This window comes from Myxocyprinus asiaticus, chromosome 48 (assembly GCF_019703515.2).
Source record: "Myxocyprinus asiaticus isolate MX2 ecotype Aquarium Trade chromosome 48, UBuf_Myxa_2, whole genome shotgun sequence".
NCBI classification, from domain to species: Eukaryota; Metazoa; Chordata; class Actinopteri; order Cypriniformes; family Catostomidae; genus Myxocyprinus; species Myxocyprinus asiaticus.
In genome coordinates this window covers 9,069,230-9,213,408 of record NC_059391.1, presented here as the reverse complement: position 1 = coordinate 9,213,408, position 144,179 = coordinate 9,069,230, and the positions used below count along the sequence as shown (strand labels likewise).

At 37.6% G+C, this 144,179-nt stretch overlaps 5 protein-coding genes and 2 pseudogenes across 6 annotated transcripts; 2 read left to right on the top strand and 5 right to left on the bottom strand.

The window, feature by feature from the left end:
- Positions 1-13,809: 13,809 nt before the first annotated feature.
- LOC127437316 (coiled-coil domain-containing protein 33-like) lies at positions 13,810-28,639 on the top strand (annotated as a pseudogene).
- Positions 28,640-28,814: 175 nt separating this feature from the next.
- LOC127437533 (cholesterol side-chain cleavage enzyme, mitochondrial-like) lies at positions 28,815-34,934 on the bottom strand. Of its 2 annotated transcripts, none has more exons than XM_051692521.1 (9): positions 34,678-34,934; positions 34,391-34,546; positions 34,097-34,301; positions 31,553-31,781; positions 31,078-31,238; positions 30,772-30,938; positions 30,122-30,200; positions 29,830-30,021; positions 28,815-29,156 (listed from the first exon to the last, which is right to left on the bottom strand). In XM_051692521.1, the coding sequence occupies exons 1-9, from the start codon at positions 34,932-34,934 to the stop codon at positions 29,034-29,036; spliced, it is 1,569 nt and encodes a 522-aa protein (XP_051548481.1). In that variant the 3' UTR covers positions 28,815-29,033. The 2 variants fall into 2 exon arrangements, with proteins under 2 accessions (XP_051548481.1, XP_051548480.1); XM_051692520.1 differs by having other exon boundaries at positions 31,553-31,756; positions 34,102-34,301.
- Positions 34,935-36,286: 1,352 nt separating this feature from the next.
- On the bottom strand, positions 36,287-46,800 carry stoml1 (stomatin (EPB72)-like 1). The gene is made up of 7 exons (XM_051692734.1): positions 46,504-46,800; positions 44,387-44,493; positions 44,151-44,300; positions 43,765-43,968; positions 41,369-41,579; positions 40,040-40,231; positions 36,287-37,673 (listed from the first exon to the last, which is right to left on the bottom strand). The coding sequence occupies exons 1-7, from the start codon at positions 46,679-46,681 to the stop codon at positions 37,474-37,476; spliced, it is 1,242 nt and encodes a 413-aa protein (XP_051548694.1). The 5' UTR covers positions 46,682-46,800; the 3' UTR covers positions 36,287-37,473.
- Positions 46,801-53,043: 6,243 nt separating this feature from the next.
- LOC127437575 (photoreceptor-specific nuclear receptor-like) lies at positions 53,044-58,849 on the bottom strand. The gene is made up of 8 exons (XM_051692584.1): positions 58,481-58,849; positions 57,912-58,062; positions 57,609-57,712; positions 57,251-57,523; positions 56,700-56,881; positions 54,612-54,852; positions 54,370-54,475; positions 53,044-54,268 (listed from the first exon to the last, which is right to left on the bottom strand). The coding sequence occupies exons 1-8, from the start codon at positions 58,569-58,571 to the stop codon at positions 54,136-54,138; spliced, it is 1,281 nt and encodes a 426-aa protein (XP_051548544.1). The 5' UTR covers positions 58,572-58,849; the 3' UTR covers positions 53,044-54,135.
- A 13,749-nt stretch (positions 58,850-72,598) lies between these two features.
- LOC127437672 (beta-hexosaminidase subunit alpha-like) lies at positions 72,599-88,041 on the bottom strand. The gene is made up of 14 exons (XM_051692735.1): positions 87,611-88,041; positions 86,400-86,507; positions 85,939-86,004; positions 85,791-85,837; positions 85,591-85,701; positions 85,396-85,497; positions 83,944-84,076; positions 83,104-83,284; positions 82,915-83,001; positions 81,138-81,210; positions 75,750-75,930; positions 75,230-75,320; positions 75,035-75,142; positions 72,599-74,758 (listed from the first exon to the last, which is right to left on the bottom strand). Exons 1-14 carry the CDS (start codon positions 87,858-87,860, stop codon positions 74,695-74,697), a joined length of 1,602 nt encoding a protein of 533 aa, XP_051548695.1. The 5' UTR covers positions 87,861-88,041; the 3' UTR covers positions 72,599-74,694.
- A 12,662-nt stretch (positions 88,042-100,703) lies between these two features.
- Positions 100,704-118,845, top strand: LOC127437720 (plakophilin-3-like). Its single transcript, XM_051692819.1, has 13 exons — positions 100,704-101,073; positions 104,281-104,381; positions 105,013-105,845; positions 108,668-108,791; positions 108,897-109,101; positions 110,926-111,100; positions 112,193-112,310; positions 112,443-112,607; positions 114,773-114,955; positions 115,313-115,466; positions 115,554-115,749; positions 115,841-115,928; positions 117,266-118,845. Exons 1-13 carry the CDS (start codon positions 100,848-100,850, stop codon positions 117,305-117,307), a joined length of 2,610 nt encoding a protein of 869 aa, XP_051548779.1. The 5' UTR covers positions 100,704-100,847; the 3' UTR covers positions 117,308-118,845.
- Positions 118,846-121,753: 2,908 nt separating this feature from the next.
- LOC127437315 (single Ig IL-1-related receptor-like) lies at positions 121,754-138,907 on the bottom strand (annotated as a pseudogene).
- Between the last annotated feature and the right edge of the window lie 5,272 nt (positions 138,908-144,179).

Sequence of the window (144,179 nt, the reverse complement as noted above, 5' to 3'; positions counted from 1 at the left end):
TTTGAGTGCATTTGAGTGTTTGTTTTTTTTTTTTTTTTTTGTTGCTTATTCACTCGTCTGTAATTAAATCCAAACGAGATGTGCAAATGTGCTTGCTGATGCATTCAAGATGTGTTTGGTTCCATGAGTGGACTGGGACTACAAAGTGGCCCTGGACTTTCTGGTCCAGAGCGGCCCACAACACCCGACCCGCAACATACCACACCATAACCCACCGGCTCACTGATGCACAGAACATTGATGTTTTTCATTTTGAATTTTGACTCATCATGATCCTTTTTTTATTTGTAAGATGGGCCAAAAGAAATACAACACAATATTATAATTATTTCTTTATATTTGCGTATCAGCAGGCCGGCCCACATTGCCGACAGCCTACCGGGAAAGCTCCCGATGCTCCCGATGGCCAGTCCGCCCCTGTTTGGTTCTACCCTATGGGTCTATTTACACTTTGTCACGCCACTTAATAGGTTGGATTGCTTTTCGATCGGGTTTGCATATTCCATTTATCCCTGACTACGTGTCTCGCAAAATGGATATACAGTAAATCTGATTTACTATTCCTGCTCTCTGTGCAAATCAGGATTAGAAATTAAGGGGGGCTCAGGGCAAAAATGCCACTGAAACTGACAAACTGTTGGGCTACAAATTCTATTCTAGGCCTAGTTATGCATCTTATCTCTCGTTACTGTTAATGAACTTGTGAAATTGATGCATTTAACCTGAAAGGATGACACACAGTTTATTATTGATATATAATTTTTTAATTATTATTCATAAAATTGCCATCATAAAGGAAAAAGTTTCCCTCAGAATCAAATGCAGGGGGCAAATAATAGCAAAAACAATAAAGTGGGCAACAGGGCAAAATAAATATTCATTCAGATATTTAATTTTGATATTGGGTTTTATATTGTATATATTGGGTTTCGTTACCAACAAATAAGCACTATGCTTTCATTTCCAATTGCATCTTCTCTGGTTATGTCATACTATTTTTACAAATTTGGTTTTCCTGTCCTCTCCTTGTTGGATGTGAATAACTTAAGCCTTAAGGGTAGTCAACACATCCTTCAACAAAAGCTGCTGTCCTTGAAACACACACACATGCACACACACACACACACACACACACACACACATTCCACTGAAACATCTCTTTGCTGACGAGGCATTACAGAGATCATGGCTGTGTGGTCCAGCCCACTTGGGAATCATTTGACATTTTGGAGCACCGTATGACCAATCCAAGGCAAACAATGGAATGTAGATTAGATTAAGCACTGATAATGATGTTTTAGCATATTAGATATGAAATAGAATCAGACACTGAAGCTCACATAAGCACAATCACATGTAATAAACATGATTCCTTCAATAAATGGGATTATAAGGGCTGTGTTATTTAAATATATATATGTGTGTGTGTGTGTGTGTGTGTGTGTGTGTGTGTGTGTGTGTGTGTGTGTGTGTGTGTGAAAAATTACTATAAAAAAAATAAATAAATAAAATAAAAATGTAAAACTACCTCAAACAGTTCTCATCTAAAAATCCTCCACTTGCAGCGATGACAGCTTTGCAGATCCTTGGCATTCTAGCTGTCAGTTTGTCCAGACACTCAGGTGACATTTCACCCCACGCTTCCTGTAACACTTGCCATTGATGTGGCTGTCTTGTCGGGCACTTCTCACGCACCTTACAGTCTAGCTGATCCCACAAAAGCTCAATGGGGTTAAGATCCATAACACTCTTTTCCAATTATCTGTTGTCCAATGTCTGTGTTTCTTTGCCCACTCTAACCTTTTCTTTTTGCTTTTCTGTTTGAAAAGTGGCTTTTTCTTTGTGATTCTTCCCATAAGGCCTGCACCCCTGAGTCTTCTCTTTACCGTTGTACATGAAACTGGTGTTGAGCTGGTAGAATATAATGAAGCTGTCAGCTGAGGACATGTGAGGCGTCTATTTCTCAAACTAGAGATTCTGATGTACTTATCCTCTTGTTTAGTTGTACATCTGGCCTTCCACATTTCTTTCTGTCCTTGTTTAGAGCCAGTTGTCCTTTGTCTTTGAAAACTGTAGTGTACACCTTTGAATGAAATCTTCAGTTTTGTGGCCATTTCAAACATTGTATAGCCTTCATTCCTCAAAACAATGATTGACTGATGAGTTTCTAGAGAAAGCTGTTTCTTTTTTTGCCATTTTTGACCTAATATTGACCTTAAGACATGCCAGTCTATTGCATACAGTGGCAACTCAAAAACAAAGACAATGTTAAGCTTCGAACCATATAGCTTTCAACTGTGTTTGGTATAATGGCAAGTGATTTTCTAGTACCAAATTAGCAATTTAGCATGATTACTCAAGGATAAGGTGTTGGAGTGATGGCTGCTGGAAATGGGGCCTGTCTAGATTTGATCAAATATGACTTTTTTCAAATAGTGATGGAATTTTTTACATCAGTAATGTCCTGACTATACTTTGTGATCAGTTGAATGCCACTTTGGTGAATTAAAGTACCAATTTCCTTCCGAAACAGCAAAATCTGTACATTATTCCAAACTTTTGGCCGCCAGTGTATATACAGTATATATTAAATAGACCCACTGCTGGATACATTATATATCATCAGGGGATGAAGTTTACAAGCAGTGTGAATTAAAGCAGTTGAATTCTGCTTCCTGTTAAAGGAAGAGGATGTGGATTTGACCGATCAGTGGCTGCATTAAAAACTTCATCTGGCTTGTAGATTGTATACACACACACAGACACACACAGAAACAAATCACTTTTGAGTGTTGCAGCCAAGAAAGATGGGCAGTATTTCAGGTACATGTATTTGAAATATGTATTTGAAATACAAAATACTATTTTGTACTTTTTTATTTTAAAATCTTGAAATGTAATTTGTATCTAAATACATTTAAGTTTGGTATTTGTGTGTTTTCAAAATACATAAAGTACTTTGTGCCAGTCAACCTCATTATTTGGCTGCTGATTTCCTGTATCAACAAGTTCAGGCATGCCCCCCAACTTTCATGCCACTGAGCTGCAGATGTCAGAGAGAACGGCTCCATCTAGCATTGGGTGAACGAATTTTCTGCGTCCATGAAGGGAAATATGGAGTAGATAAGGGAGGGTGTGATGGTCAATTCTACTTGTTGTATAAAACATAATAATTGCTGGCAATTGTTATTTAATTTCCATTTAAATATTAAGGTAGCTATGATACTTTTCACTAGCCAGTGCAATGCATGTCAACAGTGAGGAAATCAAAACTAGTCAGCAGCCAGCTAGCGAGCTAGTCTAACTATCGTTAGCGAGTTCACAAGCTATCATTAGATAGATCGCTAGCTAGCAAGCTAAAATTGAACACCATTCAGTTTTGCAAGGGAAAATAGTGTTAGCACTAGCACTGGACATTAGCGCTAGCTAGTCAGTCTTGTTGGTGTTAGCAACTAGCAAAATAATAGATTTTCTGTTATTGAGTAACTGAGTGAGAAGTAATGGTGGTGGTGAAAATAATAAAAAAAAAGGTGTTTGAAATGTTTTTTTTTTTTTTTTTTTTTTTTTTTTTGTAATTTCTTATTTCCTACTGGGCAGGGGAAGGGAAGAGGTAGCTGAAATGAAAACAAAAGTTTCTGAGCAGCTGTACACCAAAATGTTCTTTGCATTCAGAATAGGTTCCGATATATTTCAGCCTAATAGTGATACTTCATTGAATGGCCAATTTTACATGTATTTTGTGTATTTTCTAGATACAAAATACAGTATTTTATTTTGATAATTTAAACTGAAGTACTGTATTTTGTATTTTTATTTTAAATAATAATAACAATAATAATAAATGTTGTGCCCATCACTGCAGCCAAGGGGAACATTTTCAGCGAATAAGCACTGAAATTTTGTTGGAACACAAAGTCTGATTTATAGTTTTTTTTAAACTATTTTAAACTTATAGTTGGAACTTGATGGTGTCCAAGGCCTTATTTCTTCTTTTGTGTTTAATGGAAGAAAGTAAACCATACAGGTTTGAAATTCCATAATGGTAAGTAAATGAATTTGAATAAACTATCTCTTTAAAAAACTCATAAGAACGGTAGGTGTATACATTTTTCCTTTATTTTTATTCCACACACACTCCTTTTCTATGTGTTCTTTCTTACACACACAATCACCAACCCCTCCATTAACACATCCAGAGGCCTGTCACGGGGAGAGCGAGAGGCGACAGAGAAAGTGTGAGAGAGAATAATAGCAGGAGGTTTTAAAAATAAAAAGATCTTCCAGTCCAGACTAAAAGAGGGGTGAATGAATGGGTATATGAAACCTGAAGAACATTTTCTAAGCAATCATCCTTACAATTTTTGCCTAGTAGATGATTAAACGGTGAAATAAATCCCATAGACTTACACTGAAGGAAGGACTTGAACCAAATCTAGAAATGTCTTGGTTACGTACGTAACCTCGGTTTCTTGAGACGAAGGGAACAAGACAATGCGTTGATTAATGCATATAGGGAGTGCCTTCTTACACTACCTAGTTGAAACCTCTCTACAATAATGCCAATACTCTAATATTGGCTATGGTGTTTGAGCCCTTCCTGTTTTGGTGCGAAGCTGTCCGCTATAAAAGCAGGTGCGCAAACACCATTTCCTCAGAATTTCTGAGAATTGAGAACAAGGAGCGCATCGCTCGTATCTCAAGAACTCCGAGTCTTGTAGCGCAGCTAGCATTCACAATGTCTCGTTCCCTTCATCTCAGGGAACCAAGGTTATGTATGTTACCAAGACTTTCCCTTACAACTCATTACACTTGACATGTGTTGATTAATGCATATGGGGAACAGAATCCCACCACGCCGCACTACACGACATAACCTCCCAGAAAGGAAACATTACGCCGCACTCTTGTGGGGCGGCAACTGACAAGAGTATGTCACAGTGAGCACTCAGAATAAATATATTAACTATAGTCATATAGTATGAATGATCTCCTTCACAAACCCAGTTGGGAAGGGAGTTTATTTATAATGTAAGTGCTTGTGACTTATGGTAAATTACAATGGCCTGAATGCAGGCAGTTGTGTAAAAAGATGGGGAGCTTGTCCTTAAAGGGAGGAGCATAAGTATATATTTTACCAATGAAATAGCAAGCGCTCTAAACATAGAGGACTTGTGAAGAGAGAGACGTTACGTCTAGGTTGTAAAACCTTGCGAATGTGTTTTGAGAAGACCATCCTACTGCAAAACATATATCTTGTAAGGATATATCATTCGTCCATGCCCATGCGGAGGCCATGCCTCTAGTTGAGTGTGCTTTAACACCAATTGGGCAAGTCTTTCCCTGCGACTCATAAGCCAGGGCAATTACATCAACAATCCAGTGATAAAGTCTTTGCTTGGAGACAGACATTCCTTTTGTGCATCCTCCATAGCATGCAAAGAGCTGATCAGACAGTCTGAACTGGCGGGTACACTCAATGTATGCGTGTAGCACCCACACAGGGCATAACAATGCAATGATTGTTCCTCATCCAAATTAAATGGAGGAGGGAAGAAGGCCTGAAGGTTAACCACCTGCGTTCTCAAGGGCGTGGTTAGGACCTTAGGTACATAGCTTTTTCTGGGTTTGACAGTGGCTTTTGAAAGACCAGGGCCAAACTCCAGACATGAATTGTCGATTGATAGTGCATGCAGATCACCAACCCGTTTTACTAAGGCCAGAGCCAGCAGTAGTGTGGTCTTAATGGAGAGCATGTGAAAATCAACAGAGTCAAAAGACTCGAAGGGGGGCCCTGCGAGAGCTTTTAGGACTAAAGTTAAGTCCCTAGTCGGGACTGTAGCCGGCCGAGGTTGGTTTAATCGTCTTGTTCCTTTAAGGAACTTTATGATTAAATCATGCTTGCCTGTAGTGGTGGCGGCTTTATGTGTGTGATACGCAGATATAGTCTCCACATACACTTTGAGCGTTGATGGAGTAAGTCCTGCGTCTAATTGCTCTTGAGGAAATATGAGAATTTCATGTATGGGGCAGCTTATTGAGTCTTTGCCATGTGAGCGACACCAATCAGTGAACACATTCCATTTTAGCACATAGAGGCGTCTCATGGATGGTGCTCTGGCATGTAAAATGGTGTTCCTGACTGAATGCGTCAGTTCTGGCGCATTTAACGTGCTCCGTTCAGGGGCCACAAATGCAGGTTCCACAGCTTGGGCTGGGGATGCCAGATTGAGCCTTGCGCCTGAGAGATCCCTCCTCAGCGGTATTTCCCATGGGAAGCTGTACAGCATCTCTATCATTTCCGGAAACCATGGCTGATTGGGCCATTTCGGCGCAATTAACAGAACTGTTTCCATGTCCACCTGGACTTTGCTGATGACAGAATAAAGGAGGCTCACCGGGGGAAGCGCATCTTGAGAAACAACATTTTGAATAATATTGTGAACAACAATATTCCTTTCCCAACATACAGCAGTGGGGAGATGGGGAACAGTGTTTTGTGTCTTTGTGTGTGTGTGTGGAGGGGTGTGGGGGGGGGGGGGTTCTCCTGTCGGCATGGGGTATGCGCTGATACAGCTGCTTTTGCTTGGGCCACGGCTTCTGTAGGCTTGGTGGTGGCAGGTAGCGGCGCCAAGACAGCAGGTATGGGGCTTTTAGTCAGGCACTGGCTTGAATCAGAGCGAGGGCAAACCGACTGTGATGTATTCCGTTTTGGCATAAAGTGTTTCAGAGCCTGCGATTGCTGCTGAGTCGTGACATAATGCTCAGCAAACTTATTCACAGAGCCGACAAAGAGGCCGGCTGTATACAGTGGAGCATCCAACAGAGTGGCTTTTCCCTTATCACTCATTTCTGTGAGGGTCGATCCAGAACTACCCGCTTGCCCATGGTCCATGGTAGTGCTAAGTCTGTAGCGGTGCAGAGCTCTTTGAATGTCTGTGGATCGAAGCCTTGCTTATCCATTTACTTGAGGATCTTGGCTGAGTAAGCTTTTCCAGCCAGTGCGGATGTTTGTCGACACGGCTTGGAAAGATGTATGGGCCGTGATTTCCACATCCTGTTACTTGCTGGGCAGCGGTGTGCCACTACCACCTCCTCCACAGGGGGTAGTTGGGCATAACCGTTCTCTTCCACGTGATCCACATTAGAGAGGATGGCATCACTGCGTGAGCGTGCCGATAATGGCGTGCGCCAGGACTTAAACAGTTCGTTATGAACTTCGGGGAAGAATGGGGCAGATTTCCGGAACACAGCCTCTTGACGGTGTCCGGACTGCAGGAACCTTTCATCAAGGCAAGATTGTGTAGGTTCCTCTGGAGGAACCACTCGATATTGAGCTCTTCAACCACCCTTGAAAAGACGCGAAGCATCTCCTTGTCAGTGGCATGTACACGCTCCTCGCCCTCGCTGGGGGGAGGGGAGGCAGCATCATCCACTGACCACTCGCCTGATGCAGCGAGAGACATGACATCATCATTATCATTCCTAGCGTCAGAACTGCTGAACGAGATGAGGCCGCGCGCTCTTTCAGAGTGCCGGAGCTCATCTCGCACATAACGTATCGGCAAAGATGCATCATGTGGAGATTGAGGGGCTCGTAGGGCGTGTGCCGGCACGAGGTCCACCTCAAATTCATCCTGCTCAAGGGGCCACGCCTCCTCGTGTGAATCCTCGGGCATCACAGAAGAGGTGGGTGGAAGGGTGCGTGAGGCTGAATCATCCCTCAGAACAAGGGTGATTCGCGAGCGAATCATCTTGAGACTCATGCCCTCGCAGTGAGGGCAGTCTCTCTCCATGAGAGCTGAATCTGCATGGGCACAGCCCAGACAGTGAATGCAGCTCTCATGCTAATCTGACAGTGGATATGTCTCTCGCACAAGGAACACTTACTTTATATATATACACAGTATATACAGTTGTGCTCAAAAGTTTGCATACCCTTGGAGGATGGTAATATATGTACCATTTTGAAAGAAAACATAAGTGAGCAGGCAAAACACATTTCTTTTATTTCTTATGGGTTTCATATTCAACTGTAGGTTATAACAGAATGGCACAATCATAAAACAAAACATGGCAACAAAGAAAAAAATGAAATGACCCCTGTTCAAAAGTCTGCATACCCTTAGTTCTTAATACTATGTATTGCCCCCTTTAGCATCAATGACAGCATGCAGTCTTTTGTAATAGTTGTCTATGAGGCCCCAAATTCTTGCAGGTGGTATAGCTGCCCATTCGTCTTGGCAAAATGCCTCCAGGTCATGCAAAGTCTTTGGTCGTCTTGCATGAACCGCACGCTTGAGATCTTCCCAGAGTGGCTCGATGATATTAAGGTCAGGAGACTGTGATTGCCACTCCAGAACCGTCACCTTTTTCTGCTGTAACCACTGAAGGGTCAACTTGGCCTTGTGCTTAGGGTCATTGTCATTCTGGAAAGTCCAAGAGCGTCCCATGCGCAGCTTTCGTGCAGAAGAATGCAAATTGTCTGCCAGTATTTTCTGATAACATGCTGCATTCATCTTGCCATCAATTTTCACAAGATTCCCCGTGCCTTTAGAGCTCATGCACCCCCAAAACATCAGTGAGCCACCACCATGCTTCACAGTGGGGATGGTATTCTTTTCACTATAGGCCTTGTTGACCCCTCTCCAAACATAGCGCTTATGGTTGTGACCATAAAGCTCTATTTTGGTCTCGTCTTTCCAAATTACAGTGTGCCAGAATCTGTGAGGAGTGTCAAGGTGTTTTCGAGCATATTGTAACTGGGCTTTTTTGTGGCATTGGTGCAGTAAAGGCTTCTTTCTGGCAACTCGACCATGCAGCTCATTTTTGTTCAAGTATCATCGTATTGTGCTCCTTGAAACAACCACACCATCTTTTTCCAGAGCAGCCTGTATTTATCCTGAGGTTACCTGTGGGTTTTTCTTTGTATCCTGAACAATTCTTCTGGCAGTTGTGGCTGAAATCTTTCTTGGTCTACCTGACCTTGGCTTGGTATCAAGAGATCCCCAAATTTTCCACTTATTAATAAGTGATTGAACAGTACTGACTGGCATTTTCAAGGCTTTGGATATCTTTTTATATCCTTTTCCATCTTTATAAAGTTCCATCTCCTTGTTACACAGGTCTTTTGACAGTTCTTTTCTGCTCCCCATGGCTCAGTATCTAGCCTGCTCAGTGCATCCACGTGAGAGCTAACAAACTCATTGACTATTTATACACAGACACTAATTGCAATTTAAAAAGCCACAGGTGTGGGAAATTAACCTTTAATTGCCATTTAAACCCGTGTGTGTCACCTTGTGTGTCTGTAACAAGGCCAAACATTCAAGGGTATGTAAACTTTTGATCAGGGCCATTTGGGTGATTTCTCTTACCATTATGATTTAAAAAGGAGCCAGACAACTATGTGATAATAAATGGCTTCATATGATCACTATCCTTAAATAAAAACAGTTTTTTTGCATGATCAGTCGTATTTTCAAAATCAATTCCAAAATTTCACAATTTATGCCAGGGTATGCAAACTTTTGAGCACAACTGTGCATATTTATATTTCACACAATATACAATATGCAATTGCTTTTTAAGGATACACAACACCTGCCGAAGCGCTGCGGGGAATCAGGATACTGAAGCGGCCCGTTCACCAGCGAAGCAGCGAGGCGGACTAAATGTTCAGTAACACTTTATTTTGATGGTCCCAAATACATATTTAACTGACTATAAGTGACTTATCAACTGGCTTCCTATAGCTAGTAAACAGTGTTTCAACAAACATTCAGTAGACTTTCAGTAGCCTGTATATAGATCTTTATTAATGACATACACTTACATTATTGTTGAGAACATCAGTTCATTAAAAGGTCATTAATAAAGATCTATATACAGGCTACTGAAAGTCTACTGAATGTTTGTTGAAACACTGTTTACTAGCTATAGCAAGCCAGTTGATAAGTTACTTATAGTCAGTTAAATATGTATTTGGGACCATCAGAATAAAGTGTTACCAAATGTTCACCTGAGCATTGCAGGGGAGTGGAGAGACTTCTCATTGCCGTGAAGATTCCGCCTGCTGACTCGTGTATATTGATGGTGAAGGATAGAGGGCTTCTAGACAAGAGATGATCACTGTCTTGAAGGAAGAAATTCTGAGAAATTCAGGTGTTTGCACACCTGCTTTTATAATGGACAGCTTCGCGCCAAAACAGGTGGGGTTCAAACACCATAGCAAATATTAGAATATTGACGTTACTGTAGAGAGGTTTCAACCATGTCGTGTAAGAAGACACTCCCCATATGCATTAATCAACACAATGTCAAGTGTACTGAGTCGTAAAGGAACTAGGAAGTAATCGTGTCCACATAAATAATGATGAGCATGATTCGGAGATTGTATTTTCGCTCTCAAATGACTGCACTTCCAGCTTCAGCCACTGGGGGCAGTGATTCAAATTTTGTTAAGAACACCGATTTCAATAGCAAAACCTAGTTTAATTTTAATGGTCAAAGAGAGGGTGGAAAATGGTACTGTGAAATAAAATTACAAAAAAATTTTGGTGCAAAAATCCTTCACTTTACAATGGACCTCAGAAAAAAAAAAAAAAAAAAAGAAAAAACGCTACCAAAGTGTTGAAAACGACCCTTTAAGAAGAATTGTGCAAAGTCTAAGAATACAGTATATCTTCAGTATATCAACAACAAGAAAAGGAGGGACCAAAAAGAAAAGTGGAAAAGACATAGCAAGAAAAATGGAAGCGAAAGAGATATTGAGTGTGATAGTGTAGAAGACTCTGGAGACGTTGCCCTGTTCTGAGGGTAATTGAGCTCTGTGTGGTGGCAGACTCAGCCCTGTCAGTCTCCTGAAGTCCCATTTTCTGCATTTAGTAGGTTGTGTGCTGAATACAGATGCAGGGATAAAAATGCAGTACAGACCTTACAGGGAACCACAATCACCAGCCAATCAGGTGTCACCACTCTCTCACCCCATCTGTCTGTCCTACTGTCGCTCTCTCACTAATTTTTTTCTTTCTCCAGATCCGTCCTGGTTTGATGGATACAGATCTATCTATCTATCTATCTATCTATCTATCTATCTATCTATCTATCTATCTATCTATCTATCTGTCTGTCTGTCTGTCTGTCTGTCTGTCTGTCTGTCTGTCTTTTCTTTCTTTCTTTCTTTCTTTCTTTCTTTAACTATCTATCTATCTATCTATCTATCTATCTATCTATCTATCTATCTATCTATCTATTTGTCTGTCTGTCATATCTATCTATCTATCTATCTATCTATGTGTCCGTCCATCTTAATTTTTTCCACACTCGCTCTCCCTCACCTTCTCTTTCTGAACACATAGCTGCAAGCACAGCGTGAATAATTCATTAGGAATTAACATAGTCCGTTTGGAGGATTAATATTTGCATTATTAGATTGGGCTTCTATGTTTAATATTTTAAGCCTCAAAGGAATGTCTGGGAAAACATGTAAATACTTGCTCAGACACGCCAAAGTTTTACTAATTAAAAAAATACCAAAAATGTGGTTAATATTATGTGTTAGGGAAAAAATATCTCTCAACGCAATAGCACAGCCTGAAATGTGTGAAGCCACATCCATTGCTTTGTTATTCTCCTTTTTGTTGCTCTCTGTTTTTGTATTCCATTTTTGCCTGACTGGCAGGCAATTTTCACATGGTCAAGTGTTTGTGCAGTTGAAAAATTCACTACAACACCCTTGATGCACTTTGGCTAGCCGTGTTGCCATAGCAATTCAAGTTAAAGGGATGATAAAAAAAGAAAAAAAAATAGCATGAATTGTTTTGGTTAATTCACATTCTATTTTTGAAATGGGAGTAATTTCAAGAAAAAGAAAAAATCTATTTTGTTTCCCAAAGCAAAGTTGGTATTGTTCTAAACGAATTGCATACTGTTATTGGACTCAGCATGGCTATTTGCTGCTGTATTGCTTTTTTCCTCATGAGAGTGATGTGTCTAGTGCTGATAATCAGCCTAATCTGAACATGATTGACACATACAAACAAAAACACAGCCTTCAGATGAATCCTTCGATCATATTGGTGCACCAACTTTATTAGAAATAAGCATGAATACTGTCTAGACTGGACACAACAACTGTAGTTTTAAACAGACATAATACTTATGTTCATCCAGATATAGTGCAACCATTGTTTTTAGGCAAATTACAGGAACATTTGCATTTTTATCAATTTAACGCTAATGGATGTTTTATTTAATTTTTCTGTGAGGTCCATCTTTTATGTAAGTCAAGGTTTCTGTCCCTTTGAATTAACATTTTATTGCCACTAAGGTGCACTTTTTTTAAGGTACCTTAAAGACTATATTCTATTTTACTTTTACATGCCCTTTTTCTTCTGTACTTAATAATAATATAGTTGAGTGTTAAATTTTTGTTTTTTAAACAAATATTTATATATATCATATCATATATATCATATACTGTATGTATTATATGTCATATCAATGATATATATAAATATATGGTAGAATTGATTTGCCATATGTTCCTATTAACCTGTTATTGCAGCTTAGTTTCTATATGATTGGGGTAGACCAGGAAGGGAACTTTGTATTGTGAACATTAGCGTGAATCTACATAGTACATCGAACTCTTATTTGAAATTATCCAGACAATGTTTTTCCATGATACAGTATGTCCTCTTTATGGAAAGCTGTTACCCTAACATTAAGAATGTATTGTTGTCAGATGATTGTCCAGTGATTTGTGTTGATGCTTAATGAATATTAATAAGGCATAACCTTTGGCATGGGGAGAGGAGCATAATGTATTTGGAAGTGCACACGTGTCTTGCTGTGCAACAGCAACATTCAGAATAAGGAACAAGCACCTCGCAGCATGAGCTCAAGTCATTAGCAATCACTGCTCATTTATCTCCTGCTATAGACTCAGACCAGTGTACCAGAGCCTTTCGAATCAGTTATATTGATTTAACACGGCTTGTCATGAAACAGGGTAGTGCTCATTTTAGTCACAATGGATGAAAGCTAGAAAAAGTTAAAGTGTGTAATTTTTTTCAATGTTCAAATATTTTATACCATCCCAGTGGCGTACCGTGAATCTTTTTCTCTCCCTGCTAGCCTTGAAACAGATGACAAATTATATTAAGTTATAACTTTGAATGTACCGTATATCTGTAAAACTTTATACACGTGGATATTGTGCTATGTGTCAATCTAGCAGTTATAAAAGCTGCTAGGCAGGATTTGTGTTGTGGTAACCCAGAATCAGGTCGCTAACGGTGTCAGAGCTCTCGTTTTGTTTGGCACATGCACTTATCTATTGTTATATATTCCTAGTAAGAGCTCACAACTTTTCAGCCCAATGCAGAAATCACAGAATGAACATGCAAGCATACAGGTAACCTGTTAACAGATAACTGCTGGTCTAATGTCCTTTCTGACTGATCTTAGAACAGTTGTTGGTCTTCTCTTATAATGGATTCTGCTTGAATTGAGAAGAAATGGTGGTCCTTGTTTGGTGAAATGAAACATAGAGGAGTGTTTGTTTGAATGGGATGGGTTGGTGGTAATTAAAGTCAGGTCTTGGACTTCTGTCCTATTTGCATTACATTGAAGAAAGAGTTTTGTCCATAGTAACCATGCAGGAATGTGTTTGGCGATCAATTAAAGACCTCCTTGCAGTGTTTCTTGCCATGAAACTCTATGATTGAAGCTGAACCTTGTTCTATCACAATTTGGATTTGATGTATACATGTACTGTAGCATATTACTATACATTTTATTTAAAAAATGAAGAAGTATTACAGGCCAGTGACACGTTCTGTAAGTACTGGCACATTTAACATTAAAACTCAATGTGTATTTTCTGGGCTTCAAGGGAAAAAACAAAAGCTTTATTTTTGCTTAATTGTAACATTCTCATACAACTTTACATTCTCAGCTTGATGTACTGCAACATAAATGTAACAGATACATTATTTAATGTATTATACATTATACAGTACATTTTGTTAGTTAAAATGGCCAGACATCCAGTTATTTCTACTGTATTGTGTTAGGATCACACTATTAAATTTACTATATGATCTCTTTGTTTTTCCCACAGATGGAAAGGGATTCCTATGATTTTCCATCACGTCATGCACTCTCCATGATTCTCCCAGAGTATCTTCACCTTTTCAGAAAGCCAAATACCAAAGCAGAACCTGCAGCACAGAAGTCAAACTTTCAGCTCAACCAAACATTTGACATGTACTTACCACTCAGAAGGTACTGTAAAAGTTTTTTATATGAGGGTTACCGCTAATATAAATTACAGTGCAGTGATATTTTAGACTTTTTGACTGTTCAGTCATTTGCTGTAAATGTCTCCTTTTCAGTCCCCCTATACCTGATTTAGAAGAGGACCCTCATGCAGCTGAAGTCACTGAACATCAAACTAAAGTGAGTATATACAGTGTGCTCCTCCTCAAAAGACTTAGTTCAAGACAAGTCAAGTCAAATTTATTTGTATAGTTTTTTTCACAACAGCTGTACAGCTGTTTCAAAGCAGCTGTACATGAAATTATGCTATAAAAGAAAATGAATGAATATAATACCAATATTAGTCATTTTTGTTTAGAACTATCAGTGGTTAAAATTAGTGAACTATGTAAGTGTTGTGGGTCAATGATTAAACCAAATGTTTTGTATGAACTATAAGTTTTAGTATTAAAATCCTTGAAGTCATCCCAGATTTACTGAGGAGATACACGTAGATGCATTGTCCTTTGATTTTTGCAGATGAAGGCTTTTGTTAGTGGTTAATACATATTCTATGTAGTTCTTTTCTTTTCTTTTTTTTTTTAAGAGAATGTTTTCTCTCATTTGACCAAGTTGATATAGGTATCATTCAGTGGGGAGCATCGCAGTCCCGCTGGAAGCTTATGGCAGGTAATTTTGGTAAACTCCATCCTGAGCCCATGCTTCAGACAGTGGCTCATGAAGAATCCCATGTCTTTGAGTTTGCATCAGTTCATCCTCTGAGAAGTCTATCTTAATAGACTGAAGTGAAGTCTGGCTGGCACATGCTGCAGTTGGTCATCATCACTCAGCGACACAGTGGGAGTGGGACATCAGGCAGGACTGGAATGGATCTGGCTGGCTCTGGTAACCTCGGTATATAATTCAAAGGTTTAGACAGGGAAATAAATAGAATAAAATTAGCATAGATGCCATTCAATTTAAAGCAGGGTTAAAGAATAAGAGAAGTGTTTTCGGCTCCAGCAGACCTAACTAAAGCAGCATAATTATGAATTGAGAGATAAATTTGCCCAATTTTATCGTTGTTACATTGGCTACCTGTTAAATTTCATATTAATTTAAAAACTCTGTTAACTACATACAAAGCTTTGAATGGTCTAGCTCTTATATTCCATCATGTTCATTACAATCTCAAAATTCTGGCCTGTTAATAGTTCCTAGAATATCAAAATCCACAAAAGGAGGTAGATCCTTTTCCTATTTGGCTCCAAAACTATGGAATAGTCTCAGTATAAGTATAGACTAAAGACTCATATATTTAGCCAGGAATACACCTAATTTATCCATCAACTCACAATTAGGCTGCTTTAGTTAGGTCTGCTGGAACCAGAAACATTTCTCAGAAACATTTCTCATAATCTATAATTCTGCAATAAATTAAATGGCATCTACGCTAATATTATTCTATTTGTTTCCCTGTCTCAGCCTCGGGATTCATATTACCAGAGCCGGCCAGATCCAGCTCCAGATTGGACTCCACTGCTACATGTCGCTGAGTGATGATGACAGACTACAGCCAGTGCTAGCCAGACATCACTTCAGTCTGTTATGATGGACTTCAGAAGATGAACTGATGCCAACTCCAACTGTAAGACATTGGATACTTCTTATGACACTGCCTGAACCTTGGACTCAGGATAGACCTCACCAAAATGACCTGCCGGTTTAACTGCGATGCACCTAACTGATCTCTGCCTGCATCACCATGGTCTAATGATGGACTACACTTTTAAGGACTTCAAAGGACAATGCATCTATGTGAACTTCTGAAGTTAATCCAGGATGAACTTCAAAGACATTAGTCATTAATCTTATAGTTCATACAAAATCTGTTTAAACACTTTCCCTTAACACTTATTTAGTTAACTAATTTTAAACCATCACCTGCACTGCACATAAATAATAATATTGGCATTATATTCATGATGTTAGCCAGAGGGGAACTGGCCCCCACAGTGAGCCTGGTTTCTCCCAAGGTTACTTTTCTCCATTAACCAAAATCTTATGGAGTTTTGTGCTCCATGCCATAGTCGCCTTCGGCTTGCTCACTGGGGTTCTAAATACAAATATTATTTAACAATTTAATTATATATTTTTATACACAATTTACAATTACACAATGATGACTCTAAGACTTTATAGAAATTACAGTTTAATTTTCTGTTAAAGCATGATTTTCTGAAAAGCTGCTTTGAAACGATGTGTGTTGTGAAAAGCGCTATACAAATAAAAATGCCTTGACTTGAATAGATCATTCTTTAGTCTAGACTTAAACTGAGTTTAGTTATCTGTTCCCAACACTGCTAGGAAGACTATTCCATAGTTTAGGAGCCAAATGTGAAAATGATCTCCCTCCTTTTGTGGATTTTGATATTCTCGGTATTGTTAACAGGCCGGAATTTTGCGATCGTAGTGAGCATGATGGACTATAGCATGATAGAAGTTCACTTAAGTACTTTAGAGCTAGACTATTCAAAACTTTATAAGTAATTAACAGAATTTTAAAATTAATATGAAACATAACAGGTAGCCAATGTAATGCCAATAAAATGGGGATGATATGATCATATTTCTTGGTTATGGTTAGCACACTAGCTGCTGCATTTTGAACAAATTGAAGTTTATTTTTTAAACTTGCAGGACATCCACCTAGTAATGCATTACAATAATCTAGTCTTGAGGTCATGAATGCATTAATTAGTTTTTTGGCATCAGAAACAGATAGCATGTGTCGTAACTTAGCAATATTTCTGAGGTGGGAGAATACAGTTCTACAAATACTGGATTTTTTTTTTCAAAGGCTAGATTGATCAAATATAACACCTACATTTTTTTCTGTAGAAGTTGATGTTACAGTACATCCATCAAGAAAGATATTTTAGCGTCTTATTTTTTTAGGTTTTTGTTCCAATAATTTGTACTTCTGTGTTATTGGAACTGAGTAGAAGGAAACTTCTAGCCATCCACTCTTTGATATAATTTATACACTGTTAATTTGGAAAATTGTGAAATTTTGTCAGGTTTCAAAGAAATATAAAGTAGGGTATAAAAGTGAAAACTAATTCCATGGTTCCTGATAATGTCTCCCAGGGAGGGGATATATAGGGAGAAAAACAGAGGCCCTTAAACTGATCCCTGTGGCACTCCATACTTTAATATGATCTGTCAGTTCCTCATTTACACAGACAAAGTGGTAGCGGTCGGAGAAAAAGGACCTAAACCAAGCTAATGCCTGTCCACATATGCCAACATAATTCTCAAGCCTATCCAAGAGAATGTCATGATCTATGGTGTCGAAGGCAGCACTAAGATCTAAGAGCATTAGAAGAGAAATGCTGCCACGATCAGATGATAAGAGCAAGTAATTTGTAACTCTGATAATTGCAGTCTCTGTACTATGATGGGGCCTATATCCTGACTGAAATTCTTCATTTATACCATTTCTCTGTAAAAATGAACATAGTTGGGAGGACACTACCTTTTCTAGTATTTTCGACATAAATGGGAGATTTGAAATCAGTCTATAATTAGCCAATTCGCCTGGTGGTTTCTTGATAAGTTATTCTGAACGTTTTGCCGTACTGAGTATTTGAGACAAATCTGGAAGCTTATTAGTGAAGCTATCTTTAGTAGTTGAAAGTATAGTTCTACCTGAACAATAACAATGTGTAGATTGAGTGACCTTTGCTAAACACAGCATACAAGAGACAAGGTAATGGTCTGGGATATCATCGCACTATGGCAAAATTTCTATTTTGTCAACATCAATTCCATATGACAAAATTAGATCTAGAGTGTGATTTTGGCAATGGGTTGGACCTGTCACATTTTGTCTAACCCCAACAGAGTTGAGAAAATGCTAATCCCAGTATATCATTTGCATTATCTATGTGGATGTTGAATTCACTGACGATTAAAGATCTATCCACAGCAACAGAAATCAGCAAATTCTTGAAGGATTTCAGAATATGGCCCTGGTGGTCTATATACTGTTGCAAGAACAAAAGACGATAAAGATTTTTTATTTATATCTGACAGTCACATTAAGCATTATCAGTTCAAAAGAATTAAACTTATATCCAGACCTTTGAGTAACACTAAAAATATCGCTGTAAATTTTAGCAACACCTCCTCCTCGACCTTTCAGACAAGGCTCATGTTTTAACAATAACCTGAGGGAGTAGACTCACCTAAACTAATATATTCATCTGTTTTAATCCAGGTTTCAGTCAAACAGAGCGAATCCAAACAATGATCTGTAATAATTTCATTTACAATTAGTGATTTGTATGAAAGCGGTCTAATGTTTTGTAGCCCTACCTTTATATGATGTTTATCTTCAGTTTTTTTTTTTTTTTTTTCAAGTTTGACAAATTTATGGCAATTTGTTTTCTAATTGATTTAATGAGGGTTTTGTGTTTGTTAGTTTGGGGAACAGACACAGTCTGTATATTATATAGAGGTGATTCGTTCTCTATGTGTTGTAGTTTACTGGATTTGACCTGTGAGATGTCTTTATTCCAGTGAACTTCAGTCAAAGTATCTACACCCTTAAGGCCCCTGCACACTTCCTTTGACATTTAAGAATGAAAGTCATTTAGAACAAAATCTGGGCAAAAAAATGTGTTTTTGTGTTCGCTTCTTTGGTTCATAACAGCTCGCTAGAGCAAACTTTCCGGAAGACTTCTTATCGGTTCCCAAACACCTTACTGCCATTGGTCCACGTCATCAGTAGGCTCAACCTGGAGCTTCACCTACTTTGAGGCCGACAGCTATTTCCCATTTAGTCAGTTAAGATCAGTCAACATGAACACACCAGCGTGCAGACTTAATAGCGAGCTGGTGCAAACTTAGAGACATTTACCAAGAACATGTCATGCAATTCTTTTTGGGTTTAATTAGTCTACAAAAGGAAACAAATCTACTCTTAAGTGCCCATTCACTTTGTTGCTTGATACGCTGCTTCACTCATGTGCTGTCTGCAGACGAAAGCCATTCACACATCTGCCCAAAGTGAGATATGCCTATCATCATTCTTTTGTCTGTATTCTATCCATTAACATTCTTTTATACACCCATCTTTGTAGTAGTATCAGTTTCCTCATAAATTACAATAACAGAGTGTAATTGGCAGATATTATGGCTGCGTATAGCATGTTAGTGCATTAGCACCATGAATGCTCAAGGTAAACATTACAAATTACACATTATCTAATGCATATATATTACTTTTAATCATCATGGAGCAGTTTAAACAGCTTCGTGTGAATTCTACTTATAGAATGAGGCATGATGGACAAGTCATTGATAACACATTTTATTGTCATATTAGTTGATGTTTTACATGTAGTCTTGAGCATCTCTTATATAAATGTACCTTTAAATGCCTCCCACAACAGCATGGCCAGTGTCTGAATGTTTGCAAACAGTATGTCGTTGCTCAGCTATTTCAAACTTCTTTTTGGCTCTGAGCAGGAGTGTACTGGGGCCTTTAAGGCTAATGTATACTTATTGGGCAAACAGGCTTCTTATAGTTTGCCTAGTTTGTTCTACTAAGGTGTTTGTTTGGGGATATTTGTCCTGTTCGTGCACCTCCCAGAAATTCTTCACCTAGGAAAACTTTGCTGGTCGAAGAGTGTGATGATTGGTTGACACTAATGGTGGGTGTTTGGACATAACATGTTAACAATCATGCGCACCAACTGAGGAGATTGTAGCTAGCTAGTTTACTATTGTAACGTTGAAAATTAAATTCTTTGAAGCTCTTCTCTCCAAAGTTGTTCAAAAGTACACTTTTTATTTGATACTCAACACAAACTTTGCAAAGACAACACATTTTCTAGTCAGCTAGTTCAAATATAAGGCTATTGTAAAAACAATGTTACAACAGAGACAGCTCTCCTACTTCGACCGCCCATGAGTTGACAACCTTCAATGACATCACCCTCAACAAATACATTTTTTATAAACACTGGCTTAGTTCACCTAGGATGCTTTAGTTCGTTCAGGAGAAAAAAAAGTTAGCCTTTTTCCATTGTATAAATTAGGTTTTGGTCTCCCTCTTGAGTCTATCTGTCCTTCTCTCAAGGTGATCACACTCATTTTGCCTCGATCTGTCTCTCTTTCAAGGGGATCAGTCTTATCCTTTCCCAAGGGTTGTTTCTACTGCAAGAATAGGTTAACAAGCATAACCTTTTGTAGCACCTCCAAAGCAAGCCATGTCAAATAGAATAGAGGTCTTAATCCTCTGTATTTTACAGTACCATAAATATTAGCAGCATTTAGGTGCAATATAGTTCATTTTAGTGAGTTCTGGTTAATTAGAGTGCATGCCATGAATATTCACAGCACTGGAATTCAAAGGAAAAGCCCTCAAGACACAGCTCAATGTGACCTGTATTAAAGTCTTGAGTTCTCAGTCACTGAAGCAATGATGGAATGGAAAGACCACATTGGCTTTTCTTTTTCATCACAGAATCATTGCAATGCACCCCACAGACAGAGAAAAATAGAGAGACACCCATATGTGTTTTAATAAAGTGATTGTTTGGAGCAACAGTGCCAACTATGTGGGGGCCATTCTGGTGCAGTCTAAGGGGACCAATCTCTTTTTCTCACTCCTCATTCACTCTTTCATTGGGTTCAGATGATTCTTCTCCATCTCCCCCCTCAACAGGCCCCACATCTCATCACCGATCATCATTCTCACCTTGCATGTGTGCCCTTTCAATTAAGCGCTCAATTTCTTTCAGACGACCCAAGGGAGCCACACGCACACTGGCCCAGATTGGAATCGCCTAATCGGTCCGACTGCCTTCACTCCCATTTTTGCACACCCAACCCCCCACCAACTCTCATATGAACCTCCTTCCTACACAGTGACCCTGAATGATTGCACATGAAAGAGTAGAAAGTCTCACTTGCATGTTATATGACATCTGACATACAACAAGCAAAATAGCACAAAAGGATGCTTGAAACATCCTACAACGCCCCTGGTGTGTTGTCTATTTGGCACATGGCTAATGCAGTTGTTGAAGGCTATAGAACAACACATTCAAAATAAAGACAGTGAGACTAGTGATGCAACGATGTATCGGCCGATTATCAGTATTGGCCAGTTAAAGCAATTGTGTGCACTAATGGACATTGTCCGATTGTTTAAATACAGATGATGGTCAGGGCCTATTATTAGACAATGAATTTAGGATTAAAAGGTCTTTTGAAGTTGTTTAATTAGTTATCAGTTATTTGAAAAAGGTAGCATTAAAAAAAAGTTAAACCACCAAACTATCGGTATTAGCAGATGTTGTTTTAAATCGGTATCGGCACAAATTTTGTATCGGTGCATCCCTAATGGAGAAACTGTATTTGCTAAAACATGATTGTTTCACAGTGGAACATGTTTTTTATCCTTTTTATTTGAGAATGTGCAGTGATTAACAATAGACCGATATATCGGCCAGGCCGAAAAATCGGCTAATATTTGTCCATTTTAAGAGAATCAGTGTCTGATAACTATGTATTTTTGACTTATTAAAAGAAGTGTTACTTCCCCCCGTGTAGTTGTGCCAAACTCTGCTAAAAGCCTTGTAAACACAACAAACATTTTAATAAACATTCTAATTATAAACTTTTTCTTGTTTTAATTTTTTTTTTGTACATTTTATGTAAATATTGTGTAAAATAAGTAATTTTGCGTACATTTTATTTCCTATATTTTTATAAGTAAGGCTAATTTATAACCCGTATGGGGGTGCTAAAGGGTCTAGGGAACATTTTTGTGAGAAAAAAACAAAAAGGTTTTACAAAATGTATTTTTAGGGCTGTCAAAGTTAACTTATTAACTAAAGATATTAGTTGTTTCAACTGCTCTGGAAAGGTGTCTATTATGAAAAGTGCTATAAAATGTTTTTGAAAATGAAAATGTTTCTCTTCAGATTTGTAATTTTAATATAGCTCTAGTACTTAATACGAAAAAAGATACTCAATCTTTGGTCAACTGACCCAAATTAATATTTTCCAGATAATATTTTAATAATTTGCTTTGGCTTTAGCACGATGACAGTATAAAAGTCAATTATTTAAGTTTGGAAACATGTTGTCTTTATAATATCATGCTAAATTGTCTCACACATATAAATGAGTCTATATACAGTACATCAAAATTAACATTTTTGGAAGAAAAAAAGCACCTTTCACTTGGCAGATGTCACCTTATCCCTGTATTCATCCTCTGTGCACTCCAATCTGACTCAGGTCTTCCTGAGGCTACAGTCTAAGGATTGATTACATTGCACTGCAGCTGTAGTGAAGCAATTACAGACAGATTCCCCAGTCTTCTTAACCCAACCATACTTCTTAACCTGACAGTATATCTCTATTTCCCTCTGAAATTGTTGTCAGAGTAAAACTAATGTTTATTAGGTAGACAGTCAGTCTCAGACAAATGCTGCATGAAAAGAAGCTGCTGTTAATCCTCTGTACTGAGCAGACACCCCGAATGAACATGTGACTTTGATGCACCCTAGTGGCAGCAAAGTGCAACTGCCATTCCTGTAGAGTTAATAATATCATTGGTGCAAGGAACACATTGCAAGTATTAACCCTAAGTATTACACTAAACAGATTAAAAATGCATATTTGCAGGATTTGTTGCATTTTCTTACACATTTTTAGGAGTTGGAAAACTACCGTACAGCCATGCATAAAATGGCAGATGACATCATCGCACTGCACTCTCAGGTGAGCGGCCTGAAGTCTGAGAACAGTCAGCTGCGGCGGGACCTCTCCCTGCATCAGGACATGGGCCACACTCAGCTAGATGACACCGACATTGACGTGATGACCAAGACGGAGACTGCTGACCTGATCGGTATTCCTACCAACTAATCTAATTTTAGCATGTAAAGATTAGTCTGGTATTATTCTTCATGGCTGTGCACTTTACCACTTAAAGGAATAGTTGACCCAAAAATGAAAATTCTTTCATCATTTACTCACCCTCATGCCATCCCAGATGTGTATGACTCTCTTCTGCAGAACACAAACAAAGATTTTTAGAAGAATATTTCATTTACGTAGGTCCATACAATGCAAGCGAATGGTTACCAGAACTCAGAAGGTCCAAAAAGGACATAAAAGCAGAATAAAAGTAATCCATAAGACTCCAGTGGTCAAATCCTTGTCTTCAGAAGCGATGTGATAGGTGAGGGTGAGAAACAGATCAATATTGAAGTCCTTTTTTACTATAAATTTCTACCTTTGACCAGCCCCTAGCAGTAGGTGGCTGAATGTGAAAGTGAAAGTCGAAAGTGTAGATTAACAATTAAAAAAAGGTTTGAATATTGATCTGTTTCTCACCCACACATATAATATTGCATCAGATGACATGGATTAAACCACTGGAGTCATATGGATTACTTTTATGCTGCCTTTATGTCCTTTTTTGACCTTCAAAGTTCTGGCCACCATTCACTTTCATTGTATCAACCTACAGTTCAAGTTTGTTTTATTTTCATGTGCGCAGGATAACAAGTACACTGTACAATGAAATTCTTTTTTGTCCCCTCAATGCTCAGCAGAAATGAATACAAAAACTATAAATGACACAAAAATATCATCAGAATTATATGACTATATATATATATATATATATATATATATATATATATATATATATATATATAATAAATAGAAAATTCCTATTTTCATGACTTTACTACACCTGAAAACACCATTTTAAAATTCCCAGATATTTCCAAGTTTTCAATGGCCGTGGGAACCCTGACTATTATTACGAGATAGGGTTGGTTTTAAATGTTAACAACACTACTAGTACTAAAACTTCGACAAACTACTGGATCTTTGCTATATTCTATATAAAGGTACAGTCCACCAGTAACTGAGAGAGACAGTAGACCTGTATGGAATTACTGCACCTGAACGAGTCTTCAACATGTCACTTGGCTAAAAACAATGACTTCTTTATTGGCATAACCTATGACAATAATGTGCATAATATAGTATAGTGCAATATATGTTCAGTCTGTGTAGTGCAACTTCATCTGTGTAATGTACAGAGTCCCAGTGTTGTGCGAAGGATGTTGTATCTGTGTAGTGTAAATGTTCATGTTTGTGGTGTGCCAAACCAGAGCTGAGAAATTCTTCTAAAAATCTTCATTCGTGTTCTGCAGAAGAAAGAAAGTCTCAGTTGGCAACCCTATTACTGGCCTAAGTCAAAAGAGCCCTCCCACAATTCTCTATGATTCTCTATGGCTCAGGTCCCTCATTCAATTTATGTCTATCGGATAAATAAATTCATTTATAGATTTGGTGTATCATTCATGATACAGTGTGTTAAAGCGCCACTAAATATCATACTGGTATTATGGTGAGACCAATGATGCACACACATGCCAAAAAGAATTTAGGACACCAGACAAAACACAAAGTTTTGCTCATTTTAGGAATACTCTGTTAGAGTATTACATTACAGATTGAAGTTAGTTCATTCGCTCTTTGCTAATCCTCACAGGTGTCATGTCCTCACAGATCTGTGCTGAGGATTGATAAAACCTCTCATTTAGCTAAGGGAATCTGATAAGCACTCACTCCCTTATCTGCTGAAGGACAGTGTGTGTACCTCACACACATATACACACAAACACAAGGCTCTGCTTAAAGGACACATCTAAAACCTTTGAGGCCTTCAAAGCTAATGTTGACTTTAATTTCCTCTGCATGGCGAATGCGTGTTTCTCTTTCAGGGGTATGTTTTCTCCAAAAATATCTCCACAGTGGCATGGTCACAGCATTTGTTGATGTTTCTGCAGTCAGCTATCAGTTTAGCTCAGACTACTTTTAATCCTCCAGGATTTTAATACTGCATTGAACTCCATTAAAATGCTATACTATACTTTACTATATTATACTGTACTGTACTATACTCTACTATTATACTAAACTATACTGTACTATACCATTACCATGCCATGATAAAATGCACTTTACTATACAGTGCTCTATACTATACTATACTATACTATACTTTACTGTACTGTACTATACTATACCATACCATGTTAAAATGCACTTTAATATACAGTGCTCTACACTATACAGTACTATGCTATGCTATGTTATACAGATAGTGCTCTAGACCACAATAAAATGAACTTTACTATACAGTGCTCTATACTATACCATACCATAAAAAAATGAACTATACTATACTATGTAGTGTTTTCTACTAAATCACACTATATAAAACTCTACTATATTGCACTGTACAGCACAGTACTGTGCTATAGTATAGTGCTCTATACTATGCTGTCACATTCCATACTATACCACACTATAATGAAAGGTACTATATTATACTATACTATACTGTACTATACTATGCAATACTATACTGTTATAATTGTTAAACTGTTTTGTAAATGGTTTGATAACATAAATGCACAATGATTTAAAGTGGGCCAAGTCTATATTATGGTAACCTTTTATTGTTTACTAGTTCAATCAGCACTCATTATTGTCGTATGGCACTTCCTGCAGTAGCTCTGAAGTTCAAGATGGCCAGTGAAAACAGCAAGGCAGCTGCCCAGAAGGACAGAATCCAACAGCTTCAGAATGAGCTCATCAGGGTGGGTCAATCAGGACCGATTTCTCTCGGGTCAATTATTAAAGTTCTTAGTGAAACTCTTTTACTAAAGAAGCAGTGCTCAGAGACAGTGTGCTTCCTCTTTAAAGCTCAAAGTGTCCATTGACTGGCATATATTTGTGATGTTTGCTGGCAGTAAGGAAAAGCTGTATCAAAAGCATTAATAATTTTCTTTTAAGATTATTGATTGATTCAGGTCCTTGAGTTTGTTTCCAGACCACATGTTATATTGTATTTGATAGACAGAGGCAAAAAATATATATAAAGTAGGTAGGAATCTTAATGCAGTACACTCCAAATAATTGAGTTAATCCACTGGATTAACTCCTTAAAACTGTGTTTAGAATTTTAGTTCTTTATTTTACAAACTGTAGAAGAAAACACTGAGAAAGAGTTTGTCCAGCTTTAAAGAGCCCATCAGCAGTAACATGCTGTGCTAAAGAGATACCAGGCCCAGTTCGGCAACAGGAAAAGGTATTAAGCTATTTTGTAAAATAACAGTTTTCTAGCATTTTTATCAAGTGTTTGTTAAACCAAATGAACTGTGGATCGGCCGCCCATAGAAAAATCAGATTTTTGTTTTTGATTTATTGAGCAGATCATTGAAAAGATGGAGAAAATATTGGATACAAAACTGAAAGAGACAAATAGAGAAAATTCGGGGAAAAAGAAAGCAGATATGAAACAAAAAGGTGCGACAGTGGTTCCACTCAGTGGGCAGTCAGTAACGGATTTTTCCAGGGAGTCAAATGTGTAAATCAGGATTGAAAGATCAAACCAATAAAAGATTGCAGTGGATCTAAATATCATGTTTTATTATATGTTTTTTTGCTGGTAATTATGCTCCTGTACACAGATGATTTCCTTTCCTTGCTTTCTTAAAATAGTCTTGGTAACCACTGTTGTGTTATCTTTCTGATCACCAACTCAACACTTGTCAATACAACAAACGAACGGAACAAATGATGCACCGCCAGTTACAGACTACGATCAATGCAAACATGTATAAATGGATGGAGGGCCCTATTCTATGTAACAACATCAACTCACCAAATACAGTATGTGTAGATAAACTCCATCCTCCACTGCTTCATTGTGTCAATTTTATATATGATTTTGTCATTCAGTCTTTCAGATGTTTTTCGATCTTCCAATACATTTTATTCCATCTTTGGCATATTTTGAAAGTTTCTCTTCACCTGTCACATTAACTACAAGCAGGCTTGATGAAGCGTGACCATGATACTGAAAGCTGATTGACTTGCATGGTTACATCTAATAATGATTGGTTATGAGTGCAGAGGGAGGCAGATTTCATTTAGCCTCCGTTTGGCCTGTTTTGGACACTGTTTGAACAGAACCAGATTAGACAATCAGGCCTGAGGTCTAAACCTAATTTGGGAACAGTAGCTCTGCTGTGTTTGTACAGATGAAGAAGAGCACAAGAGGAGAGAAATCGAGTCCGTGCAAGCAGCAGAAAACTTGCGACTCAGACTGGAACTGGACAGACTCTGTAATCAACAACCCCCCCCCCCCCCCATCATAATCCAACAACCTGTGAAAGGTACTATATTATACTATACTATACTGTACTATACTATATATAAAACAATGTTTGTTTTCTCAGTCCCATCAGACTTTCTCAGACAGTGAGAAGTTGGACTTCTTAACCCAGTTGGCGAGAGCTGAGGGTCGAATCCAGTCACTGGAACAACAGGTTTGCTCTTTAATGCTGTCTGGAAGGTAAATGTGGAAGTTTAGCTTGCATGATTAAAGGGGTAGTTCACTTATAGATCATTTACACTCACCTTCATGTTGTTCACCATGCGCTTTGATTGTAGTGAAAAAAAAAGATGCAATGTAAGTGAATTGTGATTGAGGCTAACATTCTATCTAACATCTCCTTTTGTGTTCCAAAAAAGATAGAAAGTCATATGTGATTGGGACAACATGAGGGAGAGTATATGTTGACAATTTAAATTTTTGGATGAACCTTTGACATTAACAAAAAGATGATGGACAATATTTGCAGCAAATATAGTAGAGTCTTGAGAAATGTTAGTAATGTTATTAATTATAATGTGAATTATTTTAGTTGCATAGCTGTTGTTGGCATTCCTGTCAAACCAAAATATAATCATTTTAAATGATAATTAGTGATAGACAGATATATTGGCTTGCCCAAATAATTGAACGACCTTGTCAGTGGATAATGGGTTACTGAAAAACCCATATTTGTTGAACACTACTTATAATTTATTTTTGTTTATATATATATATATGCATGATTTATTATTATTATTATTATTATATATTTTTTTTTTTTTTTTTTTGTGTGTGTCTGTTTCAGCTGAAAGAGAATTCTAAACAATGGGGGAAGGAGAAACAAGAGATGTTGACCAGACTCAGTGAATATGAATATGGATTTGCTCGAACATCAACCATGATTCTTCATGACCTTCCTGTTGTGAGTACACAACATCATCCTCTCTTCTATATGCATATATAGAGAAATAGGACATAACTATGTATTACACCAATTGTATCCCTATTGAAATAGTTTTCCATTTTTAATTTCCTAAACAGAAAATGTGACCGATTCTGCAGAGGGGTGTGTTCGACATAGACAGCTGGAACCTCTGAAATGACCAAATGTCTCAACAATGTATGTATTTACAAGCAAAAAAACAAACAAACAAAAAACAAACAAATAATGTATTTTTTTTAATTAATAAAACAACACATTTATATCTGTTAATGCATTCAAAGCTTTACAGAATTATTTGAAAATGTACTTCAGTCACTTTCATTAAAAGCCCTCAGTTTTCAGATGTGTTAAAAATCTGTTCAGATTTATTTCAGCATTTTTCTGAAATAAATACAGTTCAAGAGGCTATATAGTAAGACACTGACATATCTGAAAATGTGCTTGTTTTAAGCTCAGTCTCAAAGGTTAGTGATGTTCTGTCCAGTTCTGGCCCCTCAACATCTTTTCCTGTTTGAAGTTCTTGCCCTTCGACATTATTTCCCGTTTGAAGCTCTGTTATCTGCTTTCATGCAGTGGTTTGATGGTTAGCATGATGGGCTTCTCTGGGAGTATGATCAGCTCAAATGTGCTCCTCACCTCCACCTGCCTCTGCTTCTCAAATCTGAAGTTCTCCAGCATCTGTACAGATGAGAAGGAGAGCACAACAGAGAAAAAATCAAATAAAAAAGACCATGATACTCTAACAATAACATGACTTACATTTGTAGGATATGTTCCTACATCAACATCATTTCTCCAAATAATCATAGCCCTAATCTTATCCCACACTTAAACCTAAACATAACCTACCCCTAAAACCACAGGGAAATGCATCTAGGTTGCATACAGGGATGAGGGCTGTAGTAGAATTCCATCAGTCTCTAAACAAGAGACTTGAGGCCTACTAACAAGACTTATTCAAGACCCAGAAGGCATATTTTGTTGCTGTGGCATACCGCCATCCAATATAGTAACGTTGCTATAAACAGAACAGAAAGTCAGCAGTCATCAACACTTTGAGGTCATAGATACAATAGAAATGACCTGGCCTGGGAACAGATATAGATTTTGCATATCATCATCCAAGCAATGGAGGAGCATATGAATTAGAAAAAGGAGAGGGCCAAGTACTGAGCCTTGAGGGACACAACCAAGAGTCTGGAGCAGGAGGTAAACTGTGTCACAAAATTCATGGGGATTTTCTAATACTGAAGAATACTGATGCATTGTGTATTGAGGTGATAATCAGAGTAAACTCTCTATATGCAATCGTAGCTATGTGAAGACATAAAAATCTTTGTAATAAACTCACATGAATGAGGAAGAGCTGCATTTCTGTTTCTGCAATCCTGCGACCGAGACACTGGCGTGGGCCAAACCCAAAGCCCAGACTCTTAAAGTAGTGGCTCTCGGTTCTGAGCCAGCGAGAAGGCTGGTACTGCTCTGGATGTGGGAAAACACGATGATCTCGACCCATAGCATAGAGTCCCAGCTGAACTAAGGTCTGGTTAGACAAACATATGCAAACAGTCAGAATAAACAGTCATATATTTTGTGTAGGTAATGAGTTTAGTCATTTCCATCGGCCATGGTTTCTTGCTCACCCCAGCTGGAATGTGGTAATTTTGAATAACAATATCTTTAGTGATGTATCTTTGCAGGCTCACTGCCACAGGATGTAACCTTTAAAAGAAGACATTTTATGATTTTAGACAGATGTGAAAAAGCCAGTAATATATTTTCTTTTGCTTCTGCTTATTGATAGTCTTTTTACTATAACTGTACTTCATTTACATTATTCCTCATCAGTGTTGGGTGTAATCTGATTACAAATAAATTAGTTACTGTAGTCTAATAACTTAAATAAAAAATGAGTTCATATGTGTACGTCTGTTTGAGTTTCTGACATCTGAAGGGTATGCAACAATGAAAGAGAAAATATAGACATTTTTAAATTGATTGAGCAGAAAATCCGTTTTAGACAACTTAAAAATGAAATAATTATTAATGTGATTACTTCGGCACCAAACAGAGTTGCAAATATAATCAAACAATATTTTCAAACAAGTTTCAAACACTCCCTCCACTTTCCATTGCTCAGCAAATAGATACTGTAGTCCCTCCCCAAACTCATGTCATTGGTTGAGCCAATGTTGCTATTTCAGAAACACATTGCAATTCTGTTTGATGCCACAAATGGTGCAGACTTTTAAATTGGTGTGATGGCATGATATCTTGTCATATCCCTTTATACCTCAGAGTTTCCTTCAAGGCTCCTTTAACCAGAGGAACCATTTTGAGCATCTGCAGCATGTCTCCTTTAGAGGCCACCCGAGCAGCCGAAATTTCTGCCCTGATTTCTTCCTGCAGGTCCGGGTGGCGGGCTAACTCATAGAGTGTCCACAGCAGTGTGATAGATGTCTGAGATACACGACATTTACAAACATGTCTTAAAGTAACCCAGAAAATTAGCCTTCAATTGCCTTCAAACTATCACATACTTTTTGAAGTCATATTTATTTGAGTTGAGCATTAAGGTTAACTGTATTGTTTATCGTACTGTGTCCACCCCTCCGGCCATCAGCTCTGTGACACTGGCCTTGATGTCCTCGATGGACAGCTTATCCAGCATCAGAAGGCTGGCCAACACACCGGGGTACTTCCCATTGGCTTCAGGAGCTTTCCTCAACTGTCTGTAGATATTCTGGATACATCGGTCCGCTTTTGAGAACCAAATTAAAGGATAAAAAAAAATCAAAAGTTTTCCTTGCTAAAAAGACCAGCTTGAATTTCCATGCTTGTCCATGCCGGGTACAGTTGGTTAGGGCTTGTTTAGTGCTAATCTGGTTAGACGATTCACTTGGTCTTTCTAGTGAAATGACCAAGGGAGTCTTGATGGTTAAGCTAGTTAATAAGTGTTGTGGAGACAATGGTCACCAACTATGCTGATCTTTTCAGCATGGTTGCTGCTCAATTTTCGATTCCATTGCGTTCTATTTACAGTAGTTCTGTACAAATCTGCAATGTTATGTTACCCTGGTTAAAGATGCCGTCCCAGGCCTCTACATGGTCTTTCCAGATTTTGGCCCCCAGGTGGCGCAGCAGGGCCGGGGGGAGGTACAGCATGGGGGAGGTCGTCTTGAACATGACAGTGATGCAATCAATGAAGTGTTGTGCATCTGGATCAATGTAGTCAAACAGCAGACCCAAACGCTCCCCGTACAACACCACACTCACAGCTGAGACAGACAGGAAATAGTTTGACTGTAAAGCTCAAAGGCAAATGTGGTTTATGCCTCATTAAATGTGTATGGTATAGTGTGAAATGGTCAGTTTTAATCCCTGCTAAATTGGTAAAATTAGTAAAGATTGGTTAGTAAACTTTACAATTGGAGTTCTAAATGTAATTTTGGGAGGAGCAGATTCATCTAATCTCGCAATCATCACCAGAGTATAAAAAGGCTTGCATACCTTTCTCCAGCGACAGTTCTTCTGGTATCCCCCCTCCACCCCATCTGCACCTTTATTTTACATTGTCTTCATGTACATTCATTTCCATTAATCCATTAACACGTATTATCTCTTTATCTAGTCTTGGGGGAATCTTGGAGCGCAATCACGTCTCAAGCACGGGGTCCTCCATTGCGCACAGCAAGCCAAACCAGTTTAAACATTTACTGTTAACTCAAGTTTATATGAGGATGCAAACTCGTGAATTAAAAAAAAAAAAAAAAAATGCATTTTAGCTTTTATATGTGCAGTTATGCTTGAAGAGTGAAATAAAATAATTAATGTAGTAAAAATAGTAAAAGTCAAAAAATCTTTAGTGAAAGTAAAGTTAGTTTTGAAAGCTAAGGGGTTGTGTTTGTTTGAAATAAATTAGTAATTAATGTTATACATTTACATTTATATTAACATTTACATGACCTTAGCTGGCACCAACAACGGTCACTATTTCAACTCTATGGCCTAAATGCACTCTAAGTCACTTGGTAAAAAGCATCTGTCGAATGCAAATGTACCATGTTTGTATGGCATAATTAATTAGTAAAATAATAATAATAATAATAATAATAATAATAATGTATTATCAAATACATAAATTGTATATGTGCCCAATTTAGCTATTTTTGGCAAAAAAAAAAAAAAACAAACAAACAAAAAAAAAAAACAATGAGTAATGAGCTTTTTATTGCAAAATGTTATTCAATGATCAGAATGACAAAATACATTAATAACAAAATAGCTTGCCATAAAATGGCACTATGGTATTACTTACACCAGTTTGGGGGAGCTACTTTGAAACTGCAGCTTCCCAAGATACAGTACAAGGTACTCATAACTGAAAGTTAAACTATAGCTATGTAAAAAAAAAAAAAAAACTATTGTAATCAGCGACAATGCAAGCTACTAAAAAAGTTGTTAACTACATTGATGCCATTTAAAGAAGAAAATATTGGATGATATTATTTATTTCAATAATATTCAAGAATTCAATAATGTCTCCTGATAGTTACATATTTAATTAGGATAACTTTCTTTTACAAAAATTAACCATGGTTTTACTACAGTATATTTTAACCATGTTATGTGTAGTAAAAGAATATGAAGCACAAAATATAGTAAAACCATGGCAACTCTCTCGTCTCCCTCTGTCTAACATTTAAGTTGCTCAGTTTTGCAGATAAGCCGGTTTCAGTGCAGCGTGCTGCAAGTTTTTTTTCTTAAACCAACTTTCACCCCAGCTCCACTTGTCTAGATCTGCAACATGGAGATTATTTGTAATGTCTATTTGTGCAGCAGCATGTCCTACATGCTTGATACAGCATGTCTTGTGCAGCATGCCCACATGATAACTTATAAGTATGTGTATTTCCTAGCAGTAACAAGTCTCTGTACTTGCTCTGCAGTTGCGTTAGCAGATCTAGTCTGCCAAGACCAATATCTAATCAATGTGTCAAACTCACATTAACATGTTAAATCTAATCAGAGTTGTCATGACTTAACTGTGAATAGTTGTTACTATGGTTAATGTTTGTAAGAGTTAAACAAATAAATGAAAAATAAATGTATAATTAATATAAACTTATAAAACTAGACAACACTTTATGTTATATAACTGAATCGAAAAAGCGAGAGCAGGCAAAGTCAATTTAAGGCTGCACGGGACTCAAGTAAATCAGTGAATTATTTATGTGAACTAGTTCATTTACATGAACCGACTGAAAAAATGTTGTTTACTAAAATTAATTGGAGTTCTCAAGGATACATAAGGAATTGTTTATTTTAACCGGTTCATTTACTTTTACTTTCTGAAGATTCACTTAAATGATTAAATGATTTGTTTTCCCAAATGTTGCTCATTACTAAAAAGGTTGCACTCTTTCGAAAATAGCTGCGCTACTGTCACGCTACTGAAAAATGTAGATAAGTTAGGAGAGTCACAACTTTTAGTGAACTACTTCCCAACACTGATTGTTACACAGAGTAGCCTACTACAAACAGCTCCATCAAGATCCATTTAAAGCAAAGATAAATGGTCAATAAAATACCTTTTTATGTTAATAAAGGTCTCAAACCTTACATTCAAGTGCATACTTGAAGAGCTCATGGGACAGATCTGTGGTCCATTCATTTTGTCCACTCCTCTCAATCTTTTTATAGACACGAGCCACAAAGTCTTGCCCAACCTCATCCAGAAGAGGTACAAAGTTCCCCAGCACCTTTGGAGAGATGACCTCCCTGTTTAGAATGATCCTATTAGATTTCCAGTCCTCTCCATCCCTGCCGGAACAAATTAATAATGTGTGTTAAATACTAATTTCAGTAAACCCTAATAAGAGTTATAACAGGTATGGAAAAACATTGCCTACTTGAGCAGTACACCATATTTACGGTTCCTATAGTCCCTATAGGAGGTCCAAGCTTCCACCCTGAGTCTTTTGGGATAATGACCCTCAGCTCTGAACAAGATAGCAGCATCTTCAGGCTTTATAATGTTTACACTCTCATAGTACCCGATTTTTTCCCTGTTCAAATGAATAGGTTATCAATATATACAGTATTTCACAGTGAATATCGAAGTAAAGCTGTACAAACGTTAATATGTAAGTCACAGTCGTATATGCTACAAATTCAAATACTTTATTTCAAGTTTTACCTGTAAATTGGTCCAAACATATTGAAATTGTGCACCATAATCCGATGAATATTCCTGAAGCCATCCATTTTCCAGAACGCATAGAGATTACCCAGGCTGTTCTTCCATAATCCAGGTATCTCATTGAAAGATCTAACTGTAGAGTTTTCTCTGGGATATAATGTCTCTCTCACTGCAGGTACTGTTCTTGTGTGACTCGCCCTTACCTGCTGTAGTTCATTCAGAGCCCGACAGCCTCTCAAACTCCACCTGGCCATCTCACACTCACTCACTCTCCCTCTCACTCACTCTCCTTTTCCAGTCTAATAGAAAGCGGCTTTTTATTTTTATATGACTCCCCACACTAAACGTCAAGGATGATGAAGTGCATTGAGGACTTGTGCTAAGGGACCACCCAAATGTGCTGGGAAAAGTGACACCTAACTCAATCTACAGTAACCCCATCAGGTTTTTACTCTTTTATTTGGCAAATTATTTGGTACTTGCTAATGGGAATGTACTTAGGGTTCAGGATTCAAATAAGTTAATTGTATGAAAAAAAAAAATGCAATGAATGTCATTGGTGGTACAGATATTAATGATACCCCTCACAAAAATTGAGAGTTCATGGCAAATTCGCCACTGATTATTTTCACTTTGCGGCAAACTTGTGGCAAATTGTCCATTGTTGCCGAAGGTTTGCTGCAGGTGCACCACTACCGGTGAAGAGCTGCAAACTTCTGGCAAACATTTGCATGTAAAAATAATGAGTGGCAAAGTGGCAGCAAATTTGTGGCAAGTTTGCCAGACCTCTAGATTTTTTATTAAGGTCCTCAAATAGTGCATCTAACGATTTAAGCCTGGGGAACGAAAAAATGGCAAAATATCGACTTACATTTATTTGGGCCAGTAAATAACCACCCAGAACACTTTAGCAAACACATAGCAACCATCCATACACCCTAGAGTGGTGGGGAGCTTTGGTAAACAACACTCACATTTTCATTGGAACGTGTAGAAATATAAAACTGTGCTGGCAAGTATTGTTTTGTTCTTTTTAGAATCTGACAAGTAACTGAAAATTGTAAGGGACCCAAATTCTCCATTCAAAAATATACGGTGTGTTGTGCGCTTATTCAATTAAACAAAAACATATCTGTATGAATGCCCTTACAAAAATCTAGAGTTCATGGCAAAGTTGCCATAAACCTGCCACTCATTATTTTCACACGCAAATGAGCATGTGATTCGCCACAAATGTTTGCCAGAAGTTTGCAGCTCTTCACTGGTAGTGGTGAACCTGCAGCAAACCTTTGACAACAATAGACAATTTGCCACAGGCTTGCTGCAAATCTCATTTGCATGTGAAAATGATCAATGGCGAATTTGCAGAAAGTTTGCTGCAAATTTGCCATGAACTCTAGGTTTTTGTAAGGGTGGTCGAGCTTCAGTAAAAGAAGTGCCTATTGCGTAATAACCTTGTAAACGTTTTCTCTATAAACAGCTGTGCGTACGGTCCAAGGGCAGCAAAGAGATGAATTTAGCCTTGTATAACAAGGTCACGGATCAAACCACAAATCTCAAGGCTGATGCTAATTGTGTATGTGCGTCAAAGTAATAATGCAAGAATTTACTGGATAGTCATTTTATTACAAACTATATTTCTGTAATGTCAAAACAATACTGATCAAAAGTGTTTGTGTTAAAAGAGTCTGAATATTCCAGGTTCAATACAAGTTAAGCTCAATCAACAGCATTTGTGGCAAAATATTCAGTGAGGTTACAGTGAGGCACTTACAGTGGAAGTGAATGGAACCCATTTTTGGAGGGTTTAAAGGCTGAAATGTGAAGCTTATAATTTTATAAAAGTACTTAAACTAATTCTTCTGTTAAAACGTGTGTATTATTTGAGCTGTAAAGTTGTTTAAACCGTGATTTTTTTACAGTCATTTTAGGCTTAAGGGTTTACAGTGTTAAGTTGAATATAACTTTACACAGAAAAGGTTAGTAAGCGATTTTATCATACTACAATCATGTTAACACACATATTGTTTTCGTCTTGTGGCTAAACTTTTGAAACAGTGAGAATTTTAATGTTTACAGATTGACCCCATTCACTTCCATTGTAAGTGATTCACTGTAACAGATTTTGGATTTTTTTTTTTAAAGAAAACGAGTGACAAGTCATAATTATTTTTGTGGTAATCAACATTATGCCACAAATGCTGTCGATTTAGCTTTACTGAACACTGAAATTTCCTTAAAAAATGACAAAGTGAAAAATGTTATACAGTAAATCAGTCATAGATTTTGAACAGTACAAAAAATGTAATGTGTACATCAGTGAATTGAAATGCGAGTCACAGACACCCCCCACTATTATAAACAGATCAATGAAAAATGACAAACTACACTGAAACAACCAAGAAATACAATTTTAATCAAAAATACAATTAAAATAAATAAATAAAATGTTTGTATTGAAATGTGCAATCTTGCAAACATGCACAGGTGTAAACCTTAAAAAATATGATGAACTACCGTCAGCATTTTCTCACCCTCTTGTTGTTCCAAACATGTGTGACTTTCTTTCTTCCACAGAACACAAAAAAGAAGAAATGTTAAGGACCAACAGCCTCAGTCACCATTCACTTTCATGACATCTTTTTAGCAAACATTGAAAGTAATACAATAAAAGTCATATGGGTTTAAAACAAGATGATTACAGAATTTTAGTTTTTGGGTGAACTATCCCTTTAAATAATGTATATACTTTAATCTTGAATAAATGAAAACATTATAAGCAATTATATCCCTTCATGTTGGTTTGAGTAGTTTGATGAGTGTTTCCAGCCTCATGGCAGTGTTCAAATCTCCCTGAACTCTCAGTCTGCCGCTACTGTAGGCAACAAACGGCCGCAGGTCACCCTGGAACATGGCCAACAGATTCTGCTCGCTCATGCACAGAGAAACATCTGGCTCTCTCGGCAGGACACCCGCACCACACGCCCCATGACCTGAACACAGACACAAAAATGCTGAGGTAGCACTGAGGGGATTTTCCTATAATGCACAAAACAGTCTAGGGATGATTCCCAATAGAGCCAATCAATCCAAGACTAGTTAGGTTAATCCTCTGTTATTAATTTTCATTCTACTGTGATTATATTATACAGTGGGGTCCAAAAATTTTATGAAAAAAAGTGAAAATGCTTCTAGTTTGCATTTTTCTAATTTAATGATTCTAAGTCCAGTCATGAAACTCTACATGGCGCAAAGCTGATAGGTCCTTTGAATATGTAATCTGTTAACCAATCGTCTTGCATACTCTATGGACTAAGTGGTCCTTTGACATGTGATCTGTTAAGCCAGTCAACTTGCGCACTCTCTCTTTGTCTAATATTTAAATTGCCTGAGTTGTTTGCAGGTTAGCCAGTTTCACTGCAGCGCAATAGGAGAGTTTTCTCTCTGAAACCCTCCTCCTCCCCAGCACCACTTATTTAGATCTGCTTCACTGGCTTTATATGCATGTCTAATTGTGCAGCAGCATGTCTTCATATTTCTCTGCAGAAGCAGCAGCAGCAGCATAAGCGGACCTAGTCCACCAGAGTGGTGGTGGCGTAGTGGGCAAAAGCACATAACTGGTAATCAGAAGGTTGTTGGTTCGATCCCTACAGCCACCACCATTGTGTCCTTGAGCAAGACACTTAACTCCAGGTTACTCCAGGGGTATTGTCCCTGTAATAAGTACACTGTAAGTCGCTTTGGATAAAAGCGTCTGCCACATGCATAAATGTAAATGTAAAATGTAGTCCAACAAAACCAACTTGTTATATCAATTATAACACCTTAAATTTATTACGAAAGTTGACATAAATGAAAAAAATGTATTATAAATTATATTATCAGTATAAAAAATAGTATAATATTAATTAAGAAAATAATTAATTTCCAGCCAGGTCTCCTAAGCAACAAAATTGGCCTGGTTGCTAAGGAGGGTAGAGTCACATGAGGTAACCTCCTCGTGGTCACTATAATGTGGTTCTCGCTCTTAGTGGGGCGTGTGGGGAGTTGTGCGTGGATGCCGCGGGGAATAGCGTGAAGCCTCCACATCATGACAACAGTTGCCCCATCTCACCGTTTCTACACTTTAGGTTAGTAGCGCGACAAAACAACGGAGCTGTGTACACTGCAAGCGCTCCGGGCGTAGATAGCACTGATCTTTCAGCGCTATATCCTTGAATATTTTCTCTACTTAACACGCTTTTTTTTAATGCCCTTTCACGGTCCACACACGGTGCCTCTCTCCCCAGTCCGCGACATGAGGCGCCGCATAGTAGAGCTGCAGACGCTGTTATTTTAACGACAGTAGACCGTAGCTGAGAAATACAGTGAGCAGCGATATAGATGGATACCAGCCTCTTTCGCTAACATACACTGCAGAAAACGAAAATGAAGCAGAAACATTCTTCAAGTGTCTGATATGACTCAGACGTTTCAGCTAAGCAAGGTTTGTGACTGGACGATTTATCGTGGTTCCAGAGCGCCTTTAGACTAGAAACTAATTTTTTCCCATCTAAAATCAGCTTTATTAATCAACATTTTTTGAACCTATTGATGATAAACAGTCATTTATGTTTACATTTTATGAAAATGAAAATGAGTCAGAGATTACATCATCTCTGGCATGGATAGCAAGAAAGACAACCAAAACGAGTTCTCTGTTTATGATAAAACATTTCCATTATTTGATAGTCAGCCCATTTATACTTAACTATAGCAAACAGTATTTTTTAACTGCACTAATTAGATGTACATTGTTTGTTTGTTTTTGGTTGATTTGCATTTGAAGGAAAATATAAAAATGGTTCATTTTACTTTTACATTACCAACATTTTACATTACCCTCATACAGTATCTTTCCTATATATACATATACATATCAACGGTAGAGGATCCCCCATAGTCAACTACTTTGGTTGTCTTTGGGTCACAATGTCCTCATTCTTGCCCAGTTATTAAGATACTTTTTGACTGTTGATTTATTATTTTTTTAATTTTTTATTATTTTACAAAGTTGTTTACTATTGCTGCCAACTTGGAAATTTATAGAGACTGGACAAGCAATGCTATTGCATACTGTTTTTAGTGATATCTTAAGCCCCGTTCACACTGCAAGTGACACAAAGCCACATGATCTCATTAATTTTCAATGAGAGCACAGCGACTTCTGGCGACACGAGAAAGTGACTGTTGGCGAGCGACACAACAAAGTTGAGAAAAGTTGAACTAAAATGAAGAGTGACATTCGGGAACAACAACCAATGGAAGAGAAGTCAGACGAGCTGATATCATCTGTCTGCCGTGAGGGCTTAAATCTTACCTTGTGTCAGATCCACGTAGTAGTTGCTAATCTGTCCAGAGTTAGTGTTGATCTGAAAGTGATAACAGGCTCCCACTTGATTGACCAGCTCCTCTGACAGCACTGATCTGACTGCAGACATCAGTCCATCCACACTGCAACAACTCACAGCTGCAGCTGAATTTAGCTCATTGGTGAAACTCACAGTATCTCCTGGGGAACCACAAAAGCCTCTTTTTTATTAGAGTTCCAATTTTTTCTTTTTTTTTTTTTTTTTTTAATTGAATTAGGAATCTATTGATTATCTATTTATCATACCTGTTATATTCAGCGGGGTCCATAAGTCTGAGACCAAAATTGAAAATCTGACATTTTTTCCCTTTAAAACTGGACATATTATTTTTTTTTAACAGTTTTAAAAATAGAATTTTTAATTCACAAATTAAATTTAAGATATTGACCATGTTGGCTTGTACTGAAGCCCACAAGATGTTCTTTGGAACATCCTCAAATCACGCTGGATTTCACCCAAAAATGAAAATTCTCTCATCATTTACTCACCCTCATGCCATCCCAGATGACTTTCTTTCTTCTGCAGAACACAAATGAAGATTTTTAGAAGAATATTTCAGCTCTGTAGGTCCATACAATGCAAGTGAATGGTGATCAGACCTATGTAACTCCAAAAATCACTTTAAGGAAACATAAAAGTAATCCATATGACTCTAATGGTTAAATCCATATTTTCAGAAGTCATTTTTTTACTCTAAATCTCCACTTTCACTTTTATATCAGAAAGTCACATGTGGTGCCTGTTTAGTTTCACTATCACATCTGAAAGTGATTAATTTTGATTTGTTTCTCACCCACACCTATTTGAAAGCTTCTGAAGATATGGATTTAAACACTGTAATCATATGGATTACTTTTATGTTTCCTTACTGTGATTTTTGGAGCTACAAATGTCTGATCACCATTCACTTGCATTGTATGGATCTACAGAGCTGAAATATTCTTCTAAAAATCTTAATTTGTGTTCTGCTGAAGAAAGAAAGTCATGCATATCTGGGATGGCATAAGGGTGAGAAAATGATGAGAGAATTTTCATTTTTGGGAGAACTATCCCTTTAAGTGCATGCTGTCATTAAAGCAAAAGAGGGGCATGCCATATACTATGAAATTCATGTTCTTTGTTAAATTCAACTTGTTATGCTGAAATATCTAAAATAATGCAATACATACGCATTTTCACTGGGGTCTCAACCATTTGAACCCCAATGTTCAGATCTTTTTTTTTATTTGTTTAAAATCATGGATGTTCATAAACGTGTGAAGGACTCCAGACATCACCTTTGCTGGTTTCAGACGCAGCTGTCTGGCTCAGGAAATGCATGGCGAGCTGCTGTATGGGGCCAGTGAGACTTTCTAACCCTGGGACAGAAGGAGGCATAATGAACGGCCCCGAGTGGCCCCCATCTGGATCCTGGAGCACACCTTCCAGGATCAGCTCCACCCGGTCCACCTCCAGCCCCCACGGCTTCGTCATCTCATTCATGTCCATCTACACCACACAAGTGTCATCAATGCAAATCTTATGTTTACAGGCCAATATTACTTGATATAATGGCATATTATAATATATAATATATTTAATATATATAATCAAATATATTTAAGTCCTAAAAATAAGCTTTGCTTTGGGGTGTCCAAAGTCCGGCCTGTGGGCCATCTGTGGCCCTCCGACTGCTTTGATGCGGCCCGCGAGAGATTTTAGAAATAGAACAGAATTAGGCCCGCTATGAAGAATTATATGAAATTCATATTCTGGACACTGGATGTCTCTATCACATGCAGCCACTATTCACAGCACATTGTCTCCAGTGGGTTCTGTGCTGTAACCATCAGCTTCATCCACTGGCAGAGTTCAAAAAGAGTTTGGAATACTCCATATTTCCAATGATAAAGTGCCACACAGAAAGAATGATGCATTTATTAAAGGACTGGCATAAGGTTAGATACTTTACTCATGTACTTGTTCTTGTTCAAATGTCCCGATACCTCGGATCATACAACTGAATAGAGCTGCTGTTTTGCGGGCGGCTGTAGAGTTTATTGAGAATGCATAGAGACGCTCGAACCAAGCATAATCTTCTAGAATGTCCTCTGTAGCACTGGGAAGTATAATTAATTGGTTCGTTCTGGTATTTCGTTGAAACAAGAAAAATGATTCACGGGCTTCCCAGCATCATATCAGTGAGGACACACTGTAGGAGAGAGCGCTTAAAACACTTGCACATCTGTGCCTGATGCACGCGCTCAGCTTGCACATGCACGTCTACAAAATAAAATGAAGCGCCATAATTTTCATCAAATTAAAATAATATTTATAATGCAAGGAACAACAGAACGGAAGCTATAATTGGATAGCTATAAAGAGTAATTCCTTAAAAAATAAAGAGTCATTTGTTGCATCACTTCATAACAGGAAAATGTAATCTGATTCTGATTATTGTGATGGGTCACACCCAACACTTTTAGCAGCTCGATATGTGCTTTGCAGTGCCACTGAATGTGAATAGAAAAGATACAAATGTGAATAAGTGAGTATAATATTTTGTATAAGATGCATCACTGTTCCATTATAAGTGTTCATACCCTGGCAGAAATTGTGCAATTTTGGCATTGATTTTGAAAATATGACTGAACATGCAAAAAAAGGTTTCAAGGAGCACAATACTTGTTGACCCCTCTCCAAACATAGCACTTATGGTTGTGACCATAAAGCTCTATTTTGGTCTCGTCACTCCAAATTACAGTGTGCCAGAAGCTGTGAGGCATGTCAAGGTGTTGTCGGGCATATTGTAACAGGGCTTTTTTGTGGCATTGGCTTCTTTCTGGCAACTCGACCATGCAGCTCATTTTTGTTCAAGTATCGTCGTATTGTGCTCCTTGAAATAACCACACCGTCTTTTTCCAGAGCAGCCTGTATTTCTCCTGAGGTTACCTGTGGGTTTTTCTTTGTATCCCAAACAATTCTTCAGGCAGTTGTGGCTGAAATCTTTCTTGGTCTACCTGACCTTGGCTTGGTATCAAGAGATCCCCAATTTTCCCACTTCTTAATAAGTGATTGAACAGTACTGACTGGCATTTTCAAGGCTTTGGATATCTTTTTATATCCTTTTCCATCTTTATAAAGTTCCATTACCTTGTTACGCAGGTCTTTTGACAGTTCTTTTCTGCTCCCCATGGCTCAGTATCTAGCCTGCTCAGTGCATCCACGTGAGAGCTAACAAACTCATTGACTATTTATACACAGACACTAATTGCAATTTAAAAAGCCACAGGTGTGGGAAATTAACCTTTAATTGCCATTTAAACCTGTGTGTGTCACCTTGTGTGTCTGTAACAAGGCCAAACAGTCAAGGGTATGTAAACGTTTGATCAGGGCCATTTGGGTGATTTCTGTAACCATTATGATTTAAAAAGGAGCCAAACAACTATGTGATAATAAATGGCTTCATACGATCACTATCCTTAAATAAAAGACAGTTTTTTTGCATGATCAGTCATATTTTCAAAATCAATGCCAAAATTTCACAATTTCTGCCAGGGTATGCAAACTTTTGAGCACAACTGTATAATATATATATATATATATATGTATATATATATATATATATATATATATATATATATATATATATATATATATATATATACTTGTAAACAAATCTGTTGTCTCTCACCCCGAGATGCTCCCCGAGTTTGACTCTCTCTGTCTGTATCTCTCTCAGTGTCTTTTTGCTCAGCGACTGCATCATGGCGTTCTGCGCGGTGAGACGGGTGGAGGCGTTTAGATCCTGCACAGCCACCACTGACATTACTGGACTCCAGATCCGGAACTGAATATCGGCTCCAACCGAAACCAGACCACCATCTTTAGTGGCCACCTTTTATGGTAGAAAAATTGCAGAGATCTAGAAATACTTCATACTGTATAATGCTAAAGATAAGAGATATTAAATATAAAGTGGCTTATATTAGTATAAAAGGCATTGTATTTCAAGTCAAACTCTTTATTGTCATTGTACAAGTACAACAAGACTATTTAGATTGATTAATTGGATTGTACCTTGCAGGGTGGGATGTTAAAGGCCCGGGTCCGGAGGTCCACTTTCTGCCACTGATCAATCAAGGGTAAAACCAGAACCACTCCTGGACCTTTAGGAGGACGGATCCGACCCAGACGAAACACAACAATTCTTTCATAGTTTGGTACAACCTGAAAATAACACTGCATTTAACACTGTCCAAACAAGACAACTAGAAACATACAAAAACTCTCCAAATCATGTCCGTGGAACTGACCTTTAAGACAAACCATCCAGATATGGGAAAGGTTATGAATGTGATGAGAAAAACCAGGAAAGTTACGATCAGATTGCAAATCCAGGACAACAATCCTTGAGATTTATCTGAAATCAAATTAAATGAATAGGATGTATTACTATTTATTTGACATTAAGCAGACCAGCATACCAACTGAAAAGAGTCAAATGTGAGAGTTTCTGAAGCAGGCGAGCAAATACTAAATACATTTTACATTCCAGTCACCAGTCACTATTAAGAGAGTCACTATTACAGTGTAATTACTGAATAATATTAATGAACCACAAGAATTTAATATGTGATTATTTTTTGTTGAGCTGCCTGTAAATACACTTTATTAGCATTATATTACACAATAATGTTCATTGCTATTATTCTGTACTACATTTACTTCTAGCAGATGCTTTTATCCAAAGTATACTATACAGAACTATATACTAAATACAATATTTATTACTATACTTAACTACCCTTACAAGAACTGTGGCAGTACAGTGGTACATCGATGCTATCGGATGGTAGTACCACGGTACTTCTATATATACTATTTTTCGGATAATTATCATATTCATGTACCATGGTATTTTAATGATGCTCATCAAAGAGTACTATGGTATTACACATGTTAAAAAACAAGCCAATAATATGATACTTTTTGCATTCTATTAACTTTGCATACTATTTACTTTTTACATATATTATACTTTTTGTATGTTACATTTTATATCCTTTACCATACTGTACCATACTATACTACTCTAAACTATACTGTCACGTACAATACTATTTACTATTTAAACACAATATACTTTTTGTGTTACTTTTTATATACTATACCGTACTGTCCTATAGTGTACTATACTATACTATTCTAAACTGTACTGTCACCTACTATTTACTACTTAAACAAAATATACTTTTTGTATGTTGCTTTTTATATACTATACTGTACTGTCCAATAGTGTACTATACTATACTACACTAATGCATACTATTTACATAGCATTAAACTTTTTGTATATTACATTTTATATACTATACCATACTGTCCTGCAATGTACTATACTATATTATACTATACTACAGTGTTTCATACCATTAACATGCCATTATACTTTTTGTACGTTACTTTATATACTCTCCCATCTGGTCCTGCAGTGTACTATACTATAATGTTGCAAACTATTTACATATCATTATACTTTTTGTATGTTACTTTTTATATACTATACCGTACTATCCAATAGTGTACTATACTATTGCATACAATTTAAAGTACATACCATTATACTTTATGTATGCTATTTTTATATATACTATACCATAATGTCCTATAATGTACTATACTATATTATACTATGCTAGTGTTGCATACCATTTACATGCCATTATACTTTTGTATCTTATACTATCCCATACTGTCCTGCAGTGTACTATACTATACTACACTAATACATACTATTTACATAGCATTATACTTTTGTATGTTACTTTTTATATACTATACCAAACTGTCCTATAGTGTACTGTATTACACTACTGCATACTATTTACTATTTGCATAGCATTAAAGTTTTTGTATATTACATTTTGTATGCTATACCATACTGTTCTATAGTGTATAATACAATAGCATACTATTTACTGTTAACAAAGCATTACACTTTTTGTATGTTACATTTTACATACTATTCGTACTGTCCTTTAGTGTACTATACTATACTACACAATTGCATACTATTTACACAGCATTAAACTTTTTGTGTTACTTTTTTATCTACTATACCGTACTGTCCCATAGTGTACTATACTACCATTTACATAGCATTACATTTTTACTCTTAGTGTTACTTTTTGATACACTATACCACACTGCCCTACAGTGTACTATACTGATGCATTCCATTGCATGCCATTATACGTTTTGTATGTTACATTTTATATACTATGCCATATTGTCTTATAATGTACTATACTTTTATGTGCATGTAATACTAGCCTATACATCACTATGCAATAAACACTTTTACGTATTTAACACGTGTACCATGAACACGGTAGTGTTAAGTGTTATGAATATGTGATAAGAGATATACCTGTGAAGTCGTTTTGAGTGACTTTAGGCACATAATCAAATGAATGTCCTCTCTGATCATATTGACCGTGAGTCAGTACCGAGTGAGATGAGAACAGTCCAGGAGTTTCACTGCACCCTGTATCTCTCTGCGATAAAGACTGATAATCATAACCTGAAGGCTTCCCGAACATTTTCATGAAATATCAGACTATATTGGGCTCCCTCCGTGACCGTTACGATTTTGTATTATTCTAAAACCGGGTTTTCTGACCTCCATCCATGGCACGAAAACCAAAACAATCACCACTTCCGCGTTTTGGAGCGTATAACATGACGTCATGTGCTGTGGGGAAAGAGCAACAGCACCACCAGCTGTAACGGAAGTGACATGCATCATGCTGTAGAAGTCTCTCACAACGTCAGATGACGAGCGCAGGTCTGTCTTTACATGACATTTTGTTTGTAATTTTCATTCGTCCCTAATGTGCTTGAAAGAGTAACCTGCTATAACTTTAAGTAGTAGAGTTGCAAGAAGATTAAAGGAATAGTTCACCCAAAATGAAAATTCTGTCATTATTTGCTTACCCTAATGTTGCTCCAAACCCACATGACTTTCTTTCTTTTTCCCCGTGGAACACAAAATGTGAATTTTTAGAAAGTTTTAACTGGGTTAATTTGTCATAATATAAGTGAATTGTGACTCCCTTCTGTCAAGCTCGAAAAAGGACAAAATACTATAAATTCACAGTAAAGTACTGTAATCAAATCGAGTCATGCACTAGCCTTTATTTTGAGTCTTCTGAAGTCATACGATCACTGGGGGCTACATCAATTACATCAAACCTCATTGTTTCTCATACGTGATGAGAACCAATGAGGTTTGATGTTATCGACTTAACATGTGTGGCCATATGTGATTTAGAGGGATAGTTCACCCAAAAATGAAAATTCTCTCAGCTCCAAAAATTGAAAAAAGGCAGCATAAAAGTAATCCATAAGACTCCAGTGGTTTAATCCATGTCTTCAGAAGTGATATAATACCGTGGGTCTGGGTGAGAAACAGAACAATATTTAAGTCTTTTTTTTTATTTATTTTTTTTACTCTAAATCTCCACTTCCACTTTCAGATGTAAAGGTGAAACTACACTGCAAAAAAAATTTTTGTAAGGCAAATATTTTTGTCTTCTTTTCCTGTAAAATTATCTTAACATTCTTAAAACATGATTTATTTACTTGTCAAGCAAAACGGCATAAGAGAAATCTGACAAAATTTAGTGACTTAGATTTAAAACAAGAAAAAAATAAAAATAAAATCTGCCAATGGGGTAAGAAAAATAATCTTGTTTTAAAGTTTTTAAGTTTAAGTTTATTTTACTTACCCCTCTGGCAAACAGTTTTTTTCTTGTTTTAAGCATAAATCTCACTAAGTTCAGTTAGATTTCTCTCAAGACTTAAAATCTTATGCCAGTTTGCTTGTCAAGTAAATAAATCACGTTTTAAGAATGTTTCGATATTTTACTGAAAAACAAGACAAAAATATTTGTCTTGAAAATCAGTTTTTGCCGTATAAACATGCACAACATGTGACTTTCAGATGTAAAAGTGAAATTGGAGATTTAGAGTAAAAAAAGGACTTAAATATTAATTTGTTTATCACCCACACCTATTATATCAGTTCTGAAGACATGGATTAAACCACTGGAGTTGTATGGATAACTTTTATGCTGCCTTTATATCCCTTTTGGACTTTCAAAGCTCTGGTCACCATTCACTTGCATTGTGAGGACCAACAGAGCTGAGATATTCTTCTGAAAAACTTTGTTTATGTTCTGCTGAAGAAAGAAAGTCATACACATCTGGGATGGCATGAGGGTGAGTAAATGATGAGAGAATTAAAAATTTTGTGTGAACTATCCCTATAAGGGCTTTACTTTTTTAAATGATTTAATTAGTGAATAATGACTTATATTTTTGTACTGTTCACCACACAAAGTGATCGTTAAAAGGTTGCAGGATTGCCTCTGTAGCTTGCTAGCCTGCTTAGCATTGCTTATTCCTCTACGTTCAGTGTTTTATCCTTTGCCATTTTACCGCATGCTTAATTTTTTTTCCGCTTTTCTACTGTTTCAACTGTATGTATTTTACCGCACATACCTGTTTTCTTTCTTTTTTCTTTTCTTTTTTCTGCTTGTCTACATCTCGTGTCTCGACTGCGTGCATTCATTTTCTCCTCTGTGTTTTACATGGATTATTGCATCAATCTCAAACCCCTGCTGATCAGGAACCACCACCACAACAACAAACAAACAATTGCAGTAAGTCATGGCATCTGCACATGTTATCGTTTCGTTCATTGCATGCCACATGTTTACTATAGCTTCTTCTGTCAGCAGTGAGGGATTCATATGTGATAAATGTAAGAATTAGTCAGGCTGACGAAGAAGGTTAATGAGTTAGAGACACGCATCTGAACACTAGTGGAGGTCAGTGAGAAAGAGATGCCAATAGATACTGTTTCGGATGCGGGTAGAACTGCGAGCAACACACACACTTTGGTTCCGGCTGCAGAGCCCCTGCAGCAGGGCATTTGGGTGACGTCACAGCGGCATACTCGCTCAGCAAAGTGACACCACTCTCCCATTCCTGTTAGGGTTTCCAATCGATTCTCCCCACTCAGTGATGCACACACTGAGAGTCATGTTGAAAGCGACCTTGTTATAGAAGATTCTATTGTAAGGAACGTGAAAATAGAGACTCCAACCACTATTGTTAAATGCATTTTGGGGGCTCGGGCATCTGACATCAGATCAAATTTACAAGTGCTGGCTAATGCTAAATGTAGATTTTCTAAAATTGTTATTCACATCAGCACTAACGATGTCTGGCTTCACCAGTCGGAGATCACTAGAGATAATGTTAAAGAGGTCTGTGAACTTGCAAAAACTATGTCAGACACTGTAATATGCTCTGGCCCCCTCCCTGCTCGTTGTGTTGACAAGGTTTATAGTAGATTAGTGTCACTGAATGGCTGGATGTCTGAGTGGTGTCTGGAGAATAACATAAGATTTATAGACAGTTGGAAGAGTTTTTGGGTAGACCTGACCTGCTAAAGAGAGACAAACTCATCCCTCCAGGGAAGGTGCCGCTCTTCTCTCTAGTAATTTGGCTCATAGTCTTAATAGTGATAGTATTTGACTAACTGGGGCCCAGGTCAGGAAGCAGACAGAATGGCTTAACCATCCATCTACAAGCTGCCTTGAGACGTCACACAGGTCATATAAACTACAACACATAGAGACTGTATAACCTAGATATCACATAGAGACTGTGTCTGAAGATACCCAACTTTATATTTCTTCGAAACCCAACGAAATTTCACAATTCTCCAAATTAGCAGAGTTTATTAATGAAATCAAAGATTGGTTGGCCAGAAATGTCCATCCACTCAATTCCGACAAAACAGAGGTACTAATTATTGGACCAAAAACCTCTAAAAATAAGCAGCTAAAATATAATTTGACTCTTGATGGATGTACTGTTACATCGTCTTCTACAGTGAAGAACTTGGTGTTATATTTGATACCAATCTGTCCTTTGAAAATCAAATGTCCAATGTTTGTAGAACAGCATTCTTCCACCTAAGAAAAATTGTGACACATACTCTGTTGCTGATGCCGAAAAACTAATTCATGCGTTCATGACCTCAAGACTAGATTATTGTGATGCATTACTGGGAGGATGTCCTGCAAGTTCAAAAAATAAACTTCAATTGGTTCAAAATGCAGCAGCCAGAGTGCTAACTAGAACCAAGAAATATGATCATATTAGCCCCATTTTATCGTCGTTACATTGGCTACCTGTTAAATTTCGTATTAATTTTAAAATTCTGTTAACTACATACAAAGCTTTGAATGGTGTAGCTCTGCAGTACTTAAGTGACCTGCAACCACACTATATTCCATCACGTTCATTATGATCACAAAATTCTGGCTTGTTAATAGTTCCTAGAATATAGAAATCCACAAAACAAGGTAGATCCTTTTCCTGTTTGGCTCCTAAACTATGGAATAGTCTTCCTAACACTTTTCGGGACGCAGACACACTCACTCAGTTTAAGCATATCCCGAGGTTACCAGAGCCAGCCAGATCCAGCTCCATTCCTGCTTGGTGTCAGACTCCACTGCTACATGTCACTGAGTGATGACGACTAACTGCAGCCGGTGCTAGCCAGACATCACTTCAGTCTATTACAGTGGACTTAAGAGGATGATGTGATGCCAACTCCAACTGTAAGACATGGGATCAAAGTTTATGCAGATACCGTAACATGGTTCATCAGGAAGAGCATAGAAGACGTGGTGCCTACCAAAACAGTATGGATCTGCCCGAACCAGAAACCATGGATTAACGGCGATGTTCATGAGGCACTTAATGCGTGGACCTCTGCTTTTAATTCTGGGAACACAGAGGAGTATAAACATGTCAGTTATACTCTCCGCAAAACCATCAATGCAGCCAAACAGCAATACAAGAACAAAGTGGAAGCACAGTTCAACACCACCGACATGAGAAGTATGTGGCAGGGAATCAACATCCTCACAGACTTCAAAGTGACTAAACACTCCGCTTTGAACACCACCGCCTCTCTTCCGGATGAGCTAAACACATTCTATGCTTGTTTGGGGAAAACAACATCGCCTCCACGGAGAGAACTCCCATGCCTGACAAAGCAGAGGTTAATTAACTTACTGTCTCTGTAGTGTGCCGTGCTCTCAGAGCATGCGTGGATCAACTAGCAGGTGTTTTTATGGACATTTTCAGTCTCTCTTTCTTCCTGTCTGTGATTCCCACATGCTTCAAGACATCCACCATTGTGCCCATACTGAAACAGTCAAAGATAACTTGCCTAAATGACTGACCTCCTATTGCCCTAACTCCCATCATCAGCAAGTGCTTTGAGAAGCTTTTCAGAAACCACATCTACTCTGTGCTGCCTGCCTCCCTGGACCCACTACAGTTTGCTTACAGAAGCAACTGCTCCACTGATGATGCCATTGCATTTACACTACACACTGCTCTTTCCCACTTGGAAAAAAGTAATACATATGTGAGAATGCTGTTTGTGGACTACAGCTCAGCATTCAACACCATAGTGCCCTCCAAGCTTGATGTGAAACTCCGGGCTCTGGGCCTGAACAGCTTGATCCTGGATTTCCTGTCAGACAAACGTCAGGTGGTCAGAATGGGCAGCAACATCTCCTCATCACTGACCCTCAACACTGGAACCCTGCAGGGCTGTGTTCTCAGCCCACTCCTGCACACACGTATGTGTGGCAACACATAGCTCCAATGCCATCATTAAGTTTGCTGATGATACGATGGTGGTAGGCCTGATCACTGACAATGATGAAACAGCTTACAGAAAGGAGGTGCACACTCTGACAAGCTGGTGCCAGGAGCACAACCTCTCTCTCAACGTCAGCAAGACCAAGGAGCTTGTGGTGGACTTCAGGAGAATAGAACACAGCCCCATCACCATCAATGGAGCACCGGTGGAGAGGGTCAGCAACACCTTACTGCATATTTATTCCCAACTGATTACATATGTAAATGGGGGGGATACTGTGTATTTTTATTATATACTGTGTATTTTATATTGTGTATATTGTATACTGTATATTATTAGTTGTATATTGTATATTGTGTTATGTGTAAATTAGATGTTTAGTGTAGATTGGTATATGTCTCATCACTGTCATGACTGTTATGTTGCTTGGAACTGCACCCAAGACTTTCACCCACTGTTGCACTTGTGTAAATTGGTTGAGTGAAAATAAAGTGATTTTATTTTATTTGGATACTTCATATGCCACTGCCTGAACTTGGACTTTAAATGGAACTCACTGAACCTCACCGAAATGACCTGCCAGTTGAACTGCGATGCGCCTCACTGATCTCTGCCTGCATCACCCTGGTCTAATGATGGACTACACTCTTGAAATGAAATACATAGACTTTCAATTATTTTCCAACAAAAGCCTTCATCAGCCAACTAACAAAGGACAATGCATCTATGTGAACTTCTGCAGTTAATCCAGGATGAACTTCAAAGACATTAGTCATTAATCTTACAGTTCATAAAAAAACTTTAGTGTGAATTTTTTGTAAATATGTGGGATTACATATATATATATATATATATATATATATATATATATATATATATATATATATATATACATATATATATATTTCTTTTTTTAGAAAATAGTATTTAGGGAAAAAATGTGGATAATTGATTAATTCCAGCAACTTAATACAATTTATTGATTTATTTATTGGAAAATAAGTGTATAATTAATTGGACAATATGAGTACAATTATTTCATTTCATCAGCTTAATGGAACCATTTATTTATTTATTGCATACAAAAACTTTGCATACATTTTTATTTTTATTACATTTTTTGGCACTAAAAAACTTTTAATTTGCATGATACATGCAGAACTAAAGAGCCTTCAGTGTCTCAATTGTCCAAGGGCCCAGAGACCGATGATGCTCCAAGCTGCCGGGCTCTTCACCACGATTCTTACTGATGTTTCCAATGCATCTCTAAGCAAAGGCCCCTGGAATGATGACTGCTGGCTGGAGTGGTCGCCCTGCTGTGAATCTGCTTGACTGATTTTACTTGCACTGTCAGGAATGGTGTACTGGGCATACACTAAGGCCATTTTCTGGAGAGCTGGTAAGTACAGAGGCCCTATGGCTCTGAGGGTGAACTGTTGACTGGGAGCAGAGGTCTGTTCAGGAGTCAGTGATGTGGACTCCTCCATCTCCTGGAGATACTCACAGTGAGGAAGAGCATGGAGAGTGTTTTAAGTTCCTCCTATACATTCTCAGTGATGACATCGGGCATCTCAGCGCTGCCATTGTTGTCATCTTAGCTTGTCTCCTCTATGCTTTGGGAAAGTGCGATATTCAAGGGCCTGTTGCTGACAACATGGCCGTTCATCACAGACAAAGCCTTTGTGACAGTTTCAAGGGTCAAAAAGGCTATGAGGCTAAAGCCCGCTTCGTGTTGTGGCCACATTACCACATTATTTTACAATAATTCAGTCAATTATACTTAATTCACTGTCAAATGTAGTGTAGCCCTCGACATATTTCAATAGTGTAATATTTAAAAAAAAATTAATAGATAGATAGATAGATAGATAGACTGTAAAAAAGTAAAATACAAGAATATCAATAATTATTAATTTTTTATTTATAAGTCCTACAAATAAGAGGCATATCATTCAGCTTTTACCAAAAGTGTCCCCTTTAGGAAGGGTATTTGATAACAATTACTTTCATATATATAGCTAAATAATCTATTATAACAAGCTTGGAAGGCAAAAAAAAAAAAAAAAAAAAAAGGAGATTCCACATAATGGAGATGCATAGACTTATGAGCAATATTATGGGTATAAAAAGAGACACAAATTAAGAAGAGAAACAAAATAAGATATGAAGAGAAAATTAAGCAACTGTATATACATTTGCGCTTTTTCAGCATTCAGGCAGCTTCATTGGCATATTAACTAGCATAGCAGTAGAGCAAAGCACCTACAATCAGAGGATTTCACCCCTCAAGGATCAGTCTCTTTTTCAGTTTTTGAACATATCACACAGGAGTTTCTCCATTGGCGTGTTCCCGATGGTTCTCTGGAAGAAAAGCTGCTCGATTCTCCCTGAACCCACAAAGTGAAGGGATGGAAGGAGAAGCAATAGTCTGCCAAACCTGAGGAAAGCGATTCAGGTAAATTATTCATATTAATTGTGTCCTCTCTCAAAAAAACTGAGATTTATCTTATGTTGGTGTTTGTTTGTTTATTTACTCACCTGGCGACTTGATTCGGGTAAAGAGTGTGGATATGTTGAGCTAGCAGCACTTGTGACTGATCTTGTAGATTTTCCACCTGCTCTGGGTCTTTAAGTCCTCGTGTCTCTGTTACAGAATGCAATGAAGACTCAGAACACAGTTTACTATACCAGTATATTGCAGTTAGTTTATGGTGTATATTTATGCCCCCTTGTAGCAAAAATAATAATAATAATAAAAATAAAATAAAAAGGAAACACACCTGGTTTAAACAAAACAATGGCTTTCAGGCATGCAAACTCAGTTGGATCCACTTGCAGGGGCTTGAAGTGGCTAAACACTTCTTGCAAGACCCTCACATCTGAGGCGGAGGGGCTGCCCTTGCCCTGTCCTGGTGGTGAGAGGTCAGGTAAGGACAGCAGGGGGCAGTTGTCTAGTGGTAACGACCACTGAATTGCACACAGAAGAAAAAGCTCACTCCACGCCTCCTCAAGTAGAATCACCTGAAAACACAGAGAGAGGGAGATAAATAAACCCTACCGTTTTGGACTTTTGGGACTGTTAACAAAAGTACTATCACACTTAATGGGCAAAACAAGAGAAAATGTGCTTTTTTTCCCAGTTTTGATTCCACTGAATAACATTAATGATGACAGCTGCTGTGCTAACATAATGTATTTCTGTTTTTATTGTAATACAGTACTCCCTTAAAAGAATAGTTCACCCAGAAATGAAAATTCTCTCATCATTTACTTTCTTTCATCTGCTGAACTCAAATTAAGATTTTTAGAAGAATATTTCAGCTCTTCTGGTTCATTCAAAGCAAGTGAATGGGTGACAAAGTTTTGTAGCACAAAAAATCACATAAGACAGCATAAAAGTGATCCAAAAGACTCCAGTGGTTTAATCCATGTCTTCAGAAGCGATATGATGTGGTGTGGGTGAGAAACAGATCATTTTACATTCTTCTTGTGTTTTTGGTGATTCACATTCTTCATACATATTCTCCCCTACTGGTCAGGGAGAAGAATTTCAAGCAGAAAATGGCTTAAATATTGATCTGTTTCTCACCTACACCTATTATATAACTTCTGAAGACATGGATTTAACCACTGGAGTCATATGGATTACTTATATGATGCCTTTATGTGCTTTTTGGTGTGTCAAAATTTTGACAACCATTCACTTGCATTGTATGGACCTCAAGAGCTGAAATATTCTTCTAAAAATCTTCATTTGTGTTCTGCAGAAGAAAGAAAGTCATACACATCTGGGATGGCATGAGGGTGAGTAAATGATGAGTGAATTTTCATTTTGGGGTGAACTATCCCTTTAATAGCATTTTCGCGCATGTGTCAGCTAATATCATGTATTGACAGCCCTAATACATAATAAAGAAAACAAATAAGCAGGCTAAAACAAATTATGATGAACAGCTAGTTGCTGGATTTGTGCTTATGAAAAGTGATGTAAAGTAAAGCTATCTAAAATATACTTCTACTAAAATAAATTTTAAGGCAGTAAGCAAACAGGATATTTTCACATGTTTGCCAAACAACTACTTTGATCCATGTTTATTAATGTGGTATCGTAATTTTTTGATTAAAGTTGTGGTTACACTAGACTTCGTGCTCCATTCGAACTCTTCCGAACGAGTGAGACCGGAAACAGAAGCTTATGCAAAAACATTCTACATTTCGCTGTGTACCAAAGTTCAAGTCTGGTGAACTCTCACCTCGGATGTCAAGAAGACAAGTGACCAATAGAAGATCGAAACATGACACACTGACCTTTTGGCTCATGACAAAGAATACATAATTCAAAGCTGCGTGTTTTAATTGTTGCAGGAACATCCTTAATAAAGTATAATATTATTTGTTATTAGTGATTTATTCAAACTAGAAGCCTTCGAGAATGACATCATATTCTGTCCAAAGTAATTTCGCATGCTTAAAACCTAGTGTGACCGCGTCTTTACTCGCTCTTAAACGTCACGTAAAAATGCGTTAAAAAAATGACGTTTTACATGTTAGTCAGGTGGTCCCAAGATATCTGAATAGGCAGTTCTTGTCCAGAAAAAGCTTCAATATGCACCAAACATGTTGCTGAATATCAGTTTGGTGTCCAAGACTAATAATATTTAGATAGTAAGAGCGAAAGAGTAAACTGTTTCGTCAAGCAGGGACAAAATAGAGTACCGTCAGTTTGAGAGCTGCTGGTATGTTTTAATAATTGCCAAAACTGCATATTGTGTTACACACAATTGTCAGTACTTTGCACCGATGAGAACTGGCCTACTTCAACCACTGCTGTACTTGATAATATAGAGTAGTAAGAAATGATACCTTACCTGGTCTCTGAAAGGTAGGTGGGAAAACACAGGCAGGTTCTTGGCCCATTTCACGGACATGAAGAGCAGGCGAGCAGATGTCTCGTACACACTTTCTGGGCCGCGTGTGGGGTAAAGAGCGCTGCTGTAGTCCGGAGAACTCCTCTCGGGTTCATCACTGGTAACATCAATGTTCTCATCGACTACAAAGAGAGAAATGTACAAAATGCTGTGATACTGTACAATGAAGAATAAGTAAGACAAGTTTAGAACAGCATTCATTTCCATGCTTGTATATGCTAGTTACTGGTTTGGTGATTGTCTAGCTAGAGGACCAACTTAAGTGTTTAAGTTGGTCGACCAGCATGGGCTTTCCTAATGCTTGTTCACCAAAGAAGTCTTGTTGGATCTGCTAGTTAAAAAAGCCTGGTGGGCCAGCAGCACACTAGTATCCAAATAAATACTATAAAAACTTTTGCTGGTGACAAACTTTGCTTGAGTTAATGAACAGAAAATAGTTTTTTGTCTGACGTGAGATCATTGTAAGATTTCTGTGCTCAGTCTGTCCTTACCATCCTCTGGCTCCAGCTTGGCGCAGGTTTCGGCCGTCATGAGACTTGCCATGAAGCGATGCCCATTCTTGGGGCTGCTGGAGTGCTGGTTGACATCAGTGGAGCTGATACTGGAGCTGATGGAGGAGCCCAGCAGTGGGCGGTTGACTATGGAGCAGGTGGAGGAGGAGGTGGGCTCCAGCGTGGTGGCCAGGTGCTCCTTGTCTTTGTCCACATCCAGAGCATCTAACCTGACTTGAGCGGTACTACGGGGCTGACGCTCATTCTGGACAGCTGAGGGGAAATGGATGGTGAGGTTTAGAAGGAAAAGATGATAGAGCAAGTAGTAAGTAGAAAAGAGGAAAAGAAGTTGACTCACCATCCTTGTTCATGCCAGCTTGAAGGCATTTCTTTAAGCGACATGCCTGGCATTGATTACGATGGGCTTTATCCACTGGACACATGCCTGTACCGGCTTGACATCTGTAAATTTCAATATTAGAGTATTAATTTATGTTGTTACACAGATTTTATGGATAATACTCTTGAGCTGAAGGAATTTACCAAAACTACTTCTTGTTTCTAACTACACTCTTAAAATGAAAAGATGCTGGAGGCCCCATTTGGAGTTCCTCGCATACCACACCAGCTGAACTGTCTGGAGTGCAAGTTGTCTTCTCACCTGTAGATGAGTCTGCGTCTCACACTACGCTTAAAAAAGCCACTGCAGCCATTGCAAGCATATATTCCATAGTGTTTCCCACTGCTGGTATCAGAACACACTTTACAGAGAAGTCCTGAGTTCAGGACCTTGCCAGGAGCAAGACTTTTACCTGGGAAAGCACAGGAAACAATTATTCCTCAGTCGCAGTACCTTATTCACAATCACCTCAATAGCAGGTGGTAATCATTGGAAACAATTTGCATGGTATTTCAGATGTTTTCTTATTTCATAATTCTATTTGAGATGTATAAAATAAATTGTCCAGATTTTGCTCAAATAAACATTGTCTGAAAAGATCTTATTTTGAGGTTATTTGGTTAGATGCCTAAAATGAAATTCAGTAACGCAAGAGCAAGACAATTCTGAATTCTGCATACAAATACTTTTAGATGATTTCGAAGTTCTTTATAACACAAAAACTTTCTGGAAACTCATTCACAGAAAGACCATGTTCGCAAGAGTCTTTGCCACTTGTTGCTTGTCCAGTCCAACTCCAAGTTAAATTGAAGAACAAATTAATAACTCACCCTCTTGACTGTCATCGGTTGAGTTGCTCCTGGAAGACTCTGTTGGTGACACGAAAGGAACCATGGACATTTCTGACATTGGATCCTCCATTCAATAAGTTGTAGAAGTTTACCGAAGCTGTTCCTAAAGTGTACCCTTGGAAGGATCTGTCTTTTGAGGCCAAATTATGTGTCCGTAGAAGATTGATTGGAATCTTAGATGCTTCTTAAATAGATGAATCGTCCAGCACTGAGATTTGCGCCAATATCAGATGTTTCTTCAAGGTCCAGTGAAGACTCGTTGGTCTGGATGGATCTCTCTGCTCTGGACTTTGGGTTCTCTGGATATCCGTTCTTTAGAACTTCTGTCAACTCCTCATGGTATGCCAAGCGATGCTGGACAGTGAGTGACTCCGAGGCTACTGTGGGCTCCCTAAAGGAAGACAAAGGGATTAGCAGCAAGCGCTGTGTAAGCAAGTGTCTATTTGTCATCCTCTTAATCTTTACTGTCCATCTAGGGGTGGATCAATCAGTCACACTCAGTATTAGCTCCATCCACAACAAGTGTGGAGAGCACCAGACAAACAAAAAGCATTTGTGTTGAGTAATTTCTCTCCATCTCTCTCTCTATCTCTCATGCTCTGGCCTCTTCTCTTTAGAGGAGTCAAGTGTTCGTTTAGCATCACACCTGCAAAGTGGACAGTGATTAACTACTGTATCATATTGATTTTTTCTTTTTCTTTTTTCTTTTTTTTTTATGTGGTGACTTTCAGTGGTTTAAAAGTTTCAGGAATCAATATTGATTTCATGGGTCAACACCTGTTTTGATCATTGGTGATCCACAAAAAATGAAGCATGTGACATGAAGGAATGCCTACGTCTATATAAAATTGTTGATTTGTAACATGTCTATTCATAGGAAATGTACACAATGTACACAAGCTGTAGAGAACATCTGCCTGGGATTCTTTCCTCAAGTTTTGTGGTATTTCATTATTATTTAATCCTCAACCGTCTACCAGTAACAGTTAGGCATTGCTAATCTGCATTGGCTCCAGTTACCCAAATCTGCTGGATTTACTGTAAATCTTGTCGTTATTCAAAAAATAATGTTCAAAAGTGATTGACTGTGCCATGTTTTCCTATAAGAACACTGAATCCATATATGGGTAGTTGACAAATAACATGGACATGAATTTTTTTCATAATGTTACAATATATATATATATTTTTAATTATGCCAACAAATGTTAACTCTCTCCAACTTTCCAGTCACAAATAAGCATCACCGAACCAGAAAGGCAGTCCACTCCTGTAGCCCCATTAACATCCACCACGCATTTCAAATCAGCTAAGCAGCTTAACCTACCATAAAATGTATTCTCTCAAGATAACAAAGACCTCAAATGAAAAGAGGGGTAGCAGGGAAAGAAAACAATTAGTTGCTTGTGAGGCTGTGGGAGCCGTGCAGGCTCCAGCCTTGACTCCACAGTCCACATCAGTGCCATATGGTGGCTGCTCTCTGGATCCATCTCTGCCTAATTAGTGACCCCTGCATGATTTACTGGTAATTAGAAGGCTGAAGTCAGTGATTTGCTTTTTTCTTTTGATTTGTGTATATATCTTGTTAAGGTCTTAAGTAGCGCAAGGTCACACACAAAAGCCAGACAGCAACACATGCCACTTTAAAACCATCTTTCCTGAAGTCCCGCTGTAACGGTGGAGGGTCTTACATTGGAGCCACGAGCACAACAGGTGGTAAGATTGCTCATAAACACGAAAGCACAATTATGTGACCTTTTAATTGCGAAAATCTTAATGGTATAAAATTAAGTAAAATCTACTTAACTTCATGACATAATACTGATTTAAGTGAATAAATGTAATTAAAACATTTTAGCAAATTCAGTAACTTTTTCTTACAAAATGACATACATGGTATTAAAATGAACTTTATTTAAAATTTAAAAGAACATATTATTAGAACATGCCATGTTTGCCTAACAAATATACTGTATGTTTATTCATGAACTACATGACATACAGAAGCCTCCCACAGGAGCACCTTAATGCATGCTGTGTAGTCTATTAGACAACATCACATTCCATTACTGGTAAATGACTGAGCTGCAAATCAGACCTCAACACTTGGTGCACGAAACACCATGACAATCAACAGATAATTTATTTGAACATGAATGGGTAATATTGAGTAGAAAATTAACTTAAGACTGCACAAAACAAGTAACAACAAAATTAACAATTAAAGCACTGTAAATAAACTTGCAAACAGTGAAACCATGCAAGCTCATTAATTATTCAAGCCCGGTGCATGCTGGGAATACCAGCTTTGAAACGTTAAGTACGTTATTTCATTTACCTGTGAAATTTACTCAAATTAGCAAATAAATATGACAAGGTTTTCTACTTTAGGAATGATACATGATGACACATTGTAAAGATGACAAACAATCATAAATATTATTTACTTATAAGCCAGAGAATTAATTTGTACATGTTTGAATGTAGAAATGTACTTAATATGTTCAAGTTTTCAAGTGCTTTAACTTATTAAATGCAAATTCAATGCAATTAGCTTCAACAGATACATTTTGGTGGTAAACACTATGGGTGTGCAGGTCTCAACGTGATCACACAGGAAGTTGGCATGTTGTTTCCGAGAGTTCCAGTAACCTAGGATTGGCCACATTTTGCAAACTCACTGGCAAGCACCATCTCCTATCAGACATTTTGTATCGGCTCCAGTATGTTTACCAGAAGTGTATTGCATTAGCAGGGTGGGAGACCCAGGTTCGGATCCCGCATTGAAACCAGGAAGTGATCATGTATGCATATTCAATGACGTGTGCGATACGGAGGTTGCATGTTTCCTCTAATGTTAAATTTTTACTCTACTGATGGTTAGGTTTAGGTTTGGGGTTTGAGTTGGGGCATTCCATTTATAAAAATGTGCATTCCTCATCACTGTATTACAGCTTGTACAGCTGAAAACAACTCGCTTTTTGTGCCCGTGTGGACATTTCACCTGGAAAATGGAGCTCACATTTGCCCATACGCCAAACAACACTTACCGCTTTGGCCACTTGGGGCAGTGTTTCGCATTTCTGTATGCACAGACAGATTTTACCTAAAGAAAAGTCAACCTACAGTTTCCGATATCACAGTGAGTTCAGTCTGCAGGTTCACCAGCACTCAAAAATCAGCTTGGACCAGAATAAAAATTAATTCATCACACCTGGCTTGTTTGGAGCATTTGTTTCAGAACCTTCTGCATTTTCTCCCTTAGTTCAGTTTCGTTTAGGCAAATATGAACACGGCAATCGTGCTTGGATCCGCACCAAAACAACCAACCTGAGACCAGCTAGACAAGGTGGTCTCGGACCGATTGCCAATGAACCCTGGAGCAGTTCACTTGTGGTAAGAATGCAGTCCGACCCAACGGACCAACGAACCAAATAATTTCCCTATAAAACCAAGAACATACCTGATGGATCTTTGAAGAAGACATATGTGGTCAGCACATGAAAACATCCTAACTTTTTTTAACAAAACTTTTTTATTTAACAAAATATCAAACCAAGTGGAATTTTAATTTTTCTAACAATTTTTGCGATATCTTTTAACTGACTGCTTTCAAGGGCTTATTTAGTGGAGGTATTAAGTCCACTCAAGTTCACACAGGTGTCCTAACATAATAACCGCAGGTATAGACATGTTACACTAATTTTTGACAATCAGAAAGTGTCTGAAGATTTTTATATTTTAATTCTGATCAATATAATAACTGTATTAATTTAATTTTTAAGGCATCTCTATCTAATCTTTCCAGTGCAATGATTTTCAATGGCTGTGTGCCCACTTTACTGTGTCTTGTTTGCTCGCTTTCATTTGTTTGCAGACAGCATGTTGCATGAAAGAGCGAGGGCTGAAAACAGGAGTGTCAAAACGTGACTGAGTGTCCAGAACAAAAGCTAGGTGCATGACACATTCCTGTTGATGTCATGTGTGAGTGACACACCTTTGCGTGTGCTTGACACCAGCGCGGGCCGATGCCTGTCATAGCAGGTCGGCATTAACTGTGTTTATGTAACTAGCAGGTGGCAATAACGCATAATGTTCCTAGTGGCTTTTTAGGACAAGACTTGCTTAGATGAGCTGAGCAGAGATTACCATTAGATTGTCCTTAAAATAGCAGGAATATTATACATTATGACTGATAAGTTTTACAGGTAACCCTTTAAGTTCAACTTTGGCTCATTTCAGATGAAAGTTATTTGCTAGACTAAATGATATGTCACATAGAGATAGGGCTGTCATGATTATGAAATTTGGCTGATGATTAATTGTCAAACAAATAATTGCAATTAAGGCAATTAATTGTCTGTTTGAGGTCTATGACGATTAATTGTCTCTTTTAGGGCTTTCACGATTAATTGTCATATACACTGTCATATTTCTTAAGGTGCCTGTGTGCTTCATACACCTTAAGAAGTTATTTTTACATATTTAACTTCAAATTTATAAATCAAATAATAAAATAGGGATATATGATTTCCTTTTAAGGCTTTAAAACTATATGAATGACATAAAAATATTTTTAATATCAAAATATTTCTAAACGCATAAATGCATATGTCTCTCTTTTTGGTCAGCTTTAGTTTTGGTCAGTTTTATATTTACACTGTTGTTTTTGTTGTTTTTTTTTTAAAGAAAAATTATAATACAAAATATATTTTATTATATTTACATAATATAATAGTACATTAAGTGATAGTAAAATATTTCTATTCTAATTTCTTCACTTTCACACGTCATTGTAATGCTCTTTGATTCAACCAACAAACCCTTATTTCCAGGGGCGTAGTTTCCAGGCGGGATGGGAGGGAGGTAACCCCCCAAGCAAGTACATACCCCCAACCCCCCAATATTTATACCATGTTCAGTGGAAACATGTAGATGCTTCACGCTGCATAGAGACAGACCTACATAGAGAAATCTGATTTATGGCCATATATGAACAGATATAAAACATTGCATTTCAAACATATACTGTAGTTGGATATACTGTATGTACTCATTTCAAATTCCACCATTATTTGGGAAAATATACGTTACATATAAGAAAACGGCCAGTTTTGTAGTATTATATATTCCTTATTTGTACAAGTACCTGACTTTTTATATCAGTGAAAAACATACATGAACATATAATACATAATATACATTTGGGTTTCACATACAGTATATTGCCACCTATCAGGTATGGGATATCATAAGCATGTTTGTTATTCAAGTGGTGTATATAGCAATTATATAACACTTACAATTATCTATTTGACATGATATGAGACAACTACTGAATGTGCAATCACTGTCAGTTCATCAATTACTTCAGCCACTGTAAACAATGAAATTCAAATGACATCATATATCTGTGAAGATAACATCCCTTCAGTAACTATAGGCATACACTGATCGCAAAGCCATTTCATTTCAACAGGTTTAGTGTAGCAGTCCATTCATAGGGCACATTTAAGGTGTTTAGAGTCTGATCTGTGCAGTGCTGACAGTGTAACTCGGTAGGTATTACATAATCATGCTGAAGTCTATCTCTCGACGTGCCTGCCCCGGGACCATCAGTGCGACAGATTAGGCTCCCTATGTGAAAGGGGAAAGCTGTTGATGTAAGACACTCCTCGCACAAGACAACATAACAAGCCTTCTAATTAAGAAAACTTTCAGTGATTATTATAGATTTTCTATAGATCTATCTATCTATCTATCTATCTATCTATCTATCTATTAAAATAAATAAATAAATATTAATAAATAACTAAAGTTTTAAGAATGTTATTACATATTTAGTTATTTATAAAGATTTAGCAAACAACTTTTTAACAAAATGCTCTGACAATTATCAACCATTGAATTGTTCATCAAATTTGCATATTAGATCAAAATTAAACGAGTAAAATATGAAGAAATACAAATCATATAGCCCTGACATTATAAACAGCACAGGCAAGGAAAAGAGACAACACTGTGTTTGCATCAAAATAAAGGTTTTTCAAATTATGCATCCTCACCCTTTACTAAAATGAATAATGATTTTAAAAAAGTTACAGTAACTGTGGTATTTTAGCAAAGATGTTCATAATAATCCATAGGCGGAATCTATTGGACCTCATTTTTATTACATCTGTGGCCATTGTAGTTAAAGTTTCTAAATGCATTTAGTCTATTTTTTCATAACAAAATACTATAAAATACTAACTACATTGACCTAACCTCAGCAATGAAGAGCCATCCATGGTTTTACCTGTGCTTATATGGCATTGCACTGTAATATAAGGGCAAGTACATGATGTCTGGACCTCCAAGACTTATGAACAAATTACGGACAAAGTTTTCACCTGAGCAATGCATGTTCTGTATGTATGATGTTTGATGTTAGGAAATAAAGTGGATAATAAATATAATCGGCACATATAAATACACAGGCTCATCACTTGTAAAAGGGGGGAGAGAAAACTTAATGTATCTTTAGTTGCTGACATTATGTATTTTATTATGTTTGGTTGCCACTTATTGTCCATTGTAAAGTCAGGGCATGAATCAAAACCAGTTGAGAACCACTATTTTAAGTTATTTGAATAATTATCTGGCTTGCTGGTGTAAAAAAAACAGACTATTTGTATTTTCCGTATTGCACCTTTAATTGTTTAAACTTTTATGAAATGCAAATTAGTCATCATTTTACAGATTTGATCAACTGTGTTTGGGAATTGTCAGTGCCAAAACGTTCTTTATTTAACAAAATATGTAAATGTATATTTTTGCCTTGAAAAAAAAAAAAGTTTATAAAATGTGTTTGGCTTTGTTTCTTTTTTTAGTTTGGTAGTTAGGTAGGCTATAGTGCAAAAGATTGGAACAGAGGCTTAGGATTGTGGTGATCATGGACAGTTCTAGAGAAAGAGTAACATCTAGTATGGGGAGTGGCACACACCGTTACTCTGCCTAAAGCACGGGCTGACCTAGATCTCTGACAGTAAACAGATGCTGCACAGGCCGAAACGCTGCTGCCGTCAGCAGAATGCACCGCGCTGGGGCGGATCACTGTCAGATTGCTCGTATCCTGAGCCCGCTGATGAGGCTCAGACTGCTCAGGATATCCAGAGCAGCAGCTCCTGCCATCATCAATGCTGCTCACAGAGTAGGTGACGTGCTTACTGACAGCTGACCCGCCACGCGTCACATGCATTCTGCCACGAGTGGAAGCGCTGCTCGGTAAACCACACAATCAATAAAGTCATGTCATATTTACAATAAAACTAAATCAAAAGCTTGCTGAGACCATGTGCAAAAATTCATTATGATGACATGGACAACGAACCCTACATAAATAAATAAATTAAATTCATACAAATATAACTACACTACACAATAAACATAATTAATATAATAAAATGCATAAATATATTAATACAAAATAATGAATAATAAATAATACATAACTGATTAAATATGCCAAAACATATAAAAATATATATAGAAATAAATGCATTAAGTAGAATCAATATAATAAATATTACATAATCATAAATATTATAGTGAATATAATAAAATATATAATAAATAATAATATAATTGTAGAAATACAACATGTGGAACATGCAAACATGATTGCTATATTTTAATTAAAAATCTGTATTTTATTTGCTTAGTTAAAAATCAACAGTTATTATTATTATTATTATTATTAATATACAATTGTTTAATTAAAAAAAATAGGTTAATTATTTTTCAATATTTTAATGCATTATTTTAATGCATGTTATGTATGTATGCATTATCTTGTTAATTTTTTATGAATTTATTTGTTGATTTATTTTGTTTCGGTCCTCCATATGAGGAATGGGATAAAAACAAAGGATAGACAGAAAAAGTGAAACACTGAGAAAAAGAGGAGACACCTGTGCAGCAGAAATAACCCGCGTGTATTCCACAGGTGAAGCCAGGTGAAGGAACTGTCCTTGAAAGCATATTGACATAAGTTCACATCTCTGTGCATCACATAAGGCGCTTTGTGTATAATCTCTTTGAATGTCAGCTCTTGTCAAAGAGTGCGGCTAAATTTTAGAGTGTGCAAGAACATGTGCCTGAAAGAAGAGGGTGATTATTTTCCCTTGTGATGTACAAGTGTAGCTTCCACATTTATATTGCTATATGGTTCTTTTATTGTACCACAACATATACCATAAGGTTAAAAATAAAGCAAAATGTGTCTGCATACAAAGAATCTGTACAATTCTCAGTATGGCTTTATGTCTTAAACCATAGATGAGTGTCAGACAATTGGTTGTCTTAACAAACTATACACAGATCACTGAGCAAAGAAAATTAGACAGAGAAGGGATTATCACTGGATACGGATGTGAGTCTTCAAGAAAACAAACTGTGCCACCAGGGTGAACAAATCTATACCTCCATCCTGCAATTTCCTTTCAGCTTGCAGCTATTATTCATACAAATTACTGTTTATAACACCTTTGAATCAAGAATTAATCAAATCTTGAAATAACAAAAATGGAGGCATGCAAATTTATGCAGTGGTTCCTGGGTAGTAAGTGTTATTTCCTAATTGCTTATGCCTCAAAGGTATAGAAAATGGCTATTATTCCCCACAAACTTTGCTTTTGTGACCAGGACAGTGATATTTTGAAATTTACCTATTTCCAATGAGAAAACGGGAGAATTTGTGTCTTTTCGTTCACATAAAGTCAGAAAAAAACAACATATGAATCCAAATGAACATGTATTTATACTAAAGTAATACAAAAATGACTACAAAAGATTTAGAAGTGAGTGTTTTTTCGGGATTTATGATTATACTGTAAATCACTTTCAAGAATCAGCCCCCAAATGTCTCCCATCATGTTCTCGTTATATTGTCCTTGGTAGTGGCATTCGAAGTCCAGTATATCCTGATGGAAGTACTCACTCGCCTTGCTCCTCCGAGTACACTCCCATGTTCTCCTTGAATTTATCAAGATGAGCATCAAGGATATGGACTTTGAGGGATTTCAGAGGTGAAGCTGAGAAGAGAAACCCATAGTACCCCAACCAAAAAGACCTCAACAACTTGATTAGAGATCTTGGTCTCACCAAGTCCAATGCCGAGCTTTTGACGTCTAGGCTGAAGCAGTGGAACTTGTTGGATGAAAGTGTGCAAGTCACAGATCAGAGGAAGGTCACCAAACTTTTTCCAGCTTCTTCACACGTCAAGATAGGCTCTGCTTCTGCCACAATGTGACCAGTCTGTTTGAGGCGATCGGAATCGCCTGTAACCAAAATGAGTGGCGCATCTTGTTGGGCCTCATTTATTCAGATAGAAGACAAAGTCAGGCCTAACACAGTCGTAAAAACATAACTCAAGCCCCCACCTTCTAAGTCGTAAATCTTACTGATAAAAATCACGCCAAAATCAAACAAGGGGAGTCCAAAACAGACTACAAATCCATGAAGCCTTGCTCACTAAAGGATCGAACTCTCAACTCCTATTGGATGAGGCACACAACAGAACGTCCCTCAAACATGACATCATCAGGAATTGAAATACCTCTGAAATGCTTCCAGAATTTACTTCCAGCGACTTTGTTCACCGAATATAGATGTAGTTTTTTTTTTGCTGCTCTCCGGTGCAACCTCGTGACACAAGGAAGTAATGTCCGACTTGAAACTGTAGCCATACAATCTCTATCTCGCTGGACGAGTTGAGATTACTCTGTGTTCAACCAAACACTCTAACGGATCCGAAGGAGACCACCGAGCAATCGCATTTTCATCCGTTTGCCTACAGAAGTGAAGAGATTAAAGATTTCTCTTCCATCTTCAATCAAGTCGACATTTCTGAGTTCTCCGCCAGCCCGCTGAGAATCAACAGCCGTACCGCCCGCCGACAGAGCGAGGAAACGGCCTCCCGTCATCACACGAGCCTCAAGGAACCGGGTCAAAGTTAAAGGACAGAGGAAAACACATTCTACCTGTGTCCTCATGCGATTCAAATAAGAGGTTATGTCTGGGCAGAGATAGAATATTATAGCGTGTTATTCTTGTGTTTCAAGGTTTTTGCTTGTACAGTTTACGGACCGCCATGTCCGCTCATTATTAATACTCAGGGTATTAATTATCATGAATTTGTTTTGCTGTATTGTGGTCCAACCAAAATGGATTGTGCAATTTTGCCATCGCGGGTGAGACAGAAACTGAGTTCATCCATTAAAGAGTCAAATAACGCAGGACTTTTACGAGCCCCGCTCGTAAAACCGCGTCTCTGAGTGATGAACACAGCTGCTTTCTCTCCCGCTATCGCAAAATCGGCTTTAGGGCTGTCACTTAATCATCTCTCTCTCTCTCTCTTACTAATCACACACACACACACACACTGTCACACACACACACCTTATGTGTTATAGGATTATTTTGATTTCCATATCTAATCATATCACTGTTTAGTTTGTAGTTGTAAGTGTGAAGTTTATTGACTGCATTGTATTAATTATTAATTGATATTACTGCATAAATAAACTTTGTTTATATTACAAAGAGAAGTGTTTTGGTTTGTTTTGCATACGCCTGTGTCATGCTGACGGGATGTCAGTGCTCGGATTCAAACCTTCATTCATTGTTTTTTTTTTTCCGAAAATCGATATTCTTCGGATGTCGATTTTCCTAAGAAAAAAATCTAATATTGAGACTGTTTTACTATTTGGTTATTAGTCCCTGATTTCAGGGTGGTGCCCCGTCAATGTTAATCCTTATTAATATTCTATTGATTTTTGATAATTGATAATTATCTTTGATGACTGAATTTGAATGATCAATAAGCTAGTATTAATTTTAATTAATGTTTCATCGATGTTAACAATTAACGATTATCTTTGATAACTGTTGATTTAAAGGATTTAAAAAGCTAACATTGATTCTCATCAATGTTCTATTGATTTTAATCATTAATAATTATCTTTGATAATTATTAATTATTGCTAATAACCAAACTTGCTCCTAAACGTAGTGCAATACATTTACTGGAGCCCCATATGAGGTTTTAATGAGTTAGATCCAATTAATTAATTTAAATATTAATTAATAACTACAGAAATAATTATTAATTATTTCTGATAGTAACACTGATCTAAACAACCAGTAAAGCCCTACACTCTTCATTGACAGCTCATCCAGGAGCCTCAAAGCCGTGCTGCTCCATAATGGTAACAAGTACCCGTCTCTTCCCCTGGCTCACTCGGTGCACCTCAAAGAGGATTACAACAGCATCAAGACCTTGCTGGACGCCTTGAAGTATGATGAGTACAGCTGGGAGGTCATAGGTGACTTCAAAATGGTGGCATTCCTGATGGGTCTCCAAGGCGGTTTTACCAAGTTTCCCTGCTATTTTTGCCTTTAGGACAGCAGGGACACCAAGGCGCACTACAACAGGCGGGACTGGCCACAGTGGACCGAGTTCTCTGTGGGGAGGAACAACGTCAAGTGGGAGCCACTGGTGGACCCCCGGAAGGTGCTAATGCCACCACTGCACATCAAATTGGGCCTTATGAAACAATTTGTCAGAGCTCTAGATAAGGAATCGGCAGCCTTCAAGTACCTTCAAGACTTCTTCCCTAAGCTGTCTGAGGCAAAGGTCAAAGCCAGTGTCTTCATCGGACCACAGATAAAGAAGATCCTTGAGTGCAATGAATTCCCCAAGAAGCTCACTAGTAAGGAGAAAGCGGCTTGGAACAGATTTGTCGCAGTGGTTCGGGGCTTCCTGGGCAATCACAGGGCCGAAAACTATGTGGAGCTGGTTGAGACTCTGGTGAAGAACTACGGCACAAGGGGCTGTAGGATGTCCCTCAGAGTCCATATCCTTGATGCTCATCTTGATAAATGCAAGGAGAACATGGGAGCGTACTCGTCGGAGCAAAGCGAGTGCTTCCATCAGGAAATACTGGACTTTGAACGCCACTACCAAGGACAATATAACGAGAACATGATGGGAGACTACATTTGGGGGCTGATTCGTGAAAGTGATTTACACTATAATCGTAAATCTAAAAAAAATACTCACTTCTAAATCTTTTGTAGTCATTTTTGTATTACTTTAGTGTAAACACGTTAATTTGGATTCATATGTTTTTTTTTTTCTGACTTTATGTGAACGAAAAGACACAAAATCGCCCGTTTTCTCATTGGAAATAGGTAACTTTCAAAATATCACTGTCCTGGTCACAAAAGCAAAGTTTGTGGGGAATAATAGCCATTTTCTATACTTTTAAGACATAAGTAATTAGGAAATAACACTTACTACCCAGGAACAAAAATTGTGTTACATAGTGTAATAATAATAATAATAATAACTGTTGATATTTAATTAAGCAAATATAATACAGATTTTTAATTAAAAGACAGCAATCACTTTTGCATGTTCCACATGTTGTATTTCCACAATTATTTTATTTATTATATTTATTATATTCATTATAATATTTATGATTATATAATATTTATTATATTGATTCTACTTAATGCATTTATTTCTATATTTATTTTTATATGTTCTGGCCTATTTAATCAGTTATTTTTTTATTTATTATTCATTATTTTTTATTTAGATTTATTAATTTTATTATATTAATTATGCTTATTAACTAGTGTAGTTATGTATGTATTATTTTCATTCATTAACATTTATGTATTTATTTATTTATGCAGGGTTGGTTGTCCAACCCTGCATAAATAAATATATCAGGTTTAAAGATACAAAGAAACATAAATTTTGTTAAATGTGTCCAAATTTGTACTAGTATTGTACACTTTTACATTTTAGAATTACTCCCACTAAGTGAACTGAGTGAAACAATGTAACTGATGTCTTACAATGTGGATTATGGCATGTTGATGCCAATAATACACTCTAAATCACAAAAGTAATATTTAATAAGCTCCAAAATCTAATTAGGACTATTTACTATATTCAGAAAAAGGAAGGAAGCCAAAGATTTATAAATCTATGACTCACCGTGATTAATCTTTGTGTAGGAATTAAACACATTAATAGACACAAGGTGCCATATGTTGCCTGTGGTTATGTTGAACTTGTATGAATGGGCTACTGAGAAAAACTTGGCACAAAACAACACGCATAGTTTAAGCACTAATTAACTAATAAGATCATTAACTAGATTTTCTGAGTCTACATTAACCGTCAGAGAAATTGCAAGTTGCTTGCCAAATGAGAATCGATTTGGCGGGAAACTTCTTAGGCTGTGTATGGTTTAAATAAGTGGGTATTTTTTAATCCATGAATTGAAATGAATATATAAATAAATAGGCCTATGTAATATCTAATTTTTCCAATTGAATAGTAGGTATGAGATATGCCCAAAATGAGATGTTTACTGCAGAAACAGGAATGATATCCTAAAATATGAGACGCCATATGGGCCATTCAGGGTCCTCTAAGGTCCCCTTTCCATGTCTTGGCCCTGTCTCACATACACAACAAACTAAAGGTCATATTGGGGTCAATTCCCCAGCAATGGGCCTCCTAAATTAGGCTGGGCGTGAAGACAGAAGTGTAAGGGAACAGAAAAGGGCAGGTGGGAATGGGGTGGCATCACTGCCTTCTGGGATTAGCCAATCCCTGCCATCTGCTAACGGCAGCATAATCCCGTCAATGAGAAAATCAATTGTCTAAGTAAATATCAAAGGCATGTAAGCTCATTTTGGCAAGTAACTTAAACATTATGAGGACTTAAGTTAAAAGTCCATGTTAATGCTGAGCAAGGGATAGGGAGGCTTATTTATTGTGGGCAACTGGGAATTGCTGCTGAATCGTCAAATTGGGATCAACACAATAAACAAAGAAAACTAAGAAGAAAAATTAAGAAGACACAATAATGACAGCTACTGCAGAAATTAAAACTAAAATATTTGTTTGCTAAATATGTGTAATACATAATAGTTTGGCTTTAAATTAACTAGAAATACATAATAATTAAAAAATGTGTGCCTGGTAGGCACTTCTGATACTTATATTTTACAGTACAGTACAATTTTATTTTAACATTTGGTCATATTTTACTATAAGTTTGTTTTTGTTAACATTAGTTACCATTAACTAACAATGAACAGCACTTTTACAGCATTTAGTCATCTTTGTTAATGTGAACATTTACCATATACTGTACAAATATGTATTTTAATTCCAAAATTGTTTGTTATACAGTTAATTCAATATGAACTACCATGAACTATAATGAACAAATGTAGTTTTATAATGTAACATTAACAAAGATTAATAAATGCTGTTAAAATATTGTGCATTGTTAGCTCATATCTAATGTATTTACAATGTGAACACTGTTAAATAAAGTGGGACCTTATTGTAAAGTGTTACCTACAATTGTAATATCTTTTTAATAGGTGAAAACATAAAACATTGGAAGAATGAACTGATCAAGTGAGTAAAAACTTTTTCTTTGCACTTGTAGATGCACAGCTTTTTTGCACAAATAGGTGCACCATTTGAGCTAGTAGTATTTAAAGAAAACAACAACATACTTTACAATAAAGTTGTAGTTGTTAACATTAGTTAACTACATTCCTTAAAATGAACTAACAATAAACAATACTTTTCAGTACTTATTAATCTTGGTTAATGTTCATTTTAACATATACTACAAGTTGTATGTGCTAACGTTAGTTTATGCATTATGAAATAACATTAACTAATAATGAACAATTGAATTTGTATACATATTTTTATACATATGTTTGTATAAATATAAATATATAAATACATATAAAATAGCCAAGATTAATACATTCTGTAAAAATATATTGATAATGGTTAATTCATGATACTTAATGCATTTACTAATATTAACAAATGCTACTTTATTTAAAAGAGTGACCAGAAAAAAACTTCTACCTAAGCATAATACCACAAGCAATCCAAAAGTTGCTATCTTAACCGTGTCTGTATGAATAGTAGCTAATAGTTTTGGCCTTTCACACCTCTCAATGTCCTACTTTATCTCATGTGTAAACCCCATCAGAGTTAATAGGATCTGCTTCTGTGTAGCTGTTGAGACAGGATTGGTGTGCGATTTCATTAAATGTGTAGCTACTTTACATCAGCCATTTACCCAATGCTGGCACTGTTCACTACACATCAGGTACATTTGTATTCACTAAAGTTTTAATAGGAAGTCATCATTTGCTAATCAAATTATGAAATCAACCATTTAAGTTATGAATTGAACTTTTAGAAATGTAAGCGCAGCTTAGTCCTAGCAGGAAGACTAGCTGTACATCATCGCACCATTAGCTAGGTAACTCCTAGCCAATCACATGGTAGCCATTGCTTTATAAGTCTGCTCGCATTCTATCACATTGCTGTTTCAGTGTGCTAACACGGCAACCTCCACCACCCCACCACCACCAGCTGAGTCCCGTCCTGCACGGGGGTAGGGTCCTCACCCCTGCTTCCTATCTCCGGCAGGATCTGATGGTTCCGAGTACAACTTCTTCGGACTGCCAGATGGGGCTTATGCCAAAGAGAGACGTTACATTTCTGTTTTATATTCATCAAATAAATGTAATCTAAATCTTTACTCAAATCTGCAAGTCTTCTTGATAGAACTATGATTATGGCGCTGCCAAATGACTCCCCATTACAGTGACATCTCAATGCTATCATATTATTCAAAAATCATATACAGTGCTCCTAAAAAATATTTGGACAATTAAGCCACACTTAAAAATATATAAATGTCATTGCATTACATAACAAACACTTTGTCTTTAACAGTACGTACAATTGTTTTATAAAATAAATGCCCCTTGGTTTAGATATATTCTGACTGAATGCAATGTCATTCAACCTTTTTTTAGGCGTGGCTTATGTGTCCAAATATTTTTTGGGGCCACTGTATTTGGGAGATTGTCATTTTAGTATTTCCTTTAGTAATACCAGCATTCTTTCATTGATCTTTATTAATAAATTTCACATTTGTTGGAAAGTCAGTTTATATGATGATAGAAAATTATTTGTTAGAATAAAAAAAATAAAAAAAACTTATTAAAATGCTGTGCAAATTCAAACACAGTATTTCCAGTGCACAAAAACAGCCCTCTTCAGTTCCACTGCATCTCTACAAATCATTATACTCATGCTTACAATGACCAACAAACAGAGGCTCCGCTTGAATACCCCGCCTGTGGCAAAACAAACAGGAAGTTAATTTTTTTTTTTCCTAATTAAAAACAATGAACTGTATTTAAAAATGAGTATATTAATATATAAAACATATGTCAATATTTTTATAATACTATTATATAATGTAATATATAGTATATATACACTGTTCATCTATTATATTATTTACACGGTTAACATTGTTTAAATAGTATGAATAAATTGTGTATGTATACAGTCGAACTGAAACAGAAAAGGCTCTGAAAAATAACAATTGATAAACATATTTTCAATACCTCAGAAGTTTGCAGCGGAACTCTTCCAGTCGAGGGAAGGCCAGATCCGCATTCAATGTTTTCTCTTCATTACTCCACAACCTTTCAGCTGCAGCACAAGCTCTTGGCCTTCACACATGCACAAATCACAAACATGTATATGATCTTGCATGATCAAGTATTGATTCTGATGCTGACTGTGTTTTCTAATCATACCACAACCGAGGGTTCAGATTGGTGGCATCGACATATTCGCCCCACATGGCGACCTCTCCACCAATCACCAACTTCTTTTGCTCCTCTGTGCCTAAACCATAGGGGGGAAAAAAGAATGAACTTTAGCAAGGCACAACAGACCCAAGAAACACACCATCAATGCATCACAAACACCATCACAAATAACTAAAGAGCAAACAAAATCAGTTTTGTAAGCTCTGCTTCAGGAGTCAATAGAATAAATAACTGAGATAATAGTTAATTAACTAGAGCCAAGTGTATTTAAAAGTGAAATTTTATATTGAAGTACTTAAATTAAACAGCCTATAGAGCCCAACCACCTCCCAAGAACATACTACATGGCCAAAAGTATGTGGACCCCCAAACACCACTCCCATTTGTGCTTGTTGAAGATTTCAAAACCATAGGTAATAATTCGGAGTTTGTCCTTCCTTTGTTTTTATACACCCAATGGTGACTGTGTGACCCCATCACCAGCCTAACATCCTGCTACACACACCGGAGAAATTTTGGGGCCTCACTGCATAGGAATCACGCCAGTCCTGTCCATAACTGATGTGGTTGATGTACCAGGGGGCAGAGAGCAGAACCCTGTGCCCAGCCTTGGTCATCCTGCTCAGTTCAGCATAGTATTTTTCAGTAGTGCCCTTCCAGATCTCCAGCACTGTGTCCTGTGGAATCTGAGACAGTGTACAGACAGGAAACATGCAGTCACAGTCTCACCCACCAAGCACTGCTCACGTATTATCAGTCTCTACTGATTTATTAACAAACTCTGTTTAATGACCTCTCTGGGATGCTGGGGAAGAAACTAATTGTGCTACTCGCACAGTCAATATTATGTGCTGTTCACGCAGACTCAAAAGCTGATTTTTGGTTGACACCTTCCAGAAAGAATGTGCCATGCATTGATTTCAGCATTATAGGCAATGTACTGTAGATTACTCGCTTTTTATGGAAGGTAACCCGTCAGTTCCTTTAATTAAAAATTCTATGCTTGGCTCCCATCGATGAATGATTGAATTTTTTATTTAAGTTGATATGGATAAGTGTTTGCTGCTTCAACACATTTTGCATGCAACATACTGTATATGCCCCTGTCATTTTCTTAATTTGTGTTTATGTGCTTTTTGCCTTTTTTGGACAGTCAAAACCAGACAATGCAAGACTTTGGCCTCAATGTCTGACCGGAGAAATCCCATTAATACGATATGGGTAAGGGAGACATTTAAATTGTATTTTTCGGCAAGTAAATTAAATAGAAAAGTAACATATTTGTGAATAGACAGCAATTGCATAGTATAATTGTTACATATGTATTGTGACTTTTTGTTATCTGGCAACTTAATTGCATACAGAATGTATGTTTATGTTTGGGTTTTTTTCACTTAGAGTTGTGACTTTATTGTACACTGTTAAAAAAAAAAATCCTATTGTTTTTACAAAAAAAAAAAAAAAAAAAAAAAACAACTGGCAGCTGTGGTTGCAGAATAATTATGTAAAAATACAGTAAAAATGTAAACAACTTTACAGAAACTTTACAGTTTAAAACTATTGTAATTTATATGACCATGATGGCACTGTAAAAAAAATAAAAATAATAATAATAATAATAAAAACATTCTGTATAATTTGATATTAACCTTCTGAAACTGTGCAAATCTGCTGTTTACATTATAATGTATTGTTAATCACTGTAGTAATTACAGAAGAGCACATAATGACATAAAGTTCATCAATAGTGGCTCTTCCAGAAGTAATGACCAATAAACATGTAGAGACAGTGCTCAGTGTCACTCACACAAACACTAAACACTATCAGGGTAACACATGTGAAATTAACATAATGCAATAAACATTAACTAAACTACATCAAATATAACATAGAACACACCAAAGTACATAACTGATATTAAAAATAAGAAGAAACATAACTATTCCCATAAAATATAATGAAATATAATGGGTAATGCAGGGAATTCTGGGAATGCCCGATTATTGTTTTTTACTGTAATTTTAACAATAATTTACTGTAAAAGTACATGTACTCTCTTTTTAAACATAATGTAAATTTTTACCATTAATTATACAGGAAGATCCTACTTTTTTTTTACATTTTATTGTAAAAACTACTATATTGTCTTTTAAAATATATTTTAAAAAATGACTGTATATTTTACAGTTAATATTCGTTAATCAATTAATGTTTTATTTCTGTAGCATTTTTACAGTCTTTTACCGTTAAAATCACAGACATTTTTATAGTGTATATTTATTCGCCTATTTATTTTATTTTATGAATTTCTTTTTTTGTGGGTGGGGGTGGGGGGAATCCCTTTGTATGTATCTTGAAAGGTTCAAAAATAAATAATAAATAAAAAAAGTACTGTTACTTTACTTGTAAGTGTTCTTACACACTATAGAATATTCTGAGTGTTTGACTGATAGGATGCATAAAATGCATGAAGTTTTGAGGGTGTGGAAAGAGCCAGATCAGTTTAAATTCAAGCGGCATACGGCGAATTGGATTTCTAAAAGCACAACTGGATCTGCCTCTCTGAAATGTTCATAGTTCAATTAACATCTATGTCAAAATTCATTGCAAAACAAAGTTACAGTTTTTTCAACATTTTGTCGTATGGCGGTGTAGGGCTGGGTATTGATGCAGATTTCACGATTCCATTCTATTCTGATTCACAAGCTCTTGATTTGATTCTGATTCGGTATTGATTCATATGGGTATATTTCTATTACGATGTCCATTTTGCTTACATATGAAATAAATTCTCTCTCAGCTAATGCTGTTAATTATAAAGGGACCTTCTTGGTAACCCTTCTAGGTACAATTCTAAAATATTCATTATAAAAACATTTGTTTTTCATCATATTGGTCACATTTTAGCTTTTGAAAAATGTTCAAATTCGGTGTGTTCCATCAATAAATGTCTTGAGATTGCATATGTTATATTGGATATACTGTATATTTTTTGTTACGTTTATTGTTTATATGCATAATTTGTACTATTTACATTTATATGCAGAACACATGCTAAATCTGTACTGTCTCTTTAAGAATACTGGCACGAGCCATATTAACGAGAGGACATGCACCTTTTTATTTAGCGCATCTGTGCATCTTTTTAATCAACATCTGACTGTTAAGAACAGAAAGGGTATTAAAAGCTCATTATTAACTGACAAATGGATTGCATGGATTTCATCTTTGGACACACATTACACAGAACGAGTCAAACAAAACTTTTACTCTCAGCACGCAGTGAAAGGATCTCTGTGCTGAATGTCTTCACCGCTATACTACACAATCACTGGTGAGTGAAATCTAAATGTTTACCAGCCAGTGGCATATCACAGACAACAGAGATTGTAGAGGGTAGGGATTATCTTGGGATTTAAGAATCGATATCGTTCAAACGAAGATCGCGATGCATCGGAAAATCAGTATTTTTACCAAGTCCTTGTAATGCACAGACCCCAACAATGATTCTGGGCCAAGCTTAGTTGCGATACCAAAATATCTGTCATGCTGATCAACAATATGTTTGTTTGATTCTCACTTAGCAGAGCACACGCTTTCACACTAAAAGTGATGAAATTAGCAATACGTTAAGACACGGCACTGCACAGCAACCTGATACTTGTTAGTAGTTTGCACTCGTGTTCTGACCCCTAAAGGCTAATGGCTGCACAATATAGTAGCGAGCCCAGCTGTGAGTGGGTATCGGCAGGTCGAGGTAGAAAGGGGCCGCCAGGATGACCTTTAACCCTGCCTTAGTCACCCGCCGCATCTCGCACAGGTAACATCCCTGCTTCCAAACCACCACCACATACTTAGATCTGGGCTAGAAGAGAGGTATCTCATTCCAGTTAAAATAACATGTGTGTCAAACCTCAAAAATTAGTGTTTCTTCAACTAGGGGCTATAATATACAATATATTTGACAGTTTTACCCTTATCCCAGACCCAGATTTGCATAAAAAATTATAACTATTACATTTTTAACACTAATATAACCTAAAGTAAAATAAACATAAACCTGTTTACCTATGTCTGTTTATGTTTAAATGCATATATTGTATTAGTTTGTAATTTTTAATGCCAGTGTCATAGGTAAATTTACGATGGCCCAGGGGTGCACAACACAACAAAATTAGCAAAGAAAACAAAAGTTCAAAAACAATGGAAATAAACCACAGCACAAAAACATTGAACCCAAAGCAATGGAGATAAGATGCAACACATCAAAATTAAGCTTAATTGTTATGGTTTATTTCTGTAGTGTTGTAGCTTAAGTTTGTTTTGTTGTGGTTTATTTCCATTGTGTTGTAGCTTAATTTAGTTGTGTTGTAGCTTAATTTAGTTGTGTTGTGGTTTATTTCCGTTGTGTTGTAACAGTTTATTTTTTAAGGAATGGTATTTTGTTGTATCTTAATTTCATTGTGCTGTGGTTTATTTCCGATTGTTTTGTAGTAGTTTATTTCCGTTTTGTTGTAGCTTAATTTCATTGTGTTGTAGCTTAATTTCGTTGTGTTGTAGCTTAATTGAATTGTGTTATAGCTTAATTTAGTTGTGCTGTGGTTTATTTCCATTGTGTTGTAGCTTAATTTCGTTGTGTTGTGGTTTATTTCCGTTGTGTTGTAGCTTAATTTCGTTGTGCTGTGGTTTATTTCCATTGTGTTGTAGCAATTTATTTTTTAAGGAATGGTATTTTGTTGTAGCTTAATTTCATTGTGCTGTGGTTTATTTCCGATTGTGTTGTAGTAGTTTATTTCCGTTTTGTTGTAGCTTAATTTCATTGTGTTGTAGCTTAATTTCGTAGTGATGTAGCTTAATTTCGTTGTGTTGTAGCTTAATTTCATTGTGTTAAGGTTTCAGCTTTTATTCGCTTTGCTAATTTTGTTGTGTTGTGCACCCTTGGGCCAACGTACAAACATCCAATCTAGGGCAAATTGAATAGATAATAAAGTGTAAACTAAACTTAAAGGTGCTGTAAGTTTTTTTTTTTAAGGAATGGTATGCAGAAAACGTTCAATTCCCTGAAGGATACCACAGAAATAAGTGTCCTAAGGTATCTCACCCGTCTCCGTCTCTCTAGACTCAGTAAACAACAAAACAAAATGTGTCCGTGGGGTGTGGTCTTTGACACTTTCTGCCTGTCAATCATTTTGTGCATTCTCATAGTGTTGTAGTTGAACTGGATTGTTAAGGCTTAATGCCATATTCAGATTCATTATAGTCAGTTGAAAGAGATATTTTGTTACTGTTGTGTTTAACAACCGTGGGAACACCCACTAATGCTGCTCTTTAGTTCGGAGTTGGTCTCAATGGTATTTTTGATGTGCAGGGTTTTCGATAGAGGGGGCGTGACTAATTCAATGGCTCAGTCTTGTGGAAGTAAGAATGGCTAAAATCTCTTACAGCACCTTTAACTAAACCAACTGAATATTTGTGGTGTGGTTTTACATAAATTACAAATGTTCTTTATGTTTTTTTCAAAAATGTGTGTGCTCATTTATGAAGGAGATAAAAGTGTCAGTGATGAGCATGCTTAAGATTAAAGATTAAACATGTGACGAAAACAAACAGAACAAAGTACAGAATATTTTTATTGTCATTTCCAATCAAGCTATAACTTGTCAAATCATACAAAACATCAGTGGAAATATTATTTAGGACACACGCTTTAATGCCTGTATGTCCGCTGTTGAAGATTGTTATAGACAAATTATATAAACAAATGAGTTTGAAAAGCTTCGGTCAAGGTAGTGAAATTTCTAAAAATCCACCAGGTCAAAAGGGCCCATAGTTAAAGAAACACACAAATATGAGAATCTTTTATAAGAACAGGTGAATCAGATCTCTACTCACTCTCTCATGGTAGTCAAACACATCCTGCCACACAATGGAGGTTTTGTTGAGAGCAGCGGTCATGTTCATTATACTGAAGAACATAATGACAGACATAATGAGCACATTCAAACCATAGATACTGTTCATGAATGTTCCACATCTTACACTTGTGGAGTTAAAAGTCTACCTGTAGAAATGTGGGTTTAACCACCTCCAGTATATATATATATATATATATATATATATATATATATATATATATATATATATATATATATATACACTATATTGCCAAAAGTATTCGCTCACCTGCCTTTAGACGCATATGAACTTAAGTGACATCCCATTCTTAATCCATAGGGTTTAATATGACGTCGGCCCACCCTTTGCAGCTATAACAGCTTCAGCTATTCTGGGAAGGCTTTCCACAAGGTTTAGGAGTGTGTTTATGGGAATTTTTGACCATTCTTCCAGAAGCGCATTTGTGAGGTCAGACACTGATGTTGGACGAGAAGGCCTGGCTCGCAGTCTTCGCTCTAATTCATCCAAAAGGTGCTCTATCGGGTTGAGGTCAGGACTCTGTGCAGGCCAGTCAAGTTCTTCCACACCAAACTCGCTCATCCATGTCTTTATGGACCTTGCTTTGTGCACTGGTGCGCAGTCATGTTGGAACAGGAAGGGGCCATCCCCAAACTGTTCCCACAAAGTTGGGAGCATGGAATTGTACAAAATCTCTTGGTATACTGAAGCATTCAGAGTTCCTTTCACTGGAACTAAGGGGCCAAGCCCAGCTCCTGAAAAACAACCCCACACCATAATCCCCCCTCCACCAAACTTCACAGTCGGCACAATGCAGTCAGACAAGTACCGTTCTCCTGGCAACCGCCAAACCCAGACTCGTCCATCAGATTGCCAGATGGAGAAGCGTGATTCGTCACTCCAGAGAACGCGTCTCCACTGCTCTAGAGTCCAGTGGCGGCGTGCTTTACACCACTGCATCCGACGCTTTGCATTGCACTTGGTGATGTATGGCTTGGATGCAGCTGCTCGGCCATGGAAACCCATTCCATGAAGCTCTCTACGCACTGTTCTTGAGCTAATCTGAAGGCCACATGAACTTTGGAGGTCTGTAGCGATTGACTCTGCAGAAAGTTGGCGACCTCTGCGCACTGTGCGCCTCAGCATCCGCTGACCCCGCTCTGTCATTTTACGTGGCCTACCACTTCGTGGCTGAGTTGCTGTCATTCCCAATCGCTTCCACTTTGTTATAATACCACTGACAGTTGACTGTGGAATGTTTAGTTGCGAGGAAATTTCACGACTGGACTTGTTGCACAGGTGGCATCCTATCACAGTACCACGCTGGAATTCACTGAGCTCCTGAGAGCGGCCCATTCTTTCACAAATGTTTGTAGAAGCAGTCTGCATGCCTAGGTGCTTCATTCTATACACCTGTGGCCGTGGAAGTGATTGGAACACCTGAATTCAATTATTTGGATGGGTGAGCGAATACTTTTGGCAATATAGTGTATATATATATATATATATATATACACACACACACACACACACACACACACACACACACACTGTATGGGACATATATATGGAAATAAATATGTATACTGTATATATACATTGTATACAATGATCAATGCAGAATCATTGGACAAAGAATTGCAAAGCATCTGTGAATTAATTTTTTCACCTACTGTATCGTTATTTGCCACAATCATAATGGCAATTTGTACAATTTATCTTCAGCTTGTTTTCACACGGTCATGATCCAACCCACCTCTCCATATAGAACGATTCCAGTTTGGTAAAATCCTTCCCAAAGCCCATCTTTTCCATAAACTTTCTCACATCAGGATTTGACTGCCTGTTATAGTTTAACATAACCAAAATGTTTTAACAGAAAGAACAATTTCCATCAAAAATAAATGAGGCACGTTACAATATTATGAGACTCAAAAATGCTTACCAGCAGCTAAAACTGACCTCATCCCCTCCTATGTGAACGTAAGAGTCGGGAAATACAGATTTCACCTCTTTGAAGAGGTGCTCCATAAACTTATAAGTGGTGTCTAGTGTTGGATTAACAGGTCCAAATGACCCAGAGGGGGCTGTTCCCTTGTAACAAGGTGTCAACAGGTCAGGCTGTCCTAAAAATAAGACAATGAGACATTATGTTTGTGTGATTTTCTACATCATTATTCTCTGTTATCATCTCTTATTTATGGCACAGGTAATGATATAAAAGCTCTCACAGCAGAGTTTACTGAATTATATTATTGAATGATGTTTGCAAAATAAATGGTAGATAAAAAAATAAATAAAAAAAATATAAAATAAAAAAATGCATTTTCCTAAGTCTTCTCTTTGTAACAACATGGTCAGGTTTGACTTTACATTAAGCACTACATTTGCAAAAAATAAAAATAAAAGCTACACTTTGAGAAATAATTGTCTTTTATAATGCCTAAATATATATCCAAATGTTTAACTTGTGATGATATCTATACATTAAATTACAGCATCAGGTTACAGACACCTTTCAACAATGAGGCGAACACTGAGGCCACCTATAGGCTATACTTGACATTGCAATGAAATTGTAAAATTTGTCACGTTTTTTTTTTTTTTTCAGTAGATGACAGCAGACACGCCTATAATATTCAACTTTGCTTTTTACTAAGTTGAAGGTAACATAAAAATGTGCTTCTTTTATATAAATATTTACTTATTTGAATATGATGGCACGGGTAATAATATTAAAGGGAAAAAGGTGAATGCCTCCTGGTGTCATACGAGAGAAAGCTACCTCTTCCCCATGACTGAGTGTGTCCAGGTGAGTCAAACTCAGGTACGACTCTAATACCCCTCATTCTAGCGTGTTCAATCACTCTCATCACATCTGACTGGGTGTAGATATGAGTAAATGGATGAAAGGCTCCCTAGAACAAACAGTAGAAACAGAAAGAATAACAGTATTGCATATACAGTATCTGTACAGACACTACTAATACTGTACATAAGATCAGCGTTGGGGAGTAGTTCACAAAAACTACATTTTACATTAGCTCAGATATTTCAACAATAGTGTAGCTTCCATTAACGAGCAAAAAGTAGCATTGTAGCACCATAAAAACACTACATTTATCACATTGTTTTACAAACACTTCAGTGAAGCTGACGGAGAAATTAAACGTGCTCGTCTGACCCGTCCTCTCTCTCTCTCTCATGAAGCGCTGGGGAAACAAATAATTTAAAGGGACAGTTCACCCAAAAATAAAAATACTCTCATCATTTACTCACCCTTATGCCATCCCAGATGTGTATGACTTTCTTTCTTTTACAGAACACAAATTAAGGTTTTTTTGAAGAATATTTCATTGTGAGGACTCTGTAGGTCCTCACAATGCAAGTGAATTGTGACCAGAACTTTGAAGCTCAAAAAAGCATATAAAGGCAGCATAAAAGTAATCCATATGACTCCAGTGGTTTAATCCATGTATTCAGAAGTGATATGATAGGTGTGGGTGAGAAACATATCAATATTTAAGTCCTTTTTACTCTAAATTCTCCTCCCTGCCCAGTAGGTGGCAATATGCACGGAGAATGTGAATCGTTAATAACAAAAGAAGAATTAGAAAGTGAAAGTGGAGATTTAAAGTAAAAAAGGACTTAAATATTGATCTGTTTCTGACCCAAACCTATCATATGGCTTCTGAAGACATGGATTATGTCTTTTGGATTACTTTATGCTGCCTTTATGTGCTTTTATGAGCTTCAAAGTTCTGGTCACTATTCACTTGCATTGTGAGGACCTACAGAGCTGAGCTTCTTCTGTAGAAGAAAGTCATACACATCTAGGATGGCATGAGAATGAGTAAATAATGAGAGAATTTAAATTTTTGGGTGAACTATCCTTTTAAATGATTTGTGAAGCTACAGCATCGGGGAAGCTTCTCCAACACTGCATAACACGCATGGTAGTGTAACACACTGTAATACATGTATATTGTACTGCTTCTAATTGATGCTGAAAAAAGTGTCAGAACAAGATCATTTCATTACTGTTTAATATATTTACAGTACAGAAATGAGAATGAGCTTTATTTTATTAAAGTTAATGTGAATTTGAAAAGAAAATTTGTTTAATTGTCATAAAAATAATTTCACAAACTTAATGGTCCTAAAAATACAATTACATTCATTTTTCCTTTGTGCAATCTATGTGAATTTATAGCCGTGGGTGAATAACATGTTCTACCTTATTGCTGAGGTCAGGAAAGGTGCGACTCTGATACGGAAAAGAGGGGTCATCCACGATGTGCCAGTGAAAGACATTGAATTTACTGTAAGCCATGGCATCCTCCACACAAAAAGACAAGGAGAGAGCTTATTATTGTTATTTCATATAATGCAGTTTTTATTAACTAACCATTGATACATAGTAACAAATTACCAGGGTCTTCAGAATGGCATGCAGAGGTAAATAATGCCTTGAAGTGTCCAGCAAAAGCCCTCTGAATGCAAAACGTGGGAAGTCCATGATCTCTGTCTTGTTGATAAAATACTGCAGGGAAGGGTACAGTAAAGCAACATGCTGTTTTTCATTGCATTTTATTCCAACCACATTAATAAATAATTTTCCACAATACTTACAGCGTCATCATCATCCTGGTACACTAGCTGACTGAGGGACTCGAGACCTGAATTTCAGGTTGAAAATAGAACAAATATTTGGTAAGTGCTTTGGGCATTTAAGTGAAGAACTTTAATGTGGACTGTGAGATTGAGTGTCATACTGTACCTCTCAAAGCACCCCACACTGACATTGATGTCAGCACAGCTTGGCCTTCAGACACACTCAGGTTATCTGCAAAAATCAAACAAAAGGTTTATGATCTAATATGCTGTATCTGGAAAACAAAGTGGAACTACACCCTCTATTATTTAATGAAACTGCATTCACAACCAATTTTACTTCTGTAATGTGAAGTATTTCCAAGTGTAACTGAATATTCAGTGAGACAAATAATGATTTTATCCATCAGCAATTGATTGGATAATGAAAAGCAGACATTTCATGCAAGTTCTTACTTGTTAATTTGTTATTTTGACAATTATACAGTATGTAAATATATATATTGTCTTTGAAAAATCGTGCACTGATGAACTGTGCACAAGACCAGAAAATGATAAGTTGACAGCCAATTTACCATTTCATGTCAACTTTAAGAGTAACCCCAACAATCAACAACAAATACTCACAGCTCTCATCTGAATCTTCATCTGGGTAGCCGTCACATCCTCTGGTTTTGACACTCACTGAAACAACGAAGGGTTTTGGCTCCGACCACATATGATAATGCCCAAATGCTGTTCAAATAAACAACATCAATAAACATTGAAAAAATTTCATTTTGTGTTCAAAAACAGTAGACATGGTGCAAATATATATTTTAAACTATTTTTAAGGGGCCGTTCCCACCAAATCTGTTATAGCACCCATCTGAGCTGTTTGTTAATAGTTTTTCTATATGAACAAGCACTAGATGGACATATGTGACTATCTCGTGTTTTCAGATCTCGTGCAGGAGTGCCGTGTTTTTGAGACGCCAAATCAGGTGAAAACAAATGTCAACTTTTACAGGTGCAGTTTTCAGTACTTTTTTCCTCATGTAAAAGTTTTACTTCTAAAGAAATTAATTTAGTAAAGTAATTTAGAAATGTATGCAAATAAATTATTATTATTTTTTTTTTTAAAAATTAAAAAAATAAAACACTCACAAGAGATGAAGACTGCAGTCCTATCTGTAACCTTATAAAACCTGTTTAATTCTACACGGAGGGGGTCCCCTCATGGGGGCAGCCATGTTTTTATAATCACATGACCAGCCCATCCTTGCTTCATCACATGACCAGCCCATCCTTGCTTAATCTCAGTTACCATCCTGTTATTGGACACTTTCACTCTTAAATTAAATTAATCATGGCTATTAATCATAGTGAATAGTACATTTCTACAATGGTATTGGTAACTGTATCATGTTAACACTGAAAACAACGGAAAAGAGCGCAGACGGACACAAAAACGCGTTCGGTGTGAACGGCCCATAACTTTCCACGTCGTCTAAAAGCGCTCATGACACGGGTTAAACACAAGCAAAGTCCAAAGACGTCTCTCTGACGCTTGTGTACATAGGCCTACAATTAAAAAAAAAAAATAGCGCAGCCGGAACGCAATACGCATCCTGTGTGAACGCCCCCTTATGTTTATTTTAAGTATTATTATTATTGTACAGTACGTAAAAAAAATAAATAAATAAATAAATAAAAAAATAAAAAAAATCCATGTGTAAATACGGACATTATAATTATATTTGGCATTCATATAGCTACAATTTCTAATAATACTGGATAAATAATTTCACCTCTACAATCATGGAAGCAGTTTCATTCATTCTCAAGCACAAACCTACCGGGTCCATCACTGAAGTCAGGAAATATAATGGAGAAGTATCTCTTGAAAGCAGCATCCAGGACAAAGCATCCACTCTGAGCAGCCGAGTCCTTTCCATATGTAAAAGAGAATAACTGTGGACTCAAACTGTATCTGTCTGCGGATACATCTATCTGTTGAGGCAGTGGCCAAACTCCATTCACCTGCTCCACAGTATGACACACAAGAACTAATAAGAAAGTCAACGGCAGATTATAAGAGTGAGCCATGATGCTGCGCAGTTTGTCGTGTTTTAATGCTGTCGGGCTACAGGTCTACACAGAGGTATCTGCGCGTAAACATTAGAAAAGCGCTGAAACTGTGAAAACACATATGACAGGTTGTGTTTCTAAAAGATAGTCAGCCGACCTGTTAGGTGCAGCGATCCTCATTGGCTCAGTTTGAGTCATATGGTCTATTTCCGGGATGTAAAGTGCACAATATTTAAAAAGTCATACAGGGTTTTGGAACGCGGAAGTGAACGATTGCAGTGTAAACTTTGACAGCGGTGAATGGGAGATTACAGCAAATATTATTTTCACTTACCCATTTGCTCCAAGAGCAAAAGAAAAAATCCACTATTACATTTGAATGACTTTCCAGAAGAGGAAAAAATAAAGAGGGGTGGATTAAGACAGTCAGATGGGAGAAGATGCCAAATTTACTGTCACACTCTCAGCAGCTGTAATAGAAACCCCCTCACAGCTGTAGTAATTATTATTATTATTATTATTATTTATTTATTTATTTATTTATTTATTTTACTAATTCCAGGGTAATATAACACAAAGCATAATGTTATAAATTTACACTCAATATTTAAAAAACTGATAATATGGGAAAAAAAATACGATATTTATGCGGCTAAATAAGGCGGAAACGCGTCATCACTAGGGTTGCCACTAGGGTTGCCACCCGTCCCGTAAAATACGGGATCGTCTAGTATTTAAAGATAAAATGTTGCATCCCGTATTGAATCAATAAGAGACGCGATTTATTTAAGCTGGTCAGATGGCGTCACGGTGAAATCGTTCCAGATCGCCAATTTAACATTGATATAAGTTGGGAAATTTGCCTACGGTGGGTAAGGGGCCGTCTGAAAAGTCCACACATTGTGCTAAAACGTGCTAATACTGTGGAGGGTGTGGTAAGGGACCGTCTGAAAAGTCCACAAATGGTGGTAAAACTGTGGAGTTTTTTCTATATAAATGTTCAGTAAGATCAAACAATGTATGAATACAATCAGAAAGACAAGTTCAGGTGAAGGAAAAAAATAAACAAATAAAATAAATAAACATTATACTTTTTTTTTTTTTTTTTTTTTTTACAAAAAATATGTATATACCATCCAAAATGTACACATAAATAAGATAAAGAAGACAAATAATCGAAAAATTAAAATAAATATATTTTTAACATATAAATGATGTATTTTTTTTATAAGTCATGGGTCAGGAAAGTCCCCATTTAAGTGTCCCTTATTTTAAAACTTCAAAAGTGGCAACCCGAAGTGAGACCATCACCGTCTGTGAAAAAGGTCTAAATTACTAAATTAAATTAAAAAGGTCTAAATAACTAAACTATTAAATCTCTAGCCTAACTGTAGTCGAACAGCTTTTTAATTGTTGAAATGACCCTTTTCAGTTATTAGCCTTTTATTTATTTTGTTTGATAGACAGTAATAGATAGTTTATAAAGGATTAAGTAATGTCCACATTTACAATGTTGTCATTATTATTTAGTATTGTCTTTACTGAGACCTTTTGGTTATAAGCTTTGGCAATACTGTGTGTAAACCGATCATGCAAAGTACTTTGAAATGGAGGAAATGCCATTAGAGGGCGTAAGTGTACAGTAAAACAAACTACTACAGTAGTCTCGAGTAACCATGACCAAATTAAAATCGCTTAATCAGTTAATTACCTTTTTTTCTTCTAGATTGTAGTGTGATTACTTCCTAATTACACTGCATGAACAGCAATGACATTTTTTTGCTCCTTTTAGTTCTTTATTTAAGATCAAATAAATAGTTACACCGTTCATCACACAGAGGTCACACACCTTTTCACAAAAGGGAAGGGCTGGCCTATGAAGGCAATCAATCAATCAATCAATCAATCAATCAATCAATCAATCAATCAATTATAATAAATGCAAATATTTAATATCATAATTATAAAATAAAACACAATTAAATACTAATAAATCATAGTTAAAAAATGTATATTTATATTATTTACTATGCAGTTTATAAATTCTCCTTCTGTCACCTTCTGCACTTCTGAGTTAAAAGTTAAAACTGAGTTAAAACTTAATTAATTAAACTGAGTTAAGTTAAAGTTAGGTTAAAACTGAGTTAAAATATTTGCTTATTTAAGTTTGAAATAAACCATTCACTCAAAAAATAATAAAAACCTTTTTTTTTTTTTTTTGGTGCAGTTAATGGGAATCTAATTTGTAACAAAAGGAAAAATATTTTTTCTAGTGGGACTTCATAAGAATAAAGGGTAGTCCCTTTACAGGATATTTTATTACAGGACAAATTAATCTGAATACATTACACGTAATCCCATATATTGCAGTGCCTACAGTCTCCACAGAAGCCATGAGAGGGCTACATTATTATCAGTCAGAACACCATTATTCAATTAAATAAAGTAAATATTATATTATTGCTTTAATCCATCATTCATGGATAATAATAAAGCTCTAAATGAACATCAAAGCCCTACTGGCCAACCAAAATAGACAAATTCAATAGGATATGGTCAGGGGTACCATGAACAGTTTTAAAGGGGGGTATACAAGACAGAATTATGCCCCCCCCCCCCCCTTTTTTTATTTATTTTTTTACTTTTGACTTTGCCCATTAACAATAGGCTACTTGATATTGCGTTAATGCAAATAGCACTCTAGAGTCTCACACAACGATATGATTCATTGTCTTTTTATTCAAGAGTAAGCACTCCCACCATTACAACAATTTCATACTTAACAACAATTTTCATTCCTATTTTCAAGAAGACATTACATTCCAGAAGGCAGTAAAAATAAAGAAATGTCAAACATATCAAAGTGGCTGAACACCGCAACAAGCTTCTAAACACAAAAATGCAATAACTTATCGCTGCAGAGCTGCAATTTTAACAAGTCTTATATGCACTATAGACAAATCTCATTCTGCACATAGCCAGGAGGGCAAAAAAAGAACATGGTAATATATTTAGCAGGGGTAAAGGAGATTGCTTCTTGTCCTAAACCTTTAAGCCATAAAAAGGCACATCTTGATTTCATGCTTGCCCATTTGTCTAAAATTTCCTCAGAGGGTATGGATCGTGCAAATTTGTGTTCTATTGATATGACTGCCAGATGCGCTAATCGATCTTGGGCCATTGTAGATCGCAGATCATTTTTAATGAGTTTCAGTTTACTGAAAGACCTCTCTGCAGAGGCCAATGTGACACTCTTAATGCAACAACAAAATTTGGGAATACTGATTCAAGGTTTCTCTCAAATAAAAAGTTCAGTTTTTCAGTTGCGGTTTTGTACTCACACAGAAGACTGCTTGCACTACAGACTTCTTGAATTACATCTTTCGACACATCCCATGATGTGGCAGCATAGCACCTTGCGGACTCTTCTAAATCCTCTTTTGACATTTCATTCATTTGCAGAATGAAATGAAATTTCAATTAAATCTGCTTCAGGTTGTCAAATCTGGTGTTAAGTTCACTGCTTATGGTGTCAACGATTACAAAAAACATTGTTTGTTTGAAATAGAGTTGGGCATCCTGGTCCCTTGGATGATTAGGTTTACCAGTGCTCACTTCATGAAATGTTTTGTGCTTTCTGTTGCGTTTCTGTACGAACTCTGTAGAAGCATCCATTTTTGTAGCTAGCAGACGAGCAATTGACACAGCTTTTTCAAATTCACCCTCTCTGCACTAGGAGAAGAACTTTTTCAGAGTGTCAATCAACAAAAGAGCTGTATCCAGCGAAATCTTGGCAGATTGCACGGCAATGCAGGCGCATGTGATTTCTGTCAGCATGTCATTCCAAATAACGAGACAAGTCATAAATTCCACACTCTGTGTTTCATTAGACAGTGGATGTGCCTCTGAAGAAATTTTGCCATCTTTAGATTCATGCTCAAGATTTTCCAAAGCATCAAGTATGCCACCGAGCTGATACCGCAGAGCTTTAACCAAGTCCAGTTTTGCCTCCCATCTCATATCGCTGAGGGGTTTTAATGTTAAGAAAACAAACTGCATCAGAATGTCCCAGCGTTTCACTGATGCAAATTATGCAAACATAGTATAAAGTCTTTGAACAGTTCCGAAAAACTTCAAACACACTCTGTTTGAAGAGGCAGCATCACACAGTAGCAAATTAAGGCTATGGCTCGCACATGGCATAAACAATGCATCTGGATACTTTTCCAGAATCAAAGCTTGTACCCCTCTGTGAATCCCTCTCATATTGGATCCGTTATCATAACTTTGACCTCGACAGTTCAATAGGTCAATCCCTAGGTTTTCCAGTGTGGCAATTAAAGTCTCCATAAGCCCTTGACCTGTTGTTTCATTAACTATGCTGAATCCCACAAATGATTCCTCTATCTTAGCCACTTTGTTCTCATCAATGTTAACATGTCGAATTATGATTGAGGCTTGCTCTTGCTTGGATACATCGGGCGTGCAATCAGATTCAACAGCACAATATTTAGCATCTTTGACTTGTATACAGATTTTATGTAACACGCAATCTGCAATGGATTTTAAGAATTAATTTTGTGTACACCAACTTAAATATGAAGTACAGTTTATTTTCTGTCGATATTTTTTGCATGTGCTGAGCCATGACAGTGTCATAACGGGCTAAAAATTTGATTAATCCAAGGAAGTTTCCATTTCTTGGATTTCCAATCAGGGCATTTTTACCTCGTAAAGGTAAGTTCCTCTCTGCAAGGAACAAAATGCAGCCCAGCAGCCTGGTCAGCACTTGCTTCCATCTAGACCATTCTTCTTCAATCGCAGTTTGTAGCTGATTGTCAATGTATTTTCCTAGTCTTAACCTAGTTTCAAGTTCTTTCCATGCAAGGTAAGCATCAATATGGTTGTGCGCTGTTTCATGTTGCTGTAATCTACTTGACAGACATCGCCAGTTACCATATCCTTTCACCAAGCGGCTGTTGTATGCTTTTTCTCCACCGAAAACTTTGCACGCAAAGCAGTATACTTTGTTTGCTTTATGGGAAAACATCAACCAGTCCCATTCCACTCATTCTCCATTTGTTAATCATCTATAGCAGTAGACTTTTGAAAAACGTCTATTATTGTCCTGTGATCTTGAAAATGCACCATCAAGGGCATTTTGGGGGACCATTCACGGTCAGCATCATACGGAATGAATCAGTGACTTTACCCTGGCAAGGCCAGTTTGAGGGATCTGGGTCATGATCGAACAACGCCTTGACATTTACATTCTCTGCTTCTTTACTTTGCTTTTCCTTGCTATCATCAGTGACACTGGTGGTGGCAGTTCTTGGTCTACTGACAGGCTGTCCTGTTTCACTCTCACCGACAGTTGATATACCTTTCATATTTGCACCTTCAATGTCAAAGACTGTGGCTTCCAAGGGCGTAGATTTTTCTTGAACATTGGGTGAACCATTTACATGTTTCCATTGATAATGGTATAAATACTGGGGAGGGGGGTTGTACTTGCTTGTTTTGATTATTGGGGATTCCTCCATCCCCCCAGAATCTACGCCCCTAGTGGCCTCCCTCTCGCTAGCCTGTAGTCCTGTCTCCCTGAGGTCATAATCGCTGGTGCTGCCGGCGACTTGAATGCTGTTCTGTTGTACTGTTTCGTCGCTGCAGATTGTTACTTGTTTATTGCTAAGCTGCTGTCCTGTCTCACTGCTAGCATCCTCACTGACGCCATCACCATTAGTATCACTACTCTTTCCCTGTCTGTCACTGGAATCATCATGATCAATATTTAGTTTATTCTGATTTTGAAAGACCCAATTTGTAAGGGAATTTTTCATCCTTTTCACCTCTTCATTTTGTTTTTTACGTTTTCACTTTTGGGCACCCGACAAGTGCCTCTTTCCATCCATCATGTTCTTCTTCACATTGTTAACATCATGCGTGCTGTATTGTTGAAGTGACGGGAAAGCAAGTTCACTTATCACTTTCAATAATTTAAAGATTTAAATGTTATTTTACTACACTATTAATGGTAAAAGTTTGTTTGTGTATATAAGATTTAAAAAAATAAAAATGTACAATTAAAACATTATTCCAAATTGGTGATTTTGGGCCCCCTAGCGTCCTGGTGGGCCCATATGCCTGGCATACTCTGCACCCCCCATAATGGCGCCTCTGGATGTGGTGATATTACAGTAAAAATTTAGCTTTACTTCAACATACTGTAAGAGAGGATTTAAAATGAGAATATTTCTTCACAAATAAATGTGTTCCCAGTGTTCGGCATTGACAGTGGTGCTAGTTTGCGGAGACCCTTAACAACTTTTACAGTGAATTTCATAGACAGAACTGCCTTTATAACTTTTTAAAGTCATGGCCTTCAGGTCCTCAATGCTCCCAATAACACCTATTTAACAATTTAATGAAAAAATAAACCACAAGCCATTCGTAAACCTCTAAGTAAACCTTCAAGATGAAGGATCATTAATCAATTTAATGATTATTATTCTAACCATGACCATATAACTTTAAATTTACTATTTTAGATGGTAGTAATATGTCTCTGGTTGATCTTGCATGGAGTTTTAGACTTCTGTACAAACTTTTAAAAAATAACAACAAAAAAACATCCCTATTCGTTCTTTCAACCCCTCCTAGAATAAAGTGAACATGATGTCACAATCAGTCATCTCCTCCCTGTTTTATGCATTTTATTGGCCGGAAATGCCACAATGTAAGTGACAACTGTTATTTATTCAGAAGCCCTTACCAAAGAGATGATTACTGTGATAAACATGCATGTCATTTCCCGTGACAGTCATTCTCAACAGGAATACCTTGTAACTCCAACATGTTTTCATACTTGATGAATATAATATTTCTGAATGAATGTAAACTCTGGCTCAATATTTACCGTGGAACCTTATGCAAATGACATTATGTAATATTCTCTATTCTATTCTCTATTCTTTCATTGTAGTTGAAAGAATAAACATGTGACAACAGCACTCCAAACTGGTTTAAGCCCTATGCACAAACACATGCTGAACACACTCTAAAAGTACAGTTATTTAGAAATAATTACAGTTTAATTCCTCGTAAAAAAAACACACCCCAAGCTAGGTGTGTGTTGATAATCATCTAATCAAAGTAATCTCTCCCAAAAAGTTTGAGAGAATGTTTTTGTCCCATCTTATACTATAGAATTTTTTGGAAGATAAGTTTCTAAAAATAATTACCTCCTAATTGTCTTCATATCTGACAATATTTTTTTTTATTTTGCACTCATTTTAGTTACTGAAGAAGCAAAGGTTGATAAGGCTGTTCAGAAATAGTCTGTTTAATTTTACAGTTTGAGTCAATACAGAAACTCAGAGAACCTAATTCATGATCACATGGTTCATATCACTAAAAATCCTAAAATGTTTATCTTGGTCTACAACTCGTCAACTATTTTTGTGTTTTGGTCTTTGGACACTGAGTGCATTCTGAGGGTGATTTTGGACACAGCTTGTGATTTCGGCGACAGGAGGTCGAAAGTTCTTCTGCTGAAATCGGTCTGTTCCTACCAAAATTCTAACTATTGCCCCCAGTGGTCAAAGCTGGAAGTGTTGTTGAAATGTCCACAGAGTGGCATCAAAAGCAAGTTGTATTTTTAGTTGTAAAAGATGTAATACAGTCAACAGAAATTAATATTTTATGAACTCTATTACCTAACTCAAACCCCAACCCTAAACGCTCACCATTGTTTATATGAACGTGATTACTTCCTGGTTTCTGGGGGACCAATAACTATGTCTCGGAGATTGTTCACACAACACGCTATCAGTAGCACTGTAGTGAAAGGTAAATGTGTTTGATTTAATGCAAAATTTCTGATAGTGAATGCCATTTGTCAGTAAATCAGCAGAATGAGGTCGATTTTAGAGTACATGAACATTCGGAAGCAGCATACCAATTTCCCAAATGATCCCAAATGTTGTTTGGTAACCACTGCAAAATTGTTGGTCAGAATAAACAATCTATCATGTGTAGTTTTTTATTTTAGAAAATTGTGTCCCTCTTGTGCTACAGTGTCTATTGCAAATGTTACATATCTGTAGTTATTGGGATTTTTTAAATTCATAATTTGTGAGATTGTTTATATTTAATACTTGTGACTTCTTGACAATGTCAATGCCAACATAACAATGACATCGTGTTTTTCTTATGAAGACCAATTAAAAACAAACACTATTTCTCGTTCTTCCCATTCCCTTTAAAAATCAAACATGGCACTTCTGTTAATAAGGTCTATAGAGCGAATAATTGTATTGACATGTAATACATGTCACAAGTAAAATAAAGTGTTACTATTGAACACTTTTCAATAAACTGTGACAGGTGACAAATTTATTTAGCCACAGATAAGTTTTTAGATTTCAGTTATAACATCATATTTTGGGTGTACAAATATGTGACACTAGTTTACATTAGGGTAATGGATATCCCATTATGTTTCAAAGGACGTTGGACGTATTCCTATTCACTTGAAAATAAAATGAGAGTTACCAGATTAATCCGATACCATTACTGAAGCATATTTAAGGTGGATGAAGGTGGTGCAAAGTTAAAATGCCTTTCACTGGGAAGGGCAGGTGACTCTGTGCTGAACAGAATGACATGCCACCAGCCTTGGCCAGAGGATATCTCCATGAAAACATTGTGCCTTTATTTCTCAAAGTGATTCACGTGTAACATGAAGTTCAGCTAAAGCACTTATGAATGATAACCATAAGTGGATGTCATCCAACTGAGACAAAGCACTTCATTGTGAAGACTACAATAAAAGCATGACCACTGAAAGATTTTAATAAAAACTATATTCAATTCAATGATTACAGTTTATAGGGACAAAAATAGATTAATCAGGACAAACTTTGAACGTTGGGTCTGGACGTTTAAAACAGGTTGAAGACAATATAAGTCTTATGTAGTTTGAATACTTAAAAAAAGTTTTTTTTTTAAAGTATATAAAAGTTATAGTAATGGTGCAAACACTTTGGCGCTTGATTACATATAGGAAGACAATTAAAAGCAGCATGAACCTATGCAAAAACGTGTGTGGTGTGAACGTGTGAGTCTATGGGATTTGTTTCTAGGTGATCTATGGGAAAACCTTACATCCTATCAGTTATAAATAAATACGTAAATCATACAAAGCTACAACAGGCTGAAGGACTGTGCCAAGTTTGGTGGTTGTAGCTTGAAGGTAGCTTGTAGGGTGTAGTTACATTTGAAATTTTGGTCTTAATTGGCTTAATCAAGCTTCCATAATAACAGTATGTTGGCTTTGTCAAGCAAGCCAACATAAAAACAAAGATTGTGAAGGTATTAAAAGGTCAATCAGATTTGAAATTGATCAGTGCATTTATCTCAGGTCATTGGAAGACACCCTTCCAAGGCTCAATTAACTCCCTCCATAGTGTCCCATGTACTGACGTCAACATCACACCTTCACAATTAGACTCACCCATTTTTTCTCTCTCTGTCTGGTTCTGTCCCTGTGACATATAATCATATACACACCTCCCTTAATACTTCAGGGGATGGGTAACCAGAAAACTAAAAGTGACTACATACACATACAGTTTTTAAGGTGATTTGGGCGTTGTCACTGAAAAATCTATAACTTCATGCCTCCCTTTCATATCTGTCAGACTATAACAAGCAAACTACAAGAACACAGCACACTAAATACAAGCAAAATCTTCTCTTCACTGGAAATATCGATTTGCCAAAAACTGCAGGTCTGACTGGTGAGTACACAGGAGCTTTCTACTATTCTATTATTTTCTTTCCTTACTATTATGCTGTTGGCTTTAAATACTTTCTTAATATTGTCATCTTATGAACAAGCATTAAGTGCATCTCATTTGCATAAAAAACAGTATTTTGAATGGTCATTCAATCAGTCTGATAACTTCTGTGGGAGATACTGATTTGATTTGGTGATATTTTCCAGTTGCTTGGATAAAATTCAGCATATTTTTTAAGTTTATGACAAACTTTTCAAGGGAAAAGAAAGTTTCTTTTTGTGATGGCCAATTAATTATAAATTAATTAATTCGAATTTAATTTGTATTAATGAATAATTAATGGTAGTTGATTAATGAGTTATTTAATAAAGCTAAAACAATGAAGCTAACACTTCAGTGTGCGGTTCCTATTTTATTGTTTTCTGCATTGATTTTTGATCTTCATAAAATTTTGGGGATGTGCACATGCTATTTTTTGTACTTAATAAAGCTGCAACAATATTTATCAGTATTGTTAAAAAAAATAATAATAATAAATTTAGCCTGAGTTATGAGCATGTGTACTCGGCAATGCATCAATATATTGCTATAGTTTGGTGGGCACATTTTAAACTGATTGTGGCAAAATACACTCTTAAAAATAAAGGTTCCTATTAGAACCAAAAGAGTTTTACAGTCTCGTGCCATAAGAGAACCCATTTCATTTCGACAAAGAAGTTCAGAAAACAATCTATATTGGTGTTTTAACGAACTTAGAAACCAATATGTTGATGTAACACCAATAACTTTTTGGTCTTCAAAGAACTTTATAGCCTTTCTATGGATAGTGTCATAAACAGTCTCTGATATTAGTTGGTATTGGTGTTTGAGTTTCATAGAAAGTGGGAAAGCATGTTTTGGAATAACATGAAACTTGTAGAGATTGTTGTGAACAAATACAGCAAGACTTTCCATGGTTTCCTCATGTTGCTAGGCGACGGTACAATAACAAACCTTATGCCACACCTGAATGTCTGCGCACACTCTTTGTCTTTTTTAGAAGGAACACTGCACACCGATGACACAAGTTGATGACACAAAATCTCAGAAGCCCTTAAAATCAATTAGTGTTCACTTTGCAATAAAGAATATGGGAAAAGTACATTGTAAAAATTGGCAACATGCAATTGTCTTAAGGAGGTATTTCTACTTGATCTAACCTTTAAAATAAGTTTTGCTGGTGCAACTTAAATTAGGTTGATTTAGTGATATTAAATATCAGTTCATTTAGATGGAACCTCATGAAGCACTTTGTTTCAGTGTAGATTCATTAATACTGCTGTGACAAATAATATTAAACTTAGTTATATATTTTTGCAGTGTTATGAATATTGGTAAACACACGTTTCCTATTATGTTGTTAGATCAATTCAGTGACTACAGATCGTTCAAACTTTAATATGTGAAAAGACTGAATAAGATAAAAATAGGTACAACGAAATATTTAACCACTTTCAAAGCATTTAAGTGTAAAAATTACATATGTAACTACTGAATAATAACAATGTACTTAATATGAAATAGTATTCTTAGTATTATAAATAACACTATTTGCATTATATATATATAAATAGCTAAATTGCTGACACAATAAAGCACAACAATTCAGAATGCCTCCTCTTGCCTTTCCAATACATTTTATTCTCTAGCTCTTCAGAAACAATTTGAAGTGACAGAAACTCTAATGCTGATATGAAGAAAATAATGCAACATGTAATAAATATAATAATCAGTCAAACTCCAGTGATAGCCTAATGCTATAATTACATATGTAATTACAACACAGTAATAACAATTTACTTTATATGCAATAGTATCCTTATTATTAGAATTAACAATTACATTTTAAACACAATAAATCACAAAAATGTTGACACAAAAAATTCCTCCTCTTGCCTTTCTAACTCGTTTTATTCTTTAGAAAACCTGAAACATGAAAAAAGAAATATGAAACTGCAAAATGCCAGGGGGCCTGGGTAGCTCAGGGAGTATTGACGCTGACTACCACCCCTGGAGTCATGAGTTCGAATCCAAGGTGTGCTGAGTGACTCCAGCCAGGTCTCCTAAGCAACCAAACTGGCCCGGTTGCTAGGTAGGGTAGAGTCACATGGGGTAACCTCCTCGTGGTCGCTATAATGTGGTTCGCTCTTGGTGGGGCACGTGCTGAGTTGTGCATGGATGCCGCGGACAATAGCGTGAGGCCTCCACGCGCACTAAGTCTCCGCGGTAATGCGCTCAACAAGCCACGTGATAAGATGCACAGATTGACGGTCTCAGACATGGAGGCAACTGAAATTCGTCCTCCGCCACCCGGATTGAGGTGAGTCACTATGCCACCACGAGGACTTAGAGTGCACTGGGAATTGGGCATTCCAAATTGGGGAGAAAAAAAAAGAAATTGCAAAACGGCTCTGTTTTTCTGACTAAAATCGCTTGAACATACATATATTTCCGACCTCGTAAGTAGCCTATGGACTTCCCAGGAGGAAAAGTTCTACTGTATATAATTACTGAGTAATAACAATGTACTTAAAATGAAATAGTATTATTAGTATTTCAATTAACACCATTTACATTACATGTGTATATAATTAAAGGAATGACACAAAAAACACAAAAATCCAGACACAAAAACGCCTCTTGCGCTTTCCAAATCGTTTTTCTCTCTAGTTCTTCAGAAAACTATTTAGTGCTAAAACCAAGAAACTATAATGCTGATCTGAAAACCATATACCGTAATGTAACATAATAAATGTAATAATCAGTCAAAATACTACTGTATAGTTACATACGTTGTTACTAAGTAATAACATATACTTACTATTATAATTAACACCATTTACGTTAAATATGTAGCTACACTTAAGTGGATAACACAGTTAAACTCTTTAAAATGTCTCTTGTGCTTTCATGAGCTTTACCTGTATCAGGTAACCTATGACTCATTCAAATGCTCCGCCTACTTCAACACCCACCTGCGAAAAAGACACAGAGATCAGAGCAGCCGCCAGTAGGGCTCCAGCATTACCGCAGAGTAACAAGATCGGTCACCCAATACGCTTTTATTGTCGTGTTTCGCTGGGATTATCTGGTGGGACTGGTAGCGCGGCTCTTTTTTTTTTTTTTTTTTCTTTTTTGGTTCAGCTCAGTCCCATCCTGCGCCGCAATGAGTGTGAGCGTGACTTCGGAGAACGTCTTTCTGACGGCGCTGCAGCCCAACACGACCGTCAGTACTTACGCGGTGCCGTCCGAAAACGAGCTCTCGCACGGCGGGACTCACGCCAAAGAGAACTCCAGATTTAAACGCGTGCATCAGCAGGTGTCCATGAGACTGGCGGAGAAATCCACTCTCCCGCGCCAGAACGGCTCTTCGTCACAATACGCAGCCTCAGGTGCGTCACTTTGCGCTTTGATGTTTTTTAAATACAGCTACAGTAGCACATAAACCTTTGAATTATTAACCTGCTCATCATCTGTCAAGCTGACTTGTAGCTTTTGTGGCACATAATAGGCTTTGATATGCGGTTTCATATGAAGTTTTATTATTCCACGATCTTGGGATTACTTTTTCCTTTTTACAAACTTATATGAACTCATTTTTGTGGTTTGTCTTTGAACATGGTCAGATATTAGTATCAAATGCATTATTATTATTACAGGGTGTTGCATGTTGTTTACTTGTGTGTGTGAATGTTTTTGCATACTGCAATAGACAAAACAGCCTGGAGCCAAATCTAATGGTCACATGATTTCTGGTTTTGAATAGATGGCTATGTATGTTAGTTGTATGTTATTTATATAATTTACTGCATGGACACTAACACTACAAACGTTTCACACACTTGACTGAATTTATTTTTCATGATCTTAAAACTTTTGATTTTGTACAGATATACAAAAATAAAATATACTATTACTATTATATGATCTATTATAATATACTGTGTGTTTGTGTGTGTGTGTGTGTGTATATATATATATATATATATATATATATATATATATAGTAAAGTGATAGTAAATAGTATAATATATTTTATAGTTTATAATATAAAGAATGAGTAGGTGTGTCCAAATTTTTCATTTGAAGTGAATGTCATATGTCACTGATATTAGTATGACATGGCATGTTCTAGGTTGCATATATTGTGTCTGTGTTAAAAGTACTGATCATGGTCATAAATTGGGCTATTCATTAAAGGCTTGGATTTGATATGTGTTGTTTACACCCTTTCACTCAAACTCTATGAGATACAATGTAGAATTCAATCAGAAAGTTTTGAATCAATTAGAATTTTTATGTAACTGTAATTGATGTGTAACTTTTGGTTTGGGTTAATCACAGGGCGAAATGAGCAAGGTTAAATCTCAGTTGCTGTTTTTGAGCGACTAATAAGAGTGAAAGTTCCAGAGCACGCCCTCAAAAGTCCCATCCCACTCCTGACAAAAAAGTGCTTAGCATTGCACAAAAATGCAGGCAGTTAGGTTCTGTCAATCACCATGGCGTCAATATCAACTGCCGTGATGACAAAGGCCAAAGAATTTAACCGGAGACTCTTAGTTTCTAGAGGATGATGCCACAATTTCAATTTCAAACCATTTGCTTTAGACCATGCTCAAACTTAGGCTGCAGTTGTCTAAGGTTTTGGCATGTCTTTATGAGCAGATTAGTTCAGCAATAGGCAGCATACAGGGTTCATGCAGTGAAAAACCTGTAAAAAACATAAATTGTGATGGAGAAGTCCTGGAAAAGTTCTGGTAAAAAAATCAAAATAAAAAAAATTTAATGGCTTTAAGTTGCTCTTTGTGAGTGCAGTCTCTATAAAATATATTTTTTAAATGTTCAGGATTTTAAAAACTCTAAACACTAGTAAACACAAACACAAAAGTTAATGAAAGTGGGAACCCTGACCATACCATAGGCCAATTGTAAATACACCAATCTATTTTACATTTGTATACAGTATGTACAGTATACTTTCCATTTAAAGTACTCAAAGCCTCTACATGCATTTGTGGTTGATTTGAGTGGTTAAGACAAGAAGTGACTGAATGCCTGGCTTTATGAGGGTCTACCGCAGCTATTTCAAGGTTAAACTTCTGGTGCTTAGTGGATACGTTAGCTGGACCTCTTGTTTTTGAGATTTACCTGCATTTTGACAAGTCAGAACAGCCTCGCACCTTTGTGTTACTGGCCCAAGGCTTGCTGATAAAGACACATACCATATCTTGTAAAAGTTCCCCTTGTCTGCAAACTAGATCTGACATTGGTGAAATACCAAGTATATGTTACGAGCTTGTGAAACAACCATTTCTCGGAAGTTCTTTCAGTTTGCTTATCATTTTGAAGCTCCGGGAAAAACCCCCCAAAATCAACACCTTGCGTTTTGAATGCAGTTCCGGTGATATCCTATAACTTACAGTGAATCATTTGTAAGTTAAGTTTGAATTCATTAATGTTAAGCAATACGGTGTAGGGCAGGGCAAGGCAGGGTAAAGGGTGTGTGTTTGTGTGTGAGTGTGTGTTTTTTGGTTAGGGACTTTGGGCGTGGCGCACAGCCATTAGACCGGTTCTGCACTTGCTCGCTGTTGTCTTCCACTCACTCTGTATTTGAAGAGCTTATACCACTCCCTAATTTACACATTCACATGTACGTGCATGCCCACGGACACACATATAAGTCTTTGGTGAAACAAACCAGGAGACCTTAACCTCATTTACTCTTTGTTGCTATGCAAGAACAAAACAGTTAAAACTGTAGTAAACTTACATTGCTCTAATTCATGTAATTCACTCAATGGGTTTGCTACACACTTGCATTGTCATCAAGGACACATGCTGAGCATACTGACTTGTAAAAGTTAGTGTAACTGGTTGTAAACGTACTGACTTGATGTCTTGACAGGGCACTAAACTTCTGATGCTTTCTGTATTTTACACCTTGCGCAAAACATATGCATACTGTTACGCAGTCACTTTATTTACATACAAACTAGACATAAGCTATTATGTACAAAGGTATCAGAAACCTGACTAAAGGGAAACAAAAGGAAAAAGTGTATCATTTAATTGTTCTATCAAAGGATGAACATTCATATTAACGTACAAACCAAAAGTACAAACTAACAATGGTGTCATAAACCATTAATGGAAGTATTTAATTGATGTATCAAAGAATGACATGCACATTTACAATTTTTGTGTTCAAATGGAGACATTTGGTAAATCTGTGTAGTTTCTATATATTTTAACTGGTCACTGTGTTTTAGAGTCAATAGTGATTAAATAAAGAAAGAGAAGTGGCAAAATAATTCATGATTTGAATTTAGTTTTCTGCATTGAGGGGCAGTTTAATGCAAGTTCAACCTACTGAAGTTGTTTGTTCTTAATACATTGTAACTGAGCTGTTAGGTGTGACACTTGTGTTCAGAAACTTGTAGAATGTGACGGCACTTTGAGAAAGTTCTTAGGGATGCATTCTAATCTAATGTCATATGAGATCTGTAAAACACTAAAAAAAGGTGGTAACCTACAATTGTTACCTCAAGGATCTATTTCCACTTTATGTAATCCATCAAAATGACTTTCTCTTTTTTAGAATCTGGGAATTACTCAACAATGACAAAATACCAGACCCAAAGCTTCACCCCAAATTATAGCTCAAAATCTTTCATCTATTCCACAAGCAGACCAATGGTGGTAAGATTCTTTTCACTTCTTAAAGTCCACTTCCACTTCTTTCTCTTCAAAAACATAAATACAAATTTAGGATAAATGGTAGTTTTGTTTGTTTGAAAGGTGTAGCTTTCATTGATACAGGTTATAGGAGAAGTGTGTTATTTCTGCACCACTACCACCATCAAACTTCTTTGCAAAAAAGGATTATTTTCAGACAAGTTTCCCAAACACTCCCCCCATCTCCCAATGGTCAGATAGTCCCACTGTGCCATTCCAGTCAGGATTCTGAAACAGAGTAATGTGCCACAGTGTTACACTTTTCGGTGGACAAATGGCTTACTTACAGTTGCGACTAAACTGATGTGTATTTAGTCCAGAACCAGCTAGTCCAAATACTGTGACCGAAATGAGTAATAAAAACTGTGGTAGTTAGGTGTGATATTTTTCAAGTCAGGTCTACCCACTAACCCCATATGAAAAGTCACAAGCATACAAATCTCTAAATGTCACATTCAAGATTTATGTTACTATTAGGGAATATAACTCTTCTATTTTCCCTATTTGGGGATCCTAATAATAACAGTAATAATATAATAATATAATAATAGCATTATATAAATAAAAATGTTCTTATTCCTCTCTTTTCTATTAGTCACAGCGTCCTTCTCAGTACTCTAGAGGTGGATACTCGTCCCGCTCTGCCACCGATTTCACCCCAAGAACCAAAATTAGCTACGCAGGAGGAGGTGGTGGTGGAGGCTACCAAGAAGACCTTGTGAGTGGTGGATACCAGAGTGGCGGTTACCAGAGTGGTGGTTACCAGAGTGCCACTTTCCAAAGTGGTGGCCAGCAGCAAGTCAACGCAATGACTCGTTCCTTCAGCCGAATGGGGGGCGACCAAGACACCATGTCGGTGCATTCCATGCGTACATCGTCCATTCCACAGCAGGCTGTTTCTTCCTGGGTGGGACAAGATGACAGTGATGGCAGTCTTGTTTCAGAACGCGATGCCACGTATGCGCAACAAGCGTCCATCCACAACATGAGCAACGGCTACACCGCCAGCACCTACCCATGCCAGTCTGTGTACTCGTCGTCCAGAATGAATGGCTATGACAGTGAACAGCAGCAGGCCAGTTCCATGACGCTACCGCCCATGCGACGCTCCCTCAGTGGAACGCTCATGACTAGCAGCGGAGGCGGCATGGAACAGGAAGTTTACACTCGTCAGCAGTCCTTCAAAGGCCCTGCCCACCGTACCATCAGCCGAATCAACAATCGCCAGCAGAGTCGTGTATGCAGTGTTCCAACTAGCATGTATGGTAGCTCTGGAGGTGCTTATGGTGGTTCCCAGAGCAACCTGGCCATGATGCAGCAGGGAAGACTGTCGCGTGCGGGTTCCATGAGAAGTTTGCGCAGTGTTGGGAAGGGAAAGGATGTGTTTGACGGCATGGAAATGAGTGGCAGTATGGGTAACCTGAGCGGGTAAGTACACTCACATGTGCTGATTTAGTCATGCGTTCAACAATATTTACATTAATGCATTTATTAGAGGCTATATCACATCTGTTTTTGTCCATTTTTGTGTTGACTGGGAATAGAACCAATGACCTACTGGATGAGCTACAGGGCTAGGCATATAGGGCTGGGCAGTATGATGGCATATGCTGTGTAGGGATGCAAATAGCTAGGATATCACATATTTTGGTCGAAATTAAGACATCACTTTATTGCTATATTTAAACGGCGAAATGCTCAAGGGATTCCCACCCCACCATCCCCTTGGTCTGATGTCAAAATATCCCATATTGAAGCATTCAATAGTGCTCAAACGTCCTGTACTCACGTGGTGAAATGTTGGCAATCCTAATGTCGTGTGACGGTAGACATGTGTCAGCCAGAAAAAAAAATTACTCTACCATTTATACCATGGTTTGTGCAGCTATCAGTAGGCAGGACTGTTTATCCTTACAAAAATCGAGAGTTTATGCGAACTTTCGTCACTGATAATTTTCACATGCAAATGAGCTTTGCTGTAAACTTATGGCAAATTGTCCATTGTTGCCAATGGTTTGCTGCAGGTTCACCATTACCGGTAAAGAGCTGCAAAATTCTGAAAAATATTTGCGGCGAATCACAAGTGGCAAATTTGCTTCAAGTTTGTGGCTAGCTTACCAAAATTCTAGATTTTTTGTAAGGGTTACATTGTTTTAATATCAGATGAAACTGTGTTCTGCGAAAATACTGAATTGGATTTGTTCCGAACATACAAAGACAAGGAATAACTAAATAAGGGCTGTTGCAGTGTTTAGTTGTTTACGGTCTGTTGTCGAGCAACACTGAACTTGCTGCTTTAATGTAGAATTCAGTTGATAAGTGGTCACAGATGTATAATTTACAACAACGTTGAATGTGGCTCATCCAATCAGAATTTAGAGTCTGAACTATCAATACTCAATTATTATGTAGTGTGAAGCTGTTTTACACTGATGCCGGACTTATCATACTTCATGATTAATCTTATCTTTTGGTTGTTTGCGTCGTTACAAATTAAAAGAGACAATAATCAAATGAGTACCTTTCATTTGTAAAGTGTTTATTCCAATAAAAGTAATTAGCATAAAGGTTATTTAATAGGTAAACCATTTTTTTATGACCCACTCCTAAAAAAAAAAAAAAAAGCTAAGTTATCCACAATATATTTTAACTAAGGATGTCTGGTATCACAGCAAGAAATTGTTTAGCTTAAATTACTTTAAAGAATAGGCAAAAGTAGCGTGTTAGCAACACTGCTGTAAAACACCTTACGCCACTGAACTAGGTCTAATTGCTTGAAACGCTCAAATAACATGCGTTTAACCTCAAATGGCATATGTTTAAACCAACGCTTCCTCATTACTGTATGTGAAAAATTCCCTGAATTGTGTACCATGGTTACAAAGACCTATATTTGAGCATGTTTTAAAATAAACACGCTTATTACTGTTAGCTTGTAGCAAAGTAAATGTAAGGCTGCCCTTTGAACCGTAAACTATTCATACTTACTTTTAACAGCCTGTCAATACACCCTCACTTAGCTTATCTAACCTGGTTAAGCTAAAAATGTGTGTGTGTGTGTGTGTGTGTGTGCGCACGATTGTGCACGAGTACAAATTTGTGTGTTTGATGTTGCCCAGCCCTTCGGTGTAAAAAGTGAAGAGCGCTTCTATTGCGCACAAAAACCAGTCCAGCCACCTCAAATTTCACACATCATGGAAAAAACACACTTGCAAGCATTGCTGCGATACACACAAGCACACAAAGGGAGGAATGTCTTCTGTAGCAATTTGTTGCCTCTTCATATCATGTTTACTCTTAAAAAGGGAAGTAGGACTAGATTTGAAGCTGAACTAGTTTATCAATTTGTTAAACATTCACAACTGTAGTATTCGAAATACATTCTAGACTCATTAGAATATTAGAGATGAAGTGTGTTTTTTCCATGCCACTGTGGCATCAAACAAAATGTTAAAAATAATGATTTTTTTTAACAATATTTCCTGAACACACCCCCATCTGCCATTGCTAATTCACCTTAAACCTGACCGATAGTGTCATAAAAGCATATGTGAGTTCATGAAAAACACAACTGCTAAAGCAAGCACTTCATTTTGCTGTGTTTATATGACACTTTCAGCTCACATGTTGTTCAGTGTACTCTCCTGGACTCGTACCCCAGTCCTTTATATCGCAAGTGCAATGATCTATCAGTTGAGCTACCACATATTTGAATGTGCTTGAGCTTATAAATGTAGTTGGTAATGTAATGCAAACGTTGGCATTTTACTTGTGACACCTGCGAAAGTGAATAAAAGTAACTGTTGATGTAGCGCCTCTAGTGTTCATTTCACCAGGAAACTGGTGCCACGTACAAATACTCAGCAAAAATGTAGGTATAGTAACGTGATTCTGAGGCCATGTTGAATATTTTTGTTATTTTATTTATAGCGAAAGCATAGTGATGACAGGAAATATGTTGCTGACCAGATTTGAACCTGTGTCTCTCACGTGAGCACCAAAGCTCAATGTGTCTGACTCCAAAAAAATCAAAAAGTCATTGTCTTCCTTTTAAAATTGAGAAAGAACGTTTGTATATTAATCAGATGAGCTAGATTAGATGTACTGTATATCACTTAATATAGAAGTATACGACTAACGTAGAAACACCACCATCTTTACAGAACTGACAAATACATTTAACATTCAAAACTTTAGTAATCTTTGATCACTAAAGTTCCCTGCCAAACTTTCTTATTTTTCCTGCATAGACTCAACAGTCTGGATATGTCTGCTGCCATAAGCTATCTAGATCAGCCCGATCCAAACCTTCAGGTGCTGGGAGCTGCCTACATCCAGCACGAGTGCTACCATAACAACGACGCAAAGAAACAGGTATACGATTGACACATTTTCGCCCAAAGAACCATTCACCTGACATGTTTAAAAAACCTTTTCCATTTGAGGAAAAAAATACAAACCTTTCACTCTCTGGTTTAGGTTAACCAGTTGAAGGGAATTCCATATCTAGTGCAGCTGTTCAACTGTGGGAACCAGGAGGTACAGCGCTATGCGACCGGAGCCACCAGAAACCTCATCTACGAGAACATGGAGAACAAAGTGGCCCTCATTGAAGCCGGTGGGATCCCCAAACTCATTGAAACTCTGAAAGACCAAGATGACGAAATCCGAAAAAACATCACAGGTGGGCATCATATCACATTCATGATGATCCGACTAACTTTATCCCCGTTGGGTCACAGATTTGTTCTTTATTTAAAGGCAAAAATGTACTTTCTGAGAACATGTTGCATTCAATAGCCTTTGCTTTTTACATCTTAAACAAGAGTGTTTGCTGTAGATAGATTAACTGAATTTGATTTATTGGCCCGTGTAACAAAGCTCCATTATTGCACGAGAGACCTTGAGCACAAGTGCCCAACAAGGTTTTTGTTGGGCCTGTAGTAAAAGAGGGCGTGATAAACTGATAAACTGAGATCATGTAATAAAATGTTACACAAATAAAGAAGACCATTTCATGCTCCCGTGTATTACATAAATTTTTATCACACTCTGTATTCTTATATTAAAAATGGTCTTAACCTCGAATGTGAAACAGAGTTTGAAAATTGCACTGACTACAAATCTACACTAAAACCGAGTAACTTTGAAGCCATTTTTCTCAGTTTCAGTGTTGACATAGTTAGCACATTTTGCCTTTGAGGATAGTGTACACTCTAAAAACTCTTTGGCTGAACTTGATTCAATCGTGGAAAGTGGTTCTACATGTTTGAAATGAGTTTTCTTAACTTATAATTACTATGAAATCTCAACACAAACACTTTGTGTAGAATAAACCTGGCTGGAAAGTTTACTAGTTAAAAATACAGAAAAAAATAATGTTGTCCCAACACAATTGGATTAAAGTAAACTTTCATTTAATTTAAAATAACTCAGTTAAATTAAGTTCACTTGGTTACATGCATTTTTTGGAATAAATGAACAAGGGAGGATTCAGAAAAACTAACCTTGTGAAATCTTGGCAAAAGTACTTTGAAAGTGCGTTGGGTCATATTGACCCATGCTCCCATACTATCAATCAGGTTTGTACCTTTGTTTACAGTGCTCACTTAGCTGTTACTACATGCAAACTAGGTTTTTTCTGTTTCCTTTTATAGATTTATGTATAAAATCCTCTTTTTTTTTTTTAGCATTCAGCCTTCTATTAAAGTTTACAATTGGACCTTTACAAAAGGACCTTTAATGCCTCGAGTCGACTCAGGACATGACATATGAACAGATTTTAGATATGACTAAGACTGCAAATTTGTGGATGCATGCGCTCTATGTAGGGCGTTGACTGTGCTCTCAGCATTGCATCAAGCCACATTAATTAATCATCGTTGTCTCAACTTGTTCAAAGGAATGATAGGACTCCTTAAACGGAGGCCCATGAGTCAGGTTTATGTCTCTCTGTACAGCTCTGTGCATGTCTGGATATGCAGGAACTCATACAAACATCTCTTCTTTGAGAACCTAATCTCTTAAAACAGTGACTTGGGCAAAGATGACATCACGATTTTGATCAAAAGTTGAGGAGGTCGTAAATCTTTAGAAGGAAGTCTGATTCAGAAATCAGTTCTCAATCAGTATTTCTACCTTGTTTTCCACTAAAAATTCCTACAAAACTTTAAAACAAAATCATTTTACTTGAGAAGCAAAATGACATAAGATATTTAGAGAAATATATATATATATAAAAGTGGAATTTTAAGCTTATACCAAAGATCATACCATGATACCTAATGTATTAGATAATGTTAACATATAAAATCTTATTGTAAAGCATTTGCAATGTTGTAAAGTGTGCACAGGAATTAACAATTTCTATGTTCTGATTTTTTCTACTCGTTTTCTCTTTCCTATCTTTATTCAAATTCTTATCTGTTTCCCATGCCACTTTCCCATGCTCTCTTCTTTTCCTCCTTCTGTTTATCTCCCTTCCTCCCCCCTCTTTCATGCCCTGTAGGTATTCTGTGGAATCTCTCCTCTAAGGATAACCTGAAAGAAAAGTTGGCGAGGGAAACACTTCCTGAATTAACAGACAAGATTCTGATTCCACTCTCGGGCACCGGAGAGCAGGAAATCATTGAGCTGAGCCCATCAGAAAAAGACATCTTCTTCAACACCACTGGCTGTCTCAGGTACACACAAACACACACACACACACATTTTTGAGTTCCTTTCCGCTTGTTCCTGTTCCTGTAGGAACTTGATCAAAATAGATGAAAATCCCCACTAGATATTTTGGGTGAATCTCACGAAACCTGTTAAAATAATAATAATAAGAATAAGAATAATAAGAATAATAATAACAATAATAATAATAATAATAAATAATTAAATAATGAATAAAAAAAAATTGACTATTACACTTTTAAATGTATTAAATTACGACTATAAAATTGGTCTATTAGAATAGCAATTTCATGACATTTAAGCATATCCCCCCACTCTAAATTCACATAACCATAATGCAAACATTCTCATTAGAAATACTGTAATGCAGAAAAAGTAAGATATGCAGAATATTATTATAAAGTATGTATGCATAATGTTAGTATTTGTTGTGCTGCCTTTAATGTCTGCCGATTTAAAGGAAAATAAAGCATTAATTATATATATATATATATATATATATAGATATAGATATAGATAGATAGATAGATAGATAGATAGATAGATAGATATAAAACAATAAACAGTCCTCAATGCCTTAAACCATTTATTAATCTTGGTTAATGTTAATCTCTGCATACTGTACACTAATAAATTTTTAACAATAGATGAATGAACAAAATACTGTATATATATATTTATAAATTAACATTAAGAAAGATGGATAAATGCTGTAAAAACTTTTGTTCAGTGTTAGTTTATGATACTGTACTTTATGCATTAAATAATGTTAACACATGAAACCCTATGGTAAAGTGTTACCAATTATTTCATTGTAATGCAGGGAAAAAAAATTACTGTATTACAGTAATGAGAATTTAATGAGAATCATTGAGAATAATGCAAAGTAAAAAAACAAAACGAAGCAAAAAAAACGTCTCCATGCAAGACACTAAGGAGAATTTGAGGAGAAATGTTCTTAACTGTCATGAAAATAATGTCACAGTGCAAAAAATCTTAATAGTCATAAAAATAGGTGTCATTGTCTTTATGTACATTTTTTTTTTTCTTTCTGGGGTGAAATGTGACATGGATATGTTTTCTAACTCTTTGTACAGGAATCTGAGCTCAGTGAACGAGAAGACCAGACAGCAAATGAGAGAGATGCGTGGCCTTGTAGATGCTCTTGTTGGCTATGTTAAGAAATGCTTGGATGACAGTAAAGTGGAAGAGAAGGTAATCGTGTAACTTTACTTTCAGTCTGTTTTCTTGGCCCAGCTGAACTGGAAACTTTATCAAATTCATACCTAATCATGCATAAGTGTGTGTGTGTGTTAATGGTCATTTATTTGTGTTTTACTCTCTCAGGGTGTGGAGAACGCTGTGTGTGTATTGAGGAATCTGTCTTATCAGCTGTACAGTGAGATCCCCCCATCAGCACTAGCTCGGTTGGAGGGTCCGAGTCGTGCTCAAGGCTCTTCAAAAGGAGAAGCCATCGGCTGTTTCACACCTCAGAGCAAGAAGGCCAAAGATGTAAGGAGGAGCCACTTTCTTGTCAAGCCAAAAATTCTTAATCTGGGGTTTATATTTAAGCAACACTCTAAAATAATTTAGAAAACCATAGCAACTGCATAGCAACACCATAAATCACTTAAAACACCATAGCAACCACATAGCAACAAACTAAAATCACTTAGAACCCCACTGCAGCCGCATAGCAACACACTAAAAGCACTTAGGACACCACAGCAACCACAAAGCAACACATTAAAAGCTCTTAGAAAACCATAGCAACCGTAAAGCATCACACTAAAAGCACTTAGAGCACCACAGCAACCGCAAAGCAACAGACTAAAAGCACTTAAAACACCACAGCAACCGCAAAGCAACACATTAAAAGCACTTAGAAAACCATAGCAACTGCATAGCAACATATTAAATCACTTAAAACACCACAGCAACCACAAAGCAACACATTAAAAGCTCTTAGAAAACCATAACAACCACAAAGCAACACACTAAAAGCACTCAGAACACCATAGCAACCGCAAAGCAACATACTAAAAGCACTTAGAAAACCATAGCAACTACAAAGCAACACACTAAAAGCTCTTAGAAAACCATAGAAACTGCAAAGCAACACACTAAAAGCACTTAAAACACCACAGAAACTGCAAAGCAACACAACACATTAAAAGCACTTAGAAACCATAGCAACTGCATAGCAACACACCAAATCACTTAGAACACCATAGCAACCGCAAAGCAACATACTAAAAGCACTTAGAAAACCATAGCAACTGCATAGCAACATATTAAATCACTTAAAACACCACAGCAACCACAAAGCAACACATTAAAAGCTCTTAGAAAACCATAACAACCACAAAGCAACACACTAAAAGCACTCAGAACACCATAGCAACCGCAAAGCAACATATTAAAAGCACTTAGAAAACCATAGCAACTACAAAGCAACACACTAAAAGCTCTTAGAAAACCATAGAAACTGCAAAGCAACACACTAAAAGCACTTAAAACACCACAGAAACTGCAAAGCAACACAACACATTAAAAGCACTTAGAAACCATAGCAACTGCATAGCAACACACCAAATCACTTAGAACACCATAGCAACCACAAAGCAACATACTAAAAGCACTTAGAAAACCATAGCAACCGCACAGCACCACACTAGTATCACTTGGAACACCATAGCAACCGCATACCAATGCAATAAAAGCACTCAGAACACCTCAGCAACCGCAAAGCAACATACTAAAAGCACTTAGAAAACCATAGCAACCACAAAGCAACACACTAAAAGATCTTAGAAAACCATAGCAACCGCAAAACAACACACTAAAAGCACTTAGAACACTATAGCAAACTGCAAAGCAACACACTAAAAGCACTTAAAACACCACAGCAACTGCAAAGCAACACACTAAATCACATAGAACACCATAGCAACCGCAAAGCAACACACTAAATCACATAGAAAACCATAGCAACCGCATAGCAACACACTAAATCACTTAGAACACCATAGCAACCGCAAAGCAACATACTAAAAGCACTTAGAAAACCATAGCAACCGCATACCAATGCACTAAAAGCACTTAGAACACCTCAGCAACCGCAAAGCAACACACTAAAAGCACTTAGAAAACCATTGTAGCTGCATAGCAACACAATAAATCACTTTGAACACCATAGCAACCATATAGCAACACACTAATATCACTTGGAACGCCATAGCAACCACAAAGCAACACACTAAAAGCACTTAGAACACCTCAGCAACCGCAAAGCAACACACTAAAAGCACTTAGAAAACCATTGTAGCTGCATAGCAACACAATAAATCACTTTGAACACCATAGCAACCATATAGCAACACACTAATATCACTTGGAACGCCATAGCAACCACAAAGCAACACACTAAAAGCACTTAGAAAACCATAGCAACCGCATAGCAACACACTAAATCAGTCACATCTCAAACCCCCAAAAAAATCAGGTCAGAGGGTTTTGCATGGACAAGCACCACTCACGTTCTTGTCAGAAAATTTAAAAATCTAGTTTTAAGAGTAAATTTTTGTACTGTTTGTTTGACCTTTTCATGAAGTAGTGGTAATCGCGTTGCATTATTGGATTTGTAGTTCAAGCCATTTGACTTTCTCTGCTTTCAGAGGCAAAATCAGGACCTCACTACATTCACAGAGGTGTCACGGCAGCCCAAGGACATAGAGTGGCTCTGGCACCCTAAGATAGTGGAGCTGTACAATCAGGTGCTGCAACGCTGTGAGATCAACAACATCACACGAGAGGCTGCAGCTGGAGCCCTGCAGAACATCACCGCTGGAGACAAGAGGGTGAGATATTCATTTCACAGCAGTACTATACTCATTAGTTTTTTTTATTATTAATATTTTGGAATTACAGAATTTATGGGACCAGAGCCTCTGGAATTTTAGTAACGCCCTGGTGATATTCTGGTTGTGGCAACCCTGCAAAAAGCAAATTGCATTTATTTACAGTTGAAGTCTTACTAAGTCCTGAAGTGTACTTTTCTGGGGTGGTGTGTCTATAGTTGAAAATCTAGGCTGGTAAACAAAGGTTGTGGGTTCAAACCTTGCAAGTTATTGCCTTATAGTAATCAAGACACAATTTGCAAGACATCCTAAAAAATGTATGTTCAAACACCAAAACCATCCCTTCCTCTTTCTCAGTGGGCATCCGTCCTGAGTCGCGTAGCATTGGAGCAACAGAAGATGTTGCCTGTCGTTTTGGATCTTCTCAGGACCGACAATGATCTGGAACTCCGTTCTCTCACTGGGTTCCTTAGAAACCTCTCCCGTCATGCCAGAGACAAGAACGACATGGGTAAGCTTTCCATTTCAGCCCCCAAACTCCATTGGTTGCACCTCAGAGGCGTTAAATATACTCATTGCTCAATTTCTTTGATTCTAGCCACAAAGGTGGTTAAACTATTGGTCAACAAGCTTCCCATCGACGGCCGCCCAAAGGACCCATCGAGCGATGTGGTTGTGAACATCTGTGGTGCCCTGAACAACCTGGTGACCAGCAGCAGTGTGGCGGCACAAGACATCACCTTGAATGATGGCCTGCCCAAGCTGGTGGGCATCAAGACTTCCCATGACAGCAGGTAAAACTCAAAGTCATCTGACTACACAAGAAAGATCTACATAAAATTATAATACCTCCATACTGATGTTTCCCTTTTTATTTTTGTCCAGTCCTGGCAAACTGAAAGCAGCCAAAGCAGCAGCAACGGTGCTAACCAACATGTTCCAGTACAAGAAGTTACACAAAGAATACAGAACTGTAAGTTCTGTGATTACATTTGCTAGAATCTCCTAGCAACCACATGGCAACACCCTGGCAACCACCCACAACACCCTAACATTATCAAAAGTTTTTAGCTATTGTTTAGTTGTTTCTTTAAACAAGATTGTTTTTAGTGTAAACATATTTTCCGGCAACCTAGAAAGACCCACCCTCACAATGTGTGTACATTCTGTATTTTTGTTTCTTTTTTTTAATTTTTTTTATTTTTTATTTTCTCCCCTTTTCTCCCCAATTTGGAATGCCTAATTCCCAATGCGCAAAGTCCTCGTGGTGGCGTAGTGACTCGCCTCAATCCGGGTGGTGGAGGACGAATCTCAGTTGCCTCCGCGTCTGAGACCATCAACCCGCGCATCTTATCACATGGCTTGTTGAGCTTGTTACCGCGGAGACATAGCGCGTGTGGAGGCTTCACACTATTCTCAGCGGCATCCATGCACAACTCACCACGCGCCCCACCGAGAGCGAACCACATTATAGCGACCACGAGGAGGTTACCCCATGTGACTCTACCCTACCTAGCAACTGGCCCAATTTGGTTGCTTAGGAGACCTGGCTGGAGTCACTCAGCATGCCCTGGATTCAAACTCGTGAGTCCAGGGGTGGTAGTTAGCGTCAATACTCGCTGAGCTACCCAGGCCCCTGTATTTTTGTTTCTTACACATTACGAACCAGTATTGTCGCTGTACTGTCGGCTTTGAACAACAAAGTATTACTACAATTCTGCTCTGCCCTCTAGTCATTTTCCAGTTATTTCAAGGCTGCTTTTTTTTTTTAAACACGCACATACGCACACATAAATACATACATGAACAAACACTTACATCTCTCAAACAAAGGATGAATAAACTGTTCATTAATAGAGTCCTATATTAATGGGATGTGTTTTTTCCAAAACACACATTTACACCCACATATACCTACAGGGAGTAGTAATGACGTGTTGGTATAGGAGGCATACATTGAGCCCCACCTAGAGATGTGGTTTTCAGTTGATTTCCTCGTGAACATGTCCTAACACACCGTAGTACGCAACAAGTAAAAAAATATAAATATGCTTTTTCTCCTATTTCAAACCTAAGGTGGTAGCTGGAGTGCTACCTGGTACAACTGTGTCAGCTCTGCAAAAATTTTGTGTCTGCACTGTATTTTTGCAAAATTAGGAGAAATTCAGGATTGCAATTTTGCTTCTGAAGTAAATGTTTCTTGTTTGAAGGACATGTAGATAATTTTACTGGAAAACAACACAAAATGAGAAGTTTGTAATACACAGATTGATTCGCTTATGTGCTGTTTTTTTGTATTGTGTTTTACAGAAAGGGTTCCTGAAAGAAGATTTTGCTGAAATGGGCATCTGAATCAGTAGTTTGCTGTTTGAATAATACATCATCAATCATATTGTATAATAAGAAGACTTTTTAAAAAGACAATGGGTAAAGATATCTCTCAATACTGCCATAGAAAACAGACAACCACGCCTGCAACATAATGAAATGTTCCGAAACATGTAAATGTGTATAAAACATACAATATTTTATTGCTATAGCATGCACCTTAAGCAATTTCCTATACAGCCTTTTTTAATTTTTTTTAATTTAGCAAATTTTCCCCAAAATCCTCAGGGATTTATTGCAGTGTATGTTTTTTTTTTTTTTTTTTTTATACTGTTTTTTGGAGGTTTCATACATTTATATAGTAGGAATACACATTATCTATGATAAGAGCTTTCCCAGGAATTCTGGGAAGTCAATCACTCTTTTTGATTGAGATATATATATATATACTTGTATATGTGTGTGTGTGTGTATGTGTGTGTGTTTATATATATATATATATATATTAGGTATTTGTAGACAAAATAGCTGTATTATGATTGTAGGACAAGACATTTTTGCAGGAAATTTGGAATTGTAAGGTTATAGATGACACGAGAAGACTGTCATTTATTTTACACTCAAAGTTTATTTTACACACAGATGTAAACACAGGCTGGACAGATTCATGCTGTTAATCAGCCTGCTTTTCATAACAAAACTGCTTATGTCTTACTAGTCTGCTTAAAATCTATTGGGTTTTCTATATTTTTGGTACTTTGTTGTAGTACAGTATGTAAAAAAAGCTTTTTGAGCAAATTATGTATAATTATTTCATGTGCAAATAATGATTTGAGTTTTATTTTCATAATGTTGGATTAAGACAGTATGGAAAAATACCATGCAGATGTTTGAATGTAAATGTTACGTGTGGTTGCTTTAAAACCCACACAAATGGTTAACGAAAAGGGTGCAGCATTCCATGCAACATTGTCGCATTAAGATTGTTTAACTCGCTGTAATATACCAAATGAACGTAGTTTTTCCTATATGCAATTCGAAGAGCAATCACAAAACTGCTCTAACTTAGCAAGAACATGCACATAATTTCTGTTGTCACATTTTCAAGATAATACAAAGTGTCTAATTTTTCATAATTGGATATGGTGCAATGTGTGCACTCACATGTAGTGTTAATTTTTTGGATAAACTTGTTTTTATTGTGGTTTTCACATGTTGAATGTTCGGTTTGGGTTGGTATGTTTTCAATTTATATTTAAGCCGGTGTGCATGCAACATAAAATTGTCAGTTGTCAGACTGTTATGAATGATTTGCAAACTTGTAATATGTGGGAAATGCTTTTACAGTATGATGAATTAATCCTGCGGAGAGGTCTGGCACTTTTTGGCCTTCAAGAATGCACAGAATGTTCCCTACAAATCCTTTGATCATTCTCAGATGTCCAGTGTATTTTATATCTCAACTTAAATTTAATTGTAATTCTTTTCATGTGTGTGCCATAGGTCTATATATTCATATAAAAACACAATAAAAAGTGAATAAAGTGGAAATTTGTTTCTTATCAGCTTTGTTTTTGTTTTTTTATTCCAGTAGGTATTATCACCTTTTAAAAAAATACATCAACAGAATATTTCAGGTTCAATACAAGTTAAGCTCAATCGACAGCATTTGTGGCATAATGGTGATTACCATAAAAAAAAGATTTTTTTCGACTCGTCCCTTCTTTTCTTTTAAAAAAGCACAAATCAAGGTTTCAGTGAGGCATTTACAATGGAAGTGAATGGAGCTAATTTTTTGAGGGTTTAAAGGCAGAAATGTGAAGCTTATAATTTTATAAAAGCACTTAGATGAATTCTTCTTTTAAAACTTGTGTATTAATTGAGCTAAGTTGTTTAAATAGTCATTTTTGTGGGATTACATTGTTTACGGCATTATGTTTCTCATCATGGTAACAAAGTTGTAAAATTGGCTATAACTTTACACAGAAAAAAGTTAGTAAGTGATTGATATCACACTAAAATCATGTTTAAAAGCATATTATTTACGTCTTGTGGCTAAACCTATGAAACAGTGAGTATTTTAACGTTTACGGATTGGCCCCATTCGCTTCCATTATAAGTGCCTCACTGTAACCCAGATTTGGGATTTTTTAAGAAAAGAAGGGTCAAAATACATTTTTGTGGTAATCAACATTATGCCACAAATGCTGTCGATTGAGCTTAACTTGTACTAAAATTATATTGTATTAATATTTTTTTTAAATACATTCTAATCAAAATTTGTCAAACTTTCCCTATACTGTTTTGTAATAGAAATAGCCATTTCTTCCTCCTTGATAATTTCGCTTGGGTTGATCCTGTTTTGGCATTGGTCTGGAGAGCATCAGGAGTTTCTAGATAGACTGCTATTTCTGTAGCTTATTACTGTGGCTACTGTGGCATAATACAATATAGTATGGACCAAGGACAGTAATGGTTCTGTCACAATCACATTTCATCATAACATGAGATCATATAGGATAAGTACTAAATTACAGATGTATAGCTATGGTGGTAGCTTTAAAATTAAGGATCTAAGATGCTAATGCTAAAATTACACATTACTATGTCTGCTTCGTGCTGCCCTCTACTGCTTGAATCGGTAAACAATCTCTGCAGAGGTTAGTAATCACTTGAACCACTCTGGAAATGTTTTGTGCAAAACCCATTTTAAATGATTGGCTACAGTGATGACAAGCTGTTTATTGCAAATATAATAAAATAAAATAAATCCCTTTTCAAAGGATGAGGAATTTGAATAAATATGAAAACAATTGTCAAGAAATGTGTAAGCCATACCTTTTCGCAATATTTTCCATGCAGAAATTGCTAGTAAACTTAACAGACCATATTTTCAAGTAAAGGCTACACACAATTCTTGGAGGCATAATTAAGACATTCTAAAGTAAAGTTTACTTATCTCATATCTCGTTTAAACAGATGTAATAAACCAACCTCACACAACTTCAGCAGATTAAGCATCCTGTGGAAGCACGTATTCTAACTGTCTCTCCTCAACAGTTCCCTATAACTTTTCTAATGATAAAAGGCAAATATCAATAAAACTTCTTTTATATACTGTCTGCAAATATGCAGATATCTCGTTTAAAAAGATGTCATTCAAGAACCTCACAAAAATCTAGCGTTTTCTTCCCGTCGAGCACTCATCTAATATCTTCCTCTGAAGCATGTATTCTATCAGCCAGAATCAAAAACTTAAGGATCAGGATCAAAAAGTTAATTTTACTCACTCTTTGTACAATTTACTTAAGCAATCCAGCACTGAATTAACCTTGCTTTTTTTCTCTCTTAGTGTTCTTAGTCATGTATCACATGACACACAAAAGCCTTAAAGCAAAACTCAATGCAATAGATTCATGCTCTATAGTCAATTAGACAAGACCACCTTGCTTAATTGTTGATAGAGCTGTGCACGTAGACCTGAACTTTTAGTGCACTAAACATGATGATGGTATCAACAGATACATTTTTTTGATTCTGAACGGGTAATTTTGAGAAGAAAATTAACTTAAAAATTCACAAAACAAGGAGTAACTAAATGTACCAGAAAATTCAACAATAAAAACTGTGTAAATAAACTTGCAAACAGTGAAACCATGTAGGCTCATTAAGTATTCATGCTCGGTGCATGCTGGGAATTCGAAAAGTTAAGTAAAATTTATTCATTTTATTTACCAGTACAATTTACTCAAGTTAGCAACTAAATATGACAAGGTTTTAAACTTTACAATTGATTCATGATGACACATTGTAAACATAACAATCATAAATAATATTTACTAAGGCTAGAGCAATATTTTTTACATATATTAAGTACAAATGTAGAATTTACTTAATATTTTCAAGTTCATGCTTTAATGTATTCAATTGAGAAATTACTTAATCTTTTCTGCTATATTTACTTCACCATAAAAAAAATAAATAAAATAAATTCTGTGTGGAAACAATTTGCTTAATAGTCATGAAAATAATGTCACAATCCAAAAAACATAATGTGATTAGACATAATATGAGATTGCATTCACTTTTTCCTTGCATCGAAAAATAATTTTAGGTGACATATTACCACCAGGACAGAACATGTCTATGTGAGATTCGCCCCATTAAGACAATATTTCCGTCCTTTCTCACAAAATCAAACTCAAAACAAAGCAAAACACAGACCGGGCAATAAGCTTTATTGAAATATATACAGAACAACAATGCCAGAGACTGTACATGAAATGTAATCAAACATTTTGCATAAAAGCATGAAGCATTTCCATATTCAAAACATAAAATCTTACAATGCTTTGAGGTACTGATAAACAAAATAATTGCCAATTAAACACATCAAAAACAAGAAAATATTGACAAGATCGTTTCACATCACATGGTTTAAGAGAGAAACAAGGAACAGGAGTGCATGTCTTATATATCGTCCTCTGTCACCAGGCAGTAAAAGTCAGCGCGGGCTGCATAGTTCCTAGAGCCGAGGTCAGACACATCGATCTCTGGGGCTCTAGGTTCAGCCATTGCGGCTGGCCTGGTAGGAAGCACTGGAGCTTTGGAGGGAAGGGTCTTGTAGATAGGTAAACGCAGACCTACGAGACAAACACATGCTTTATAAATATAAGTTGCATTCAAATAAAATATTGTACACACTTGAATATTTCACATAGATCCAAGTAACCTTACCAAGCACCACTAAATATGAAAAGTGTATAACATACAGAGCTTGTCTAAAAGTTCAAGAGTGCTTTCATCTTCTGAAGTCTAATCCCAGACTAATCCAGAACGTTTATCATTGCTGGCATTACACTCAATGAAGATACACTCTATTGGTTCAAGATGTAAGTTTAAATTCAGGTCCATTCTTACCCAGGTCTTTTGCAGGATCTGGGAATGGTCTGCAGTCCAGGTAATCATGCTGCTGCATGAGCATTGGGTCTTCATCACCCTGCAGCAAAGTCTGTGGATCGCCCACAGATTTGTTGTGAAACGTCACTTTACAAGGCATTGCCAAGGCAAGCTCCTTCCAGAAGCCAGAAGGAGGAGTCTGTAAGAAGCAAAAGAGAGGGAATGGTGAGAGGAAGGGAGAAATCGACTGGGTCTCACTTAGAGGTTGACCAATGTATCGCAGAGGCCGATAAATCGGCCGATATTCTGACTTTTTTTAATTATCGGCATCTGCCAATAAATTTTCCAGTTTGGCCGATTTTTTTCTTGAGGGTGCCGAAAATTACCTGTTTGCATGTGAAGCGACAAAGACATGTAAATGACCAGTCACGGTTTGTTTTGTTGTTACGTGCCATCGAATTACTACAATAATAGGGCAGTGTGCAACACAGTCTCATTTAAACGGTCCGCATATCAGAGCCGCAGCAAACGTGTTTGAGCTCATAATGTTAAAGTGCTCGTCTGTTTCATTCTCCCTCTCTCTCCTCAACAGTCCCTGTAACATTTAACTGTCTTGTCTAATGAGAAAAAGGCAAATATCAGTAAAACTAATATCATATACCGTCTGCAAATATGCGCATATCTCGTTTAAAAAGATGTAATAAACCAGCCTCACAGAACTGCAGCAGATCCAGCATCCTATGAAAGCACGTATTCTAACTGTCTCTCCTCAACAGTCCTGTAACTTTTAATTGTCTTGTCTAATGATAAAAAGGCAAATATCAAAAAAACTAATATCATATACCGTCTGCAAATATGCACATATCTCGTTTAAACAGATGTAATAAACCAAACTCACACAACTTCAGCAGATCCAGCATCCTGTGGAAGCACATATTCTAACTGTCTCTCCTCAACAGTTCCCTATAATGTTTCTAATGATAAAAGGCATATATCAGTAATCAATATTATATACCATCTGCAAATATGCAGATATCTCGTTTAAAAAGATGTAATTCACGGACCTCACGGAAATCCAGCGTTTTCTTCCCGTCGAGCGCTCATCTAATATCTTCCTCTGAAGTGTGTATTCTATCAGCTAGAATCAAAAACTTGAGGATCAGGATCAAAAGTTCCTCTCATTCACAGTCCGTCTGTGACAATCCAAGTAGGCGATCCAGGCCATTTAAACTATCAGGAGACTGCTGCTTGTGCTGGATCCGCATGAGTGCGTGAGTGCAACTTTAAGGCTGCATCCGAAACCAGAAAAATGCTGCCTCCAGAGGCTGTATACAGAGGTAGGATGAAAATAAGGTGCTTTTCAAACTGTTCAGAGACCAGTTTCCTTAAGAGTTCCTTTCATTCAAAACAAATGTCAGTTAAGCCATTAACTGATTAGGCAGCAAGGTAGCAAGTCAGCTGCTTACATTTTCTGATGCAGCCCAAGGTTAAAGCGCTTCACGTGTGCTGTAAATGTCATATTCTCTTTCACTGTGTGTACAATTGGATTGATTCGGTATTTTTTGAGTAAATGCGATTGCTAACGTGGACATGCCTTGACATGGTTGCTGGACTACTGTGTGTACTGTTATTTCCTTCTTCCTAATATATTAACAATTTCTTCATGTGCAAATAAATTACTAAAATTTGATGACTAAAGAAAAATATGAAGAAACTGCTATCTACCATTTAAAATACAATATTATTTTTTAGTTTTGTGTGAAATTGAGTAAATATAGTGCTAAATAAGAGTTTATTATTTATTTATTTTTAGCAATTTTATGTTTGTTATTTACTATATTAAATTGTGTGATATATCAGCATTGTGCCTTTCGGCTACCCTGCTCTCTGGATATCAGCATCAGCCATTAAAAAACCCATATCGACCACCAGTCTCAATATTGGGTCAATAGATCAGAGGAAAAGAATGGGAAAAGTACTTCCAAAACAAAGGACATAAAAGAGGACAGTCACTACTGCAGTCTATTTTGCATTTTGGGGTTCTCACCATGGAGTGCGCTCCCCAGGTGAGAGTTTTGATTCATGGCTGATGCTCTTACAGCTGTTGACTGATAGCCGGGTTTATTTCCTTCTGCTGGGATTAAAATAAGATGAAAATGGGCTTCCTAGACAGCTCGATCAAGTGCCACAGACCCTGTCTGAACATGCGGGAAGCATAAAAGATCAAATTATTGAGATTAAGTTTACATGATAAGGCATTCGCAACACATTTAGCTTGGAGCTGGATACGCAGTAGATCTTATTTAAAGTTGGTAGTACACCACTCATGCTCCAGGTACGACTGTGAAAGCACCACAATCAACCGTCGACAGTGGCTAATGTTCATAAGCAGCTCTGCAGAGGGCTCTGGGGGTGTCAAACCCAATGAAATGAATTAAACTAACAATAGAACTTAGAGTAGAGGGCACATTAAATTTAATGCAAACAAAAAAGATGGAACATATCCTGTGTGAACGGCTGCTTACTGTATAGTTTTCTGTATGTTTAACATTCAATAAACCTTCATATATCATGCGTGAAACAGGCATAACTAGATCCTATTGACATTCAGGCTGATCATGCAGTGAATTCAGTTACAGTAGGTCGCAAGTTTGGTTGCTGAAATCAGTCTGTGCTTCCTGAAATTTGAATCACTGCCCCCAGTCGCCAAAGCTGGAAGTGTTGTCGAAAGTATAGGCACGTGTGAGCTCCAGTTTACGAAGGAAATTTCCACAGAGTGGCACCAAAAGCAAGTTGTATTTTTAGTTTCAAATGATGTAAAACAGTCAACAGGAATAACCCTACCTCCCTAACACAAACCCCAACCCTAAACTTAACCGTCAGTAAATGAACAATGTAATTTTAGAGCAAAAATGCAACCTGCAGATGGCTGCTTTGGTGTGGAGCTCTCTAGTGTTTTTGCTATTTTTGTTTGTTTGTTATGTTTTTTGTCACTCTTTCCCGATCAGTTTCACCAGGGATGAACTGCTGAATATTCAGCAGAGCATACCTGATCATTTTTTGCCAGTGTTTGTTTATTGGGACATTTCATTAGACATCTTAGTTGGAGGTGCAGCCGGGGCCGGATGTAGGCATGGGCAGTTTTGCCCACCCAATCAAACATTTTGGAAATATGGCTTTAAATAAAAAATATATTTTTTCCAATTTGTGCATTGGTTAAAAGCAATATGGGGGTGGGCTGTGTTTTGAAAACATTAAGGGAAGGCTGAAGACTGCCCAACCAATCACAAAACAGCACAGGAAATGTGTAGTGTTTTTCTATTTTTGTCATTGGCTGAAAGCAACGACACACTCAAGAAGCACCTGCTGCAAACCAGAGAGTGCGAGACATCATGCGAGCGAGAACGGTAATAAGATATATTTTTGTGTAATGTATAGGTTTTGAATGCCCGTAAAGATTCCTGGTGCTGTCTCAGTGTGCAGTGACCATGTGGTTCCTGTTAATGTTCCACAGGCTCCCTCTTTTCAGATACAGTTATGCTTAAAAGTTTGCGTACTCTGGCAGAAATTGTGAAATTTTGGCATTGATTTTGAAAATATGACTGATCATGCAAAAAAACTGTCTTTTATTTAAGGATAGTGATCATATGAAGCCATTTATTATCACATAGTTGTTTAGCTCCTTTTTAAATCATAATGATAACAGAAATCGCCCAAATGGCCCTGATCAAAAGTTTACATACCCTTGAATGTTTGGCCTTGTTACAGACACACAAGGTGACACACACAGGTTTAAATGGCAATTAAAGGTTAATTTCCCACACCTGTGGCTTTTTAAACTGCAATTAGTGTCTGTGTATAAATAGTCAATGAGTTTGTTAGCTCTCACGTGGATGCACTGAGCAGGCTAGATACTGAGCCATGGGGAGCAGAAAAAAACTGTCAAAAGACCTGCGTAACAAGGTAATGGAACTTTATAAAGATGGAAAAGGATATAAAAAGATATCCAAAGCCTTGGAAATGCCAGTCAGTACTGTTCAATCACTTATTAAGAAGTGGAAAATTCGGGGATCTCTTGATACCAAGCCAAGGTCAGGTAGACCAAGAAAAATTTCAGCCACAACTGTCAGAAGAATTGTTTGGGATACAAAGAAAAACCCACAGGTAACCTCGGGAGAAATACATGCTGCTCTGGAAAAAAGATGGTGTGGTTGTTTCAAGGAGCACAATACAACGATACTTGAACAAAAATGAGCTGCATGGTTGAGTTGGCAGAAAGAAGCATTTACTGTGCCAATGCCACAAAAAAGCCCGGTTACAATATGCCCGACAACACCTTGACACACCTCACAGCTTCTGGCACACTGTAATTTGGAGTGATGAGACCAAAATAGAGCTTTATGGTCACAACCATAAGCGCTATGTTTGGAAAGGGGTCAACAAGGCCTATAGTGAAAAGAATACCACCCCCACTGTGAAGCATGGTGGTGGCTCACTGATGTTTTGGGGGTGTGTGAGCTCTAAAGGCACGGGGAATCTTGTGAAAATTGATGGCAATATGAATGCAGCATGTTACCAGAAAATACTGGCAGACAATTTGCATTCTTCTGCACGAAAGCTGCGCATGGGACGCTCTTGGACTTTCCAGCATGACAATGACCCTAAGTACAAGGACAAGTTGACCCTCCAGTGGTTACAGCAGAAAAAGGTGAAGGTTCTGGAGTGGCCATCACAGTCTCCTGACCTTAATATCATCGAGCCACTCTGGGGAGATCTCAAACGTGCAGTTCATGCAAGACGACCAAAGACTTTGCATGACCTGGAGGCATTTTGCCAAGACGAATGGGCAGCTATACCACCTGCAAGAATTTGGGGCCTCATAGACAACTATTACAAAAGACTGCATGCTGTCATTGATGCTAAAGGGGGCAATACACAGTATTAAGAACTAAGGGTATGCAGACTTTTGAACAGGGGTCATTTCATTTTTTTCTTTGTTGCCATATTTTGTTTTATGATTGTGCCATTCTGTTATAATCTACAGTTGAATATGAATCCCATAAGAAATAAAAGAAATGTGTTTTGCCTGCTCACTCATGTTTTCTTTAAAAATGGTACATATATTACCAATTCTCCAAGGGTATGCACACTTTTGAGCACAACTGTATCTCCCTGACTCCCTCTCCCTCCACATCAGCTACCCAAAATCACACTGCGGGTGTTCATGAAATACTGGACCTGAATTATAATGTGGAGGTCTGAGCGGGATGGATTTTCAGATCCGCTCCTGTGAGATTCTGTCCCACTCCCGCAAAATGTTTTTAATATTTTGTCCTGCTCCCGCCTGCCGCTCCCACCCGCAAGCCCGCAGGTAGTGGTCTGCGCAAATTTTTCAGTCCCGGTCCCCTAAGATTCTGTCCTATTCTGGTATCAGGCTTATGTTTTTTTTTTTTTTTTTACAATTCCCACCCGAAAAAAAAAAAATTATAATCTGGAAAGAGAGAGAGAGAGAGAGAGAGAGAGAGAGAGAGAGAGTGAGTGAGAACACGTTTTGTTATCACTCTAACATTGCCAAATATCTGGTTGAACTTTGGTTTCAAAGTTTTGTTTGTACTTTTCTTTAATAAAGCGTTAACATCCATAGCACTAAGGGACTTTCCACAAGGAATAATTTGTATGAATTAGCCACCAACCCTGCGCCTGTAAATAGTTTCTTTTTTGTTGGTCTTGCGCAATAGACGCATTTTTACAGTGCTGTGATAGTTTTTTGTTTATTGTTTGTCATTGCGCTTTGAACTACTCTGTTTGTTATGAAAATAACCTTTGGTGCTTACATGGCATTACTTTCCATCCATCCATCCAAATTCCTGTATTCCCTAAATTACTTTACACATATAGTTTCACTGGTAAAAATATCAATACTCTTTACTACCCTACAAAGGCCTGAATGGCTTGAATTATTTTGATGTGGATTTTGTAGTTACTGCATTTTCACACAGTGGTTACTCTGAATTTCAGCAAACGAGACAAACTCATCTGCCACTCGACAAATCATAAGAGACCTGTTTCATTCACAACTCTATTTTGAGTTTTGCCTTTGTGGGGCAGTATCATTGCTTAATACATTTCTGTCAAACAGAAAGAATCATCATCATTTAATATTATATAATTGTAGGTTTTTAATCTTTTTAATATATTTCCTTTTGCTCCATCCTTATTTTCCTCCTTGATATTATTTCTCTCCACTCCATCCTTGCATCCGTGGGGACTCTGAATTGTCTTTGTAATTATAATAATTAATAATTATAATTGTATTTATTTATCACATGTTATACATTTTGCACATATACAGTGAAATTCTTTTTTTTCACATATCCCAGCTAAGCTGGGGTCAGAGTGTAGGGTCAGCCATGATACAGCACCTGGAGCAGACAGGGTCAAGGGCCTTGCTCAAGGGCCCAACAGTGGCATCTTGGCAGTGCTGGGGCTTGACCCCCCCGACCTTCTGATCAGTAACCCAGAGCCTTAACCGCTGAGCCACCACTGCCCCTCATTTGCTTTAAGGCTGTAATTCTAATTACTCTGAAAGTGTATTGTTGTCAGGGCCCACTTCAATCTTATGATTATAGACAATGTTTATCAGTTTATTTATTTCAATATATTTTTTAATATGGGGAATAAGTATAAAATCTAGTTATATTGTGCCTTATGATCTTGACAATTACGCCATGTCACATGCCAATTAAAGACATTATATTAGTAGTCTGAGTAAACACCCCCTCCCCCCCCCATCCCAAATGCCCACCTATAATATCCCCCAGCCCACCCTAGCATAGCTGGCAGGAGCCGGCCCTGGGTGCAGCGGTGTTCTACAAGTGCTCCAAGAGACACAAGTGAGGGAAGCGCGCCAGAGCGCTTGTGAAGCTTCGTCAACACGGCTTTAGGACTCCGCTGCCGAGAAAATCATCTGGCAAATGTCCGCTCCCTCACCAACAAATGGACGAACTGCTTCTGCTCACTCAAACAAATAAGGACTCCACTGCACTGTGTTTCACGGAAACCTGGCTGAATTAAGCCATCCCGGATAGCACGCTACATCTGCCGGGCTTTCAGCTGTTCAGAGCAGATTGCATTGCGGAATCATCGGGGAAAACTTGAGGTGGTGGAACATGCTTTTACATCAACGAAAGTTGGTGTACAGATGTAACAGCATTGAAGAAGGTGTGCTGTCCTAATTTAGAAGCGCTCTTCATCAACTGTAAGCCTTTCTACTCGCCGCTGTATTTTTCCTCGTTTATTCTGGTGAGTGTGTACATCCTGCCATAAGCATGCATGAACACAGTGCTGCAAAAGCTGGCTGATCACATCACAGACATGGAGCAAAAACACACGGACTCTCTTATCATTATTCTTGGAAATTTAATAAAGCTAACCTCACCCGTGAACTGCCAAAATACAAACAACACATCACATGCCCCTCTAGAGAAAGAAATATACTGGACCACTGCTACACCAATGTAAAGGATGCATATCGCTCTGTCCCACGTGCAGCTTTAGGACTCTCTGATCACTATCTGGTTCATCTTCTCCCAATCTACAAGCAGAAACTAAAATCAACTAAGCCTGGTAAGTAGAGGTCAACAGATTGTGGATTTTGCCAAAACTGATAACTAAGGTGGTGGAAAAGGCAGATAACTGATTAATTGACCGATAGTTTTTAAAATGTATTTATAGAATTAAAAAAAAAAAAGTCTTACCTTACTATGATGGGCACAGACATTGAGGCTACAAGAGTCCAAAATGAACAAAATCCCAGCAGTTTACTGTGCAACCAAAATCCCAATAATAACCAGAAAATAATAAAGATTTGGTGCATAACACAGGACTTTTAACTATAAATTATGGACACTTGGCTTTGTTACAATCTTCTATATTTAGGTATTTAACAAATTAAGGTTTTTGTATCCTACAGTCACTAGATTAAAACTATTGGCCGAAAACCGATAGTTCCAAAAAGCAACTATCGGCACCAATTAATCGGTAAAACTGATATACTGGTCTACCTCTATTAGTAAGGACTGTAAAGAGATGGACCAATGAAGCAGAGCTGGAACTAAAAGCCTGCTTTGAATGCACTGATTGGAGTATTTTTGAAGCTGCAGCCACAGACCTGGACGAGCTCACTGATACTTTGACATCATATATCAGTTTCTGTGAGGATATGTGCATCCCTACTAGGACATTTTTTATCATTCAACAACGATAAACCATGGTTTACAGGAAAACTCAGACAGCTTTGTCATGCCAAAGAGGATTCTTACAGAAGTGGGAATAAAATCTTGAACAACCAGGCCAGAAAAAACACTGACTAAGGAAATCAGAGTGGCTAAAAGAAGCTACTCTGAAAAGCTGAAAAAAACAGTTTTCAGTCAACAATCCTGCATCTGTTTGGAAAGGCTAGAAAAGCATGACCAAGTATAAGACACCTCCCCCTTGCTCTGTAGAGAATCAACAAATGGCTGATGAACTGAATGTGTTTTACTGCAGGTTTGAAAAGCCCAGTCTCACACCAATCCCCCACTCTGATCTTCACTTCACACACACCAACACCTACTGGAACCCCCCTCTTTCTACTCAACATGCACTTATGGTCTGTGAGGAGGATGTGTGCCGGGTCTTCTGGAAAGAAAAGACTAGGAAATCTTCAGGTCCGGACGGTGTCTCACCTGCCTGTCTGAAAGTCTGCGCTGACCAACTGGCCCCCATCTTCACACAGAGCTTCAATAAATCATTGGAGCAGTGTGAAGTTCCCTGCTGCTTCAAACACTCCACCATCATTCCGGTCCCCAAAAAAACATCTCACGTCTGTGGTCATGAAGTCATTTGTGAGACTGGTTTTGGCCTACCTGAAGGACATCACTGGACCCTGCTAGACTCCCTTTAGTTTGCTTACTGAGCAAAGATGTCTGTGGATGATGCTGTTAAAATGGGACTGCATTATATCCTGCAACACCTCGACAGACCTGGGACTTATGCAAGGATCCTATTTGTGGACTTCAGTTCAGCCTTCAATACCATCATGCCTGATCTTCTCTCAACCAAACTAACCCAGCTTTCCGTGCCAACCACAATCTGTCGGTGGATCACCAGCTTTTAGGCAGCAGCTAATGAGACTCGGGAAACTCACATCCGGGACCCTCGCTATTTGCACTGGTGCTCCTCAGGGATGCGTTCCCTCTCCTCTGCTCTTCTCCCTGTACATGAATGACTGCACTGCAAAGGACCCCTCTGTCAAGCTCCTGAAGTTTGCAGATGACACCACGGTCATTGGCCTCATCCGCGATGGTGACTAGTCTGCATACTGATGGGAGGTTGAACAGCTGGCTGTCTGGTGGAGTCACAATAACCTTGAGCTGGACATGCTCAAAACAGTGGAGATGATAGTGAACCTCCCACCCCAACTGAGTCTATCCTGTGTACACCTATAACTGTCTGGTTTGGTTCAGCCACAAAATCAGACAGAAGTAAACTACAAAGGACAGTCAAAACTGCTGAGAGGATTATTGGTGCCCCCCTGCCCACCCAAGACCTGTACGTCTCCAGAGTGAGGAAACGTACAGTTAGAATCACTCAGGACCCCACACACCCTGCCCACTACCTTTTTGAACTGTTGCCCTCTGGCCAGCACTACAGAGCACTCTGCACCAGGACAACTAGGCACAAGAACAGTTTTTACCCTCAGGCCATTTTCCACATGAACAATTAAACTGTCTTCAGGACTCCCATAGTGCAATAATGTATAAATATGTGATGTACATATGTAAATTCCCTCATATTTAATTAAATGACAGTACATAACCCTACCTTGCACATATATTACCACTTGCACATGTTCATACACCATTCTATGTTAAATGCCCTATTTTTTTTAAATTATTATTATTATTATTATTATTATTATTATTATTATTTTGTCTATTTATACTCTTACCTTGTTTTATATTCTGTGTCTCACTGTAATGTTCTGTGTGCACTTGCTTGTTTCTCCTATCACCAAAAAAAAAAAAAAAATTCCTTGTGTACGTGAGCACACTTGGCAATAAAGCTAATTCTGATTCTGATTCTGATAGTTGGAAGATTTACCATCTCCTGGAAGGATGTTTGTGTCATTCAGGAGAAGCTTATGACCATACTTGCTCTCCAAGTGAGGTTTCAGAATAAAGTTGACAAACTTCCTATCATTCTCATTGTTGACATATGAGATGTGGCCGTCTTACATTTTACCATCTGAAAAAGAGCAAAAAAACTGAGAGCTTGAAGCAAGGAATGAAATGCAATGTCATCAAAAATAACATAATTTTTTTAGACTTTGCATTGGTATTTAATAAACTGAATGTACACTAACCATTAAGCTCATACTCTTCGTAAATGTCCTTATACCACAGTTTAAAGTTGAGTTGGCACTTGGAATAGACCACTGCTGAGAGAGTTAGTACCACCAACAAGACCATCGATGCGATGACTGCTCCTGTATGACTGGGGGCATGACTTCTATGGATAAAAAGGAGAAACATTTCTGTTATTAAAGGAATAGTTCATCCAAAAATGAAAATTCTCTCATCATTTACTCACCTCATGCCATCCCAGATGTGTATGACTTTCTTTCTTCTACAGAGCACAAAATAATATTTTTAGAAGAATATCTCTGTTCTGTAGTTCCATATAATGCAAGTGAACAGTGACCAGAATTTTGAAGCTCCAAAAAAGACATAAAGGCAGAAAAAAGTAATCCATAAGACTCCATTGGTTAAATCAGTGTCTTCAGAAGTGATATGATAGGTGTGGGTGAGAAACAGATCAATATTTTTTTCACTGTAAATCTATACTTTCACTTCCCACATTTTGGTGTGGAAGTGACTTTCACTTTCACTTTCAGCCACCTGTTGGTGCTGGTCAAAGGTAGGCCTGTCATGATAATTACGTTATCGAATTATCGTAAGATATATGGACATGACCTCAATAATTTTTGCTGGCCTCAATTTTGCCCATTGTGTTTACATAAGAATTTCACCAACATTTTAGCCAGTCGCGCTTCGTCTGTGCTCTCGTCTGCTCTGTGTGTCGGAGGCGGGGCTCAGGCAGCTCCACACACACACACACACACACACACAGCGGACAGTGACAGGTGAAGATTTCGTGATACTCGAGGCTAATAGATGTTTTAATAGGTGTTTTTCCCGACGACTGAATTATTCCAGCCAGAAAGTTTGGAAGAATAATCCAAATGGACTTGGTTTCAAAGCCGTATTCCAGAGCTCCGGTGTGGCAACATTTTGGCTTTAAGCCGAATGAGAGAGGAGAGCCCATTAACGTGAACAAGCTGGTATGTTGACTCAGGGCTTGACATTAACACTTGTCCGGGACAAGTGGATTTTTGCAAGGGCAAGTCAAAGTGAATTTTACATGCCCAACCGGACAAGTTGCCTGATTGAAACCTTAATAATGATTTTTTTAAATAACGGGCTTATTTGTGATTTAGCGTAAGCCTGTATCACTTTAAAAAACAAAAAACAAAACATATCCTGCTGTTGAAAATAATCTACAGTGTCTGAAATTCTGTGCAGGATTCAAAGTATTGTCTTTTTTTTTTTTTTATCCCCTTTTCTCCCAATTTGGAATGCTCAATTCCCACTACTTAGTAGGTCCTCGTGGTGGCGTGGTTACTCACCTCAATCCGAGTGGCGGAGGACAAGTCTCAGTTGCCTCCTCTTCTGAGACATTCAATCCACACATCTTATCACGTGGCTCGTTGTGCATGACACCGCAGAGACTCCGCATGTGGAGGCTCATGCTAATCTCCGCGATCCACACACAACTTACCACGCGCCCCATTGAGAGCGAGAACCCCTAATCTTCTACACTACCGGTCAAAAGTTTTGAAACACTTACTCATTCTTTATTATATTTTTTTTTTTTTTATTAAGGAGTTCCCATCTATGTTGGGCACTTATTGGCTGCTTTTCTTTATTATTTGTTCTAAGTCATCAATTTCAAAAACTTTTTTTTTTTAATAAAATTTTTGATTTATAATTAAATAAATTAATATGGTGGCACAGTTATATTTTTGTCTACAAAACTAATTTCAAACATTCAAGCATACGCCTTCAGATCAAAAGATTTTTAAGATCATGGGAAACATTTTGGTCAAGTGTTTCAAAACTTTTGACTGGTAGTGTACATTATACATTATAGTGACCATGAGGAGGTTACCCCATGTGACTCTACCCTCCCTAGCAACTGGGCCAATTTGGTTGCTTAGGAGACCTGGCTGGAGTCACTCAGCACAACCTGGATTTGAACTCATGACTCCAAGTGTGGTAGTCAGCATCAATACTCGCTGAGCTACCCAGGCCCCCTACCCACATACAGTATTAAATAAACAGGGTACTTTCTCAGGATTCATAAGAATTGTAATGCATTTTGTTAACATTAAACAGCCATTTTTTCTGCTAATTTTAGAAAATACAACAGCAAAAAAAAAAAAAAAAAAAAATTCATTTTTCTTTCTGGACAAGTAACTTTTTACTCAGACAAGTGAATGACCAATTTATTTGTCCAAAGGACAAGCACATCACAGTGCTTAATGTCGAGCCCTGTACCTTACCAACTTTAATTTTTGTTGACATTCCGATTCCAATGTCTGAATATTCTTAAGAATTAAAAGTTCATTGCTCTTTGAAAGGGTGTTCTTGCATTATAATTATATTATATTATCATTTTATAAGTGGCATAAAATGGTCTTAAAATGACAATAATATCGTTTATCGCAATTATTTCTGGACAATATATCGTCCAACAAAAGTAGTTATGACAGGCCTAGTCAAAGGTGAAGATTTATAGTAAAAAGGACTTATATATTGATCTGTTTCTCACCCTCACCTATCATATTTCTTCAGAAGACATGGATTAAACCACTGGAGTCTTATCGATTACATTTTTGCTGCCTTTATGTCCTTATTAGACCTTCTGAGTTCTGGTCACCATTCACTTGCATTGTATGGACCTACAGAGCTGAAATATTCTTCAAAAAAACCTTTGTTTGTGTTCAGCAAAAGAAAGAAAGTCATACACATCTGGGATGGCATGGGGGTGAGTAAACAATGAGAGAATTATCATTTTAGGGTGAACTAGCCCTAACTGAATCTGATCTATGATTTATACCAAGCTTATAATGATCTAATAATCAATGTTGTGATGTGTCTGTGTTTTTTTTAATAAACAAGAGACAAGTTGAAAATATTTTTTTGTGTGTTAATTAACATTATGTCACTAATACTGTCGATTGAGCTTAACTTGTATTGAATCTGAAATATTCCTTTGACTAAAAGACATATCACCAAACTATGACAGTATATAGTAAAAGGAATCTGCAGAATTCAGTAGAAAGCTCCGCAGACTTCCGTAGAATTCGTACACCCGCCATTTGCAAAGTTCTACCCATTCCCCACCCCTTGCATGTTCGTTTATTACTGTACATATTCTGGCTAATTTGACAACATGTTCAGCTACCAATAAGAGTGCAGTAATCTCAGCTCCTCTTGACACATTTGATCATATTTAATGTAGACAGTGACTTCTAATGTGGGTCTTCTCATGTAAAACATAAAAATAAGTTTTGAATTAAGTCATAAATATAAAATGAAGACACCATAAGGCTTACTGTATTTCTCTATGTTGAACTGCGCTGTGCTGTTCTTCACCGTACAGGAGTAGATGCCAAAATCAGCCTGACTTCTCACTGTCAATTCACTGCTCTCTGTTAAGTGTCCTTCATCGCTGTACCTGTCAAGTATTTAGATTAGTTAATAATTAACACACTACAGAGTACATTTTTATCCATTGAATGTGCAAAAAAGAATAGCATAGAATTGCATCTGCCAAAATGTGCAGTATACAGCTACAGCACACTGTGTGTCTTCATATTCGTCTAATGGGTTGCTCTATATGTGTAATCAAAACCCTTCCAGGTGTGTGTATTCAGTTTTGAGTATTGAAATGCATTACAGTATATACTCACCAGCTTTTTATATTTTGAGGATAGATGGTGTGGTTGGTAAGAAGTGTGCCATCTTTGATCCACTCCAGGTGATCTTCACAGTCTGTGTGGTTGAAACCCATGAAGGCTTTGCAGGTGAAGACCACGCTGGAGCAAAGCGTCCCAGAGACCGGTTGAGTTCGATCATGCCTGAACTCTGGAACGCTGCTACAAAGTAGACCTTTGAGAGAGAAAAAAGACAAATGTGTGTTCAATGGTGGATTTTAACATAGCAACACTGTCTCAAGTCGTAATAATTCGTACGACATTGCAAAATCATAAGATTTCTTTTGAATGACTACTGGACCAACCAATCATAAGTGTCCCTTGTCTAGTTCCAAACCTAGATCTTCTTATTCTTCCATAGTACACAAAGTGAATTTCCTATTAAAATCATGGTAAGGTTTATGGTTTTGGTAAGGGGTTAGACTTTATGGTAAGGTTCAGGTTTAGGGTTAAACTTAGGAAAAATCATAATAACATCATTAGTTGGTTGGTTTATTTTTTCTCTACACTGTTTGTAGTATTTTTCATGTTGTTTCATTGCAAATAGTTGTTTTGTGTGATGTCACCATTAGGGTGATCTGTGTCCCCTTTGGTCAAGTTGGATACTGTTAACATCTCAGTTCTACTTGTGCATGTACAGTACCTGAAGTACAGGTACAACTGAAGTTTCTGTAGAGAAATAAGTTTATTTAATGATTGACATTTTTAAATTGTGTTACTGCATGATCTAAATTTGAGTCCATACAATTAAACTTATTTAGCTGAAACAATAACATTTAAACAGCAGATCTGAGTTAAGTCTACTTGCATCTAGTTACCTTAGCTTAAATGGTTAAGTTCATTCTATATGGCCACCAAGTTAAGTGAAGTTAATTACACAAGTTTTGGAGATGCCATTACTCAGTTCAATTGAGGGAACGCATTTACTCAATCAGTTGAGTAAAGTCAACTTTATAGGGTTTTTGTTGTATGGGAGTAAAAGTCATTTGTTTTTCTTCGAGGCAACTCATATGATTTCTTACGATTTCGCCCCTCTTGAAATATTCAAGGTTTCTGACCAATGAATTTCCATGACTTTTCCAGTTGTTTGTGATTACTGGATTATGCTGATTCATTTTAATTCAGACAGATTTGCTAATTAATCGTTTAGACTGATTTTGTTTTGATCAATTAACTGAAATTGAAAAACAAACATCACTATGAAATATTTTAAAGTAGAGCAAAACTAGAACATATATATCTATCTATCTATATATATATATATATATATATATATATATATATATATATATATATATATATATATAATAAATAGAAAATTCCTATTTTCATGACTTTACTACACCTGAAAACACCATTTTAAAATTCCCAGATATTTCCAAGTTTTCTATGGCCGTGGGAACCCTGACTATTATTACGAGATAGGGTTGGTTTTAAATGTTAACAACACTACTAGTACTAAAACTTCGACAAACTACTGGATCTTTGCTATATTCTATATAAAGGTACAGTCCATCAGTAACTGAGAGAGACAGTAGACCTGTATGGAATTACTGCACCTGAACGAGTCTTCAACATGTCACTTGGCTAAAAACAATGACTTCTTTATTGGCATAACCTTGCTTGAGTCTTGTGAAAGATATCCAGTCTCAGGGGAGATGAGTGAAACGTCCTGGTTACTTTCTTAACCTCCATTCCCTGATGGAGGGAACGAGACGTTGTGTCGATGTAGTGACACTAGGGGTCACTCTTGGGAGCCCCAAACACCTCTGCTTTTTGAAAAAAGGCCAATGGGAATTGGCGAGAGGAATTTGCATGCCACTCCCCCAGACATACGGGTATAAAAGGAGCTGATATGCAACCACTCATGTTTTGTGCTGAGGAGCTGAGACAAGGTCCCGGCCATTTCAGCAAGAAGTTCAGTGTTGTGGCAAGAGGGACACAACGTCTTGTTCCCTCCATCAGGGAACAGAGGTTATGAAAGTAACCAGGATGTTCCCTATCTGTCACTCACTTGACGTTGTGTCGATGTAGTGACACTAGGGGTCCTTATATAAAACGCCACAACTAGCTGAACTGTGTTACGTGGACTGGCGGTGCGAGACGGGCAGACCGCTGTGTGCCTCGTAGCCACCGCACCAGGCCGTCACGTAATCCCGGGGGCCAGCTGTGTGCCAGCGCGTCTATACCAAGGGGTGCCTCGGTCAGGGCGTAACAAAGCGGGCAGTGGGAGGATTCCCGTGAAGCGAACAGGTCTACCTGTGCTCGACCGAATCAACTACAAATCAGCTGGACCACCTGGGGGTGGAGTCTCCACTCTCCCTTAAGCGTAACCTGTCGTTGCAGCACGTCCACTGCGGTGTTGAGGACGCCCGGGATGTGAGCGGCTCACAGCGACTTGAGGCAGAGACGGCAGGCGAGTTGTGACATGCAACGGGAGCGTAGACTGCCTTGACGGTTGATGTACGCTACTGTCGCTGTGTTGTCCATCCGGACCAACACGTGCTTGCCCTGGATCAACAGCTGGAACCTCCACACAGCGAGCAGTACTGCCAACAACTTGAGGCAGTTGATGTGCCAATGCAGCCGCGGGCCTGTCCAGGAGCCGGCGGTTGTGTACCCATTGTATACGGCACCCCAGCCCATCTTGGAGGCGTCTGTCGTAACCATGACGCGCCTGGAGACCTGCTCTAGAAATGCAAGGTTGGTCCAAGGGCTGAAGAGGCGGCGACAGATCGGCGTGACGACCACGCGATGTGTCCCGTGGCGCCATGCCCATCTCGGGACTCAAGTCTGAAGCCAGTGCTGAAGCAGTCTCATATGCATCAACCTGAGTGGTGTGGCCACCGCTGAGGATGCCATATGCCCCAGGGAGCCTCTGAAAAAGTTTCAGTGGAACAGCTGTCTTCTGTCTGAACGCCTTCAGACAGTTCTGAACTTTTACACCTTACTTGAATAAAAGTAAGGCGGAGCCTGAGGCGCCACATCGAGAGGGCTCGAACCCCGTGGCCGTGCTGAGTCCAGGGACATCAAAGCACTTACCTGGCTCCTGACACCCACCATAAGGTTGGTTTTGGAGGGGGGAGGAGGAATATCGTCCCCGCAGTCTGTCGGAACCAACCCGGTGTGGGCATGTTTGTGCCACAGCTGGGAGCACAGGGGCGGGGGGTCCGCCGCTGGAGTGCCAAACCTGCCAAAATGGGACGGTGGACGCTGGTCGTGCGCACCTGACATGTGACCCAGGTAACAAGGAAACCACTCTTTTGTTGAAGTTTTGGGTACCGCAGCCTCTTGGGCATGCGGCGACAAAAGATTCTCCTCCCGGCCCTCCACCGGGGGATGGAGTGGTCTGTCTACCAGCTCCATAGAAGCGGGTCTCCTCATCCCTGGGTCGCCCGTCTCAGGAGCTCTTCAAAGCCTTCCTAGGGTTCTTGGCGGCCGGCCGTGAGACGGGTGGTGTCTGCTTCCTGTGGTGGGCTCCATGCCAGGGCCGGGCTGCGGCGGAGCTGGTGCTGTTGCTGCAGGAGGACGCCCTTGGCGTCAAGCAGACGGGGTGCGGGGTCTTGAGCCGCACCGGGGCAGGATGTTTTGAATAGCATCCATCTGCTGCTTCACCGCCAAGAACTGCTGGGCAAAGCCCTCGACGGTGTCGCCGAACAGGCCAACCTGGGAGATGGGGGCATCAAGGAACCGTGCCTTGTCAGCCTCTCTCATGTCGACCAGGTTGAGCCAAAGGTGGTGTTCCTGGACCACCAGGGTGGACATTGCCTGCCCGAGAGAGCGAGGTCGGTTGCCGAGCGCAGTTCCTGCATCAATCCCAGGTCAGAACTACCCTCGTGCAGCTCTTTTAGCGCCCTGACTTGGTGTACCTGCAGGAGAGCCATGGTGTGCAGGGCGGAGGCGGCCTGTCCAGCGGCACCGCAGGCCTTAGTCGCCAGAAATGACGTAACCCTACAGGCGCTGGATGGGGGTCTCAGGCGGCCCCGCCAGATGGCGGTGTTTTTTCGGGCACAGGTGCACTGCAACCGCCTCATCCACCTGGGGGATCGCCGAGTACCTCCTGGCAGCCCCACCACCGAGGGTAATGAGAGAGGAGAAGCTCAGAGACCGGGTCCGGGCAGTGAAAGGCGCCCACCGCGACCTCGTGGGCTCCTCATGCACCTCCGGGAAGAAAGGGACCGGGGTGGGGAGCAGCCGTAAGTGGCGCTCCGGGCCCAGGAACCAATTGTCAGGCTGCGAGGGTTCAGGGGGGGTGGAGGGTTCCACTCCAGCCTGACATACGCAGCCGCCCGGGCAAGCATGGCTGCCAGCTGCACGTCAGGCTGCGACTGGGTGATCGCACCCGAAGGTGGGAGCCCAGTCGAGTCCTCAGCGTCAAACTGGACAACCCACTCTCCGATGCTGCAATCGAGAGCTCTTCCACTTCGCGAGCGCCAAAATGAGATCGCGAACTCACCCTGAGATGAGCCGGCGGTCTCATCCCAGTGGAGAAAACGAGCGTACTGGGGAATGGGAGGTCCGTGGGGAGTTACCCGGTGGAGTGGCTCCCATTGGGGTCCCCAAATCGCCCCCAGTGCTAACCGATGCGGCTTCAAACCCGTAGATAGAAGGACCAAGGCGGGGAGCCGCTGGGGTGGTCTTTCCCTCTAATGAAGGAAAAACCGTCATGTTCACGCTCACACAGTGAGAACATGACCTGTCCACGACCGTTGTCTCTGTGTGGGCAGCGCCCAAGCACGTAAGACTGCGATCGTGGCCATCGGAAGCGGAGGTAACGACCGCAACCAGGAAATACACACAAACAGAGAGACATCTTTAAAAAGACGCTCTACGTTAATGCCACTCTTTTATAAGGGAAAATATACTCTTTCAGTAGGAAGAATATACTATTTTAGCTGCTGAATCGCCCAGGGGCCTTCTCTGCACTCCATCGGTGCAAGAGGGGGAGAAGCCGCTGTAATGCGCTGTAAATCCAACAGCTTTTCGAGGTGAATGGATCAGCAGAGTAATTCAGCTCGCTGAACACAACCGCTCGGCTCTGAAGAGAAAATCTGAATGAGTGGTTACATACCAGCTCCTTTTATACCCGTATGTCCGGGGGAGTGGCATGCAAATTCCACTCGCCAATTCCCATTGGCCCCCAAGAGTGACCCCTAGTGTCACTACATCGACACAACGTCGAGTGAGTGACAGATAGGGAACTCTATTCTGACACACAGGTGAGGCTGCTTTTATTCAGTACTGCTTCACATTCCACATGTTTGAAAAAAAAAAAATCTACCTGGTAAAGATAATGTACTGTATTCTATGCTATGAAATCGAAATGGGTTCCTGAACTTGATGTTCTTTACGGATGTAGGCTTTTTAGCCATCATTCATTATGAAGAGTGATCTTACAACTTGAAGTCTCAATTAAGGACTCTGTTTAATAGACAACTAGATGGTGTAGCAACATATATTTTGCCTGTGTTGTTTCCCAGGACCTCTTGTCTGATGCATATTGCACACAAAACTGAAAAGCACTTGAGAAAATCACAAGCCTCAATCAAATTGCACAACACCAATGCAAATTCTTAGAGAAAGTGTGCACAGGTTTAATCAGTCCATCAAGAAACAAAATTGTTTAAAAGGAATCGTGAAGATAATATGAACATTTGTGAGGAACAACTACTAATCAATAGTTTTAGCAAAGTTTGTGAAGTTCATGGCTTGGGGAGGGACAACACTCTTTTTAAAAAAAATGAACTACATAGAAAATATATTAACAACTAACAAAAGCCTTCATCGGCAAAAATCAAAGGACAATGCATCTACATGTATTTCCTCAGTAAATCTGGGATGACTTCAAGGATTTTAACACTAAATTTATAGTTCATACAAAACATTTGGTTTAATCATTGACCCACAACACTTACTTAGTTCACTAATTTTAACCACTGATAGTTCTAAACAAAAATGACTAATATTGGTATTATATTCATTCCTTTTCTTTTATAGCATAATTTCATGTACAGCTGCTTTGAAACAACGCCTGTTGTGAAAAAAAAACTATACAAATAAATTTGACTTGACTTGAAATCTTTTATAGATATTGAGTTTTTTTGTTTGAGGCATTTAGTTGAGTTGTGTATTGTGCTTTGTTTTCTGTCTATGAAATAATCCGCACATGCTACTTTTTCTACTCATTATTCTGATAATTTCTTTGGTGTTTTCCGTACAAACGCTCATGGAGATCGAGGTGCTTTATTTGAAGTTTTTCCATGCCAGTCTATTATTGCAGTATCAGCTATTTCAGATAAACTCACCCCTAAACTGCACATAAATACAACAGATTGTGCTTGGTTTCTTTGTATGCTGGTCAGACGATTTCTATCTAAGTGGGCAGTTCTTGGACAGAAAAAGATACAAAGTGGACCAGATTCATGTTGCAAGTCAAAAGTCTAGCTACACGTGATTATGGAACTCCTATGAAACATCAGCTTGGGTAAGGTTAGAGTGTAGAAGTAGGTAGTAATCCTTCAAACAACAAACTTTGGGAGGTCAGCAAATCAAGGTAATCAGGTCAGGTTAGTTGGTTTGAGCTGGTTTGACTTTACAAACAAGAACTTTTTTTGAGGTGCACTGTTTGTTTGCACATGATACCTGAGATATATGGTAATGGTAGACAGTTGTGAGTATAGTGGACTGTAGCGTGATGGAAAAACCTTTCCAAGAAATCCCTGCTACAGAACTGTGGAGATGAGAAAAATAGCCCAGCTCTTGACCTCCCTAATGAGCTGTTCAATAACAAAGCCAATGATTCTGCAGGCCAACATGTTGGCATGAACAACAAGTGGCAAGTGAGCAGGTACTGTTTTTAATTCAGCAGCAACAGAAGGGGCTTTTATAGGCTCAAAATATTCTCTATTGCAAGTAGGGAATGCAAATGCCTCTACAGTTGCTACGCAAGCACAATACAGAACATACGAAACACAGACACTTCTAAATTATTTACACAAACCTGATTTTGTGCATCGTGTTCCAAAATGTATCAGACTGCAGTTTACAGCACAACAGAGTTTGAAGAGAATATTTCTGAACAAGAAAGGTAAAGTATGTTATAGCACCTTACTTTCAGTTTCACATTCACATTCAGTTTCATGGAACAGATTTTTGAAGGTAACTCTATGGTCCCCTTAATTGCTGAGGTTTGTTATCAACACAGTAATGTAAGAACGCAAGTTAAGCATGTGTTTTTCAGGACCGCACATTGGCCATACCTGTACGTTGGCCAAGTGCTTGAATCTGCATATGCGTACTTATGTGAAGTTGTGGCCTTAATGTGTTGTTGCATTCCGAAATGTGTCAGAACGCAATTCATAAAAGCAACATAAGGACAAGTCTTCTGTGGCTTCTTCTACATAGTTTTTTTATGTTCAGTTTTCTTTTTCAGGTCAACTGCTGTCATGATGTATTGACAATTTCCTGAGCAAGTTAGTTCAATTTAGTCGAACTGACAACATGTTAACAGCTAGTTAGCTGAATAATAGCATGTCTGGTTTAACAGCACAGACATATTAAGTAGGTAACTCTATCAACCCCTTGAGTACTGAGGTTAAAAGAACCACAGCAATTCACAAACACACTCTAAGGACCCCAAAGTTATAATGCTACAGTATGGCATTCACAATTGATTTTTGTGTACTGCTGTGTAGATTATGTTTCCCTAATAGGAACTTACTGTAAGTGCACAGTAAGCAAAAACAAGTGGGCGGCCTGTTTCTGTGGGTTTTAATAAGATGTAATGCCCGATCAACTGTTCGTCCAGCAACTTATAAGTATCCAGGCGTGAAAATGAGAGTGCACACATCAGTTTGGGGATGGGAGAACTAATGTATATATACATCTATTCAAAGA

Excerpts from the sequence above, each read along its gene's own strand:
- stoml1 (XM_051692734.1), bottom strand. The coding sequence starts at position 46,681 with ATGAAAATGTTCGGGAAGCCTTCAGGTTATGATTATCAGTCTTTATCG. Across the intron at positions 44,301-44,386 it reads CTGGATGGTTTGTCTTAAAG|GTTGTACCAAACTATGAAAG; the intron begins GTCAGTTCCACG and ends TGTTATTTTCAG. Across the intron at positions 40,232-41,368 it reads TGCGTCTGAAACCAGCAAAG|GAGATACTGTGAGTTTCACC; the intron begins GTGATGTCTGGA and ends GTGGTTCCCCAG.
- LOC127437575 (XM_051692584.1), bottom strand. The coding sequence starts at position 58,571 with ATGGAGGATCCAATGTCAGAAATGTCCATGGTTCCTTTCGTGTCACCA. Across the intron at positions 54,476-54,611 it reads CATTGTTTTGTTTAAACCAG|AGACACGAGGACTTAAAGAC; the intron begins GTGTGTTTCCTT and ends ATTCTGTAACAG. Across the intron at positions 54,269-54,369 it reads TACCCGAATCAAGTCGCCAG|GTTTGGCAGACTATTGCTTC; the intron begins GTGAGTAAATAA and ends CGCTTTCCTCAG.
- LOC127437533 (XM_051692521.1), bottom strand. The coding sequence starts at position 34,934 with ATGGCCAGGTGGAGTTTGAGAGGCTGTCGGGCTCTGAATGAACTACAG. Across the intron at positions 34,547-34,677 it reads ATGTTTGGACCAATTTACAG|GGAAAAAATCGGGTACTATG; the intron begins GTAAAACTTGAA and ends TCATTTGAACAG. Across the intron at positions 30,201-30,771 it reads GCCTTGAAGGAAACTCTGAG|GTTACATCCTGTGGCAGTGA; the intron begins GTATAAAGGGAT and ends CTTCTTTTAAAG.
- LOC127437672 (XM_051692735.1), bottom strand. The coding sequence starts at position 87,860 with ATGGCTCACTCTTATAATCTGCCGTTGACTTTCTTATTAGTTCTTGTG. Across the intron at positions 86,005-86,399 it reads TGAAGATTCAGATGAGAGCT|ATAACCTGAGTGTGTCTGAA; the intron begins GTGAGTATTTGT and ends TGATTTTTGCAG. Across the intron at positions 83,285-83,943 it reads CACTCAGTCATGGGGAAGAG|GACAGCCTGACCTGTTGACA; the intron begins GTAGCTTTCTCT and ends TCTTATTTTTAG.
- LOC127437720 (XM_051692819.1), top strand. The coding sequence starts at position 100,848 with ATGAGTGTGAGCGTGACTTCGGAGAACGTCTTTCTGACGGCGCTGCAG. Across the intron at positions 109,102-110,925 it reads AATCCGAAAAAACATCACAG|GTATTCTGTGGAATCTCTCC; the intron begins GTGGGCATCATA and ends CATGCCCTGTAG. Across the intron at positions 115,929-117,265 it reads TACACAAAGAATACAGAACT|AAAGGGTTCCTGAAAGAAGA; the intron begins GTAAGTTCTGTG and ends TGTGTTTTACAG.